The 140142-nt window shown below is 50.4% G+C and overlaps 5 protein-coding genes across 16 annotated transcripts in view; 4 read left to right on the top strand and 1 right to left on the bottom strand.

Annotated features, from left to right (window-relative positions):
* The window catches only part of GTSF1 (gametocyte specific factor 1), a 13177-nt gene extending 2233 nt beyond the window's left edge, over positions 1-10944 (top strand). The window contains exons 2-8 of the mRNA XM_022571976.2: positions 2768-2868; positions 4669-4795; positions 5237-5320; positions 5786-5849; positions 7445-7539; positions 8448-8481; positions 10509-10944. Of these exons, the coding sequence (XP_022427684.1) occupies positions 2768-2868; positions 4669-4795; positions 5237-5320; positions 5786-5849; positions 7445-7539; positions 8448-8464 (488 nt within the window). The 3' untranslated portion in view covers positions 8465-8481; positions 10509-10944. The remainder of the gene's footprint in view (positions 1-2767; positions 2869-4668; positions 4796-5236; positions 5321-5785; positions 5850-7444; positions 7540-8447; positions 8482-10508) is intronic.
* A 30434-nt stretch (positions 10945-41378) lies between these two features.
* ITGA5 (integrin subunit alpha 5) lies at positions 41379-62353 on the top strand. Its single transcript, XM_030763064.2, has 30 exons — positions 41379-41761; positions 48236-48366; positions 49707-49822; positions 49958-50078; positions 50286-50347; positions 50437-50482; positions 50748-50873; positions 51112-51156; positions 51299-51342; positions 53057-53113; positions 53302-53354; positions 53632-53840; positions 54122-54313; positions 54535-54580; positions 54752-54853; positions 55050-55105; positions 55241-55395; positions 55698-55835; positions 55967-56034; positions 56382-56532; positions 56615-56707; positions 56853-56932; positions 57071-57151; positions 57264-57369; positions 57903-58055; positions 58954-59040; positions 59151-59264; positions 59861-59962; positions 60516-60638; positions 61266-62353. Exons 1-30 carry the CDS (start codon positions 41394-41396, stop codon positions 61347-61349), a joined length of 3309 nt encoding a protein of 1102 aa, XP_030618924.2. The 5' UTR covers positions 41379-41393; the 3' UTR covers positions 61350-62353.
* A 3448-nt stretch (positions 62354-65801) lies between these two features.
* On the top strand, positions 65802-86301 carry ZNF385A (zinc finger protein 385A). 11 transcript variants are annotated; one of them, XM_089920826.1, is made up of 9 exons: positions 65802-66064; positions 71047-71177; positions 72475-72611; positions 79925-80035; positions 81680-81842; positions 83733-83981; positions 84345-84514; positions 84699-84818; positions 84963-86301. In XM_089920826.1, exons 3-9 carry the CDS (start codon positions 72525-72527, stop codon positions 85191-85193), a joined length of 1131 nt encoding a protein of 376 aa, XP_089776952.1. In that variant the 5' UTR covers positions 65802-66064; positions 71047-71177; positions 72475-72524; the 3' UTR covers positions 85194-86301. The 11 variants fall into 11 exon arrangements, with proteins under 11 accessions (XP_089776952.1, XP_089776945.1, XP_089776954.1 ...); XM_089920827.1 differs by lacking the exon at positions 65802-66064 and adding an exon at positions 67639-67831; XM_089920819.1 differs by lacking the exon at positions 71047-71177 and having other exon boundaries at positions 65971-66064.
* A 3328-nt stretch (positions 86302-89629) lies between these two features.
* On the top strand, positions 89630-92209 carry GPR84 (G protein-coupled receptor 84). 2 transcript variants are annotated; one of them, XM_022571983.3, is made up of 2 exons: positions 89630-89883; positions 90798-92209. In XM_022571983.3, exon 2 carries the CDS (start codon positions 90806-90808, stop codon positions 91994-91996), a length of 1191 nt encoding a protein of 396 aa, XP_022427691.1. In that variant the 5' UTR covers positions 89630-89883; positions 90798-90805; the 3' UTR covers positions 91997-92209. The 2 variants fall into 2 exon arrangements, with proteins under 2 accessions (XP_022427691.1, XP_022427692.2); XM_022571984.3 differs by lacking the exon at positions 89630-89883 and adding an exon at positions 89901-90142.
* Positions 92210-102596: 10387 nt separating this feature from the next.
* On the bottom strand, positions 102597-122678 carry COPZ1 (coat protein complex I subunit zeta 1). Its single transcript, XM_022571985.2, has 9 exons — positions 122598-122678; positions 111485-111553; positions 110114-110195; positions 109395-109486; positions 108137-108192; positions 106531-106608; positions 106323-106374; positions 104825-104863; positions 102597-104010 (listed from the first exon to the last, which is right to left on the bottom strand). The coding sequence occupies exons 1-9, from the start codon at positions 122613-122615 to the stop codon at positions 103963-103965; spliced, it is 534 nt and encodes a 177-aa protein (XP_022427693.1). The 5' UTR covers positions 122616-122678; the 3' UTR covers positions 102597-103962.
* Between the last annotated feature and the right edge of the window lie 17464 nt (positions 122679-140142).

Below are 140142 nucleotides of genomic sequence, written 5' to 3'. Positions count from 1 at the left end.
TATGCAGCAGTGAAACATTTCTTAACATACTGACATAGAAGGAGTTCAAAGGTATGTTAAAAGAAAGCAAATAGCAAAGTAGGTACAGGAAATCTTGTCACAGGCTATACTCTGGATGAACTTTGAGGACATTGTGGGAAGTGAAACAGATCAGTCACAAAAAGACAAATGCCATATGATTTCACATATATGAAGTATCTAGAATAGTGAAACTCATAGAAACAAAGAGTAGAATAATGGTTGCCAGGGTGGAAATGGGAGTTATTTAATGGGTATAGAGTTTCAGTTTCGCAAGATGAAAATTTCTGGAGGTTGGTTGCACAACAATGTGAATATACTTAACACCACTGAACTGTACACTTTAAAATGGTTAAGGTGATAAATTTTATGTTATGTGTATCTTATTACCATTAAAAATTTTTAATTAAAAATAAAATTTTAATCTAAAAAACCAGTTTAGGGCTTCCCTGGTGGCGCAGTGGTTGAGAGTCCGCCTGCCGATGCAGGGGACACGGGTTCGTGCCCCGGTCCGGGAAGATCCCACATGCCGCGGAGCGGCTGGGCCCGTGAGCCATGGCCGCTGAGCCTGCGCGTCCGGAGCCTGTGCTCTGCAACGGGAGAGGCCACAACAGTGAGAGGCCCGCGTACCGCAAAAAAAAACCAAAAAAAACCCACAAAACAGTTTAGAGCTGACCTAAGTTATCAGAAACCAAAAAGTAAAGCATTTTGGTAGGAAGCTATCATTATCAACTCTGATGAATACCACTGTATGGGCAGTAAAATGTATATGAATCATAAAGTATGTCCAGTCTCTGTTAGCTGCTGACATGGTGTATCATTTGCTAGTGATGGAATGGATTAAATGAAGGAAAACTAACAAGAATTTCATCTGTACACTCTTCCCGGGTGTCCTGAAGCTTCAGAAATATGAAAAGATTGCTGGTCAGGATGAGCCTGGCTGGTATAATAAGCCTGCTTGTCCTTTAAGACTTTTCGTTCCTATTCATTCTGTCCTTCAAGTCACCTTTCTGGCTCATTTGCATCACGATCATGGTTAGCAATTTATCCCATGTTTACCACTCTTCCAGTGAAGCTGTCTGTTTCAATTCCCCACTAGCTTCTGGTTTTCATAGCAGTCTCCTGGTTTATAAGCTTCTTATCAAATGTGAATTGTTTATCTTATTTCACTTTTATTATTGCCTTCAGTGGTGGCAACAGCATTTTATTAGGTTGCCTCTTGTCCTCATAATATATTCAGAATGTGCTTAACCTTTTAATTTCCCTTCTTTAACCAGGCTTCTTAAAATTTGGGGCTCAGCCTGGACATTTTGCAGAACATAAGGATAGTTGTACACGTTCAGAGAAACTTCTCTAGTTTCTATTCAAACTATTGAAATGGTCCCTAAAAGTATAGTCTTCTAAGGGTACTTTTAAATAGGATGATATAGGTTAGGGGCTTTCTTTCACACAGCAGCCCCGTTAAGGTATCCGCAGTTGTCTTAATAACTGCAGGTTCTCTTTTTGCAGATTATTCTACTTCTTTATCTGGCCAGTTTGATAATCACTAGGTTAAAGAATTCTCTGTCTTTCATTATGTTCCAAAATATGAAAAGTAAAACCACCGATCTGGTAAAGGTATTGGTTTTATTTGAGAGGTAACTAGATTAACCAAGATCAGGAACTACTTATAGAAGTACATTAAAGCAGACAGACGAAAAAGAAATCTATCAATGAATATTTCTCAAGCTTCCATAGAACGTATAACTGATATAGAGCAATGCTTACCAACTTTTTTCATGTCATAGCATACTAGTAAATAGGGATGCTAGTGTAGGGGATTAACTACCCTCAACTTACCCTAGGACTGGTTGGGGAATAGGAGACACGCATGCAATGGACCCCCACGGCAGTGTATCAGTACACTGTCCATTCCAACCTTCAACATACTGGCTGGGAAGCTCTGGTTGAACTAGCTAGAGATAAGAGTGACCCTGAATTAGCACTTTTTTTTCTTTTTGGCTGCGTTGGGTCTTCGTTGCTGCGCATGGGCTTTCTCTAGTTGTGGCAAGTGGGGGCTGCTCTTTGTTGTGGTGCGCGGGCTTCTCATTGCGGTGGCTTCTCGTTGCGGAGCACAGGCTCTAGGCACACGGGCTTCAGTAATTGCAGCACACGGGCTCAGTAGTTGCGGCACACAGGCCCTAGAGCACGTGGGCTTCAGTAGTTTTGGCATGCAGGCTCAGTAGTTGTGGCTCACGGGCTCTAGAGCGCAGGTTAGGTAGTTGTGGTGCACAGGCTTAGTTGCTCTGCAGCACATGGGATCTTCCCGGACCAGGGCTCGAACCCGTGTCCTCTGCACCAGCAGACAGACTCTTAACCACTGCGCCACCACACAAGTCCTATGATACTGAATTAGCACTTTTAGAAAAGGAAAAGATGTTTCATTTAATTTTTTTGTTTACAATAAGGGTAACCAACAATGAAAACAGCAATATTCATGTACAACCAAATCTGAACCAAGACCCCACCCCATGACTGCTGGTTTTGCTGGACTTAATGAAGATTCGATGATAACGCAGTTTTATCTTCTCAAGTTACATTTTTATTTTCAGATGTTTAGTCACCCTTTTAAAAAAAAATTCCAAGCCGTCGTTAGGCTGTCTTGTTGAACTCTTACAGATTCTGTTGAAAAAATCCAGTGTGCCGGGGATGCTGAAGTTTTACAAGGGCCTGTTAAGCTTTATACTTACCCTATTTTTCTCTCTTTCAGTCGATACCCTGGACCCTGAAAAGCTGTTACAATGCCCCTATGATAAAAACCACCAGATCAGGGCCTGCAGGTTTCCTTATCATCTTATCAAGTGCAGAAAGGTAGGGTATTATTTTCTTAATTTGCCCTGTGATGCCCTCCTGAGTTCTTTTTAAAAGCCAAATTTTATAAATATCAAATAATTTTAGCATAAATATTTTAACTGAATGCCAGAATTGCTTTGGGTTAAATACCAATATTTATAGAAAAGAATTTGTTTATTTCTTGGATATGTAAGTTTTTTCTTGTTTTGGTTTTCCCCCCACTAGTGACAGAGCACCCTTCATAAACAGCTTCTCTAGAATCTTTGCAGCCTTTGTAAAACAGAGGAAACACTAATTTTTGCTAGCAGTGAGAAATCCCTCTTGCCTTGTGAATTTGATGTGTTCATTGTCCTGATAAGGATTGAGTATTGTAATACACTTCTTTCTGATTTTTTTGTTTGTTTGTTTAGAAATTTTAGAGAAGTTGAACAGCTAGAGGTTAACCCAAGAAAAGATCATTCCTAAAAATAACTTTCTCCAAGTTTCAACAGTAAGCATCTTTGGGGGAAAAAAAACCAGCTCAAAGATTTTTTTTTCCTCTGGTCACCCTTTTGTAGACTTAGCTGATGTAAGCTAGTTTAATGCTGATATATTAATTGAGGCAGTTTGAAAGGATCGTTAGAATATAGATGTCAGATACAGAGGCCAAAGTTCTGCCAGGATTTATGCTTGGAAAACAATTTTAGTATTTAATCTAAACCTGCATACAATTCAAGTATGCATTAACATTCTTCAAAGGATGTTTCTCTTGCAGTCCTGGAGACATGATTATAATGCCATTGTTGATTATTTCTCAGCTCCTTTTAATCTCTAGAGCAAGAATTCCTTAAGGTTGAACCTGGGCAATATGGACTAGCAAATACTACCACAACTTCCTCCCCTAGGCTCTCAAAAATGTTCCAAGGGTAAAGGTTGGGAAAGGGGTCCAAGTGGTAAGAAGACATTGTCATAACTCCCCTATTCTAATGCTCTTAATCTTCAGCTACAAAACCTTTGCATTTGAATGCCTGATATCCCTTACAAAAATCATGGAGATACCTGCCCTCACAATTTTCTCCATCCCCTATATTTTTCCACGCTTCTCCCCACTTTAGATTATTTTTACTTTTTTGAGTATCATTTATGATATATCTTTTGCTTCTCCTAATAAATTTCTTAATTGCTGGTAAACTTACCATAGGATTTGGGTGATATTAAACATTTTGTTTTCTTGTTTTGTATTAAAATAAAGAACTTGGTCAGCAGAGTTCTCTATCATTTGGACTTTTCCTTAGTGAAATAGCTGAAATAAAGGTCAAATTGTTCAGAGCCTCATTTCAGGCATCATTACTTTAAATAAGCATTCCTGTGTTAATCTGAAAAATCATTGGGTTTGCCTCTTCTGCAGCTCCCTTCCAACAGCTGTTTTCCTGCACTATTGTACTGCAGTAACAGGGGCACTACTGCAATGCAGACTAAGTGTGTTTTAGTGTTGCTGTTCGTCCTGAATATCAGCTTTCAAAGATGTCCAGAGAGCTCTACCATTACAGGCTGTGCCACCTGAATCTTGTGACCCTGAGAAGTAAACGGGGTGAAGATATGTTTCAAATACCCCATCCTAAATTCACTGCTTCCTTCCATACAAGCCACTTTAACCCCAATATCTGTGTTGTCAGTCTTTATAATCATAACAAAGAGGCTTAGCTTTTGATGATTCTGAGGTAATGTCTCTATGGTCCATATGAGTGATAAGTAATTCCCTCTTAATGTTCTACTATGAGTTTACCTACCAAGTTAAGCCACAAGTTTATTGACGGACCCCTTTAATTTTTTTCACAGAATCATCCTGACATCGCAAACAAACTGGCTACTTGTCCCTTCAATGCTCGCCATCAGGTTCCTCGGGCTGAAATCAGTCATCATATCTCAAGCTGTGATGACAAAAGCTGTATTGAGCAGGATGTAGGTAAGACTGACTAGCTAAATGTTTCAGTGTTGGAGGTTAGCCCCTTCAAATTTATATGATGCTACGTTATCACCTTGATTTTGGCTTTCATCATTTCAGAAGAACAATGGTTTTCTGCCTTTGAGATTTTTATTTTAGCAGCAAAAGGTTGTCAGGTTGTGTTTGTCAGACTGCTTTCTCTTCTGAACAACCTGATTTCATTTTGCTAATAATTCATCTAAAAATGAAAATTCTTTTATTACCATAAATATGGCAAACATCTTTGTTTCTGCTTCTCTTTCTTGTCTTCTCTTGGCAAGGGGATAAGACCTCTCTGTTTAGCTTTCATCCCATCCATTTTTCAGAAACAAAGACCCTGCAACCTTTTAAGCCACTAACCCCTTTAAACATAATAACTTGGCAGTGTTCCCTTGTTAAGTCAGAATCTCTATTGTCTTGCAGTCAGCCAAACCAGGAACCTTGGACAAGAGGCTCTGGCTGAGAGCACATGGCAGTGCCCTCCTTGCGATGAAGACTGGGATAAAGGTGAAATGCTTCTACATCTTTTTCTTCACAATGTCAAAATCTCAAGTCATTTGCTTTAGACAGAAGGAGGATTTTCCTTTTTTATGAACATACCATGTTGTTCAGAATGACTTGTTATTTTTATTGGGCCCCAATACAAGCACATATTTCTCTCTGTGCAGACACGTGGAACAGCCTATCCCTCTTGATTGGAAAAAGCACTTCTTTACATCTGTTTTTCTCCATAAATTGTGTTGTACCATCTGTGTTTTGTTGCTACTAGGCACATTTATTATTATTTATGTCACTTGTGTTTATATCCTTCAATTAAATTCTTGCTACTCTGTCACTTAGGCCGAGTACTTGATCAGTTATTACTTGCTTCTGTAAACTTACGTTTATTATTTCTCATCTTACAAATTCAACTAGCATGAATTGGTGTTTTACCTAGTAGTACCACAAACTATGTTTTGCTTCCTTTGGCAGATTTGTGGGAACAGACCAGCACCCCATTTGTCTGGGGCGAAGCCAACTACTGTGGCAACAACAGGTAAATGAAAGGGTCTCATTCCCACCTCTTCCTCCCAGAATCACAGTGCTCTGTTACCAATAGAAGCCACCAAAGCATGTATTGACCTCTTTCCTTGATGATGTTACTTGGTGGTAGTTTAGTCTAGATATAGTTTTGGTGGGGTTTTTCCCTTATTTATTCCTTGATTCATAAAAAGGTCACATGCTTTGTGTTAATTACCACGGGAACACAAAAATACTAGCTTATAGTCTAGTAAGGGAGACAGTGGCGCCAGCCATTCTTATGTCTTAGTTGGAGATTTTGCTAAGTTCACATTATTTTAATGCTTTGAAAAAATTCTCTAGCTATACCACATGTATCATTTTTACTCTGGGTAACTAGTGTCTAAGGAAAAAGTAATCTTAAAAGTTCTATTTTTTTTAATAAATTTATTTTATTTATTTATTATTTTGGCTGCGTTGGGTCTTCGTTGCTGTGTGCAGGCTTTCTCTAGTTGCAGCGAGCGGGGGCTACTCTTCATTGTGGTGCACGGGCTTCTCATTGCAATGGCTTCTCTTGTTGCAGAGCACAGGCTCTAGGCGCACAGGCTTCAGTAGTTGTGGCTTGCAGGCTTCAGTAGTTGTGGCACACAGGCTCAGTAGTTGTGGCTGTGGGCTCTAGAGCTCAGGCTCAGTAGCTGTGGCGCACGGGCTTAGTTGCTCCGCGGCATGGGGGATCTTCCTGGACCAGGGCTAGAACCTGTGTCCCCTGCATTGGCAGGTGGATTTTTAACCACTGCGCCACCAGGGAAGCCCAGAAGTTCTTGACTTGAGATTGGGCAATCCATAATACCAAATGGGTAGGAAAGAAAATGCATCTCTTCTTCCCACTGATTTTGTATCTAATTTAAACCTCTTAAGATTTTTCATTACTATTTGATCTTCAAACCTTAAAAGATTCCCTGGCAGTCCAGTGGTTAGGACTCCGTGCTTTCACTGACGAGGGCACAGGTTCAATCCCTGGTTGGGGAACTAAGATCCCATAAGCTGCACAGCGTGGCAAAAAAAGATCATGTTTCAAACCCAAATGAGAATATTTCTGGATTAGAAAATGAAGGAATTAGATGCTAGACTTCATTTTTTTCCTCAAATAGAGCACTTATCAATTTTTATTTTTTAGCTCCTGAAGTCAGTTAGTTATAATAAATGTATCTTAGTCTGTGTATGCACTGAGATAGAAAAACTTAAAGATGAATTCCATTGGTACAATTTTAATTTTATCTCAGTTCTGTGAGATTTGTTGCCTTTAGTTTGGTTGTCTTGGCATTTTATTTTATCTCTTTTATCTGTTGAGTTCATGAGCCTGTCATACAACTGAACAGTAGATGGCATTGCTGTTTATCTCAATTTCTGGAAAATGAAAATGGTTAGACTCATCTTAATGCCTGTACAGAAGAGTGAGCTTTCCAGAGAAGCTGGTAATCATTCTCATTGTGAGAATGTTTTGATGGAAATGTGTTTACATTTCAGAATGTAGGTTGTTGTTTTCCCCCAAATTACAAAAAACGCATTTGATTGTCTTGTGTGTGCCTGCCTGAAGAATACATATAGTCAAATTCATCTTTCTTTTTGCAGCCCCGCAAGCAACATAGTTATGGAACATAAGAGTAACCTGGCTTCAGGCATGCGTGTTCCCAAGTCTCTGCCATATGTTCTGCCATGGAAAAACAGTAAGTGAAATAGAGGCAAAGTGCTTTTGTGCTAAATACAGTTGGTCTTGATTATTCAAGGACATGTTCAGTCTGAACACCTAGTACCCACATGACCCTGAGAGTGAGTGCCTCCTTAAATTTTGCACCCCAAGCACCTTACTCACTTCCCCCTACTGCTGGTTAGTAGCAGGAAAGGACAAGATCACAGAAGCATAAAGAATATTTTCAAGATGGGGTGATCACTGACATCGAATACCATGGGTAAATTTGGGGACCAGTAAAAAGACTATTGATTTTGACTAGGAGGAAATCATCCCTGATTTTCAAGGCATAATATTGATAGGGAATTGGGATTAGAAATTGGATTGCAGGGGCCTAAAAGGTAATGGGTAGAGACAAAATGAAAGTAATAAGTCATAAGAACCACCATAAGAATGGTATTCAGATGTCTTTCCTAGGCTTCAGAGACCATGCTGAGTAAACAGGTATGAAATTCATGTCATACCACCCTAGTAAAGAAATTCCCACATATGGTACACCCAAGATGCTGTCATTTTTATTTGATACAAACTTTCTTTTCCTAATGTTGCCCCCAAATTCAGATTCTCTTGATTTCAGTTTTTGCTACTGTTTGAGCTAATTTTTAGATGGCTAGAGGATCCCCTTTAAAACATTTCCCTTTGGATACTTGCATTTCTCCAAAAATGAGATCACCAAATCATATGCCATAAGGCTTGATAGGTAGAGGACTATTTCCTTTTTCCATGCTCTTGAGTGGAATCCAATTGCTAATTTTAAATTCTTCTCCTTTTATATTATAATTCCATATACCCCAGGAATAAGTCATTTGTGTTTAGTAAGAATAGGGGATGGAGTGATTTTCAATTGACATGGCGTATTTATTTTGAAATATTTCTACTCCATAGATGGAAATGCACAGTAACTGAGTATCTATCTCAAGTAAGTATTCCAGTTTTATTTCACTATTTTTTTTTCCAGATGGTAGCAAGATTTAACTGGACATAAAGCAATTTGGGTCCAATTTTCTTTCAGATTATGGTACCAAATTAAAGCTTTGTATGTGCCTGTGTTTTTAAGTATATAGCCTCTGTTATGGCTTTACACGCTAATGAATAGGCATTTACTAGTTAAATTAGAATTCTGTTACATGCCAAGTTGCTTTCCCTAATGTTAGTGCGCACTGCCTCTTTCCTTTTTCTTTTTTTTTTTATCAAAGTTGCATTCTAGATCTATCGTGCCTTTTTAATGGACTGAGATTAATCAAGCAACTGTGCTTCACTGCTCTGCAGTTCTTCCCCTGTGCAGTACAGTTTCATACTCATCAAAAGATTCATACTCTTTTGAATGAGAACTTTAAAGTTTTGGGTCTCTAAGAGTCTCTCACTGTTGATCTTATCTGAATATTTGATTTAGCAGAACCTCACAAAATCTATATAAAGAGTCCAAAATCTTTTAGTTTTCACAGATGAAGCCTTTTTTTGAGGTCACCCTATGTACCCATCTCAGAGCCAGGTTTGATGCTTCAAATGCTGTCTTGGCTGAGGCTGCTCAGCCGCCCTGCTCCTGGCAGAAGGAATATTGCTGGGCTGGGAATGGGTTGGTACCCACTGTCTTGCAGATAGTAGGCCTTCAGTGAATATTTATTGAATGAATGAGTAATTGGCCTGCTGCCTTCTAGTCCATTTACTTTCTCTGGACAGTGAAGTAGATGGATCTTCTGCAAGTTAGGGTTCATTTTAGTACCAAAACTGATGTTTCTTCTGGTAAGAAGCAGAAAAGAGATTCTAAAAGCAAACACCCCTTAGCTGTGAACAGTAATATTTGTCAGTTGCTTGTAGGTACTGGCCATTTTTCTTGGTAGGTTCTGACATCAAATTATTGAATATATCTGGAAGCCAGAAAGTTGGGTTTGATCCCAGAAGGGAGAGACACAACTGCACTGGGGTGTGTCAAGAAAGCATACACAGACATGGGTAAATGGTGAACTTTGAACCCTTCTCTGACACACTGCATGAGATGCTTGGTGTTCATGGAGTGTGGATAGTTACCTAGTAAAAATGGCTACTCTACGGTGAAAGCCTAGGAGAAACTTCTCTCCATCACTTAAGACTAAACATTTTTCTGATTTGGAACTTAACTCTTTGCTAATAAACTCCTTACACACTGATAATTTCTTTTTCTATGTAACCTGTGAGGAATAAGGAAAAAAAAATAGGTAAGAATCCTTTAACAACAACAAAAAAGGAATCCTTTAACAGCCAAAGACCTTCTTATCCCCTTAATAAAAATAAAGCATCATTTTTTGAATACCTGTTGTTGCAGAACTCTCTTCTTTGGATAGATACACGCACAAAAAAAATGTAAGACATGACTTATTCCCTTAAGAAACTTAAGAGTGGGTGGAGAATTTTTTTTAATGCACATGCCTGAAAAGGGTTTGTTCACCTTGCACTTAAATGCTTTATCCCATTTGTGTTTTTATCAACAACTCCAATTTTTACTAGGTAAGTGTCTCAAAAGCAGGTGATACCATGTTAATTTTTGTTCCCCTGATGTACATTGTAACAGCTCAAAAATATTATTGAATTAATGAGTAGATGGGTATATGAGAAGAGAAAAAGATCAATATAAGTTAATTGGAATTAATCCAGAATTGTCTGCAGAAGTCAATTGCCTGGATGGTCAATTCTGATTTTCTCCTCACCCGTGAAAACTGTTGACACAACAAGTGTGCGTTGATCTCTGTATAGAGTGTTTTTAATTCAATTAACAAGTTTCTGTGTGCTTAGTGATACTAAAGAGCTAAGGGTCAGAAAGTACTTGGTGTTCTGCCGTTAGCAACAACAGACTCTTCCAGCAGACCAGGAGACTAATTGGGCTGTAGTTGTGTGGCCCATTGTCAGATGTAGTTGATGCTTTTGTCATTGATAGGAACTAAGAACTCTTTTTTTCTCATTTCCTTGCAGATGCCAGACCCTAGAAGACTCTTTGCTTCTTCCTGCTACAGTGGGTTCTTCATTCTTTTCTCCTAATCTAATTATAGAAAGATAAATTGTTTGTGACTTTCAAACTGACAAGTACCTTTCTTTTCCTCCCCCCTTTGAGTCCTTACTCATTTGATGCAAGAAAGAACCCTCATGCTCAGAAGAACTGTTTCAAATAAACCATCATTGTAAATAGCTTGATAGTTTGGTTAAGTACCTGCAGCCCCAAGATCAGAACTCATATCTCATTCTACATTAATGAAACAAAATCATTTAAAGTTATCTTAAAGGATCCAGCTAAAGGAGGCAAGAAACTTGGGTTGGAAAAAGTAACTGTGTATATATTTGTGTTCTCTGACACACATGAACCAAATTCCTTGTAACATTTATAGGAATGGACCTTTTCTGATTAGTGCGTTTGTTTATTGAGTCTTTGATGTTGATAGCATTTATATATGGAAATATACCGTATTCTTGTTTAGAATCTTTAGGACATCTTGTTCCCTGAATATTTGTAACCTAGGGTAGGTTTCTTTTATTTCTTTTCTCTTTCCCACATTCCAGCTAGAAATTGTACTAGCTGTCAAACCAGGTGTGGATTGCGTAGGAGTGAAGATTGGAATGGAGAGGAGGAACCAATGTACGTGTGGAGAAGAGATAGGCTTTTCACCTGTGTGTGAAATTTGATTAAGCTTCAAAGCTGAAATGTGTGAAGGCCCTGCTGACTACCCTGGGATGTGTGTATAATAAGTTAGATTTCTGAACTCAAGGCTCTGGCTATCCTAGCATCTTGTTGACCCTCACAAGGAGACTTCATAACCTCCCAGACCAGGTTTTTGTTTGGTCAGGTTTGGTGTGGTTTGGTTTTAAAGCCATTTGGCATGGGAAGGGATTTGGGATCTGGTATAGATAGGGAGTCAGATGAAGCATACTGACCAATAATTCCAAAACTGATCTGTTGAGCATTGTTTGTAGGGGGAGTGGGCTCCTGTGGAATGCCTCTTCCACAAGTTTCACACAAAACAGGATTCTCTCTTTAATGAAGCAGAGCTATCTGTTTATTTAGTTCCAATCTCTAAAAACAGATTCAAGATAAGCCCTAGTACAATAGTATTTCTTCTTCTAGCTGTATGAATAAGTGAATAAGTAGACCATTTCTTCTGGAGTGGGTGGTATAATGTATTGAGGAGGGGAAAAAAACACCCATTATTCTCCTAATTCTGGTTACTTACGTTTGAGTATCAGCAACTCACATTTAACTTTATTTAAAAATAGTTTTAACTAGAAAATACAAAACCCTTTTGATTTCGTTTGGGTAATGACAACCCAAACTGTGTACACTACACTTGTAACCCAGAGCTCCTTCCTAGTTTAGGAAAAAGGGGTATGAGTCATATTGCAAAGAATTAGCTACTTGAGTACAACTCAACAAAGGAATTAAATAGAAAATAGTTACTTTGTGTTTTTTAAATATCTAAAGGGGCAAGAAAGGCTAGCATGTCATTCATGAAAAACCTTATGTTATTTTGGGAGGACACCTCTTTGCTCACCACTACGAAAACTTAACCACAACACATCTGACCTTTGCGAGTGTAACACTCGCTATGGGAGAATGCCTGCCTATGTTAATTTTGTTAGCTCACAAAATAGATAACCCAGTTGTTCTTTAGTAAACCAATGATTAAAGCAGCCAATTTGTCTTGTCCAGGAGCTTTCAGAGAGTGCTTCGGATTTTTATTGGGCCTAGGATTCACTAGACTGGATTTAGTTTGCTGAAGATTTTTGGACATTCCTAAAAACTAGAACAAAGAAGTGACTGTTTAACTCTTGTCAGAAGTTGGGAGTTGGGAGAAGAAGCTTACTTATTTTTGAGACCTTCTTCAGAGGCTACCTTCCCTTTGGAATGTGAACAGTGGAAGGTAAACACTTGAATATTGTACCTTAATTTCAGTTAAGGTCAAGTGTTATGGTTAAAGGTTAAATGCAGACATGTTTCAAAATTTTGAGCTTATCTTAGAGAGCCTTTGAATCCTGCATATTGATCTTATCCAGGGATTCCACACTCTACCCCAAGGAGAGGATTTGCTTTCTGGAAGATTACCTTTCTCTGTAGGTATTCTGGAAGTGCCACTGTGATTTGCAAATGTTCTTACCAGGAATAAACAAATGTAGGGAATAAATGATGCTTAGCTCTCCTGGTAGCTGTACCTGAGCTAAACAAGGAGAGTATTTGGATTCAGTTTCAAATAGTGCACTGCAGTACGCTTTCATTGTTGAGAGAGAACAGTAGCTGCTTGTGTTAGTCTCTTAATACCTATACTGACATTCTTAGAGTCCTTTAGTTGTACTTTTCACAATTCATATTAAGCTCCAAAGTAGACAGAAACCAAGGAGATGACATTATACTTCTTATTACCATTTTTAAAGAGGCAGGTTATAAAAAGGTGATTTGTATTATATATTCTTTTTTTTTTTTTTTTTTTTTTTTGCGGTACGCGGGCCTCTCACTGTTGTGGCTTCTCCCGTTGCGGAGCACAGGCTCCAGACGCGCAGGCTCATGGGCCTAGCCGCTCTGCAGCATGTGGGATCTTCCCGGACCAGGGCGCAAACCCGCGTTCCCTGCATTGGCAGGCGGACTCTCAACCACGGCGCCACCAGGGAAGCCCTGTATGCTATATTTTAATTGATTGAAGCAAGACTGGCCTTGGGAAGAAGATACCTCTAAGGAAATATCTGTTTTCTTGTGCCAATTCAATGGGTAGAATAAGGAAAACTACTGAAATTCCATGAAAAAATTACTGTAGTGAATGCTCATTCTTTTGACCACTGTTGTCCTTGTACTGTTAAGGTTCAGAACATACTCACATCCTACTTTACAGTCATGGCCTCTTCAAAGGCCACTGAAAACACATTAACCGGTTACCTCGTACCAACAGTCTCAACGGACTTTCTATTCCAGCCATACTGAAGTCTGATAAACGCAGACCTGTGTATGAGCAGGGCATTTATTTGCCCTTGACATAGCAATTCCACTGCCTGGTCCAACTCACTTAACTCTTATCAACTTGGTAACTGGTGTGACAAATATAAAATCTCAGGTTGTTTACAGATAGGGAGAACAGCATCCTAGGCCAGACAGGCACCCTAGAGGAAAGCCATATGGTCAGCAGATTTGCATTTGTGTTTATCGTATTTAAAGATGTTTTTTGTTTTTTGTTTTTGCGGTACGCCGGCCTCTCACTGTCGTGGCCTCTCCCGTTGGGGAGCACAGGCTCCGGACGCGCAGGCTCAGCGGCCGTGGCTCACGGGCCCAGCCACTCCGCGGCACGTGGGATCTTCCCGGACTGGGGCACGAACCCGCGTCCCCTGCATCGGCAGGTGGACTCTCAACCACTGCGCCACCAGGGAAGCCCTAAAGATGGTTTTTTATGAAACTAAAATAGTGTAAGCACCTTTGATGAAAGTTAAAAAGACAAAGTTAGTTGTTTTACTTTATACTACTTATATATACACATATATGTGGAAGAAATTAAATCCAGGTTGTATTAAAAGCTACTGCATATGAACCCAACCATGCCTCTTAATTTTTATTAAAATACTTGTCACTGAAATAAAGTATGCTTTCCCAGTTCATCTGTTTCAGTCCTATTTCCTCAGGCTTGAGTTTCAGGATTTCATTGGACAGTGTCAGGGGCTTAGATTATTTAGCTCCTTGTGTTGGTTTTCTCTAGAGTATAACTTTATAGCAGAGGTGCAAATTGAAAGTGATGGAAAGTCTTGATCTTGAAATTAGAAGTTCAGTCGAGGGGGCTTCCCTGGTGGCAGAGTGGTTAAGAATCCGCCTGCCAGTGCAGGGGACACAGGTTTGAGCCCTGGTCCAGGAAGATCCCACATGCCGCGGAGCAACTAAGCCTGTGTGCCACAACTACTGAGCCTGTGCTCTAGAGCCCGTGAGCCACAACCGCTGAGCCCGTGTGCCACAACTAATGAAGCCCACACACCTAGAGCCCGTGCTCCACAACAAGAGAAGCCACCACAATGAGAAGCCCATGCACCGCAACGAAGAGTAGCCCCTGCTCGCCGCAACTAGAGAAACCCCATGCACAGCAACAAAGACCCAACGCAGCCGAAGATAATAAATAAACAATTTTTTTAAAAAAAACTCACAGACTCTTGGGCTTCCCTGGTGGTGCAGTGGTTAAGAATATGCCTGCCAATGCAAGGAACATGGGTTCGATCCCTGGTCCGGGAAGATCCCACATGCTGTGGAGCAACTAAGCCCATGCGCCACAACTACTGAAGCCTGCACGCCTAGAGCCTGTGCTCCACAACAAGAGAACCACCGCAATGAGAAGCCCACACACCGCAGTGAAGAGTAGGCCCTGCTCACCACAACTAGAGAAAGCACGCATGCAGCAACAAAGACCCAACTCAGCCAAAAATAAATAAATTTATGAAAAAAAAAAAAACCCACAGACTCTTAAAAAAAAAGTTCCATTGAGATATCCTTTTGTTGAATTGGAGATTTCAACAGAAGAGCAAGTGTTTTAGCTTTATAAAACCCTTGAAAAATAAACATTAATATGGTTCTGCTAGGTATGTAGCTTTCCTATCCACCTATCATATCTCATATACTCTTAAAGCTAGAAGGGAGTTTAGAGAGCTGCTAATCCAAAGCTTCATCTTACCTATAAAGAAACAGGCCCTGTACAAATGTGGAACATAACGTATTTTTTTTAAGGAAAAAGAATGATAAATACAAAATTCAAGATAGTTATTTTCTCTAGAGGAGAAGCCAGGAGGATGGGATCAGGAAAAAACACAGTATATTAGTAGTATTCTGTTGAATAGGTTGGGTGGTGGGTTTCCCAGTGTTTTATCTTGTAACGCTTCATATGTGTGTATTAAATAGTATATCATTTTAAAACATCTAAGAATACTTGCTAAAATCATTGCAGAGTGCTTACTGTAAGCAAGCCACTGTTCTTAGCGTTTTACATATTTTAACCAAGGATGAGGGGAAAACAGGCCCTGAAAATTTTCTCTTTACCAAGGATACACAGCTTGTTAATAGTGACCATAACCTGCAACTTCTGATTCCTAAATTGCTGCTTTGGGCTTCTATAACCATTCTGCTTCTCTGAATGTTGATTCTGCACTCAACCTCTCATTCTCTCAGGCTGTGCGTTTCCTCCGCAACTCATTTCCATGTCTACCAGTTTGGATTCCATGGTCAGTCACTTCAGTGGCCTAAGTCAACACCCTGAGTTCCCTTGACCCTGTTGTTCTTCTACTGTCTCCGCTTCACCAATTCTCAAGTCAAGCGAAACCTGCCATCTCTTACTTTATTTCCTCTAGGTTATCAAGCGTAGTGACAGAAAAATCACATAAATATGCCAACTGACTCCACTGCAGATGTATGATTTCTTAAGTACCCATTCCTGTTTGGCTTTTTTCAGCTTTACCTGGTAACTATTGCATCCTTTTTATTCTTCTCCTCAACTTTATAGTCCCTACTTCCCACCCCTACTTTCAGCAGATGGCATTGCCTCTTACTCTCTAGAGAAAATACTGGTTATCAAACTTAACTTCCTCTTTTCCCATCTCTAGACTTGAATTCTTGTGACATCCATCTTTTCCTTTACGTCAGAGGTATACTTCTTCTCCAAGGCTAACTTCATCCCTGTACTATATCCCAGCTATTGATGCATAACAAATTTCCCCAAAGCACAGTGGATTAAAACAAAACTAGGGCTTCCCTGGTGGCGCAGTGGTTGAGAGTCCGCCTGCCGATGCAGGGGACGCGGGTTCGTGCCCTGGTCTGGGAAGATCCCACATGCTGCGGAGCAGCTGGGCCCGTGAGCCATGGACGCTGAGCCTGTGCGTCCGGAGCCTGTGCTCCACAACGCAACGGGAGAGGCCACAGCAGTGGGAGGCCCGCGTACCGCAAAAACAAACAAACAAACAAACAAACAAAAACTAAATGTTGTTACCCTCCCAGTTTCTGTGGGTGAGGAATTCAGGCGTGGCTTAGCTGGGTAATCCTGGCTTGGGATCTTTCATGTAGTTGCAGTCAAGATGTCAGTCAGGGCCACAGTTTTCTGAAGACTTGACAGGCTGGAGGGTTTGTTTCTAAGGTGGCTCCCTCACATATTTGGCAAGTCAGTGTTGGTTGTTGGCAGAAGGCCTCAGTTCCTCACCATGTGGGACTCTGCACAGCCTGTTTGAGTGCCCTCACAACATGTCAGATGCCTTCCCCCCAGAGTGAGTAAGTTTAGAGCAAGGAGGAAGCTGTGAATTCTTTGTGACCTAACAACTTTAGAAGTCACACTCCATCATTTCCATAACATGCTTTTGGTTACACTTGGTGAGCCCTTTTCATTGTAGGAGGAGAAGTTAAAGGAGCATGAATACCAGGAGGCAAGAATCATTGAGCCATCCTGGAGGCTGGCTCTCAGACACTTTTTCTGTCTTCCAATATCTTCCGTAAGTTATTCCCTCTTTTCTCTTTACCTTAATTCTGTTTCTTTTTCTTTATATGTTATATTTTTCAGTAATAAATAGGTTGTCTTCTTTAATCTTTAACTCTTTAAACTACAATAATGCTAATGTTACATTTCATTCTTTTAAAAAAAAACACATACGGGCTTCCCTGGTGGCACAGTGGTTGAGAATCTGCCTGCTAATGCAGGGCACACGGGTTCGAGCCCTGGTCTGGGAAGATCCCACATGCCGCGGAGCAACTGGGCCCGTGAGCGACAACTACTGAGCCTGCACGTCAGGAGCTTGTGCTCCGCAACAAGAGAGGCCGCGACAGTGAGAGGCCCGCGCACCGCGATGAAGAGTGGCCCCCGCTCGCTGCAGCTAGAGAAAGCCCGCGCACAGAAACGAAGACCCAACACAGACAAAAAATAAATAAATTAATAAATTAAAAACAACAACAACACATACCCTCTCCCCCATATTAATCAGGGTTCGGTTGCAGAAAACACCTATTTGAGCTAGTCTAAGCAGGAAGGGACGTGTTACGGGGCATTAAATGGATCACAGAACTATTGGGAAGACTGAAGAAACAAACTCTAGACTGGACTTCCAGAAATAACACCCAGGAAGCTGCTGCTTCTACTACAGTAAGGAAGCTGCCACTGCAGCTGCCAGTTCAGGAAGCACACTACCTCTGCCACTGTCAGCATCCCCAAATGGATGCCCTGTACCCTCTCTTAATCGCTGCGGGCTTTAGAATCGTACAATGGTTCATCTGATTGGCAGAACCGAAATCACGGCTGAACCCTAGTTTACAAGGGATTATGGGAAATGTAGTCCAGCTTTCCAGAGCGGTACACCAGAAGAGTATCATGTTAAGCAAATCAATATATAGAAACCTCCACACTCCCTCTCGAGCTATTGCTTGCTTGCTTCTTCCCTTCAGTGCCTGATTTCTTGAAAGAATTGCCTATATATAGTTGGTCTGCAGTTCCCACTTATCCCTTAATCCATTGCAGTCTGCCCACTCTGTTCTGTCTCCACCCAACCTACTAATTTGCAGGACCAGTGGTCTATTTTAGTCCTACTCCCTTGGACATTCAAGAAGCAGCAGGTTGCTTCTTGTGTTGCTTGTGGTAAGAGCCATATCAATGTGATGCACAAAAGAATTACTTAAGGCCACTCTCCTGGAACAGGCCTTGGACTTGGAGGCACTTAAAGCCTTGAGCTTCAGCTGCTATCTAGACCTGCTCTCCCTCATACGTGACTAATCTAGGTTAATGATGTTTCTGTTCGCCTGGTCTTTTCAGAATCCCTCACATTCAATTAGTCACCAGATCCTGGAATTTCAATACCAATGATGACTTCTGAAGCCAACCAGTTCTTTGTATCTCCACTGCCACTGCCTTATTTCCAATCATCGTCCCTGCCTGGATTATTACAGTAACCTCCTAAGTAGTCTTTCAGCCACTAGGTTTTTCCCATTTCAGTTTATCCTCCACCTGCCTTCAAGATATTTAGTAATCGGTTTCCAGTTTACCTAATGATAATAGCAAAGGCTTTTTGAGCACTTGGTCTGTGCCAAGCACTGTACAAAGCACTTTATATGAACTGTCACATTTAATTCCCCATGAAGTAGATATTATTATGTCCCCACTTGGTAGATAAGGAAACTGAGGATCATAGAATATACAAGATTTGACCATTAGTTACTCCATGGAGGAACTGGAATTGGAGTCAGGTCTGCTACCCCGCAAAGGCAGTATTCTTACTCCCACCACATTTTACAGTTGCTCCAGCCTCACCTCTCCCGATCCTGTTCGTAGTCCAGCCATAGTGAACTCCCCATCCCTCTAACGCATTGTGCTCTTTAACGACAACACCTTGGTGCATCTTGTTTCCCTCGCGTTCCCAGTGATTCTCTGCTTAGCATATTCCACCTTCAAGTTCCAACTCAAGTGTTATCTATTTGGTTAACTCCAGGCTCTGTGGTCTAGGCTCCTGCTGTTCTCTGTTAGTACTCATTTTGAGTTGCGTTGTGATTAGCTTCTAAATGCCTGTATCCGCCAGTTTAGAATAGGAAACAGAAACCACTCTCAATATCTCCATATTTTAAGCAGAAAAGAAATTTAATACAGAGAATTACGAAGTGCTTACCAAATCCTTGGAATAGCTGGAGAAGCAGGCTGTAGCTGAGGCCTCCAGGAATGACTCGCAGAACACTGCCAAACTAACCCACCAACGGAGCTACAGCCTTGATGGCCACGGGGATACCGAGTGTGAGAACGTAGCACTCTAGTACAACCCAGGGATCAGGAAGCTGCTGACAAACAATCCCACGACATATATAGTGTCAGACTTCTTGCAGAGCTACTGACCAGTGTAAACATCCAAATGCGTAGTCAGCAGAGGGAGGAAAAAGGAAACTGCGTGATCAGAACCTGGAGCACTGAGGGTTTGTTCTAGGGTGGGTTGGGGTTTTTGAATGTTTGCTTTCAAAAAGTAAGATTGAGGTAAGACTTTTTTTTTTTTTAAGGAAATAGTTATTTTCAAAGTCCACAGGAAAAGATAACCATATGCCAACCTCCCCACTCCCCAAAAAAAGCCAAAAATTCTGTAGCTACAGTACTTGAGTACTAAGTGGGCAGGCAAAACCATTTGAGAAAAGTGGTTACGAAAGCAATTAAGAGAGGTAATGTTAAACTAGGAGTCGGTACAAACTTACCTTGAATCTAAGAGCAGCCCTGTGACCTTGGAAACATCATTTAAACTGTTTGTGCTTCATTCTTCTTTTCTCTGACCTTCAAGATTTAATCCAACCCCAAATTTTGGGTTTGTTAGTTATTCAACTGAAAAAAGCATTTTTAAAGTAAAGAGGAGGAAGGTTATGCAACCATCTCTAGGGCTCCCTGTACTTTTGATCATTCTGTAAAAGTTCCCTGTCAACCTTAAAACATTCTCTGAGGCCATCCAGATGAGGTGAGAGGAGCAGTGGGAAAGAAAGGAACCTAGAAAGTGGAGGGGATTTTGCCTTCACCATACTGAATCAAATACAGTCTTTTAAAACACACAGAGCAGCTTCGAAGTTCCCTAATTTCCCAATTTGGAGTTTTGGTTAACCTGTCCCCCGAGTTAAGGGGGAAAGAGATTCTTCAAAGATTCTAGGAGCTAGAAGGGCTCATCACAACCTCAGAAGCCAAGCTTGTTATAAAAAGTGCATTAAGAAGCATCCTCTAGGCTATGTTAGCTAGGCCAGAGATTAAATGGAGCTTTCCCCAGGTCCCTGCAGCCTCCTTTGGGCTATTTGAGGTGCTTGCTGTATTTTTTGGCCTAATTTTTTTTTTTTTTTCCTGCAAGACTTGTCCTTCATCTTCTTGCTTCTCTGATGTAAACGGCTTTTCAGAACACCATTCCCAGACAAACCTTCAAGTGTTAGCGGAGGGTCAGTTTGCCAATACTGTTTTTTGTTGTTGTTATTTCCTTCAAAATAGGAGACTGGTGCTGTCTTCAGAGAATGCTATGGCATGACAGGAGTTTTGTGCAGCCGTTCATTTCTCCCCTGCTAATATGCTTCCTTCGTTTGCTTCAAAGCTTGTTTACCAACTCTAGCTTGGTCCCTGGACTCTCCTCCCTTCACCCTGCCCCCTGCATTGTGCATTTCAAAAGGTAGAGAAAAATAACAGCCTCTTTTCAGCCGTCTCCAGTGAAGACAGCAGAATTACGAGGGCCAATATGTCAAATTGTACAGCCTTCACCAAACCTTTGCCCAGAGATATTTCAGGTTAGTAAAAGAAAAAGCCACTTCACATAGAGCACAAGGGCCTCTAACAGACAGGGAGGTTCCAGGGCTGCCTCTTCTCAGTGCACACACACACAAAAAAAGAGAGTTAAGAGTGTATAAGCAGGGTTTAGTTCTTAGCCACAGATGATACAAACCCCAATGATACATCTATTGCTACATGCAGCCAAATTAAATGGGATGTACACACGAAGATTTGCTATAGTTACAGCCCTACCCTCAAGCCGTTTATAGGCAAAGGCAGTGTTTCTCCAAGCATAATCCAAATATCACCTACGTCATAATTACTTGGGTGCTTAATTTAAAATGCAGATTCCTGGGCTTTCATCCAGATTTCCTGAATCAGAATATCTGGAAGCAGCACACAGGAATCTATTTTTCACAATACACCTCGTATAATTCTCAGGTACAGTAAAGTTTCTGAAACCACATATTACTTTGAATAAAGGCTTTTTAGGAATTTACAAGGAAGATAATTATACTATTTGAGTTTTAAGGCTCCAAGTCCTTAAAAAATCTGCACATCAATCACAAAGTAAAGAGTATAGCGTAGTAGCAATTAAGAACAGGAGTATAATAAAGCGCAGTACCCGAATCATAAGATCATTTAAAGGTATAAATGGGGGAAAATGCATTAAAGTTTTTAGGAGTGTTCACAGTAAGCCCTCAATACATTTTAGCCGTAATGAATAAACTGAGGGCACCTAATACACAAATGACGTGACGTACATGGAGCACAAGATTATCCCCATACGCGGTCTTAACGCCTCGATTTCTTCCTTCTAAAACAAAAATTTGAAAGCCATTAAAGGACATCCTCTCAGTCAAGGTCAGGCAACCAAAAAGTAAAGAAATGGCTGCTTTTTACTTAACCTGGGCAAATCACAATATCCCCTGGGAAAGGAGAGTAGATTTCTAGATCTGCTGTCATTTGCTTGCCTAGCCCTGTAACCGCCACAGATTGATGTTATTGTATGTCCTGATCAATCCTGAGGGTATTTATTGACATTGTCCCATTTCACCAATAAAAGATTCATTTGAGAGCTATCACTACTTATAAATGACCTTCACCTCTGAAGATACAGCCTGAGGACTCTAGGGGTTAGCTAGCCCATGGTTTCAACATGGACTGAATGACGCTAGTGGGTTCTAGTGGTGTTGTCTCTGCTAGGAGCATAGGAAGAGGAGGACAGCCAGTGAGTATAAAGAGAACAGTAGAGGATGCCCCCACTTTCTCCCATACCTGGGTCAGGCAGGGGATAGACAAATAAGGGCAATTCTTTACCTAGGATTTCCTTCTCCTGGCCTCTAAGGCTAACGAGTACCTAGTGATCTGTGCCCAAGCATAAGCCCACCTGCCTGCTGCTTTCTGTTTGTGGACATAGTTAACCTGTGTGAGGAGGGGCATAGATTTCAACCTCCCTACACCTCTGGCAGCTGAACAAGGAGACAGGGCTCTATATTCAGCCTCTGAGTTTTCGATAAAGGACAGCATATGGGGGAAGCTGTACCCAGGTCTCCCTTGAATCCAGTCTCCGAAAAAGGCAGTCTTCCGAGAGAAAACTGTAACTTCAACAGATTCCGAGAAGGAATAATTTAACCTTGGAATGAAGGTGGAGTAATTGTGAAGTTTTATTTAATTCTATGTCTGAAGAGTTGACACAGAGTTGTCGATCTTCTTGGTGTCCAGCAGGTGGAGATACAGTCTAAGGCTGCCCGGGACTGCAGTGGAAATTCCTGGGCAATAGGTACATTCCAGAGTCTTCTGAAGCCTGTGGCAGAGAGTAAGCAGGGTGCCTTTGCTGCTTACCAGTCCCCAGTCATCCTAACCTGCATATTTCTCTTCCTTCCCTTTCACAGAAACTTTAGCCTGAGACTATGACCTGTCAGCTTTTGGTTTCAGACTAGGAAGGGGTGATACAAAGAACTCTACGGTGGAGGAGAGATGGGAAGAGGGGGATCATAGAGACATTTGAAGAACTTTCCTGAAGTCCAGGATCTGTGCTGTTTAGCACAGATTCTGTGTTGGCAGCGAGGTGTCATTCCTGCCAATCTGGAAATGCCAGTATCTTTAAATCCATGGAGGGACCACCCCCCTAAAACTCAAATAAACAAATGGTGACACATAACAGATCTCAAAGTGACACAAACCAGGACCAGGAGACCAGGCAGGATTCAGCATAAGTATCTAACTAACCTTCTGGCATCTGTGGATGCCAGGCATCAGGTAAAGATATGGGTGGGCGCCCTCCCTGCCATTGGGCACTAGGCCGTGGCCACCAGTTGGGTACAATCAGCCTGCCAAGGTGAAGGGCATCCCAGGATGTTGTGCCCATCAGCTTCCCCTGCCACAGACTGAATGGAGCCCGAAACTTACGAGAGCCCTCCTCCATAGACTCAGTTCCTCCTTGAGAACAGCAGGAGAAAGGGAAGCAGGGAAGGGCGGTAATGCTCTACTTAACCTAAAGACAGTAGCAGAGGCTCTTCACTCCTCCACTGGAAAAGAAGAGTCTGGAAATGGACCTTTCTGAATAGGACCCAGAACTTGAAGTTACAAGTTAGTAGGATAAAACAATGTATGATGGAAGTAGAGTGAAGGCAGTGTGGCATCGTGGAAGGAGCTAATTTGGGATAAGGACACCTGGATTCTATCCCACGTTAGCTGCATGACCTTGGGCAAGTCATTTATTTTCTCTGGGCTTCAGTTTCCTTGTCTGTAAAATGAGGACATTGGGCTGCATGGTGTCTAGCATATCTTCCTTCTCCAACATGTGCTATTCAATTTTGAGAACTGATTGACTTTCCCTTGTTGAGGGTGACTAGTCTAGCACCACAGACCCCCACGTGACTAGGCATAAGCTATGTCTGAGCTAAGGGAAGCAAGTACTAGAGGAGTGGGGGAAGTGAAAGTTCTGGGTTCCCAAAGTGCCTCCAGACTCACTATCTCCATTCCCACACTACGCCACAGGGATTCCCCCCACCACAGAGACGTGAAGTTCAGAGGTCCAGACCTCCTAATCTTCTGTCTACTGAGAAGGCTGGAGGCTCTTGTTGTCAACCTTGTAACTAAGAGAATCTAAAACTCCTGTGTCAAAAAGAAAGTGATACTCACCTGGGTAACATCCGTTGAATTCCTATCTACTGAGTTTGGATCGATCGAATGCAGATCTGTCTCTGATCTCTGCTCCATTGCCCCCAGAGCTGCCCTTCCTCACTCAGGTCCCTTCCTGCCCATTCAGATTCACAGTGGGCTGAGTGCTGGTTCTGGCTGCCTGTGCAGGGTTCACCTGGTCCCTAGGATACGACCTGTGCCTGAATTTATCCTGTGAAGAGAGGTATCCCTTTGCTTCCCCTCCAAGCATTGTCTCACTTCTTTGCCCAGGTGAGTTTCCATAGGATATTGGAAACTCCTCATTTACCAAAGCTTCCCTATATACCCAGGCTTAAGAAAATATTCCACTTCAGAACTGAGAACAGGGAGTTTGGGGAGATTCAAAAATGACAAATAATCATACTCACCTGAGACCTGAGTTCTACTCCCTTGTCCTCCCCTCCACCCTGGGGAATCTTAAATAACACCCTCAGGGAGGAAAAAAATTGTTGGAATAGTCTGACAGATTAACATCATGTTGCATTGTGCTGAATTTCAAAGGGAAGTTAATTTCTCCACTCATACTCCACCATATATTTGAATATGCTATACTCTTCAAGGCGGGGAGGGGCAGGGAATCCCACTTTCAAGGAATTTATAGCCTATATTATTTACCTATTAACACATAACAAAATTACCCCCAAAATGTAGTGACTTAAAACAACAATAAACATTTACTCTAAAAAAAATTTTTTTTAATTTAAAATTTAAAACAAACATTTATTCTCTCACACAGTTTCTGTGGGTCAGGAACTCGGAATCCGCTTAGCTGGGTGGCTCTGGCTTGGTGTCTCTCATGAGGCTGCAGTCAACATGTCAACTGGGGCTGTAGTTATTTGAAAGCTGAACTGGGGTTGGCCACCACGTAATGCAAGATAACTCACGTGAGTGAACTTGACTTCTAGCAAGTGGGTGCTGGCTTTTGGTGGAAGGTCTCAATTCCTCTCCACAGGGGTCTCTCCATAGGCCTGCTTAAGTGCCCCCCCTGACATGGCAGCTGGCTTTCCTCAGGGCAAGTAATCCAAGAGAGAGACCAAGGTAGAGACTGCCGTGTCTTTTATGACAGCCTTGGGAGTTACACACGACACTACCGCAGCACTGTGCTGATCACACAGGCAAGCCATGACTCAGTGTAGGAAGGGAACACAGAAAGGGCATGAATACCAGGAGGTGAGGTTTGTTGGGCCATCTTGGAGTCTGGCTACCATATAAACCATCTGGGATCTCAATGTTATCATAAATAATACATTACACTAAACAAAAGGGGTAGAATATTTATAAACCTGCAAGAAATTTGAATATGCCATATAGGGCAAATTTCATAGTTTTTCACAAAATGCCATTAAGTAAACGACTTTAGCAGATTCTGTTTTCATTGAAACTTGCTTCAGTGTTACCTTTAAACTCCTTGAGAACATTCTTCAGAGTAGGCTAAGAGATTGCATGATTGCATTGCGATCTTAATCTTTATTCGAAGAATGTAAGCCATGCTGCTATAACCAAGAGATCGGCAAATAGAGGGGTTCAGATAGAGTAATAGTCCAGAGGTAGGTAGAGAGTCCTTGACTGGTGAAGAAAGCTTGCATTGCTGATCCAAGGTGGCTGCTTAGTTTGTCACCATGTCCCAACAAGCAGAAGGAAGAAAGAGGAAGTAAAAGATCATCAGCTTTCCTTTCTAAGAGCATGACTGAGAAGTGACACACGTTGCTTTACTCACATTCCATTGACCAGCACTTAGTTGTGTGTCCACCCCCTAACTGTTGGAGAGGCTGGGCAGAGTGCCCTAGCTGGCAGCCACACACCCTGCTAAACTCAGCGTGTGGGTGGCCAGGTGGAGGGGGTCATATTACTAAGAGGAAGAGGGGACTAGATCCTGGGCTACAGTGCTCCCTGCTACACCTACAAAATTTCGTTCTTTGGGGATAGGTCGGGTGACTGAGGTTAACAAGTAATTGGATCACATCTCCAGCTACATTTTTTTTAATATTAATTAACAATATTTTTAATATTAATTAATTTGGCTGCACCAGATCTTAGTTGTGGCACACGGGATCTTCGTTGCCATGTGCGGGATCTTCGTTTTGGCACGCGGGATCTTTAGTTGCGGCATGCGGGCTCTTGTTCCCTGACAAGGGATCAAACCCCGGGCCCCCTGCATTGGGAGCGGGAAGTCTTAGCCACTGGACCAGCAGGGAAGTCCCTCCAGATACATTTCAAGAATTGGATGTACATTAAAACACGATAGCAAGAAGTGCTATCTTGGGACTTCCCTGGTGGCACAGTGGTTAAGAATCTGCCTGCCAGTTCAGGGGACATGGGTTCCATCCCTGGTCAGGGAACTAAGATCCCACATGTCGTGGGGCAACTAAGCCCGTGTGCCACAACTACTGAGCCTGCGCTCTAGAGCCCGCGAGCCACAACTACTGAAGCCCGCACGCCTAGAGCCCGTGCTCCGCAACAAGAGAAGCCACCACAATGAGAAGCCTGCGCACCGCAACGAAGAGTAGCCCCCGCTCCCCGCAACTAGAGAAAGCCCGCGCGCAGCAACGAAGACCCAACGCAGCCAAAAATAAATTTATTAATAAAAAAAAAGAAGAAGTGCTATCTTGATGGAAGACTTTCTTGGTTTTTTGGTTTTTGTGTTTTTTTGGCCACACCACACAGCATGTGGGGTCTTAGTTCCCTGACCAAGGATGGAACCCACACCCACTGCAGTGGAAGCGCAGAGCCTTAACCAGGGAAGTCCCTAGAAGACTATCTTGTTAAAATAAATAAATAAAAACCTTAACTTATTTGTCATAGAGTTCAGAAATTAGTTTTATAATATCACTGTTATGGTTACCGTTACTTTTTAAAAAAAGACTCAGTTTATTCACGTAATGTTTACTGATCTAGGCAAAGTGTTAGGCAATGATAGGAAAACAGAAGTAAACAAGATCCTCACAGAATTGAGTCTAGTGGGGGACGCAATTAAACAATGAGATACAATACAGTGGGGAAAGGGCTATGACTAGTGAAATCTGGGGTACTGGGTAGGGGATTAACGAAGGCTTCTTGGGGGAAGTAATATCTGTGCTGAGAACTGACCTATAAAATACATTCCATTCTATTCAGAGAGCGCATCAGACTGAATAGTTTTCAGATTCCTCAGACAAACTGAATGAGGCTTTAATCTGTGCAGTCAAGCACTGTGGTAGGTAATTTTACATATAGTATATTAGTTTAATTCTCCCAATAAATCTATGAGGAAGTTGTTATCTCCATTTTACAGAGGAAGACGCTGAGACCCAGGAAAGTTAAGTAGCTTCCCAAGGTCACATATCTATTAAGTGAGGGAGGAAGCATTCAAACCCAGGTCTTCTTTCCAGTACAGTATACACCTTTCCTTTGCAAATTAAAAGTACTTCAATTAAAAGCAAACGTTAGCATTAAAAATTCTATGGAATATGCTTTCATAAAATATTTATAGTTGCTTCTATCGTATGTACATCCAAATGTATTCCATTTCTAAATTGCACAGCATTTTGTAAATACCCTGCATAATTAAGTGCTGGACTGTGTAGTCCAGACTATGAGTGCAGGAATTCAGAAGAGTGGGACATTACTGAGAATTATAATGAGCTGGAGAAACTTATGCAGGGCTTGGGTGGGCCTTGATGAATGATACAGAGTTCAGTGCATTCCAGACGTGGGAATCACAGGAGCAAAACTAAAGATAAACTGGGCACAATAGTGAGACAATATGGAAACACAGAGACTCAAGTGACTGGAATAGAGGTTGTATTGGAAAGAGGCTTTTTATGGTCCTCACGGGTGGGGGAAGAGTGAGGCCTCGATGTCAGTTTACCCTCATTTAAGTGGTCCTGGTAGCTGTGGCCCTAACCCCTCCCCTTTTCTAGGAAAAAATATATCCCAGCATTCCCAAGCTCTCCCCTGCTCCTCTATTATCATATTGTCACTTTGCGTATCAAGGAGTATAGTATAGGGCTTCCCTGGTGACGCAGTGGTTGAGAGTCCACCTGCCGATGCAGGGGAGGCGGGTTCGTGCCCCGGTCCGGGAGGATCCCACATGCCGCGGAGCGGCTGGGCCCGTGAGCCATGGCCGCTGAGCCTGCGCGTCCGGGACCTGTGCTCCGCAACGGGAGAGGCCACAACAGTGAGAGGCCCGCATACCGCAAAAAAAAAAAAAGATGTATAGTATATTATTTTCCTAATGCTGGTCTGGGGCCTGTACCAACTGACAGACACACAATCTTTGTTCCATTAAAGTTTCCAGACTAATGGGGCTACAAACAGACAATTCAGAGAAAAGAAGGGGGTAACCTTAGTCCAAAATAAGAGCATCATGATTCCCCTTAAATGTCAAAGTGCTTATAGCTACCCCACAGACGGGTCATGACAAATTTCTTTACATGGAAGAGAATACTAGGCATGGGATGGTTCCAGGCTGGATGGGGTTGCTTATGCCCCCAAATCCCTGCAATTAATCCAGAACGGTCACCTGGAAAGGGGCTGACAGAAGGGGTACCTTTCCTCCAAAGGAACCCTGCCTCTCCTCTCTCTCCCCCCCTCAAATGAGCATTGAGTAGGAAGCTGACCAAAGGAAGAGGTAGGAGGTGCTGTGAGGGTCAGACGAGACCCAGCAACCTGGACCCAAGCCAGCGGAAACCACCATTGTCTGAGTTGCTTTCTCAACTTCCTGCCCCCCTCCCAACGTGCATACTCCATCTCAGGCCTCCCGCTCCGTCACTGTGGTTCCCAGGTACCACAGACCAAGAGGACAACAGACCACCAAGGTTCTCCTAAAGTGAGAGGGGACATCATCCAGACCTGTCCCCAGTGGGGAGGGGCAAAAGACATGACATGGTGCAGGCCTTTGAGATCACGAGAGAAGTGACTGAAGTGAACAACTAAGGCTGTTTCCAGATCTTAAAGGAGATCCAGGATACTCTTATCTCTTTCAACCCCACTTGCAGCTCACAGGAAGATCTGGGGTTTTCTGGCAAAAGTGAGCAACAGCTGGATGGGGGAAGAGGTGGATGGGGTTGTGTCTACATAGGTATCTGTGCCTCTAGGCATGTCATAGTGGGTTTATCTGTGGGAGAGAATATGGCAGACTGGGTGTGGCAGTGGGTGTGTCCTGAATGGGATGAGGGTGACAACCCTCGCAGGCATTTCTCATCATTACTCAGTTAAGATCTCCAGCCTCCCTGTCCTACCAGCCCTGACCCTGAGCCCATTTCATGACCCTGATGAGACCAGATTCCCGGTCCCAGCTGATTCCCATTCCCAGCCACCGGCTTCTAGCTCCTTGGTCCCTCCCCCATCGCCACACTCACTCCTCTGGCAGGAGAGCTGGCTCTTGGCTGAGAACTGAGCTCAAAGCGGAAATGGGCAGTTTGGGAGGTGTGATTTGTGTCTCTGACTTCACCCCAGGCTGGAGCCCAAACACATGGACCCTCCCCTCGAGTACCCTTCTGGCAAATTTCCTCCTCCTCCTCCTAGAAATCTCAGGCTCTTCTAGCTGGCCAGAGGTCATGCGGGTGAACCACCCCGTGTCCACATGTCCACTACCATCCCCCTCTCTATCATCCCCCTTCTCTACCACCACTACCACTACCCCTCCACCTCCCACAGACTGGTAATGGAGGAATGCATTGACTTTACAGTCACCGTAGCAGGCGAGATTCCCCTATCAGCCCCAAACAATAGGGAAGTCCCTCTATATATCTAATTGCCTTCTCTCCTGCTGTTGGGCCCGTAGTTAGTGAAAACAAAGAGCAGCTAGCTCACTCAGAATTCTCCCTCTAGCTTCTCAAGCTCCTTTTGCAGATTTAAGGTAACCCCCAACCCTATGGGAGTGTTTCTATCGCTAAAGACTTCTAAGGCGCATTCTCCAAGATATCAGTGTCATTTTCCCCCTCCTACTCAGTGACATGTCATGTGGCCTTGGTGCGTATCTTCATCTCCCTATTTGTCAAGGGCTGGAAAGCACACCCCACCCTCCCTCCAGCTAAACCAATCTAGAAATCCAGAGCCAGCAAAGATCTTCCTGGGAAGTGAGAGTCCCCTAACTCCAGGGTCTCCCACCTTTACCAGTTAGAAAATCCTACTAGAAATCTAATTTCCCTTTTTCCGGCTTTTTCAGATCCCTCATCAACCAAATAGCCTTGGTAACTTTAGAGGGTTGTTAGGAAGATGAAATAGGGACATCGATTTGAAAGATATGAAATGCTGCCTCACAGGATTTTTTGGGGGGGTTAAATGAGGTAATACATGTAAAATGCTTGGATGTGTACCTGGTACTTGGTAACTATTAGCTAATTTTTCCCATAATACCTCAAAAATTGAGGAGGGACCTGAGAGTTTGCCCTTCCTAGACATCTAGAGCTCAGACTCTCATACAGCCTCCTCAGATGGGAAGCTCAGCTCTCTAGGTTTTAATTTCTGAAGGGACACAGTTGAGTGAATGAATGAGTCCATCCTCCATTCACTGTTCTGGGGTCTGGCCTTGCGTGGCCTGGCTTCCTTCCCATCACCCACTGCAGAGCCTTTCCCCCAGAGCCCTGAGCTCATCCTAGTTACCAAATGTTTGTTTAGTCGTAGCCCCACACAAGGACTCCAGCCTCCACGCTGGTTTTCCCCGCTGAGTTCCCATAGAGGAATCTGAATGTGTTGGGGATGGAACCTCAGGGATCATCTAGTTCAATTCCTTTGGCTTATGAAAGACAAAATGGAGAGCCAGAAAAGGGGAGAGTCTTGCTTAAACTGGTACTTCCAAGTCACATACCTGGATCCATCCCAGGGGGTTCCTGGCTGCTGTCAGGGCTAGAAGAATTCTCATCCCTTTCCTCCTTTCTCCCCCTCAGTGGGGAGAATAAATCACTATTTTTAACTGCCTAGAACAGAAGCAAAGGCTGGGGAAGGGCTCAAGGAAGTCCCTCCACACACTCCCTGTGGCTTCTCCTTCATTCTCTCAGCTCGGCCCTAACTCTCATTTCTCACCCCTTCTTGCATTCCCCCACTCCCCCATCTCCTCCCTGCTCCCCAGTCACAATTATTTAACTTCCGTGCTAACATGCATATCGTTTGCCTGTCACTTAACAATAGATTTTGGTTTTAGTTGTTGTTGCTGTTTTTTTAATGCATCAGTGGCTCTCTGGGGGTACATAATCTGAATCCATGCAAACACCCAAGGGGCCATAGTAGGGCCCATGTGACCGGCAGCTTCTGTGAAGCATCACCATCCCACAAGCCACTTGGGCATTCTTTATGCCTCCTCCAGTGAGTCTCAAGTATTCCATAGGCAAAGCGAGTGGGTTAGTTTCTCTTAAAGAGAAGCCTGATTGCTTGGGTTTGAATCCCAGCTCTTCCACTTACTCTGGGCAAGTTACTTAACCTCTCTGTTCCTCGGTGTCCTCATCTTACCACATAGGTCAATGGTACCTCCCTCATAGAGCACAGTGCCAATTAAATGAGTTAATACATGTAAAGCTCTTAGAATACATAGCATGTTATAATATCTATGATAATATTTATAATAGTATATATTATATAGTATGTATAATAATAGCTTATGCTATTATTATTATTGTAGGAAAGACAATAACTCCGGGAAGCTGTGCCCTCACCCCCGCCCCCATACATACCTGGGTCATACGGCCCAGTTCCCCTTTCTTCCCGGGATCCCGTTACCCTTCTCCAAACCTGCCCATCTGGCCCCTGTGCCGTCTTACCCTTACCCAGCCCCCTTCTCTCCCCTGGGGCCCAAACCGGGGTGTTGGGGAGGGAAGGAGGAAAGGAGGGAAGACGTGGCCATTTTAGGGCAGAGGAGCTGTTCGAGGGGAGAGGGAGTTAGGGGAGTGGACCCGGAGTTCGAGGCTCCTTATTGGGAAAGGCCCCTGTCTGATTCTGCGAGACAGAGGCCAGGCCTGGGCACTCAGCCAAGTGCAAAGAGCGGGCCCCAGGCCCTCATCCTGGCCCCGAAGGCAGCACCGGTGAAGGGACTAGATGCTCGGTTGCTTTGGGCCCTTCTCCGCAGTCACAGCACTGTCCCCTACGCCAACCCCACCCCTTCTGCCTAAACCTCCGTGTGTGTGTGTGTGTGTGTGTGTGTGTGTGTGTGTGTGTGTGAGTGTGTGTGTGTGTGTGTGAGTGTGTGTGTGTTGGAAGCAGGGGGCTCCTGCTTTGGCTCTCTCTGGGACACTGCCCACCAGACACAACCCCTGCTACTGCTACCTCCCCTCCACGTCCAACACCAGAGCTCCTCCTACAGGAATTCAGCCAGTTCTGGGGAGACGACTGCCGGTGGGGGGGGGCTCAAGGGTGAGTAACAGTTCCCGTGGGCATCGGGGCGCCCATGACTAATCAATGGGAGAGTGAGGGAAGAAACTTACATTCCTTGACTTGTAGGGCAGTGGATGGAGGTGGGAGGTGGGGCAGGGGCAGACTGAGGCAAGGACAGCCAAGTAGGGACGCAGAGATGGAAGCCAGGCTGGGGTGGGGGTGGGGTGTCTCTCCAGCCCTGATCTCTGCACACCCCAGGCTGAAGGAGAGGCAGGCCCCAGGTAACCAAACACCTGGGCCCCAGCTTTGCTCAGAGAGCTTCCCACTTGCTGGCCAGTGAGCCCCTCCCGAGATCGCTCAAGTCAGCTTACAGACCTTGAATGGGTTGAGGGAGGGACTCACTGCCATCTCATTTGCATTCCTCAGCCCCCATTCCCACTCATCTAGGGGTCCCCATGCCCAGAAATCCAGCTTGGAAAAGCTCTACGGTGCCAGGTCGAGGGCTGCGCTAAGGGCATAAGAGCGGAAATGAGCTGGGAGCCAAGGTGCCGTGGGGAGGAAGGAAGCCAGTCTGCCGCCACCGAGGAGTCAGGAAAGAGAGGGAACAAACAGCCAAAGGCTTCCTGCCCCCCCTCATCCCTGCCTCCCCCTCACACGCCCCACCAACCTCCTTCAGCCTATCCCAGCATCTTGGGGCTGGGGAGAGGGAGAAGAGGGGTGCAGAGACCCACACCGGACACCCAGTAATGCTTCCAGCTCCGTAGCCTTCACGGCAGGGTGCCAGGGGCTACTCTCACAGCAGCCCCTGCACCCGCTGCTGGGTGATCATCCGTCCCCCAGCCAGCTCGGAAACCCCTTGCCCCAGTTTCTTCCACTTGGGGACGAGAGTGACCCATTCCTCTCTCTGTTCCCTGGCTTACTTTCTCTAGCCTTCCCGTTGTCTGTGGTTGAAAGAGAAGGCCCTGGGTTAGGGAAGGGATGGGGTGACGGGGAGCGCAGGCAGCTGCCTCACCTCGCACTGCACTGGGAAGGGAGCAGGGTGGTCTCTCACACACACACACACACACACACGCGCGCACGCACACACACACGCACGCACGCACACACAGGTTTTCACCTCACATAAACATTCACATCACACACATCTTCCCAGTCCTGCCAGTGCAAATGGTCAACATTCACGTGTGGGATAAAAAAACCTGGGCCAACGTGGGCCCAAAATCTATCTTAGCCTTGGCGCTTCTCAAGGCCAGTTTCTCCTTCCTCCTCCCCCAGGGCTTTCCCCGCTGAGCACAGCAGAGGTGGGTTGGGGCCACCTGAGGGTGCCCCATCCCCAAGCCCGCTTGTGAGACTCGGTCAGCACTGTCTGGGTTTCTGGAACCCAGCCCCCTTCCCTGAGGTGATCACATGGAAAATGTCCAGCTGTGGTTGCTTGGGGAGATGAGCTCAGCCAGTCTGAGTGGGACTGGGGGCCTGGACTCAGCGTCAGACTTTCCACCTCAGACGTTTCCCCTTCCCCCACCCGCAAATACCACCCCAGGGGCTCTGGAGCAGGAAGGGGGCCAGAGGGACTTCTGATACACATTCTCAGCCCTGCACTGGTTTGGAGAAGGAGGGGGACCACTGAGTGCGGACTAGACCAGACCTGGATGCACCTCTGGTCTGTTTCATCCCTGCCCACCCACTTCAAAGACAGAAACCCAGAAAAGAGGGCCACGGGAGACTGCCCCGCAATGTGACGAGCGGGAAGGACGCTGACTTCAGAAATCTGTGCCCAAGAGATGAGGGTGGGGAGGGAAGAGAACCAGAGGAGGAAGAGTCAATTCAAGGACCCCCAAATGACAAAGGACATAGAAAGTCCTAAATGGGAAGGGGGTGGGGAGCAGACAGGTGGCCTGCGGGCTGTCTGACCATCGAAACTGCCGACAAGAGGCCAGAGGGGAGTGTTCCCCTTTTCTACCCATCTCCCACTCCCCATGGCTCCGCACCGGCCTCTCTCTCTCTGCCGGTCCTCTCCCTCCATTCCCCTCTCTCTTCTTTCCTTCTCCTTTCCTTTCGCCTTCCCTCCCTCCTACCATCTTTCGGAGGCCCTCCTTCCTACTTCCTCCACCACCTTCATTTCACTCCCCACTCATCACTCGTGGCTCACCCTCCTTGGTCACTCTGCCTTTTGTCTCTTTGGAAGCCTCTCTCTACCTCTTTGCTCTTATTTGTGTCTCCACCTCAGCCCAATTTCCCCTCTTCTTCTCCCTCTTTATGCCTCCCAGCATGGCCCCCTGAGCTTTGTACATAATTAGCACCCAAAGATGTATATTGAATTGGATCACTACACTTACTATGTGACTTGCACAGTTCTAGACACTTTATTTTCTTTTTTATAAATTTATTTATTTATTTTTGGCTGCGTCGGGTCTTTGTTGCTGCACGCAGGCTTTCTCTAGTTGCAGCGAGCGGGGGCTACTTTGTTGTGGTGCGCAGCCTTCTCATTGCAGTGGCTTTTCTTGTTGTGGAGCACGGGCTCTAGGCGTGCGGGCTCAGTAGTTGTGGCTCACAGGCTCAGTGGTTGTGGCCTGTGGGCTCTAGAGCACAGGCTCAGTAGTTGTGGCGCACGAGCTTAGTTGCTCCGCAGCATGTGCGGTCTTCGCGGACCAGGGCTCGAACCCGTGTTCCCTGCATTGGCAGGCAGATTCTCAACCACTGCGCCACCAGGGAAGTCCCAGTTCTAGACACTTTAGAGTAGACAGGTCTTTACTGATTAAAAAGTTGAAGCCAGGGAAGGTTTTGAGCTGACAAGGAACATCCTTAGAGCCTTGGTGAAGAAGATTAATTTGTCTGCCTGCAGTGAGTAGGGCAAGTTGCGGGGAGACGAGACCCTTTTTCATGTCCTTTCTCTCCCCCTCCAGCTGTTTCCCTCTGGCTCTTCCTCATCCTCACAGGCTTCCCCACCTGACCGCAGCTTCTCCCTCTCTCCCTTCCATGGATCTCCCTCTCCTTCCTTCAGTTTTCCTTCTCTGCACCCCCTTTCCACCCTCCCTTCTCTCAACCCCCCCCCTTTCCTAGAACATCTGTAAGCAATCGGCTTGTGGAGGGGGGGTAGGGTTGAGAGCTCTTCCCAGCCAGCTGTGGAGGGTGTGGCCTAAAGGAAGGGCTGATCTCCAGGAGGTGAAAACTTAGAGCTCCATCCCACCTTCCCCTCCCCCAGCCACTCAGCTCTCTACCCAAACCCCAAACTTTCCTTCTTCCCCTATCAATCTCTACCACACACCCCTCCTCTATCTTTGAGACCTGAAGGCCCTAGCCCTGCCCCTAACCCCACAATTCCGTCATCTGGAACGCTCTAGTCAAACCTAGATCAGAGAGGTGTCCCAGTGCCCAGCCTCTGAACTGCTGGACAGCTATTGAAAGGGATCTAAGCCAAAAGGTCAGGGAGCTCCTCTCCTTGGCTTCTCCCCTGGGGCTTTGAAGTCCAATCTAGGGTTGAGGCCAGAGGTGAGAAGAGATGGAGGCTGAAAGGGAATAGTCCATTCGACCTTTGCTGCAGGTAAGACAGGGAGCCCAATATATTTTTATACATCAGACTTGTAAATTGTATCCACCACTACCTTCTATTATATTAATATCTCAACTCAGTAAAGCCACAAGCTTGAAGTCCAGAGGTTGTTTAAAAATCTTTTAGGGCTTGGTTCCCCCTCCAGCTATAGCTATGGAAGAGAGGGCTGTGCAGAGGAGCTCTCCCTCTCACTGCGCTCCTGAATCTCAGCCCCAGAGACTTCTCATTTTACCCTTGGGGGTTGGCTGCTGGGAACACCTGGATCCTTTGCAGGGGTCACTGTATACCCCCATTTACCCACTAATTCATTACCCCAACATGTTATATCTCCCTGAAGGGAAGGGCAAGGGGAGGGACCTATTCTTAGCCCTGTACGTGATGCCTGGCTCATTACGAGGTGACGATGGACAGGAAGGAATTGGCAGCCAAGGAAGGAGTGTGTGTTTGTTTGGGGGTGGAGGGGTGAGAAGTGCCAGAAGTCCAGAGAGCTCATGGGAAGACTTATACCTTTTCATGAAAAGCAAGAAGGGGAACATGCTAGCCCCTATCCCCAACCTGATGCCAAAGCCAATTTATTGTGTGTTTAAGGACAAATAGCATACCTATGCTGTACACACACACGCGTGCACGCATGTGTGCACACGCACATCCTGATTCCAAACTGATCAGATATGCTGTCTTTATTTTTATTTTTTATTTTTTTTGACTGCACCACATGGCCTGTGGGATCTTAGCTCCCCAACCCGGGCCCTCAGCAGTGAAAGCGAGGAGTCCTAACCACTGGACCACCAGGGAATTCCCACTGTCCTCTTTATAGAGCCAGAAAAAGCTGAAGCTAGTGAAATAGTATGTCTGTGTTTTGGGTGCAATCTCTGGCCCTCTTGCCCTTCTCCCGGCCCCTTCCAATGCCCTAACTTTCTGTCTGGCATTGGTAATCTTTTCCCAAGAGCAGGCTAGAAATGGCAAGCGTCGTGGGGGTGGGAGGGAACGCCTGGCTCATCCTCAGCTCCTCACAGCCCCAGCTGGGTGTGCACTGGGAATCCTGGTGCTTCAGGTCCCTCCCTGATGGGCTCCAGATGTGCTTACATCTGGGAAGGCCATCCCAGGAAACGACGCTCCCGCCCACAGCTCCCACCCCGGATGGATCTCTCCTTCAGCTTCCAGGCCCTTGAGCCCAGAAGCTTCAGGCACTCCTTTCTTCTCTAGAGGTAGGTACAAGGCAACAAAGGAGAGAAAAAGGATGGAAAGCAATGGGGGTGGGGTGGGTGAGCAAATAAAATGAGGTCAATGCTTAGGACACCCCAGAGAATCTTATTTCCCTTTTAACTTCCTATGTGAAGTTGTTACATTTTCCTGCAGAATTCTGTTGCCTCAAAAAAATGCCAAAAAGTAGAATAGGAAAACTGAAGAGGGTTTGGAAAAGAAGACACTAGCTTGGATGGTGGAAATTCCTTCCCATTAATCTGATTGCTCTGGACCCCTGGGCCTTGTATTTTTTTACCCCAGTGTTCCCTTAGCCCTGCCCCTCTCCCACCAGTGCCCTTCCCCTAATCCCTGTCCCTCTGCCCCTCCCAAACCTAGTCCAGCCTGGAAAAAGTCCCAGTTTCATCCCTACAGAGATACCTGAGCACAGTCTCAAGCCTTAGGTTCAGGGCCCTAGAACAAGAGAACAAAAGCATCTCATCTCCCAGGACTGGTCTTGTCCCCATGATGTCTAGCAAACATCCTTCATCCACCCCTCCTGTGCTGTGAGCAAAGTGGGGGTAGAAAGGGGAGGGGAGTCTGCGTTTATTTTAGGTCAGGACATGGGGGAGGGGTTTTTCCCCCTGTCAGACAGGGAGTGGGGATGGTGGTGGGTGAGTCACAGATGATGGAGCCATCAGTTCCCCTAAGCAGAGACCTGAGTCAGGGTGGCGAAAGAGCTTTAGGGTTCATACGGCCCACTCCTGTACTTTCCGATTTCTCTCTCTTGGACACACATACATTTCAATGCTCCAACTTTAGCAGGCTCCAGACCCAGACTCCTGGGATAACCAGGATCCTACTCTACTTCCAGAATCCTCCCCCCCCAACCCTTGCAGCTCCATAATCTGTATACCTATCCCTCCGTCCTTCCCTCTGGGAGACCAAACTCCCACTCATCACCCCACCACAGGGCAGGAGGAGGGGGTCCCAGGAGCCGCAAACCAATAAGCTCCTCTGATCCCTTTGTCCAGCGAAGTCTTCCCACTCTTTTTTGCATCATACCACATTGAGAACATTAGATTTGAACCATCCCCAGAGGTAGTGAGAGAAGTCGCTATGGCCAGAAGCCACTAGCCTGGGGTCTCTGGTGCTCCCAGGTCTTACCAGGCTGCGAGGGTTGAGGGGATTGATACCTGCCTCAGCACACCCACAGCCCATCTGTGTGCGTGAACACACACCAGTTGGGAAGTGTTATTTCAGGAAGACCTCACCCAGCCTATGCCACCCCACCAGGCTTCTTACAGGCCCCACAAGGCTCAAGTCTATTCCCCGAAATCAGGATATCCAGCCTCAGGGCTCTCAGAGTTTCCAGGCATTTGAGAATCTGGAAGAAGCAACCCCAGAGAAATCACACACACACACACACACACACACACACACACACACACACTTCCATCCTGTTTCCGAGGATTAATGAATTGTGCACCCAATCTTCCCCACCCCCACCCTAGGAACAATGGTCCTATGTTAAATATCTCTGCTCCAGAATCTTTCCCCTGTAGAAACCCAGCCCAGTTTAGAGGACTAAACCAACAGTGCAGTGGGAAAAGCAAGGACTTTGGGATCAGTTGGGATGAAATTTGGATTCTACCTCTGCCCCTTTCTTTCTGCTGATCCTGTCTTAGTCACTTCACTCTCTGGGCCTCAGTTTCCTGACAGTAAAATGAGAATCATAATACCTGCAGTGCTGGAGATATTCGGAAGATGAAGTGGGATAAAGGCAGGTTAATGGTCAAGCCCAAGGCCAGGCATATAGCATGTGCTAAATAAACTATTATTAATATTCCTCACCCCTCTCCCATGCCACTGACACTCAGCGTGGCTCCTGGCTTTAAAACTTGCACCTCTACCCTGAACTCCTCTGCGGAAATTCAGTCTCCTAGTTCCAAGCTCCAGCCTTCAGGGCAGGCAGGCTGGTGACAGCAGGAGTCTGGTGAGTGTCCTGCCCTTGCCCTTCACCCCTTCTGCCCCTCTGTCAAGCAGACCGTGATTAATAATAATCAGTCATCACAGCAAATAATTCTTACTGAGCAATGAAGGGACAGAGGGTAGCAGAGAGGTCAGAGCCGAGAGAGAAAACAGAGACACTTGGAGACACACAGACTGGCCAGAGACAAGCTGAGAGATACACTGAGAGAAAGCTGACAGGAGACAGAGCATTTAGTGGGCAGTGGGCTGAGAGGAGAGGGTATTGGGTTTAGAGTCAAAACACTTAGGTTCCAGACTCACCACTAGCTAGCAGCCATGTGACCTTGGACAAGTCAATTCACTTCTCTACACCCATTTCCTCTTCTGAAGGAGAGGGTTGGGCTGATGATCCCTAGGAACCCCCTCCTGGCTGACCTTTCTAGGCCAGCTTCCAGACCTGGAGGGCTGCCTGAAGCAGCTCCAACTGGGAGGGAACCCCAAGTGCAGGCCTGACCCGGAGCAGAGGAAGGGAGGGCCAGGCAGAGGCAGGCATGGTGAGATGGAAGGCAGGAGGTGTTGGGGCCACTGGGAGAGGACTTATAAGGGCAGAGAGAGCCAAGAGAGGAGGGATATTGGGGAGAGTAGAAAAGCCAGCCAGAGAATGACTAAGGGGCTCCCGGTGTAAACAGGAGCAGGGAATGGACAGGGAGGGGGCCTGTTTGACTTGGCCAAGCAGGGGGGTGGAGTGGGGAGGAGAACTGGGGCAGGACGCTATGTCCCTTGTCCCTCACCAAGGCTCCTGGGAGGAGCTGAATCACACACCTCCCTCCCTGTATCCCTCCCCACCCCCACCCCAAGCTCCCAAATCCTGGGAAAATCTAAAGAGCTTGTGCCTGAGCTGAAACAGGAGAGATTTGGGTTCACACACACATGCTCTGCTGGGTTATACAGCAGTCAGCCCTCAACTTCTTTCCTCCCAGAGAGGGTCTCAGCCCTTGGCTTGAGTAGTTTTCACCTAGAGGTTACCTTCACGGCAGTGCTGTGCTTAAGATCCTGACCCAGAGATTCTTTGGGTTCCTCGCCTAAGAGGGGGTCAGGACCTGCAGATGTGAGAGTGGGATGGGAGCCAGCATCACTCCACGGTCTGACCAGCTGCCTTCTCCCTTGGGCTGCAGCTGGCTCTGGAGAGGGGCTTTTAAAAAAACAGCTGGGTGATTTGGGACAGGAAGTAGAGTAGTAGAATGAGGAGGAGACTCGTGGCGAAGGAAAAAGCATTGATTCTGAGTCCCCCAAGCCAGAGTGGGGCAGGGGACTGGAGAAGAGAAGGGGCAGGGTTCTGATTCGGGGGATTATTATTCTGGAAGAGGAGGAGTCCTGGAGGAAAAAGACAGGAGGAGGGCTGGAAAGGAGAGGTTAGGAGAGAATCTAGGCCCCTTGGTCCCCCTCCCCCAGACTAAGATAAAGACTAGAATCCTGAAAGGTGATCTCATCACAGAGAGCCAGGGCTGGGGGAAGGGATGGGCAGGGGGTCACTGCCTTCTCCTGCTACAGTCCCTTCCTCTACATCCACAGGGCATCTTGGGAGAATGGGGTCCTGGGTTCCAGCTCCCAGAGCCTAAAGACAACAGAAGCTAAAGGTTGGGCCCCTTTGCAAGACACCACCGCCCCCCCCCCATCCTACAATTCTCCAGGTCTGTAGGAATCAGGCCAGTTTGATCAAGAAGACACTGAAGGGCCAAAGCAACCCTTTCCCCCTCCCACTACCAGGCTCTTGGTCAACTGCCAGGTTCTAGGAAGGGACTCAGCAGAGGTTTCCATATCCTACAACCAAGAAAGGGGGAGGCCTGGACCGGAATCCTCCTGGTGAAGTAACCCCAAATTTCTGGACTCCTGGGTTTTCAATTCTAGCAACTTGGGGGGGGGGGAGGGGGCAGGGAGCGGAGAGCCGGTGTAGGTCCTCCATCGGATCGGCCTGACTGGGAGCACCCTGTACCTCAACTCCTGAGTCCCAAATCCAGCTGGCTGGAACCCAGGCACCCCATGGCCCCGGAAGGCAAAGGGGGAATCCCAGTTGGCCAGATGCCAGAGGTGTCTCCTCTGCATTTAGACCCCAAAGCCTCCTCCCTGAATTGGTGAGGGAGACCCCACACACATATTCAGACTCCCTCCGCCCTCCGGAGGTGATTCCTTTCCTCATTAGGAAATTCTCCGCTCCCTTTTTCCGACTCCTTTTCCGAGCGTTTACGTTGTACATCTGGAAAGGAGGCGGGAGGAAGTAGGGGGAAGCAGTGAGAAGGAGGGGGAAGAGCCCAAAGCAGCCCAGTCTGACCCAGTCCAGACAACCGGCCTCCAGCTGGGGCTGGGGCGAGGGAAGTGGAGAGGTGCGTCCCCCCCCACGCCCCTTCGGGGTGGGGGGCGCGGGCTCAGCGTTCCAGGGACCCAGGAATGCCCCCCCGCCCGCCCCCCCGGCAGGCGGGGGGAGGGCTCAGCCGGGAGTTTGGCAAACTCCTCCCCGCGTTGAGTCATTCGCCTCTGGGAGGTTTAGGAAGCGGCTCCGGGTCGGTGGCCCCAGGACAGGGAAGAGCGGGTGCTATGGGGAGCCGGACGCCAGGGTCCCCTCTCCTCGCCGTGCAGCTGCGCTGGGGCCCCCGGCGCCGATCCCGGCTGCTGCCGCTGCTGCTGCTGCTGCTGCTGCCGCCGCCGCCCAGGGTCGGGGGCTTCAACTTAGACGCGGAGGCCCCAGCAGTGCTCTCTGGGCCCCCGGGCTCCTTCTTCGGCTTCTCGGTGGAGTTTTACCGGCCGGGGACAGACGGGTGAGTTGAGGAGGGTTGGCGGCGGGCTGGCGGGGTCGGGGGTGCGCGCCTGGAGACAGGGGGCGCGGCTGGAGTCTGGAGGGGACCAAGGCTTGAGTTTGGGAGGCGGAGTTTGGAAGGACTAGGGTTGGAGTTGGGGGCCCTCGCCGGAGTTGGGGGCCCGCGCTGGAGTAGGGAGGGGACAGTGGCCGGCGTGGAGGGTGGCCAGGAGTTTGAGAGCGATCAGCAGGGAGACGTGTGGGGTGGGGAGAGGACACGAAGCTGCAAGCTGGAGGAGTCTGGGCCGGGGTCTTGGGGCCAAGAGAGAGGAGGGCGCGGGAATGGAGAGCAGAGGGTCTCTGGCTGAGATCCGAGAGCTGCCGGGACCGGAGGCGGATGGGGACGGAGAGGGGGCGCGGAGGCCAGGGTGGGCATTTTGGAGCACTGGGGAACCCCGGGACCCCTGAGGGCCATTGTGCGGAGAGAGAACGGGTCGAAGCAGAATGAGCTGTGTGTAGTAAGAAGGGAGTCGGAGGCTGAAGGGGTCCGGAGGTTAAATGGGGGCCAGCCTTACCCTCCCCTCCCCCCTCAACTCAGACTGGGAAAGACTCGGGAGGGGGACGGCGGCTCCCTCCCCTTTCTCCTCGGTCTCCTACTCCGCCCGCCACCCCCAATCTCTGTTCAGAAGAGGGGATCCGGGAAGTTGGGGAGAGTCCCGGGACCCTGGTCCTGGGGGGCGCCGGGGTTGGGGGCTGGCTCAGCCAAGGGCGGGGGCTCGGATGTGTCGGTAGGGGTGTGTGTGCGCCCGTGAAGGGGGGTGGGCGGTTTCCCTCTTCTTCTAGCTCTTGGGAGGAAGAGAAAAACTGATTTCCTGTAGCTTGTCGGCTGGAGCTGAGCTGAGACCGGGACTTCTGGGGTTGGGGTCGGAAGCTGGGGAGACGCGGGCTTGCAGGGCCCAAGAGCGTCAGAACACAGGATCTCAGAGACCGGGGAAGTCTCAAAGGAGGATCCCCATTCCCAGCTCAGCAGGATGACAAGCAGAGCGGACCCTGTGTGCCAGGAAAATGGGGAGCCCACGGGCTTGGGGAAACGAGCTAGGCAACATTAGAACAAGGGTGTTTGTTTAAATGTGGGGGGGGGGGAGTAAGAGGGGAAGGAAGCTGCTCCTGGGGTGGGACGGGGACTCCCAGGTGCCAGATGCCTGATCCTCCACGATGTCTGGAATAATCCTCTTTCTGCATCTCTGGGCTCTGAGATTGCCACTGCTCCCCACCATCGCCACCAGCACAACAACCCCTGGTATCCAGCTTTGATAGGACCTCTGTCAGAGGTGAGCTGTTCCTACACATGATACAGTTAACTGAGCTCTACTCATTTCCTTAAATTTTTGGAGAAAAGGGGTTAATCTAGGTAATTCACTTGGGGTATGGGGCATATTTCTCCTTTGTCTGGAGGATGGTTAGGCCCCAGCTGTTGGTTCTGGGCTATTCAAGGTCCCCACCCAGCCCCCACCCCACCCCCCTGGCCTCCTGCCCAAACCCCATTGCATCACCCTGGCCTGGAGCTTCTGCCAGGCCCGGCCTCCCCCAGGCCCCTTGCAACTCCTTACCACAAACCTAACCGGGTAGAGAAGGGGGAGGGAGGGAGGGGAAGGGATCCTCCCCCACAATAGGGTATCCAGTTATCTGTATCTTAACCTTCCTCTTATCCCACCCCCACTCCCACCTAACAAGAGTGTCATCTCCCTTTTAAAACACTCCTCTGAAACATCTGGACTTTCACACACTCCCACTTGGTTCCCTAGGTGTCTGTCTGGCCCCTGGCCTGATCCTAAAGTCCCAAAAGCCCTTTTCTAAAGCAGGACCCAGCAGTCTCTTCCCCTCCCCCTCCCCTCTGCTCATCTCTTCTCCCAAGAGAACCCAGGTGTCCAGCTTGTGCACCTCCCCCTCTCATTTTCTCTCTACAAAGCACTCTTAGAATAGGACTCGGAACATTCCACCTCCCCAGTGACCTCCCTCCCCACCACATCTGGGACTTCAACCCCTCCTACCTGCGGGGGACAAATGTAGCCCCTCACCTGGGGCCTTTTCTGGAGAGGGAGGGCCTCAGTGTTCTTGGCCCCCTTTATCACCTCTCACTGTGGAAACTGAAACAGCATCAGAGGGCAGGGTAAGCACTAGAGAGGTTACACAGTAGGAAAGGGGCAGGCTTTAAGTCAGGCCAAGCTGGGTGTGCATCCAGGCCTCACCACTTACTTGTTCTTTGTGTGACCTGGGCTGAGTTACTTAAGACTTAAATACTGGAGCCTGGTCTTCTCATGAAAATTAGACACCTCACTTATGAGGCTGTTCTGAGGACTAAACGAGACAATATATATAAAAAGCACCTGGTCCACGGAGGGTGATCAGTACGTGGAGGTATGACTTTTATGAGGTAGCTATTTTCTGTTTCTGGTTCTCTCTTCCCTGGACATCACCTAGTTCTTTGTCTAAGATTTTCACTATTTCTTACTCACTTTTAATATTTGCTTATGGCAGTGATAGTAATAATAGTGCCTCACATTCCTTAGCACTTTCGTATCAATTTTTCTGTTGGATCATTATAAAAATCCTTGCCTTAGACAGACGAAGCATTACTGCTCCCATTTTATGCGTGTATATGAACTGAAGCTTCAGGAATCATAGAAGTTTAGAACTAGAAGTTTGTTTAGGGACCATTCAAGGGCAACCCATCATTTTATGGGTAGAGAATTCAAGTCTTGGAGAGGGGAAGTGACTTGACTCAAGACATGCGCTTGAAAGCTGCACCAGCCTTACTTAGCCCAGGTCCTTCCCCATGTGGAGCTGCCACAAGTGGAGGCAACTCTTCCTTCCCAGCCAGCCAGGCATTTCCCTCGAGACTACACTGGGGCACCCAGAACCAGGTGTCTCCTCTGGCCTGGCCAGGGCTGCCGTAGGACCTGCAGGAGCTGGGTCCGGTCCACTTGCTACTCTCCACCCCCGACCTTGTCAGGCCAATAGAGTCAAACAGTAACCATGTATTGAACAGGAACTTGGTTAATCAGAAGCCTGGCTGGGGAGATAGTGGCGAGGAGAGGAGGGAACAAATTGGCAACGGGGTAGACCAGAACAGCGGCCTAGGTATCAGGATTCCTGGCTTCTGTTCTTAGGTTGAGAAGGATTCTGAGTGACCCCAGGACATGTGACTTAATTTCTCTGGGACTTAGTTTCCCCATCTGTACAATGAGGACATGGGACTAGGTCAGCAGTATTTTTTGTTACAGTTTTTTATTTTCTTCCTTCCCTTCTTCCTTTCCTTCTTCCTTCCTTCCTTCCTTCCTTCCTTCCTTCCTTCCTTCCTTCCTTCCTTCCTTTCTTTCTTTCAATTCAAATGATATCTTATCAGGGCATTCTATATAAAACAGAGCACCGGGCTTCCCTGGTGGCACAGTGGTTGAGAGTCTGCCTGCCGATGCAGGGGACACGGGTTCGTGCCCCGGTCGGGGAAGATCCCACATGCCGCGGAGCGGCTGTGCCCGTGAGCCATGGCCGCTGAGCCTGCGCATCCGGAGCCTGTGCTCCGCAACGGGAGAGGCCACAACAGTGAGAGGCCCGCGTACAGCAAAAAAGAAAAAAAAAAAAAACAGAGAAAAGAGGTTGCTCTGAAAGAAGATGGAGAGGAGTGTCAGGACCAAACTGGCCTCCGCTCACTCCATGTGGCAGCCCTGAGGCGTCTACAAGAAAGTCTTCAAACCATGGTGCTGAGGCAGCCTGTGTCTCCAAGAAGCAGCTCTAGAACATCAGAGTTCCGAGGCTTCAAAATAAATTACGGCAATTTATTTCTTCCCTTGGTCTCTATATTTTGGAAGAGTTTATCTGCCAAGCTGCATTTAGGAAGGAATAATTCATTCCTTTTTCCTGTTTTTTTTTTATCCACCAAAAATTAGAACAAGAAGACGTCTATAGCTGCCAATCAGAGCTTCTGACCAATATGAGATAACTAGGTTCCCCACAGGAGTTGATATAATTCCGGCCCAAAGCAAATACACTTGAGGTTTTAATTAGCCTGGGCTTCCTTATCAGGTAAATGCATGATTTCCGTTAGGCTCTCTGAAATATTGAAAAGAGCCCAAGGACCCTCCATTGTTACCTTCTTGGACCCCTAGTAGGACCCAACTGCTGCAGGATTTAGGAGGCAGGAACCAGGAGTGGGAGAATAAGGATAAGGTATGTGACGTGCCACCCCTGACACTGGGCGCCTCTCTTGGCACACAGGGGAGGGCACTAGTTACTGGACTGACTTGGAGGAGCTGGGAAAGAAGGGCCACTGCATCCTCAGCTATAAGCCATGGGCGGCATGGGGCAAGTCTGGGTCGGGATCTGTGTCCCTTGCCTGTACCCCAGATCTCCTGAACCTTCACGCAGCCATGGCATATGCCCCTGGCCCACAAGTCTGTGGGCTTTCTAAGCCTTGTAAGGCCTCTCTCTCACCTGCCCGCGCTGCCAAACTCCAAGCTTCTTCCTCAGGCCATCCCAGGAGCACCCAGGCTCAGCTCCCCTCCACGGAGTGGTGGGAAAATTGGGGGTGGGAGCAGGGTCCCTTGGCCAAGCCCCTACGCTCTCCTGGAAGAGTATGGGAGCTCTGGAAGACTTTGATATAACCTGTTCAACCTCTTCACCCAGAGGAAGAGGGAGAGGGTATTCCCAAGTCCATACTGAGCTAGTGCCTGACCCAGAACCCCTGCACCACTGCTGTTTTCTGCAGCTGCCTCTGCTACAGAGGCTTGCACCCCTCTCTCCTCCCCCAGCCCTGGGGCAATGCAATCTCTCCCCACCACCAACCTCACCTACTAGGCCTGGCAGCCAACCAGGTCACTGTGCCTCGGAGTAGCCAGCTCCCACCCCCCTACTGAATGTACTGCCTGAGTGAGAGGGGTGGGGCCCAGCAGGCGGGCGGGTGGGAGACAAACGGCGAAGTGAGAGGTTGGAAACAGACAGGAAGCCGCAGGCAGTAAACATTTCCTGTCCCCAGGGTAACCGAGGCTGGCACCCCACCCCCCACCACTCCAGGAACTCTCACTCCAGGCCTCCCCTCCTATCCCTCTGGACCCTTTCTTCTCCCATCCTCACCCTCTGGCCCTGCTAGACCACCCTCACTCTGCTTCAGCCCCTTGGAGATGCTCTCTCTGGTGTTCCCATTCCTATACCTCTTGGACCCCCCCACCCCACCCCTCCCCTACTCGATGTATCTCTTGTCTCCCATCCCATCACACACACACCCGCTTTTGTGACCTCTACTGTAATCCCCAACTTGGGGACTCCTGGTAAGAAAGGCTAATGAAGGGATCCAAATATCGGGAAAAGGGTGGGTGTTGGGAGTGCTGAAAGCTGAAAGGGGCCAGAAACCAACAGAGATGGAGAAGCCCAAGATCTGAGATGAGACGGGGGGGGGTCCCTAAAACCAAAACCAAGAGAGCAAGCAGTCCTAGGGGCAGAGGGACAGATGGAGAAGCAGTGCCAGAGTCAGTTATGGGAGGAGAGCAGAGGCCAAGGCTGGCGGCTGGCAGGGACACTGGTTCAGTTGCCCTGGCTGCCAGATGCATCCTCATGGGAGACTCTGGAGGAGAAAGCCCAGAAGGCTGACGACTGCACAGAGGTCTTGGAGGCCATGGACCCAGGAATGACAGAGGCAGAGCCAGAGGCAGCAAAATTATCCAGGACCTTAGCTGTCACCACCCCATTACATAGGACCCCCAGCAAAGGCAACCTTCTCCTCGTCGTCTCAGGGGGAATGAGGCACTGTGTCCAAAACTAAGACCCCAGTAGACCACCCGGATCTGAATTCAGACTCTGAGCAATGGTGTATGGGAAAGGGGTTCAGAGGCTGAGACAGAGACCCAGCCAGGATGGGGAGGTCCCACCAGAGCCCAGGGTGAGGGCAGGTCCACGCCCAGGCCCAGGGGAACAATCTGCCTTCACCATTCTCCAGTTCCTCTCTCCACTTCTACTGCCTGGTTTCCAAGATTCACATTTTCCTCCGATGTGCCCCAGGGCTGGGCAGCTGGACGCCTGGGTTTTGCCCAGAGAAGGGCTTTGGCTTGGGAGGAGAGGGTATAGGCTAGGTAAGAGGACCCTGGGGTTCTAGGGGCTGCACCTCCAGTCTTGGCAGGTCCATAGAGGAGATAGAGAAGCTCTGGCCCTGGCCTCTTGCCAGAACTGACTCTGGTTCCTCCTTCTAATGACAGGGGAAGGTAGGAGGGGAGAGAGTGGGGGGAGGCGGGAGACGCTGTGTTAGTGACAGCGGCACATGGGGACCGCCTGACTCCGGCCTGGGCCTCTGGTATCTGTGGTATCTTCTGAGATATAAATACAACCCGGGGGGGCATCTTGCCACGCCCACCCAGACCCTGGCCCAGAGGCCTGGGTCCTTCCTGCCTGGGGAGACTGGAGAAGAGCTAGGAGCCCCCCTGAGCTGCCTCCCCTTTCCCCTCCGCAGGGTCAGCGTGCTGGTGGGAGCGCCCAAGGCTAACACCAGCCAGCCGGGAGTGCTGCAGGGCGGTGCCGTCTACCTCTGCCCCTGGGGCACCAGCCCAGCACAGTGCACCCCCATTGAATTTGACAGCAAAGGTAACCCCCTTCGTAGGTCGGGGAGGTTCAGGGAGGGACTAAGGGGTGGGGCTGAGGCTAGGGGGCGGGGTCTGGAGCGAGGGGCGGAGCCTGACCAGTTCCAGCGCCACGTGCTCCGAGGCTCTGGGGCTCCAGCTCCGTGCAGCGGTGCAGCGGCTCCCCGTGGCACTCACACCACGTTCCCAATCCAGCCCAGCCCAAGGAGGGCGGGCATGATTCAGAAACATGTGGCTCTCATTTTCCTTGAATCACCCACAACTCAGGGAGGCCAGGGCAGTAACACAGACAAAGACAGGGAGAGTCACAGAGCCTATTCGATTCATTTAACTAAGCACTGACTAAGTGATAATGCGTGCCAGGTTCTGTGCTGGTACTGCAGGGGATTGAAACATGATTAAGGCCCCGCCCTCAAGGAGCTTAAGGTCCGGAGTAGATGCAGAGAGGGATGGAAGGAGACAGGCTGAGAAAGAATAATAACAGCAGCTAACGCTTCAAGAGCGCTTGCTATATACTGGGCGCTGTTGTAAGCACTTTACATATATTAACGCACTTAATCCTTTCAACGGTGGCGCGAGGTCTTATTATCCCCTTTTTATAGGCGAGGAAACGGGTTAAGTAACTTGACTAAGGTCACACGGCTAGTAGAAGGTGGAGCGAGGACAGGAGCTTGAGCAGTGTGGCTCCAGAGATAAACTGGGGTGAGGGGACAAAAGAGGAGAGCATCAAAAGATGGAGACAGTGGGGGAGGGGTGGTGTAAGAGCACAAAACCGACCGATTTCTTTTTAAAACCTGGAAGACAGATGAGAAGCGGAGGAATAAAAAAGGCTGCCCCATAGAGGCAGAGAGGGTTCGGAAGGAGAGAGACAGCCAGACAGACAGATGCACGCACGCACACACGCAGACACAAGGGGCAGAGATTCAGTGACGTGAGAAAGGTCAAGGACATAGAACACGTGCTGCTAGAGACATAGGCCCAGGTACAGACAGAGAAGTGCAGCCAGAGGGTAGCCCTCTCAGGAACTAGCCGTTCTTCCCCACCTCACCACAAGCATCCTTGTCCCAGCTGGGTGAGGAGGCAGGCAGACCAGGGGAATGAATGCACCTCTAGAAACCCCAGGTTCTGTGTGTGTGCATGTGCACATGGGCTTGTGTGCACGCGTGCAGGGGAAGCTGAGTCAGGCTACAACAGGCAGACTGTAAGGACCTTCCCCATTCCCCCTCGCATGAGTCATGGGCTCAGGGCTTGCAAGTGCTTGGGTGCCCCCAGGCTGAGGGCACGGGCTGCTCTAGGGCTCAGCTGCCCACAGCTGGCATGACTCCCCTTTCTCACTCCCCCAAGGCTCTCGGATCCTGGAGTCCTCGCCGCCGTCTAGCCTTGAGGGAGAGGAGCCTGTGGAGTACAAATCCCTGCAGTGGTTCGGAGCGACGGTGCGAGCCCATGGCTCCTCCATCTTGGTGAGGGCCAGCAGGCTGAGTGGCGTGGTGGGCAGGAGGGGCAATGGTTGCGGTTAGCGGAGCACAGTGGGGGAGGCGGGGAAGAGAGGTCCTGTTGGACTAAACCTGGACCCCCCTCCTCCTGGGCCCTCCCAGGCCTGTGCTCCCCTCTACAGCTGGCGCACTGAGAAGGAGCCGCTGAGCGATCCCGTGGGCACCTGCTACCTCTCCACAGACAACTTCACCCGGATTCTGGAGTATGCGCCGTGCCGCTCAGGTAGGGCAAGAGGGGGCACGAGCCCTGAGTCTGCCTTCTCTGTGAATCCCCACGGTCCCCCACCCCCCATCAGCCTTGATGCTCACTGTCTGGTCCAGAGAGGTCCTTTCTCTGGCCCCCTCTCCCCTCTCCTTCCCCAAGCTTCCTGCTCTTTCCTGCCTGACCCATCTGTGTGGAGCTCCTTCCCACCACCTTCTCCCCTTGCAGATTTCAGCCGGGCAGCAGGGCAGGGTTACTGCCAAGGGGGCTTCAGTGCCGAGTTCACCAAGGTGAGGAGGGATTTGGGAGGAGAGTGGCTGTGGGTGCTGGATGCAGGGGAATCAGGACCAGATGTGGACTCACCTCCTTCTCCCCACAGACTGGGCGTGTGGTCCTGGGCGGACCAGGGAGCTATTTCTGGCAAGGTAAGCCCTTCCTCCTCTATCCCTGCGTCTGTCTCCTGCACCTGGCCTCTTATCCCTCTCCCAGCCCGAGATCACCATCCTTCCCTCCTCTGCCCCCGTCCCAATTCTCCTCTCCCTTTCCTGAGACTTACACATCCTCTCCCACCACCCTCCACAAGCTTCCCCTCCTTGAACCAGACTTCTGAAATCCTACCCAGTCAGCCCCCAGTAACCCCATCCCTGCCACCTCCTCCTCCAGCCATCCCCTCCTTATCCCCTTCCCCAGGCCAGATCCTGTCCGCCACCCAGGAGCAGATTGCAGAATCCTATTACCCCGGGTACCTGATCAACCCAGTTCGGGGGCAGCTGCAGACTCGCCAGGCCAGTTCCATTTACGATGACAGCTACCTGGGTGAGGGAGCAAACGGGGTGGGAGCTGCAGGGGGAGCACCTCAGGGGCCCCTGTCCTCGCTCAGCCCCCCCCACCCCGCCTCCCTTCTCCCACCCAGGCATCCCCAGCTTCCTGCCCTATGTGTCATGTGGAGGCTGACTACGAAGGCCCAGTAGGGGTGGGGAAGGGATTGAGGATGGGCCAGGACAGAGGGGTCCCCAAAGCAGGAATCCTGATATCCGCCCACCCTGTCTCCTAGGATACTCTGTGGCTGTAGGTGAATTCAGTGGTGATGACACAGAAGGTGAGTGTGTCCCCAGGCTGGGGCCAAGGGAGGGGGCAGATGGAGACCCAGCACCCGGAGCCACAGGGACTGAGACACTTACCATTTTTGTCTGACTCCCCTTTCCCTGCCCTTAGCCTACAACTTTCTCTTCCCTCTACAGACTTCATTGCTGGCGTGCCCAAAGGGAACCTCACCTATGGTTACGTAAGGCCCAGCCTGACTCTCCCTCCCTCCTCTGCTCTCCCGTCCCCTGGCTAATCACAAAGAACCATGCATGGCAGTTTGGGAGGGTGAAAAAAGTGGATCAGAACACGGGCTCTTGGGTCAGACCAGTGTTTGAGTTCTGGTGCTCACTCTGGATGAATCAATCTGTGATTTATTCCTACCCCACTTCACTCCATAAAAACCCTGAGTCTGCTTAACCTCTCTGAGCCTCATTCTTCTCTTTATAATGGTATAATAATAGTTCTGACCTCACAAGGCTCTTGTAAGGATGAAGTAAGATAATGCACGTGAAAGTACTTAGCGAACTGTGAGGCAGTGTACAACTGTAGCTGTTATTATTAGACCATGGCGAGTGCTTTAAAAAGGATATAGATAAGAACGCTATAGGAGTCCATTCAATTACCAACATTTATTAGGGCAAGGCAAGAGATAAGAAGATGAATAAGACATCATACCCCATCTTGTAAGGCGCTTCTAATCAAGTACGTAAGATAAGACACACAAGTGATTGTAATCGAAGGTGCAGCTCCTATTCACGAGCCCCTCAGTGCGTCAGGCACTGTCCACTCATGATTTCTATTCTTCGCAACAAGCTTATCAGGGGAGATATTACCATTCACATTTTACACATGAGAAAGCTGAGGCTCAAAGAGACCAAGTAAGTTGTTTAAGATCACCCAGTTAGTAAGTGGCTGGATAGAGATTTAAAACCAGACCTGTCTTATTCCAAAGTCAGCATTCTTTCTGCACTAGGATAAATTTCAGAAAAGTGGTCAAGATGATATAGCAGTTTAGAGGGAAGAATAACCTCTTTTCTAGGGCAGGGATGGATCAGAAAATGTCCTATGAAAGATCAGTGGAGATGAGGAAAGAGAGCATCCTGGGCGGGAGCATGAGAAAAGGCAGGGAAGGAAAGGAAAAAAATTCAGGCCAGTTCAGCATGGGCTGATTGGGCATGAGGAGACTAAAGATGGGCAAAAACAGATAGGTTGGGGCCAGATTCTCCAGGGCGTCAGAGGACCTACCAAGAAGCTGAGACTGGGCCATGGCTTCAGGGAACCACCACGGATTTCCAAGCCAGCCGTATCCCTCCTAGACCGGCTCCCGCTGCCATGGAGGAAGGGTGCTGAGGGGAAGGGAGAGCCCGAGGCAGGGGGAGGCCAGGGGGCTCTCCAGCAGTCCTGGGGGAGGGCTCACACCAGAGGAACAGCTGCAAGACTGGGGAAGAGAACAGGGAGTCGAGAGCCTCAGGGGACCGGAAGGGCCCATCACTAAGGGGGCACGTTGGGGGAGCCATGAGTGTTTGTGACTCGGGAGGGCTGGTGGATGTCCTTCAGCTAATAAGTATTGAGTGTCAGCTGCTCACCAAGCACTACTTTAGGCTCTGGGGAGAAAGCAAAACACAAAACAAGGCTCCTGCCCTCACTTATCTGACGCTCTAGTAGGTAGAGAGGCACAACAGACAGATAAGTACGAAATCTGTCAGTAGTAGTTGGTAAGTGACATGGAGGAACATAATGAAGTCTCCTGGGATGGAGCTACCCAATATAGAGATGGGAATGTGAGGCAAAGCAAAGGAGGGAACTAGGAGACAAGTGGTCTATGTCTCCAAGGAATGCCTGCCCCTGGGTATCCTGTACCCATGGGATGGTCTGGGAGTCTGGGACCAATGGGTATATCTCCTTGTCCCCAGGTCACCATCCTTAATGGCTCAGACATCCGGTCCCTCTACAACTTCTCAGGGGAACAGGTGAGGACACCTTCCCCCGCCCCCACACACACACAACCCAGCTTGGCCCTCTGCCAACCAAGCCCCCGCCCTGAGCCCATAAGCTCAGCCCAGCTTCTCAGGCTCCCCGGAGTCCCTGATTTCCCCTCATAGCCCTTGTTGATTGACCCCCTAGTTCTGACCCACTGCTGCCCTTCTGTCCCTCCCAGATGGCCTCCTACTTTGGCTATGCAGTGGCTGCCACAGACATCAATGGGGACGGGTGAGTAGTGGGAAAGGGGCACAGCACAGGACGAGGAGTAGGGATGGGACAGAAAAATGCAAGGAGAGTTTTTCTCTGCATTCTCCTCCTCCTGCCTGCATTCCCTAGGCTCAGGGGCAAAGAGAGAGCTGAGAACCAAACACCAGAAGACCTCAGGTCTCTCACTTGGGTGGGAAGGAGCCCGGATCCAAGATGCCTGGGATTTCCTGGCTCTGGGACTGAGGAGGGGACATGGCAAGGCAGGGTCTCAGGATGACTGGGTTTCCCGTACCCTCAGGCTGGACGACTTGCTGGTAGGGGCACCCCTGCTCATGGAGCGGACAGCCGACGGGCGGCCGCAGGAGGTGGGCAGGGTCTACATCTACCTGCAGCGGCCGGCCGGCATGGAGCCCGTGCCCACCCTTACCCTCACTGGCCATGATGAGTTTGGTCGATTCGGCAGTTCCCTGACCCCCCTGGGGGACCTGGACCAGGATGGCTACAATGGTAAGCACCGTGGGCTCAAGTTGCTGAGGAGGGGTGGGGGCCTGAGTCAGAAGGGATTTGGAGAGAGATGGCTGTCAGATAAGATACCCAAGACCCCCAGTGGCTCCTCCAGGAGGTGTGTAGATTTTAATCCCAATGTCTGGATCTTGGGGCTTGAAGAGGTTAGAATACTGGGAATGACAGATGGGGAAAATAGGATCCCGGGTCCTGGGGTCTGGTGGTAGAGATTTGAACTCCTGGATTCCTGGCCTGCTGACTGCTGTGTGTTGTGTGTCTTGCAGATGTAGCCGTTGGGGCTGCCTTTGGCGGGGAGAACCAGCAGGGAGTGGTGTTTGTATTCCCTGGGGGCCCAGGGGGCCTGGCCTCTAAGCCTTCCCAGGTCCTGCAGCCCCTGTGGGCAGCTGGCCACACGCCGGACTTCTTTGGCTCTGCCCTTCGAGGAGGCCGAGATCTGGATGGCAACGGATACCCTGGTGAGTTGTGCCAGCGGCCCCTTTCACCTGAGAATTCCCTGGTCTCAGAACCCTGGCCCCTCTAATGCACTTTCCTAAGCTCCTGGGTGCAGTTCTAGGATGATGCCACCAGATGGCGGTGTCCCCTCACTTCGGCCTCCTTGAACAGTGCAACTGGAAGGGGTTGGGAAGGATTCTGATTTGGGGCTTGCTGTAAGGGGTAGTTTCTTGACTTCTTGCAGATCTGATTGTGGGGTCCTTTGGTGTAGACAAGGCTGTGGTGTACAGGTATGAACTTGGGCAGGGGGCAGCCTGGGAGACGTGGGAACTGGGGGATTTCTCAACAGGGCCGAGTTTGGGGAAGTGTACAAACTGGGATCCTGGGGCTTGGGCATCAGCTTCCCGTGCCCAGGTTCCTGAGGAGTCTTAGTCCTTTGACCCCACACCCACTCTTGGCAGGGGTCGCCCCATCGTGTCTGCCAGTGCCTCCCTCACCATCTTTCCCGCCATGTTCAACCCAGAGGAGCATAGCTGCAGCTTGGGGGGGAACCCTGCGGCTTGGTGAGTGGGGTGCCCAGGAGACTGCGGGGATGGAGTCTGGGGGTGCTTCATCTGTGCCTGGAAGTGGGGAGGGAGACCAGGTATTTGAAAGTGGACAAATGGGACTGTCCCAGTCTGGGTCTGTCTGGGAGGCAGGTAGGGAATAGGATGCCTGTTCCCCTGGGATACACCAGCTTTCCCTCTGGTCTTCCTCCAGCGTCAATCTCAGCTTCTGCCTCAATGCTTCTGGAAAACACGTTCCTGACTCCATCGGTGAGGGAGAGACTGCCTGACCCTTTCAGGCACTGGGATGGGGATGGAGGGGCTGGGGACTCGGGGACCTCTTATCTCTCTGGATAGATTAGAAGGGAGGGGCAGGTGCTCATTAACATATGGGCCCGGCTGCAGGCTTCACGGTGGAGCTCCAGTTGGACTGGCAGAAGCAGAAGGGTGGAACGCGGCGGGCACTGTTCCTGGCCTCCCGACAGGCCTCCCTGACTCAGACCCTGCTCATCCAGAACGGGGCTCGGGAGGATTGCAGAGAGATGAAGATCTACCTCAGGGTATGGGCCCGAGGGCAGGGTAGGGACTGGCCTGGGAAGAGTGGCCCCGTAGAACTGGGTGCCCCTCATGAAGGGAAAGAGACAGGGAGATTCCAGTGAAGGGCCTGGGACTTTGGGAGGCTGGGGAAGGGGGCCCTTCTGTTGGAGGAGCTGAGAACCAGGCTGCCTCTGAAGCAATGAGCATGGTCAAGTTTGGACACCTGAATTCTTGAGGGTCCTGAGTGGACAGAGGGAGATGTGAGAGGATGAGGACCAAGTCCCCTGTGTCCCCTGAATCTGTGAACCCTCTCCCCCGGCCCCAGAACGAGTCAGAGTTTCGAGACAAACTCTCCCCAATTCACATCGCCCTCAACTTCTCCCTGGACCCCCAAGCCCCTGTGGACAGCCACGGCCTTCGGCCAGTCCTACACTACCAGAGCAAGAGCCGCATAGAGGACAAGGTGAGGGCAGGGTGGGGAGACGGGCCGGGAGGAGAGGGGCCTGGGCCGCTAGGGGTGGGGCCCTGGAGGGGGGAGCCGACAGCTTAGGAGGGGGTCGCAACTCCCCCTCTCAAGGCTGCCCTGCTCCCCAGGCTCAGATCTTGCTGGACTGTGGAGAAGACAATATCTGTGTGCCAGACCTACAGCTGGAAGTGTTTGGGTAAGTGAAGGCTGACGTCAAGCTGGGGGGTTCCAGATGCCAAGGTCTCCTAGCAGAACACATGGAGCTTGGAAGCACCTGGCATGTGAAAAAGTAGAATAGGAACGTATTAGCTGGCTGTGTGACCCTGGGAAATTATGCAACTTCCTCATCTGTATAGTGAGAATAAGACCATCTATTTCTCTGGCTTTGGGGAAGGATTAAACGAAATAATCTACATAAAGCATCTAGCCTAGTGCCTGCCATAGAGTTGGAACTCAGTAAACGGTGTCTATTATTGTTATGGCCCATTGTCTTGGTTTGCGGATTAATTCCCCAGTGTCCCTGACCCTGTGTGTCCCCTCCAGGGAGCAGAACCACGTGTACCTGGGCGACAAGAACTCTCTGAACCTCACTTTCCATGCCCAGAATGTGGGTGAGGGCGGCGCCTACGAGGCAGAGCTTCGCGTCACGGCCCCTCCGGAGGCTGAGTACTCAGGACTCGTCAGACACCCAGGGGTGAGAGGGGACTCTTAGGCAGGGCTTGGGAGATCCTGCCACAGGGACACCAGAGCCTTACCTGCACCCACCCCACCTCCAGAATTTCTCCAGCCTGAGCTGTGACTACTTTGCTGTGAACCAGAGCCGCCTGCTGGTGTGTGACCTGGGCAACCCCATGAAGGCGGGAGCCAGTGTAAGTCTGGGACAGGAGAGAGGACCCAAGGGAAAGTGACCGGCTCATCCTGAGCAGAGCTGTGGGATAGGGAAGGAGGGCTGCAATTGGGATTTGGCAGACGCCCAATCTAACAGCCCCCTTGTCCTCCCTCCCTGTCCTCCAGCTCTGGGGTGGCCTTCGGTTCACAGTCCCGCACCTCAGGGACACGAAGAAAACCATCCAGTTTGACTTCCAGATCCTCAGGTAGGGAGTGGGTGGGGCCAGGCTGAGGCTGAGTTGGGGGCGGGGCCGAGGAGGGTGGTGCAGGGGCGGAGTCTGGTGCAGGTGAAATTCTTCCTGGCTGGGCTCCAGCACCACCTGAGTCTCTCCTCCATCCCACAGCAAGAATCTCAACAATTCTCAAAGCGAAGTGGTTTCCTTCCAGCTCTCTGTGGAAGCTCAGGCCCAGGTCTCCCTTAACGGGTCAGTTCCCCGGGCAAAATGGGGCTCTCTGGGAGGCAAGATGGACTTCTAGGAAAGGATGCATATGGGATGGGGTACCTTCCACTGTCCTCTAAACCACCCTCCTCTTTAGTGTCTCCAAGCCCGAGGCAGTGCTATTCCCAGTGACCGACTGGCATCCCCGAGACCAGCCGCAGGAGGAGGGGGACGTGGGCCCTGCTGTCCACCATGTGTATGAGGTGAGGAGGGACAGAGGCAGGGAGGCCCTGGTCCCCAGGTGGGCTACTGGGAGTGGAGGGCCGGACTAGAATGAATGACAGGGAAGGAGGAGCTGTATGAGTGACAGATGGTTGGGACCAGCCTGAGGGATTGAGAGCAAGAGAGGGGGAGTGGGGAGTGAGAGGTAAAGTCCTGGGCAGGATCAGTGTGAGAGACTGGCCAGCTGAGCAACTTAGAAGGGAAGGATGGGGACTTACCTGGTGGTCCAGTGATTAGGACTCCGCACTTCCACTGCAGGGGGCACGGGTTCAATCCCTAGTTGGGGAGCTAAGTTCCTGCAAAAAAAGAAAAAAAAAAAGTGGGGGGGGGAGGATGGAGCCACCTCCTCCAGGAGGGTTGGCTGGAGAGGATTTCGCCTCTGCCCGTTGATTTCCTCCCTCGCTCCTGAGATGGGAGACTCGCAGCAGGCATGAGCGGGCCACCAGGACCTGGGTTTCAACAGGGCAGAATCACTCCCTCCCTTCCCATGATCACTGTGCCCTCCTCTCCTCAGCTCATCAACCTGGGCCCCAGCTCCATTAGCCGGGGCGTGCTGGAGCTCAGCTGTCCCCAGGCTCTGGAAGGTCAGCAGCTCCTCTACGTGACCAGGGTCACAGGACTCAGCAACTGCACCACCAGTCACCCCCCCAACCCACAGGGCCTAGAGGTGAGGGGCCTGGGGACTGGCCTGGGGGTGAGGGGACCAAGCCGAGGGTGGTTGGGGAAGGTCGCCGGGAAACTAGAAGAGCCAAGTGGGGTGTGCCTGGAGCTAGGACTTAGGCCACTGGAAGGGGGTCCGAAGGCCCACAGACACCTTGAGACCCTGGGAGAGGAAAAGACTGTTTTATGCACTGCCCTTCTGTCTTTCTGCCTGAAGTATCCTTCCCTGACGTCTTGCCCTGGCGTACTCCTAGGGCCCAGCTCGGCACCACCACCTCCGGAAAGCCTTCCTCAGAGCCGCTCGCCTGGGCCCCAGTGCCTGTTTTAAAGCTCGTTTACACATAAACAACAATGCACTGAGCCATGTTACAGGCTCAGGAGAGATCGCACCAAACAAAACTCACAAGGCCCCCACTCTCATGGAGTTTATGTTTTAGTGGAGGGTAAGAGACAATAAAAATTAAAAAGAGAGAGAGAGAGAGAAACAGGTGTTGAGAGTGCAGTGCTAAAACGCTGGGGCGGGGCGGGGCCCGGCTGGGAGCCTGTTTGGGTCATCAGGGAAAACCTCTTGAGGAGAGAACAGGTGAATTGAGGCATGAAAGGCAAGGGTGAACCTGTGTGTGAAGACTCGAGAAAGCATTCCAAGCAGAGGGGACAGCCAGGGCAAAGGCCCCAAGGCAGGCACGGGGCCCTAATTATCTATTGACATCTCCTCCTTGTAAACTCCAAGGATCAAGTCTCACCCGTTTCGGTATTTCAGTGCTGAGGTCGGTGCCTTGCCACAGGAGGTGGTCAGTTGTATGGGTGGAAGACCAGGTCGAAGCTGCTCTGGACCCCAGAGGCAGGCTGACTTAGAGGCTGTAATGAGGTGAGAGAGGCAGCTAATGGTCCCTTTCCTCTTCCAGTTGGATCCCGAGGGTTCCCAGCACCACCGGCTGCAAAGACGGGATGCTCCAGGCCGGAGCCCTGCCTCCTCAGGGCCTCAGATCCTGGTAAGTCCTCCTGGGAATGAGGTCTGGGTCGAAGTGTTGAGTATCTGTTTGCATCCTCAGAGCCACCAGCAGGGCGGAACGCCGCATTCAAGCCTCCGCTTTCTTCCCAGAAATGCCCGGAGGCCGAGTGTTTCAGGCTGCGCTGCGAGCTGGGGCCACTGCACCGGCAAGAGAGCCGAAGTCTGCTACTGCATTTCCGCGTCTGGGCCAAGACCTTCCTCCAGGTGAGGGAGCCTCACCTCAGTCCTGATCCCCGACCTTCTGGCCTGCCTGGACTGACGCTCCTTTCCCCACTGCCCTAGCCACCCGCTTTGGTGACTGGGACCCAGGCAGCCGCGCTCCCCTCCCTCACCCTTGTTTGGACAGGGCTGTGTGTCCTTGGCGCCACCTAGTGGCCACATTGGGACCGACAGCTCCCCTTTCCTGGCCCATTCGGAGGAGGGAGGGCGGGAGGGAGACCAGTGGCAGAGAATGATAGAAAACAGAGATGGAAGACATATCCATCACAGAGAGGCAAGCAGATGTAGGAACAGTAGACAGCAGTCATTTATTGAGTGCATCCTATAGGCCAGGCATCATCCTGGGTGCTTCACCCGTATTCATGATTCCAAAACAATACTTTTTCTATTGAACATGCTGTCATCTAATTGTAACTCTTCAGTTACACATTTATTATCTCATATAAGGAACACAGAGAGAGATTCAGAAGAGAATGAGTCCAAAATAGGGAAAGATCATAACCAGAGCCAGACCATGGGGAGCCCAGTGACCTCCTAGATACCATAAGAGGCCACCCTGAACACCTTTCCACCACCCACAGTGGGAACACCAGCCATTTAGTCTGCAGTGTGAAGCTGTGTATGAAGCCCTGAAGATGCCCTACCGAATCCTGCCTCGGCAGCTTCCCCGAAAGGAACTGCAGGTGAGTCCCGGGCCAGAGGTCTGGGCCAAGGAAGATAGAGTGCTGGGCCTGGCGCTAGCACTGGGATGCGACGGGGGCTGGCCTGATTATGGTGACAAATATTGATTGAGCATCTACTGTGTGCCAGGCACTGTGCTAGGTCCTGGGAATACAGTGATAAGCAAGATGGACAGGGCAGTGAGAAGACAGTGTGACAAGCGCCAGCATGTTTATGGGAACACATCATAGGGACACTTGAACACAGGCTTGCAGAGTCGGGAAAGGCTTCCTGGAAGAAGTGATGTTTAAGCAAAACCTGAAGGATAAATAGGATCTACCAGGCTAACCAGTCAGGAAAGGAATATTCTCTGGGGAGAGGGAACTAGCAGGTGTGAAAGCCCAAAAGTCAGAGACAATAATGCACATTTTAGGAATTTGAATTTTGAAGATCAGAATTCTGTTAGCCCAAGACGGAAGGGGAAAGGTGGGTCTAGGTCCAGTGGCAAGTGGGAGCCAAGCGTAGGGTGGGAAGAACTAACGGCTTTTCAGTGACCTCTCCTGACCTGCTCCCCAGGTGGCCACAGCCGTGCAGTGGATCAAGGCAGAAGGCAGCCACAGCGTCCCGCTGTGGATCATTATCCTAGCCGTCCTCATTGGCCTCCTGCTCCTAGGTCTGCTCATCTATATCCTCTACAAGGTCAGCCACATCCTACCTGACCTGGCCTCTCTCTCACCAGGTTCTGCCCTACAGTCCCAAACATCTGCCTCCAGACCAGTTCTCCAGCCACATGTCCCCACCTCTCCCTGGCCACGGGCATCCCATCTGGACACTGCCTATAGGATCCTTTCCTTCATTCTACAGCCCCTAGCTTAGAAAAAGTTCTCTTGACTCAAGCTGATAAGTTTATTTATACTTTCAAAATCAGTGTTACTCACAAGTGGCCAGTGTGTGGCATTTGTGCTGTCACTTCCTCCAGAAACCCATGGCAGCCATCACTAATTGTTCATACCCTAGAAGTAGCCTCAGAATCCTTCTCAAGAGGCAGCCACTACTAGGCAATGAGACTTAGAACTTGACTTCAAACCTATGTGCCATCTCTGGCTGAACTGGGGGCATTTTTATGGCACCAAAGCACCCCCAACCTTAGCCCTCTTAACCCACTGGACCTCTTGGAGAGGTGGTCTTAACAGCCTGAATTTGGGCCACTTTTGCAAGATGGGGAGATTGGAAGCACTAGAGTCATCTTCCTCCCGCCTTGGGATAAGATCTGCGGAGAAATGGGAACCAGAGTAACTCAACTCTCCCTCCTTTTCCCCTCATTAGCTCGGATTCTTCAAACGCTCCCTCCCATACGGCACCGCCATGGAAAAAGCTCAGCTCAAGCCTCCAGCCACCTCTGATGCCTGACTTCTCCCGATCCCAGACTCCCAATCCTGAAGGTCCAGTCCCCCCACCCTCAGTCTACTGACAGGGAGGGGGCTGGGTGCTTCCTGAAGGTGCTGAGGGCCAGGGAGAAGCTCCTCTCCCCAGCCCAGAGACATACTTGAAGGGCCAGAGCCGGGAGGTGCGGAGCTGGGGATCCCCTCCCCCCATGCACTGTGAAGGACCCTCGTTTACACATGCCCTCCTCATGGATGGGGGAACTCAGATCCAGGGACAGAGGCCCCAGCCTCCCTGCAGCCTTTGCATTTTGGAGAGTTTCCTGAAAACAACTTGGAACCAGAACTGGGGGATCCAATCCCAGTTCTCCGGCTCAGACGTGCCACCAGGACTTCCTGTCCAGCTCCAGCCTGCAAAGATCTGTCCTCAGCCCTGCCAGAAGCCCCCAGCTAAGAACCTGGAACCTGGGGAGCGAGACATGGCAGCTCTGGACAGCCCCCACCCCGGTGGGCCAACAAGGAACAATAACCGTGGATGGTGCCCCAGGCCCCGCTCAGGACAGATCCCACACCAGGATCCACGCTGGCCCAGAACCAGCTGCAAGGGGAATCAGAACTCTAACAGGGCCAGATCGAACCTGGGGCCTGGGGTTGATCTGGGACCCAGACTCAGACATTGGTGACCTAACTAGGCAGATCCAGGACTACATTTGAGCCCGCTCCAGACCTGGGCCTGGAGGCCCAATCCACCTCTGACTCAGGAGAAGTCAGGAATTGCCCAGGACCCTGAAGGGGCCACGATGGCAACAGATCTGGAACCTTAATACTGGCCGGACACAGGCCCTACTAGTCCCCTGGAGAAAGGGGGAGCCCGCTGCCCCCGGCCTGCAGGATCTGGGTTCTGCCCGCCAGCTGCACTGACGCTGCCCCTCCTCTCCCTGCCCAACCCTCCCTTCACCTTGGCTCCGGACACCCGGGACTTATTTAAACTCTGTTGCAAGTGCAATAAACCCGGCCCGGTGCCCCCACTGACCAGAGCTGGAATCTGTCCTATCCCCACTCTTTCCAGAACTTTCCTGGAACCAGACCACTTGGTGGGTAGGAAATGTTTGTGTTTCTTGCAGCTTCTTTCCACTGGGAGCCAAGAGTATGACCCCCAGCAACTGTGGAACTAGTTTGGGGGTTCCCTTTTCTTAAGTGAAAGAGATGATGGAAGGGGTGAAAGAAAGGCTTGACTCTTCTGCTCATCACCCAGCCCCGCCAGATCTGGCCCCCACACCTCCAGGAGAGAAGGGAGCGGAATCCCTTCTCTTTGGGTTTGAGGGTTAGGGAAGAATACAAAGGGGGAGGTCCAAGTTGAAGGTGGGGGAACATGGTCCAGAGACTCACCTGGGCTTTCCTAAATCAGAATAATGAAATGGGTTGCGAGAAAAGGCCGCAGAACTAAATCAGAAGAAAGCCAGTTGGGTTTTTGTTTTGTTTTCATTGCCCATTGTATTCTGGTGCATAGAGGGAGTGTTAAATAGTTTACATACAGTATCTCATTTAATTTGATAGAAATTAAATGTGTGAAGTAGGTACAATTAACTCCATTTACACAAGGGGAAATTGAGGTCCCGAGAAGTTATGTAACTTGCCCAAGGTCACAGACTCAAATTCAGCCTTGCCTGACTGTGAAAGCCCTCATGCTTAACCAACATGGCCTTGAGGTCCTTGAAGAGAAACCAGAGTGAGGGAACCCCTCAGGATCCTCTGTCTCCTCTAGGACTGTCCTAATATCCAGGAAGAGGACAGAGAGGGGTGCTGAAATGCTAGCGGGATATTTAGAGGCAAAGATGTTCATGTCCTGCTAAACCAGAGTTCAGCCACCAGAGGGCAGCATAGCCACAAATTCATGGGAATTTGGAGAGGGGAGGAAATGAGGTCCTCCTCACCTTTCTTCCCCCATCAGCAGGGCTATTCTTATTAACTTAGGCTCCTGCCTATCAGTACCCACGTGCTCTCAAAAATATCTCTCCTAGGAGGCCAAGCCCGCTCCACACTCCAATCTGTGACTTCTTGATAATTCTGTAACTTGGGAGCTTCTTCCCAGAACCCATAAATGAAGAGGGACTGACAGGCAGGGTGAGACCTGACGAGGCAAAGAGACACGCAGTATTTCCAAGGGTGACAGCTGTGGCATAACAAAGCACTGGGAATTCTCCAGGAAGGAAATCCCATACTCGCCCTCTCGGGGGATGGGTGGGAATGGCATCAGCCGAACTCCAGGGGCCAAATCTGAGATTTCTTATACGATTATGAGGAGGAAATGAGGAGGGGAAGTGGGCTGTGAGTACTGGGCTAGTATCATGGGTGTGTCTGTATAGTGCCTGTACCTCTGAGTCTCAGAGAGTGACAAGGTCTCTCCCGAGGATGCACAAAACAAGATGAGAATTCCTTGGGCTCAGCAATGCTGCAGATGTAACCCAGCACCAGCCTCTCTGTCCCTGAACTGTAATTCTCAGGCTCTGGTCTGTTTCCCCTTCCCAATCTCCCAGCCCCTCCAGAGCCTGTCTGCCTCCCATCTTGAGACTTGAGTGATGCAAAGGGGCAAGAGGGGAAGGGGAAGTCCTGAGTCCTAGCCTCGTCTGTGTCAGTGGAGATGGAAAGGAGGCCCTGGGAAGGGAACAGAGCAGCTGGGGGCACAGAAGGGGGAGGGGGCTCAGGAGAGGCAGCTGGCAGGCGGGAAGCTGATCTGGGGGTCTCAAGTTTCTTGACATCAATTAGAGCAGCCGGCCTGGGCTCATTAGTAGCCCAGGGTGCAGGGCTCATCAATAATGAATTCATCCCACACATTGTCCCCCTCCAGCTGCCTGCAAGGTCACCCCGCCCTCCAGCCAGCTGCCTCCCCTTGGTGAGCTAAGGAACCCCTCTTCTAAGACCTCCCTAACTCAGGGTCCCTGGGGGTAGAGTGGGAGGATGGACGAGGATGAGGGCAAAGGGGTCTCTATCACTGATCAGCCACGCCTGATGCTGACTCTGGTTTGTTCTCTGAGTCCACCCAGGAGAAAGAATGGGAAGAGGCAAGGGGGGGGTAGATAACAAGGTCTGGGAGAAGCAGGCTTTGTGATACTAGGCTCGAACAGCATGGTGGTAGGTCGGTTCTGGAGCAAGAGGACCTCCTCTGATGGGCTCGGAGACCCTACCTTCTCCCCCCAAGGCCAGATTTGGGCAGCAAGGCCAGAGTCCCCTGAGATCTCTGGGTCTCTGGATCAGAACAATGCCAAGGCATTAGCACCCCCAGAATTCACTTGCCCTTGAGCTGGAGCATCTTGGCAGGTGCAGACACAGATCTTTTTTTCAAACCAGATCAGTGGAGTGAGGACAAGAGACTGCTGAGGCCCAGAAACAGGAACTTGAACTTCCTGTACCTTAATTAGCCGTATGGTCCTAAATTCCCTGCAGAACCCAGGAATGCCAGTCTTCAGTCCCCTTGCTCTTTCCTAGACTGTTCCAAGACTCCAGTCCCCCTGCCCTTCTACCGACCCCTTCCTCCCTGCCCCCACTGTCCCTAAATCCCAAGTGTTCTAGTCCCTACTCACACCTCCTTTCCCTCTGGCTGGGGTTGGCCTGAAGCTGGCTGCCTGGCATTCTGGGAAATCCTCCTGCTGCCCTCCCTCTTGGGGCAGGTACAGACAGGTCCAGGCTGCAGCAGCTGCATCTTCCCCAGGCACCTCGTAGACTCCCAGACTCCAGCCTCATGCTGCGGTCCCAGTTGCTTGCCTTGGAATACATCCTGTTGGTCCTTAGAATACATCCGGTGTCCTGTACTCCGCCTCTCCCCTGACGTTCTCCCCGGCCCATACATTCTGTCCTATCCTCCATCCTCCCCTCCACCTCATCAAAGACCCCCTACCAGGCCTCTTCAGTCCAAGTTCACCTTAAAGGGGAATGCCCTGGATAGATGCTCCCATCCCCACCAATCCAGGTCATCTCTACAAGACTGAGCCTCAGTTCTTGATCTTCTGTCATCTCTGGTTGCCCTAATGATCTCAGTTGCAAGCTTCTATTTCCACCTCTTTGGGTCCACTGATTGCAATCCCTTCCCTCAGACCTTCCCTAAGGACCTAGGCATTCGGACCCCAGCCAGAGATCAACCCGGGGTCCATCTTCAACCCCACGTTTCACCTCTGAGACCCAGCCCCCAGGCATCCTGCTCCAGAGCCAGGGAAACAAACTAGTACCTAAACGTTCTCTGCCCCACCCTCTGCTCCTGCCCAGCCCATCACTCTGGAGAGGACTCAGGTGTCCCATCCAGCCAGGCCCCATCCCTCGCCAGAGTACTTAGGCATTCCCCACCCCATATCAGCCTGTGACCAGACTTCCCGCCCTCAGACTCAGCCCTTCCAGGGATCCCAGGCATCTTAGTTTCCAGCTTCCTGTATCAACACACACCGTCCTCTAGGTGTCTTGTTCCCCCAGCCCTGGCTGCAGTGACACCGTAAATCCAGAAGACCCAGGGCAGCAAGTAGAAGAGAAAGCGGGAGGAAACAAGGAGCCGCCAGGACGCCCTCTCCTGGAGCCCTGGGTGCCCGGGTCCCCCCTCCTCCCGTCTTCACCTGCTGCGGGCTCCGCCCCCGCTCCGCCTCGGCCGGCCTCTGCTCCTCCCCCGACTCCACCCCCGTACCCCCAGCCCGGCCAGAACGGCCCCCGGGACAGAGCGACGCGGAACCGCGGACGCCTGGGTCCCCAGCATGATCCTCGGTGAGTGGGCTCTGCGGCTCCGCGGCTCCAGGCTCCTGGGTCCCTCTCAGTAGGTCACCCCCCAACCCCCCGCACCGCGGTGACTGCGGCCGCCCGTCAGCCACCGGTTCCCCCTCCCCCTTCATCTGGCTCCACATCTGGGGCCCCCTCTTTCCCTCTTCCCCAAACTGCCGCTTCTTCTCCCGGTGATCCAGGGAGTGGTAAAGGGGGAGACAGAGCCGAGTGAGACCCCCGCCCCGTAATGAGAACATTGCGTATTCATGAGGCTCATGAATATTATATGACAGTCTACGAGAGGCTGGGGGAGGGGCTGGTCCTGGCCTGGCGGAGTTGAGCGAAAGGTTCTGACCCGTCCCCCCCTCCCCCCCCCGCCCCGCCCCGGGGCCTTCCCCCACCCTTAGCTCCAACACTCCGACATCCTTCTGGGCCCAGGATAAGAGGGAAAGGAGGAAGTGGGGGGCGGGCGGGGGGAGAAGATGGTGGGTGTAGCTTCGAGGTGTGTGGTGGGAGGTGGGAACCTGAGGGCTGAAGATAAGGGGTCTGGGGAGAAAAAGGGGTGGGAAACTGTCCATCCCAGGGCCCCTGCGGCTCGGATCCTGTCTCCGCAGCCATCCTGCCCCAACACGCCGGGACCTGCCCCTCTGTCTCCCTGCTCTGGCTGCCTGGGCCCTTCCTTCCCGGCTGCCTTCTTCTTCCTTCCTCCCCCACCCCACCCCCACCCCTGCCTTGGGCCGGGGGCACCAGCAGAGGAAGGGGCCCCGGGGAGTACAAGGATGGCAGAGGGAGACTCCCGCGGGGCTCTGACATCCCTTCAGCCACAGCCACCCCAGCCTCATGACCTACATGGGAAGGGAGCCCCGGGAGGGGGAGGAAAGGACTGCTCATCCGTCGGGCTCCAGGCCCCTGCCTCCACGATAGTCCACAGGCCTGCTCTGTCCTCTGACCTCTGACCTCTGCCCTCTGTCCTGGCTAGGCCGGTTCCTGGGCCCTGTTTGTGGTGGGAGACCCCCCCACCAGGCCCAGACACCTGTGGTCTCCCTGCCCCCCACCGGGGACACCTGGCTGCATGCTGGCACCCCAGGGCTCGCCTGGCTCCCACCTCAGCCCTCTGCTGGGGCCCCCTTGACTCTTGCTTTTCTTCTTTCCTTTGACCCCTATTGACTCCCACTAGGTGGCTCTCTCCCCTTCTGCCCTCCTTCCTCCACCTCTTTCTCGCCCCCCCACTCCTGTAGCTCCTTGCTCCCACCACTCTACATCTGCCCCTCTCCACCTGGCACCCCATCAAATCCATTAAATGAATGAGCCAACAGAGGCACGAATGACTGGTTGCCTGCCTTCTTCCCAAGGGTGTCTCTAGCTGGAAAGAGACTCCAGGCCCATCTATGAAGACTGTCCCGACCCTGGCGTGACCCCCACCAGCACACTTGGACTCAGGTTCCCAGAGCACAGGCTCCACATTCCTCCAACCTGTGCAATCCCTGCACCCTGGCCCCAGCCTGGGCACGGGCCCCAGAGGCAACATCATGCTTGTCCAGGACAGGCCAGTTTGAGCCGTGCTTCTCCTGGTCAGTAGGCCTTGGAGAGGACCTCGGGAACCTGCTCGAACCAGCCCAAGATCCCACCACAGGAGGAATGCCAGGGGCCACCAACTGGATGCCCACCACACCTCCCTGAGGACACTGCGATTAACTCCCTCCTTGTGCCCAGCCCACAGAGGGGTGGGAAGCCTGGCGGGCCACATACTTTAACCCTCTTTGACGAAGGAAGGTGAGAGGGAGGCAGCTGCCGGCCAGGCCTGAGGCCCATTCTAAGGTTTTCAGGTTCTGAACGCTGAGGTCCACTGAATCTGTGTGCAGGTGCTCTGCCCGGCAGGCGAGGCCCAGCCTGCCTGCTCAAGAGCTAGACTGTGGGCCCAGGTTTAAGGTGGTGGCTCTGGGCTCAGGTTCACCATTCTGAACTTTGCTTACCCTCCTCTCCAACTGGGCCCTTGGTGTGGTATGTGGGGCGGGGGCATTGAGGGAGGCTTTTCCCATCAGGCCGAGGAAAATTACCCAGGGGTCTTCCTTCTGCCTTTCCTGGCCACCTCCCCCCTTTAGGCCCTGCCCCCGCCCACATCTCCCCCGGGGTTATTAGGGATGATGTTTTGAGTAGTTGTTCATAATCATCCCCTTGTTGCTTTCATCTTTGACTTCAAAGCCTTTCCAGCACTCAGCCGGCCTCCTGCCAAGAAGGGGGAAATTGCAGCAGAAGGGGACAAATACCTCAAATACCTGAGACTTGGTCAAGAAGGCAAGATCTAGGGGTTCCAGGCTCTCCCCTTAATCCCCAAGTTTTAGGCATTTCTGGGGTTAGAAGAGGCCAAAAGGCCTAAAGTGAAAAGGGGATGGATTAGAGATGAGATTCCAGTCGAGACGCAAATCTCATTTCTCCTTTGGCCCCAGAGCGTAATTCCCGTTTTAACCCAGTGCTGACCCCATGTTTTTCACCACCTTGGGCCCTAACGCTACGTGCAACCTTATCCCCAATACCTCTCTGAGATCTGAATCTCATTGCGGCCCAATCTCCAGACAAACGCTAACCTGCAGCCTTACCCTCACATCCTTCCTGGCTCCTGTTCCTACCCGCACGCTGCTGCTCCCAGAGCCAGCTCACTGGCAGACACTCCCATTCTTTGCCACAGGGGCTTCAGGCCCTAGGCCCGACCAGAGACAGCCAAGGGACTGGGACTCCCACCTGGCCAGAATTTCTGGGGAAGAGAGGAAGGAAAAGACCAGCTCTGAGTGGGATGGAAGGAGTAAGGAGTCAGACCTGGCTTGGTTGTGGCCTGGTGCTGGGGGGATACTGGAGCAGGATCAAAGTGCCTAGGTCCAGGTGGGGTGCAGAAATGGACAGATGGCCATCCATCCAAGGGACTGAGACTTCACCCCCCCCCAAAGTGGTTGGGAACTGTCTTTAATAAAGCATTTGGCAGCTCCCCACGGAGCTGGGTGGGGCTCTATCTGCTGGAGCTAATGAGCTTCCCTCTGGAGCGGCCTGTCCCAGCCAGGCCTCAGCTCCTCCCTGCCATGCCTGACATGGTGTGCAGACCCACACACGTGTGTGCGTGCACGCGCGCGCGCGCGCGCGCGCGCACACACACACACACACACACACACACTCCAGTTTGCTCTCCACCTCCTCCTCCAAACCCACCTGAAGCCCTCACCTAACCAGCCATATGAAGCCCTGGATTTCCTCCTTCACAGCACTTATTATATTCCTGCCTTTTTCCCCCTCCATCCCTAGGAAAGTGTGGTGCCTGAAAGCCCTGTCTGGAGCCAGCCAGACAGGTTCAAATCCCTCACTAGCTGTGTGACTTTGCTCAATTAACTCCCCCTCTCTGAGCTGACAGTCATCTATAAGATGAGGATTCGTTCATTTAGCAAACATTTATTGAGCTTTCTTTGTGGCAGGCCAGCACTTTACATGGATTTGTTCAATCCTTTCAACAACTCCACAACGCAGGTACCATTGCTCTCATTTGACAAAGGAGAAATGAGACAGAGAGGCTTCGGAAACGAGCTAGTCACCCAGCTAGTGAGCAGTAGAGCTGTCCGCAGGGGGGCATATATGTAAAGCGCCTGGCATACATATTATTCTCAGGATGGCCGAGAGGGGACTGAGGCGTGGGCTACCTGACACCAAGGGCCCAGTTTCTCCCCACGTGGTCCGTAAGTTGCCATCTGCCCCCTCCCACCTCTGATCTCAGTGGAGTGGACCCAGGAATCTGGGAAAGAGACACATGAATCTCCAGTTGCCCACTTTGCTTCCCTGCCTCACTGCATCCTTCCTTCCTTCCTCCCAGTTCCCCTTCCCTCCCCCGACCCCAGGGCTCCTGTCAGTGGAAAAGATGAGTTGCTGGCTAGAGGGAACTGACTGGCTGCTACCTGTTTTCCTCCAACCCCAGGAAGTACATGGAACTTGTTCTCCCCTTCCTCTCCTTGGACAAGATGGAAGCCTTTCTCAGATCTCTGCTGAATTCAGGGTTAAATGGGAGCCCTTTGGGGTTGCGTAGCAGAGAAAGGGGGTGGCAGATCTCGATGGAAATCCCGGCTCTGATACTTACAGGCTGTGTAACGTCAGCCGAGTCTTTATCAGTTCTCTGAACCTCAGTTTCTTCAAGTGTCAGATGGTTAAAAACTAGTATCAGCTATGCCATAGAACAGTCACCTCAGAGATTAAATGTGCTACTACTCAGAGTGCTTTACCTGAAAACATTCTTTTCTTCTGTTGCCTTTTGTGGAACTCACCTCTCTCCTCTGAGGTGGTTGTTTGAGGGGTGGGGGACTGGAGAGTTCAGAGCCAGGAAAGGGTCAAGGAGCTGAGCTGCCTCCCTCTCTGGGGCCGGAGCAAGTACCAGCCCCGGACCAGCTGCCTGGGGTGGGTGCTGGGTGCCTGGGACTCTGGGAGTGCTCAGGTTTCTCTCACCATTCCTGATGCCGCCTGGGGCTCGTTAAGGCTGCCCTGGCCTTGTGTGCCAGACAGGAGGAGGCGGGCACAGAGGGGAGAAGCCATGGGCGGACAGAGGGGAAGGGGAGATGGTCGCCCTGCCCCGTCAGTCTGTCGGTCCCTCTGTCTCCTCTCTCCCTCTCTCGTTCTCTCTGTTCTCTGTCCTCTGGTCTTTCTGCCCTCGTCTCTAGCTCTGTGCCCAGCTTCTCAGCGGTGTCTCTGTTTCTCTCTCATTTCACTCTCTTCATCTCTCCACTGTCCCCCTGTCCCCTTCTCTCTCAGTGTCTATGTCCCTTTTCTCAGTCGCCTATTCCTGCTTCTGTCAGTCTTTCCCATTCTATCTCACTCACTTTTGTCTGACTGTCTCTCTCTCTCCTCTCCCCCTACCCCATCTCAACCCCGAGGTGGCAGAGGAGGGAACGGACATGACATACAGACCCCCAGCTGTCCAAGGGCCAAAGCCAAGCATCCTGCCCTTCTCCTTCAACCCTTAGATGTCTGCAGCCCAAGCTCCCAGCAGCCTTGACCCCTCTCTGCCTCAGGCACCCTAGCTGCCCAGTCGGAGCAGTGGGTGGAAAAGACAGACCCCTCCAGACCTTCCTGGACCAGCTCCCTGCCCCCAGCTGTGCCTGAGCCCTCCCCACCCCCACCCTCTCGCATCCGATTCCCCTAATCCCTGCTCCCCCGCCCTCCCCTCTGCCCCACTTTTCCAGGACTCTGATTGGCTGATTCTACTGACTGGACTGGGGGGGAGGCTGGCAAGGGAGGGGGCAGGGGGCAGAACCAAGGGAAGGGGACGCTGTCAGGCCCAGGCCCCTGGGGGGCCAGGGCCAGGCCACTGCCTGGGGGCAGCAGGCACCAGACACTGAAGGTATGAAAAGGGGCCGTCCCTGGAGGGAGTAGGAAAGGATCCCAGGGGGACCCTCTGCCCCAGTAAGGTCATGGGAGGACGGGGCTAAGCTTGCAGCCTCCTGGGTTTGCCTTTGTTCCTGGGGACCCCTGTTGCTGGCAGGGGGTTGCCAGAGCCATGAAGGGCAGCCAGAGTTCCCTGACTGGTTGACAGAGAAGTCGCAGAAGGGAGCTGGGCCAGCAGAAGCCCAGAGGGGCCAGCCGTGTGGAGCCTGGCAGGGCTCCTCCCATGGCTCTGGGGCAGGAGGAGAAGCTTTCAGGGACGGTAGTGGAGTTTCAGTTCCCCTTGGGGTCAGACCCAGGCATTCCCCTCCCAGGGACTGGTCGCAGTTCCTCCCGCAGAGCCTGAGCTGAACATTCCCGCGGCTGACAGAGGAACCTGGGGAGGACAGGAAGGTGGGGAGAAGGGGCTCTGAGAATGACCACAGGCAGTCCACCTCCCAGATCGAATGCCACTTTCCTACCCCGAGACATCGACAGTTAATTAAGAATTACGACTGGGACAAAATCATAACTTTGGGGAGCCTGAAAGATCCAGCAGCCCTCCTCCAAATACAGGCCTCAATATTCCTCTCTAAGCAGTGGGATGAATCACTCACCTGACAGTTCTCCCTGGGTCAAGACTTAGCCTTTGGGATTCCCTGGGGGAAAGCAAAACCAGAAGAAGGGAGTAGCCAGGGGCATGGGACACCTTGTGGTCCAGCAGGCGGCCTGCAGAGAAGGCCTGTGATTTTCCTGGGTCTGTAAAATGCCTAAAGGTCTTGGGGGAGGGAGGCTGGAGAAGGGGGAAGTGAAAATCACCCAGAAGGGAAGAACAACAGGTCTGCGCCCTCCCCCAGGCCCACAGGGCACCGTGCTCCATTGCTCCGGAGCCAACCAGCAGGGGAAGTGTGTGTGATGGGGGTCACACTTCTGAGTGTGGGCCCCCAGCTGGGAAGTGGGACTGCCAGGCTTGGGTTGGGCTCCCGAGCTTCAGCCTTCCTGCCCCACATAATGTTTTCTCTGGTCTTTAGGCAGCTTGAGCCGGGCAGGGCCCCTCCCTCTGCTACGGCAGCCCCCCATCATGCAGCCCCCACTGGACCTCAAGCAGATCCTGCCCTTCCCACTGGAGCCGGCACCCACCCTGGGCCTCTTTAGCAACTACAGCACTGTGAGTAGCAGCCTGCCTGCCTTCCCCACCCTTCTGCCACCCCAGCTGCTTCCCTCCCTGCCCTCTTCTCCTCTTGTATCTAATTCCTTATGTCTTCTTAGGGCCCCATCTCCTTTACTTCTAGTCAGTTACAAGTGTCGTTGGCTCTCTGGTATACTAGTGACAACAATAACAACTAATATTCGCTGAAATCCGGCTATGGGCCAGACACTGTGCTAGTGTCAGGACGCCATCGAGAGAAGGACGCCATCGAGAGAAGTCACAAGACCTAGACTGGGGGTAGTGAGTACAAGGAGGTGGAAAGAGGGACTCTTCAAGGGCACAAGCAGCCTGTTTGTAAGCTCCAGCTCTCTGGAGCCCACCGTTGGGTGGGTAGGGTAGGGTCAGTGGGGTAGGGCTTGGAGGGCTGGCAAAGTCGTCTCGATTTAATCACTATGAAATAGGGAGGCATTATCCATCCTTGAGCAGGAGAGTGAGTGGGAAGGGGCAGTGTTTGAGGCAGGTGAGTGGGGCAGCTGGATGGAAGGGAGCAGAGACTGGAGGATGGTGGCCAGTTAGGAGGCTGTCCCAGCAATAAGGGCCTGCAGGGGAACCTGGAGAGCCAGACCGGGCCCGTGGCATCGGCAGAGTGCGTGAAGGAAGGGGGGTGGGTGAGGTTTTTCCAAGGAAATCTTGACAGGCCACGGTGACCAACCAGGGTTTGGGGGTGGGGGAGAGAAGGTGAGTCAAGGATGACTCCAGGGTTCAGGCCTCTGTGACCGGGAGAAAGAAATCACCTTGCCAGGGGCAGGGAGTTAGAGGAGGAGGCTGGCCTGGGGTGAGGCTGCTGAACGCCCTTTAGGACATGGCGAGTTGGTGGACCAGTGGGACGTTGAGCCAAAAATGTCCAGCAGACAGTTGGACTCTGGGTCCTGGAGAGTGGGCTGGAGCTAAAGGTTTGGGGGAAGTCAGCTTTATTCAATTCAAGTAACCCACCATCAAACCATATTCAGTTACAAACACGTACTGAGCATCAACTATGCACCAGGCACTGCAGTAGATGTGTTTTTGTGTGTGCGTGTGGTTTTTGTTTGTTTGCCTACACTGTGTGACTTGTGGGATCTTAGTTCCCCAACCAGGAAATTGAACCTAGGCCCTCAGCAGTGAAAATGTGGAGTCCTAATCACTGGACTGCCAGGGAATTCCCTGCAGTAGATGTTTCTATACTTGATCTCATTTAATCCTCACCACAACCCAACAAAGTAGACATTATTATTCCAGTTTGACATACTGGAAGACAGAAACTAAAGCCCAGAAGGGTTTAGGAATTTATCTAAGTTGACGCAGTATGTGCCTAAGGTATGATTTGAACCCAGAGCATCTGACTCCAAATACAGTTCTCTTTATACCTGCTGCTTCCTCCAAACTCCTCCCAGAGAATCCAAACCAACATTTGCAATGCGCTTTGAGGTTTACAAAGCATTTTTCATATGTCAGTTTTTATAGCAACTCTATGGGGTAGCTGTCGTTTTATCCTCATTTTACAGATGAGAAAATTGAGTAATGACGATCAGGAAGGCGCTGTCCTAGATAAAATGGAGACATGAGGGTAAATATGACATGCTCCCATGCTGAAGGCGCTATATTCAGGAAAGAAGTACAGATGTGTATGCAGTGATCTACAATGCAAAACAGAGGAAGGGTTATAAATATTGTGACAGAGACACTAACAAAAATTCAACTGAACAAAAAAAATTTTGAGCACCTACTATGTGCAAGGCACTGGTATCAGGGACACAGGACTCAGTCTGTGCTTGGAGAGCTCATGGTGTAGTAGGAAAGACAGCAAGTTAGCATTTACCCTATAGTGTGAGAAGAGCTGTGCTGGAGGCAGGTAGCTTGTAGGGGAGCCCAAGGGGGTGTCAGGAAAGACTTGTTGGATGTGGTGAGGGACCAACCAGAGCTGAGCAGGAAAAAAAAAAGAAACAGCAGAGGAAAAAGGGATTGAAGCTGGAGCAGATGACGTTGTGATTTGGGCTTTGAAGAACTATTAGTAGGATTTTAAAAGGGATTTCAGAGAACACTCCAGACTGAAACAAGGGCTAAAAAAGAGCACTTGAGAAACTGCAGTTGACTGGGTGTGACTGGAGCAGAAGGTGCTGGGAATAGTTTCCCCCCTGTCTACATACCTGATTTACACTTAACCTTGGGTATCCTATCTTTGTCCCCATTTTATAGATGAGGAAACACTGACCCAGAGAGGTTAAGTGACTTTCCCAAGATCACAAAGCTACTTAGTTGATTCACGTGGATAATCCCAAGTTTCTGACTCCCCAGGTTCATGGCTCCACGGCCTCTAGTGGGGAGGAGCTATTTAAAGCCATGGGAGTGGATAAGCTTGGAGAGAGTGTGGCCAGGTGTTGAGTGATACCAGCTTTGGCATCAGACTGGCAGGATTTGAATTGATTTTCCAAAAGTACTGGCTGTGTGACTTTAGGCAAATTACTTAACCACTCTGAACCTCAATTTTATCAGCTGTAAAAGAAGACAGTAATAGTACCAACTCGCAAGGTTGTTGTGAGAATCGTATCACATAATCATAATGCCTAGCACCTAGCACAAAGTAAGTTTTCAATCAGTGTAAGCTGCTATGATTATTACGTTATTTCATTGTTTTTATTTACTAGAGGATCAGAGAGAGAAAGGTAGTTTCCAAGGCCCAAGCCTTGGGGAATAAGCAGAATTAGGCAGTAGGAACAGGAGGAGGCAGGCCCCTGCAAAGGAAATGAAGGAGCCACAGAAGGGGGTGGGGACAGAACCAGGTTCCTATAGAGTTGGAGAAGCCAAGGGAGAGAGTGTGGCAGGCTGCATCAATAGTGCCAAATTCTGCGGGGGAAGGAGGACTGCAGAAAAGCTGCAGACATGCCTTGGCAGTGCTGTGCAGCAGTTAAGTACAGGGCTTTGGAGTCAGAACGCCCGGGTTTAAATTCAAATCCCAGCTCAGCCACTTACTAGCTTATGACCTTGGACAAATTATTTAGCCTCTCTCAACCTCAGTTCCCTCATCTATAAAATGAAGATAATAATAGTATTTACTATTATAATAGTGGTTGTAAAGATTAAATTAGATAATCCACGCAAAGAGCTCAGTCCAGACGCTGGCACATCCCAAGGGCTCAGTCAACATTAGGTGGTGAGGATGGTATTATTATTCACGGAAGAGTCTCTCCTTCCCTGCACTAATACTTCCAGATGTCTCCTACTCGGGTAATTCCTACCCCTTAGACCCCTCCCTGAACTATGCGTCCCTCTGCCCTTGGACATCCCTCACTGTCTCCCAAAGACAGCCTCTCTCTACATCCAGGCCCCTGCTTCGCTCATCTCTCGGCCCTAGGTGGAACGGAGGGGATGAGATCCGGAGATGAGAGAGCCGGAATCCCAGGACCTATCCAGAGAGGATAAGGAAGTGTCTGGGGCAGTGGGCTGTTCTGCCCTCCTGTCCCTCGTCCCCCAGTGCTGCCCCCACTCTACCGCCAGAGGGCAGCAAGTGCACGAAGCATAAGCCCTTCGGGAACCTGGTTCTCCAGCAGGTGGCGGGCGATAGGAGGAGGTGGGAAGAGGTTAGGGATGATGTCCCCAGTTTGAGGTCGCTTCTGCCCTGGGCGACCCCAGCTCCACCGTTCAGAGGAGTCACTAAGAGAGCAGTGCCTGACACCTGGGTACCTGGGCTCGGTCTTGCATTCCTAGTAGGGGAAGTGACATGTATAAGGGGCACAGGGGTCGTGTGCAGAGGGAGCAGGGAAAGGGTCGTCTGCGGACTCGAATGAGAAGCTGTCAGCAGAAGAGCGAGGGTGGAAGGGGTGAAAGAAAGGAGAAAGGTCCAAGCTAGAGAAACAGGGTCGGCCATTGGTAGGGATACTGGACCCAGCAAGGGTCCCCATTGGAGGAAGCCCAGTGGAGCATCTGGTCAATGCCCCGTCGCCAGGCCGAGGGGCCCTTCGCCAGGACCAGGTCTTTCTGGAACGAGTGTCTGGACATGGACACCCCGTCCTCTCTTCTTTTCGCCCTAGCGCCCCTTCAAGCCTCCCGAGCTCCCTATCCCCGCCCCCGTCCTCGGCCCCGCCTCTGGGGCGGGCTCCGGGCCGGGCCGGCGCCGCCTCCCCTTCTCCGGGCCGGCCCGGCCGCACAGCCCCAAGCCACCCGGGCAACGAGCGCCGCGTCCCCGGCCTGCCCGGCCCGGCCAGGCTCGGCCTCCCCTCCCGGGTCCGCCACCCCGGGCCATGGAGCCGCGTCCCCCGGGGTCCCGCAGGGTAAGCCACCCGGCCCCTCCTCTCTCCCTGGCTCCCGCCGCTGCCGCAGCGCCCCCCCACCCCATCCCCGCCCGCCCCTGCCCGGCTCCCTACCTCTCCCTTCGCCTGGTCCTCGGGTTATCCGGCCCATCCCCCACGACCGGCGCGGCCCCAACCAATCTCCGGATCCCATCTGGCGCCCCCCAGACTGCTGCCACCATACTGGATACCCCGGCCTCTGTTTCTCAGATCCTTGAAGTCCCCCAAATTTTCAGACTTCCCATCAGGTCCTACACCTACCCTCAAATTGCCACGCCGACGGTCCGATCCCTTATGCAGCCCTGACCCCATCTCAGCCTTAGTCCCCTTCCTAGCATCCCTCCCCCACCAGCTTCCACCTGCTCTTTAGACACCCTCTAGCTCCCTCTCTTTCCTGTTTCAATCCTTCCTGTCCCTCAGGTCTTCCCATCCCTGAGATTCCATCCCCCTTCCCTTTTTGCCTTTATTTGGGGCGGGGAGGTGGTGTGGTGGTCAGACAGGGGCAGCGGTGCCATCAGATAAAGGGCAATGGAAGGAAATATAATCATAGCCCCTCCTGGTGTTCCTGATCTGGTTTCCCCCTTCCCTCCCCCTTGCCCTTCCTGATTCATTTTGCCCCAGCTTAGGAGAGCGATTCCCTTTCATGTCTGCTATTGGAGGGCAGGTGGGAGGAGACTGTTTTGTGGACCTTTCCAGACAGTGTCTAGGCCAAAATCCTAGGGAAGGGGCTCTGGAGTGAGAGGGCTCTGGGAGATGCTGGCCTTCACCCCTCCCCAGAGAGCCCTCATCTAGGTCACCAGGGCCTCTTGACCTTGGCCTGGAGCAGCACTTCAGTGGCTCATATTCCACCTGCGCAGGGATTGGGCCCAGGAACCCTCACCTTCAGCCTGGTGTCTCCTCAGTTCCCGGAGGAGAGGGTGGGAAGGACCTACCTGACTGGGTTGCTGCCCTCCTCTCTGTCCACCTCCCACCCCTAGTTGGTGTTTATGGACTTAAGCCTGAGGAGAGGGCTGTGCAAAGGAAAAGGCTCTCACCTGGAGGAAGGACCCAAGCGGGACAGGGACCAATTTGCAGGGGATGGATGTTGGGACAGTCAGCTCACAGGTCATCCTCAGGGCACTGGGTCCTCAGCCACTCTGAGGAGCAGGCTGGGGTCCTGGGGTGGGGCACAGACAGAGCCAGGGACCTCTGCTTTCCCCTCTCCATCCCACTCCTCTCTCCCTACCATTTTCATCGACTTAGGTTTCCTGGCCCAGATTGGGTTTCTGTTTGGGCTGAATTCCATTCCCCACCCAGCATGTGAGGACATCCAGGGGCTATGGAGAACCCTGGGGCAGAGTTGGGGGGGGTCCCTGGTTAGGGAGGACTGTCGCCCGGAGGCTGGGAGCTGAGTGCAACATCTGTCTCCCCTTTCTGATTAAAGCCTGTCTCCAACTCGGTCTGTCTTCCTGCCAGACACATCATACATTCACACCGATAAACACACAGCTGAAGATTGCACAACCTGACCATTCATGGCTTCGGCAGAGCCCCTGACACAGAACTGTTGATACAGAAATGATGTACACACAGCACGTGACACGCCTTCGCACTCCACCCCTGCACAGATTGATCATAGACTGCCTAGACACACACAGACACACCCAGTCTTCCCCTGTTTGGCTTTTCCCTGAAAAGGACCTGGGCTTCCAGGAGGTGAAGAGTAAGCCACTGAGAGGGGCTGCTTCCAGCCAACGGCAGGCCAGGAAATTGACACTGGTCTGTCAGACCGGTTATCTGAACCTGGCTCCTGCCTCTGCCACTGCCAAATGGGATGGCGCATTTCACAGGGATGCTAAAGCCCCTTTCCAGACCACCTTCTTCCCCCTGCTCCGTGTTCCTGTCTCTCACCAGTGTCTCATGGGGAATCATGAAGACCTGGGCGCAGGGAGGGCCTCAGCTGAGGAGCTGGGTACCCCCAGCAACTTTTTTTTCACTTGATCCTTCCACCTAGAAGATAAGGTTTCAGCTCTAATCTGGTTCCATGCTTATGAGAGATCCCAGCCCCCACCCAGTTCTACTCAGCTTCAGCTGCATTCCAGGCTTGCCTCTCCCTGTCCGCCTGGGGGCCAGAAGGGAGGAGGACAGGGCAGGGAGGCAGTTTTCATGCCTCTAGGCCCCTGGCTTTATCCTCATAGCAGAAAGCCTCAGACAGAAACTCCCATCCTCTTCCCGCCTCATGTGAACTCTTGGCAGGAGACTGCAAAGACATCTGCTGACCCAGGGTGGGGGCAGAGGCCGTCCCTGACCCCTCCCAACCCCATAGCCCAGCCCCATAGCCCTGTGACCAAGGGGAGGGAGTTCAGAAGATCCCCAGGCTGCCTCAGGCCAGCCCAGCTTCTTACGTTCTCCGACTTATTCCCGCTGGAGCCACCTACTCTCTCCTGAGTTCTTTTGCTCCCTCTAGAAGCTACTGCTTTAAGAGGTCCAGGGAATGAGTGTGTTAGGGCAACCTGGGGCGCAGAGATGGGAAGCTAGGAACATCTGTCTCCTGGGACCAGAAGCTTGGCTTGGTTGATGGTCTTGCCCCAGAGAGGAGGCCGAAAAAGGCTTCAGCTGAGAGCCCTAGGGTCTGGGATGCTTTGAGACTTCCTGAGTGGGCCTCTGGTGGATCAGCCCAGGAGGAAGGTCAAGGTGACAGAGCTTGATCTTCATGGTATAACGGATGGAGACGAGTCCAGGTTCAAGTCCCAGCTCTGCTATTAAGTCATGCTCTGACCTTGGGCAAACCACTTCTACTTTCTGTCAGATGGGAGCACTGGGCCAGGGGATCTCTCAGGTCCCTTCCAGTGCTATGAAGATTGGGCTGGGAGGGAATCAGGGAGCTGAGGCCCAGAGCCCTCTGGCATGCTGGGGGATTGGGAGGAGGCTCTGGGGGCTTTGGTTCAACCCAGCTGCTGCCAGTGGGGTTGTGATGGACATGAGCTTGTGCTGGGGTTCCTGGCTCACCCCAGCCTGCCTCCACAGATGGACCCTGTGCAGAAGGCTGTACTGTCCCACACTTTTGGGGGACACTTACTCAAGACCAAGCGGCCCATCATTTCCTGTAATGTCTGTCAGATCCGCTTCAATTCTCAGGTAAGAAACCCAGCTGCTCACCCATCCACTGGCTGGGGCAGGGATGACCAGGGGATCTTAGGGGAGGGCAGGGTCTGGGAGCTCTGGGTGAGGGGCAGGGATTAAGGGGATATGAGGGGATACTGCAGGAGAGGCAGGGCTGATGGAAAGCACTCGGGAGGGACAAGAGATGGCTGTATATTTTGACATGAAGTATATAGCCCAGTCCTCTAAGGCTGACCCCTCCCTCCCTTGGGGACTGAGGCATCCCTGGCTCAGAACTTCTTGGAACACAGGTGGCCATCTGTGTCTGGGTGGGAGTGTGGCCTCTGGCCCTCTGGTCTTGGGTACAGGGCTGAGTTACGTCATTGGCTCCCTGCAGAGCCTGTGCCCTCCTTGGCCTCTGCTAAACTCCTCCCCGGCTCACCCATTTCCCTCTAACCTCCTGGCTTCCTCCTCTCTCCACCATCCTCCCTCCAAATTACACACAAGGCCTGGCCCCCACTGCTCTCCCAAGGGAAAGCCTCTCCCATGGGAGAAGCCACCCCAAACTCAGAACCTTGGTGTCTGGCCTCCCAGATTTTCTCCCTCGGAGGCTCCCTTGGGACTTTTGTGTGGGTCTAGAGGGGGCTTTGTGGCGTGCAGGTTCTGAGAAGTTTTGGAGAAAAACAGCAGAGCCTCATTCTGCTGAGTAGGAAAAAGAAAGCATGTTCTGTTTCTCTACCCAGTACACACACACACACACACACACACACACACACACACACACACACACGTGCCACACCATGCCTCCAGGCTCTGCACACCCCTGGCCCACCCCTGGGCTGTCAGTCTTTTCCTGCCTATCCACACCTTTTATTTCTACTTTACGCCTGTCTGGGTGACCTTGTGGTTCCAGGATTGTGTGTTCTTAGCAGGGGGTGCACACAGTGTGGGGTGGCTCCAGGACCAACCCAGATTTAGACCTCCCCTTGACCTCGACCCCAACCCTGGCTCTGCTCACTGCTGGAGGGTGGGAGACTGGAGGGGCCAGGGGCCAATAGTAAACAGCCCTCTCCTCTTTTTGCCCTCCTCTCCCCTCCTCCACCAAGCGCCTCTGTTTTGACAGCTGTCTCTGCTGCTCTCTCTGTCTCCAGAGCTGGGCTTGGGGCCAGGGTCCTCCAGGGTGTCCGCAGAGGCTTCAGGGAAAATGAGACCCAGAGGGGAGTAGTCAGGGTACAGCCCAGGCTGCAGAGCTCCTGGGACTCCCATCGTGAGGGTGGGAGTCCCAGGAGCAGCAAAGGCTGGATCCTGGGGCCAGGGGACACAGGCATAGAAGGCCGGGGGTCGAAGAGGATGCGGACTGGCTAGATTGCTCGGCCCCTCCCATTTAGGGTTTTCCTGTAGTTGTGGGGTCCCCTTCCCTCACCCCTGGACAAGGTGGGAAGCCTGAGTCAGCAGGCAGGCCCTGGGTGTGGTGGTGGGGTAGAGCCTGGGCTAGGTGGGTACCCAGGTTCCCAGCGACTGAGTAACCAGGGTCCTCGACATGGGGCTTTGCCTCTCCCTGCTGTAGGGGAGGTTAAGTGCAGCCTGCTGAGGCCACCCCAGCACCTGAAGGAGCTCCATGGGGAGAATGTTCAGATGAAAGACGATCTCAGATTCCCTTTTCTTCCTCCATCCCTATAGAGCCAGGCTGAGGCACACTACAAGGGTAATCGCCATGCCCGAAGAGTCAAAGGCATCGAGGCTGCCAAGACTCGAGGCAGGGAGCCCAGCGTCCGGGAAACAGGAGATCCAGCTCCCCCAGGCGGCACGCCCCCAAATGGAGAGGGTGTAGCCCCCCGTCCAGGTATGTCTGACTCCCCCCCCCAGCATCCTTCAACTGAACTTGTCTCCTCCATTCTGTCCCCAGTTCCCAGAACTCCCCTCTGCTTTCATCTCTCTCTTCCTCAGCTCCCACCCCAGCCCCACCCAAGGTGAGTCCCAGCCAAACCCAGTGACGCGAAATTTCCATCCTGTCACCCCCACTGCTGCCCCAGCTCCTCTCAGCAGAGTCCCCGCTGTCTGTCCTCCCCACCTCCCAGTGACTCAGACAGGGGCTAGGGTGAGGCTACCTGGCAAACTTCCTCAAGAAAAAGGGAACCACCAAATCCAGGGAGAGACCATTTCATCTTGGGGAGAGGGGCAGGGGAGAGAATCAGGATATCTGAGGGTCTGCCCATGGGGGCTCCCCCCAGGGAGGACTGAGCCCAGGAAACCCAGGCAACTCCCTGGGTGATCTTGGGTAGATCTTTCGACCTCTCTGGGCCAGAGTTTTTTGTCCCTCGGAAATGAGGGAGTGAGACTTGAAGATCTGTGAGGTCTTTTCCGGGTTTACAAAAAGCAACTCTGAGATTCTTTCTCCCTCGTGGCTGGTGGCCATCCTCAACCTTAACTCCCAGCCAAGAAACCCAGCCAAACAACCTTAACTCCCACCCCCATCCTGGGATTACATCAGATGTCAGTCATGGCAACTCCAGAGAGACCTGACGTCCCCATGTCCTCCTTGTCCTTGCCTGTCCTTCCTCCCCTACCCTAAGGAGAATGAAAACCAAGGAGCTGCACCACCAGCTTGGGAAGCAGGCCCCACTCTCACCACACATACACACACAAACACACACCGTCCCTCAGGGATGCACAGATAGGGTGAGTGGGTGAGCTGAGTTCTAACGGTGTTCTGGCTGCTTCTTAGCCTGAACATCTCAGGTTAACTTGGTAATGTCTCTGTCAAAGGGGGATGATGATGGTGGCGGTGTAGCTAGCGTTTTCTGTCTAGCCCTGTTCTAGGTGCTCGATACATATTACCTCACTTAGTTCCTAGGGTATCTCCCTAAGGAGGTAAGGAGACCTGCCCTGCTTTTGAAAGCCAGGAGCTTCTGTCCAGATAGAGATGTGAGTGTGCTGTCTGGATTGGGATGGAGATAAATGATGTCAGGAATGAGGAAGAGAAAAGAAAAGGAAAGATCACAGGATGGACCAGCAAAATGGACACTGGCAGGGCTCAGGAGGTCCCCTCCCACCAGCTCCCCAGCCCCACCCCCGGCCTCCCCCTGACCCGGAAACTGGATCAGCTGCTGGAGCAAGAATGGGAGCGCTAGAGTTTCCCCTGTGCAGAGGCCAGAACCCAGCGCTGAGGCCTGGGGCCTGTGCATCTTTAATCAAGCCATGAATTATAGAGCAGCCCACATCCCTGTTTCTTCCCTCTCTGGTTCTGTTGTTTCTGTTTCCCTTTTGCCATGTCTGTGCCTGTCTCTCCCAACCTCTCCTCACCTCGCTTCTGCCCCTTCCTAGAGTTCTGTGGCATGCCTCCCTGGGGACAGGGCAGGCCTCTTGAGAAGGGGCTGGCCGGGCGGGAAGCCCAGGCTGGCTGGCAGGCCTCGGAGGGGAGGTTCCTTGTTCCATGCCCCTCTCCCCCTCACCAGGCTGGCTGCCAGCTTCACCCTGGCTGAAGGGGAGGCTGGTGGGGCTGGACCCCTCAGCCATTCCCAGCTTATGGAGAATGAGCCAGGCACTGGAGTCTCACACCCAGCCTGCGGCAGCTGGACCACATCTGGCTCTGGTCCAGGGCATGAGAGCACGCATGTTGTCACAGGGTGGGGACTCCTGGGCCCTTGCCCTCCGGGAAACGGGGCTAGGTCTCCTCCACATAAAGAATCTTCTCCGAAAGCCATCTGGGACGATCCCTATGTTTCTCCCCCAGTGACAGTTTCCATGGAAAATGGACTGGGTCCAGCCCCAGGATCCCCAGAGAAACAGCCTGGCTCCCCATCCCCTCCCAGTGTTCCGGAGACTGGTCAGGGTGTGACCAAGGGTGAAGCGGGGACTCCAGCCCCAGCCTCCCTGCCTGGGGGAAGCAAGGAAGAGGAGGAGAAGGCCAAGCGGCTACTCTACTGTGCTCTGTGCAAGGTGGCAGTGAACTCCCTGTCCCAGCTGGAGGCACATAACAAAGGTATGGGCTCCCTCCCCCGCGCCCGCTCCCCTGTCCCCACCCCTCCTGCTCGCTGTGTCCTAACCCTCCTGGCTTCCAGCATCCCTGGACCCTCGAGGACTCACCAGCCTATCCCCCTCCCTAATCATCTCCCTCATTCCTTAGCCCCTGACCGGCTCAGTTCCCTCCCCGCCCCCGCCCCATTTCTGGTAACTGTGACTCTCCCCTGACCCACCTTGTGTCTGGAAGGGTCCCAAGGGCCTTGGAAAGCCCCCACGCTTGATGCCCCCCCCAATATAGTAATTGGAAATGTGGGTATTTGAGGCGTAGTAAGCCTGGAGAATTTTTTTCCACCTCTTACCTCCCGCCCTCTGGGGGCTCCAGGTACTAAGCACAAGACGATTCTGGAGGCCCGAAGTGGACTGGGCCCCATCAAAGCTTACCCTCGGCTGGGGCCTCCCACTCCCGGGGAACCAGAGGCCCCTGCCCAGGACCGAACCTTCCACTGTGAGATCTGCAATGTCAAGGTCAACTCGGAGGTCCAACTGAAACAGGTGGGTCCAAGGCCCTTTCCGAGGACTCTGGAGAGCGCACCTGCTGAGGGAGGAGGGGGGACAGGGAGCTTGGGTGAGACTCTTCTTCAGGCCCGTCCTTTGGTGCCACAGAAGGGGCGGGGCCGGGTGCTGAGGTGCGATCACTCCGCTCCCTGGCGGTTGCTCCTTTCCCCGTGGTTCACAGCCCCCCACCCACTGGTCCCTGCAGCACATTTCCAGCCGGCGGCACCGAGATGGCGTGGCCGGGAAGCCCAACCCCCTACTGAGCCGTCACAAGAAGCCCAGGGGCGCCGGGGAGCTGGCGGTGAGGCCTGGGCGATGGAGAATTCGTCCTAGGGGCGGGGACCGGAGCGGGGAGGAGAGGGGATGCCGGCCGGCCCTGGGAGAGGTGGAGTTTGCGGGGCCACAGAATGACTTTTCCCTCTCCCCGCCCCTCTCCCCCCTGCAGGGCACTCTGACTTTCTCCAAGGAGCTGCCCAAGTCCTTGGCCGGAGGCCTGCTCCCCAGCCCCCTCGCGGTGGCTGCGGTGATGGCAGCGGCAGCAGGCTCCCCGCTGTCTCTGCGCCCGGCTCCCGCCGCACCTCTTCTCCAGGGACCGCCGATCACCCACCCCCTGCTCCACCCGGCCCCCGGGCCCATCCGAACTGCGCACGGACCCATCCTCTTCTCCCCCTACTGACCTGAACCCTGAACCCCCTCCCATTCAAACCCCCCACCTCCAGCCGGGACCCAGGCCTCCGGGCTCCCAGTCCGTCCCTCCTCCCGGCACTCCCTGAATGATCTCTCTCCTTCCCCCCCACCCCGAGGTACGGGGTTCCAGGAAAGGGGAGGGGTAGCGGGGGAGGGGGGCTTCAGAAGGGGGGGAACACCCCAGATCTCAGGGAACCCCGCCCCCTGCCCTTCCCTCTCCCCTAGAAAAGGGGGGGCTGTCTCACCCCCGGGCCCCCTTGGAGACACCCCCTCCCAAAAGCCATGTGCATCCAGCCCTTCCCCCCCAAACCTAGCACAAAACGGGGTTCACAAGCCATGATCGGGGTCCAGGGGGCAGAAATGGATTTTCTTGGCAATAAGCGGACTCTGGGACTCCGGCCCCCTACCCCCAAACTGAAGCGCTTCCGTGAACACCCCCGTCCTCCGCAGGGGGAGGGGAGCAGGCGGGATCCTGGGTCCCTCATAAGCACTTTGGTTTTACCGCCTGCAACCTCACTGTGCCCGCCCCGCATCACGCCCCAGCCCAGGTCTAGCCGGGCCCATGGGCAGCACTTGGTGGCATCTCTGGCACTTGGGTGGGACCAAGTAGATGCCCCTATAGACCCTTCCCTCACCTTCTTCCTTCCCAGTCCGGATTCCATTCTTTTCACCAGCACCCATCGCCCAAGGGGTACCAAGGGGGGCAAGGGGTGTCCAGTCCAAGCCCGCCCCCGCCTCGCCTTCCGCAAAACTGTGAGCAAAAAGCAATAGAAGCCTCGCCCCCGCCCCGCCCCTTTCCGCAGGATTTGCAGAGTCTGTAGCCTACCCCATCCCAGCTCCTAGACCTCATGGCTGTCCCCTCCCACCAGACACCTCCACTGCACAACTCGGGCGGGGTCGTGACCTCCCCACCCCACCTTGTGGTTTCCGTATCGTCAGTCCTTCCAGCACAGACCCGGGAGGGGGACAGGCCCCCACTGGCCTTCCCCTCCCCATCAACTCTTTCTGCTTGACGATGTAGCAACCCCGGCCCCCAGCCCACGTCTTTCCCTTTTCCCCCTCCCTGACAATAAAATCTGGATTCGTTGCCCTCCGTCCCCCAGACTCAGACTCTCTATCTTTGCCCGCTGACTTGGGAGCAATTCCATCAGGAAGTGTATGTGTATGGTGACGGGGCGGGGGGGGGGGGCGGCACAGAAGAAAGAGGGCCAGAAGAAGGAGGGGGACGGGAAAACGGGGCTGGGAGGAGGCAAGATCCGAGGCTTGCGCAAAGTGAGCAGAGCTCCCCATCCCACTCACGCCTACTCCGGCCCAGCTCAAGTGTCAACCTGGCCCTGGGGAATCATTTCGAGTCCAGGTCTCGGATTGCAGCCACGGCTGTTGAGAATTCGCCGCAACTCCACCAGGCGGCGCCAACGACATGGAAAAGGAGACCGCTAGGCTCCAGTGCGTGTCTCTAGATTCTAGGCAGACAGGTCTAGACCCGGTCTCAGACAAAGGAAGAATCCAGGTTTTTGTACCTCTGGTGGGAAACGCACGCCAGCAACACTCAAGGCATGGGAATAAGTAGGGGCAGGGACTTGGGAATCTGAGCTGTAGGCTCTACTCGGCCCCAATGTAAACAGTGACCTTAGGGTTAGTCCTTACCCTCTCGAGACCTCAACTTCCCCATCTGCAAAATAAGCAGGTTTGGGTCTCTTAAAAGTTCATTGAGACTTCATGGATCCATGACTAAAGTGTTGGGACCGTGCCATTTACAGATAAGCTAGAGTGCCTTCTCAACTGGTTCCCTAAATGGTCTATGGGACAAGAGAGCACAACATCGCTCACTGCCTCCCACATGATGCTGGGGGAAGGGGTCTCTTCTCTGTCTTCAGAATTCGACTCGACCACACACTCACAAGAGCAGCCAGTGATTCTGTGACCCCCCCCTTGCTCTAGTCCAGCTGGGCAGCAGAAGGTCAACAAGAAAGGCCAGACCAGAACCCAGTCTCTACATGGGCCCATCCTGAGTTGCATTCTCTTTGCTCACTTCCACCTCTCTACCCACTTCTCAGTCTTGCTGAAGAAAGGGGGAGGGAAGATGGGATGACATGACGCTGTCAAAGAGGAAGGAGAGGGGGAAGAGGGGCCTCCTGAGCTAGTCAGTTATGAAGTTGTTGGGGGGAGTTTGCTGTAGGCTCAGAAATGGAACCCAACAAGGAGTTTGGGGGGTTTTTGTGTGTGTGTGTTTTGTTTTGTTTTGTTTCAGGTCGATCTAGCTCAAAAAAAGAGACTGGAGATCTAGAAGTCTGAGGGGCAGGAGTGGCTGAAAAGGAGAGTGGAATGAGAAAAGCCGGGGCTCGATCACATGTGGGGAGAGGGGGGCCTGGAAGAAATCGGGGTTAGAGGGGCTGAGATATTAGCATGTCCCACAGGTACTTCAAATCTGGTATAAAACTGAGTTCATTATTTACCTCCTTCCCTAAGCCTGCTATGCTTCCCACATTCCCTATCTCATTGATTAAGAGAACCACCATCCACCTGGAAAACTGGGAGTCTTCCTAGCCTTCCCTCTTCCTAATCCTTTATCTAATGAGTCATTAAATAAATCCTATTTGGGCTTCCCTGGTGGCGCAGTGGTTGAGAGTCCGCCTGCCGATGCAGGGGACAGGGGATCGTACCCCGGTCTGGGAAGATCCCACATGCTGCGGAGCGGCTGGGCCCGTGAGCCATGGCCGCTGAGCCTGCGCGTCTGGAGCCTGTGCTCCGCAACGGGAGAGGCCACGACAGTGAGAGGCCCGCGTACCGCAAAAAAAAATAATAATAATAATAAATCCTATTTGAACTCTTAAAGACCTACGGATCCCGATCATTGTTCTCTATTCCCACAACCGCCGCTCTAACCAGGACCGGCTACATCATTTGTGGGGCCCAGTGCAAAATGAAAAAGCAAAATGTTCAAAAAGGATCTCAAGGCTGACTGCAGAGCATTAACTCAAGCACTGGCCCCTTCTCAGCACAAGGCCCTGTGCGATTACACACGCAGGTAGCATGCCCACCAAACCAGCCCTGGCCCTAACTCAGGCCCTGCCCACCCCTTGTCTGAACCGGTGCCTCTTTACTGGCCTCTCTCCCTTTGGCCTGCAGACTTTCACTCCTTATTCACAACTCTCCAAGTGTAAATCTCCTCCAGGACACAACCCCAGCTCCTCAGCATGGCGCACAAGGCCTTCCTTGATTCTGACCCCACTCACCTCTCCAGGATCTTCCCTCTTGGCCCCTCCTTCACATCCTTTGTTCGCCTCTACCGAAACCTCCGTGACTCTGTGCATCCTGTTCCCTTTATCTAGAACGTCCTTCTGCTTATCCACCCAAAAAACTCCTGTTCATCACTCACAATCCAGTTCAGGTGTCTCTCTGTGAGCCCTTTCCTGATCCCCTCCTTGGCAGTTCACTCCTTTCCTCCAAGTCTCTGATGTACTTCACGGAGCGTCGGCAAACTTTTTCTTAAAGGGCCACATAGCAAATATTTCAGGTTGTATTGGCCAAGAGGTAAAATTGAGGGTATTATGTAGGTACCTACATAGGTAACCTTTTTTTTCTTTTTTTTTTTTTTTTTTTTGCAGTACGCAGGCCTCTCACTGTTGTGGCCTCTCCTGTTGCGGAACACAGGCTCCGGACGCGCAGGCTCAGCGGCCACGGCCCACGGGCCCAGCCGCTCCGCGGCATGTGGGATCTTCCCGGTCCAGGGCACGAACCCTTGTCCCCTGCATCGGCAGGCGGACTCTCAACCACTGCGCCACCAGGGAAGCCCCGGGTAACCATTTTAAAATGAAAGAAAACATTCTTGGCCCATGGCCCATATGAAAATAGATAGTGGGCCAGATTTAGCCCAAAGGCCAAACTTTGCTGACAGCTGCTTCAGAGGACCAATTAGGCCTTTATATATTTACATATCTGTCTCCTCCCCTAGACTACTCACAAGGCCATGCACCATCCCCAGGGTCTAGCTCAGAGTCCAATGCATAGTAGACACTCAATACGTTTTTGGTGAGTGAATGGATGAACGAACCAATGATTGGGAGCCTGAGGCCCTGTGGGGCGGGAAGCCAGAATCCTAGATGCTTCATTTCCCACCTTTCTTCGTCTGAATCCTTTTTCAGATGTGAACCATCTCCAAGTTCTGGAGAGAAGGAAGGCAGTGTTCTCCCAAAACAAACTCAAGGCTTCTGGGGTGCCTAGAGTTGCTCCTAGAACTTGGTCTTGTCCTTTGGCCCCTTGAGAAGTGGCCCAGATACTCTGATGCTCTGTCTCCCTGTCCCAGCAATTCTCAGCAATGATCTTATAGGTGTCCTGCCGTGCAAAGAGAGGAAGGAAACAGAGCTTGGGTTTCAGGAAGGAGAACTGAAGGAGTGATAAGGCTTTGGGGTGAGTAACAGGGAAATTTCAACAGAGAAGCCCAGATTTCACTAGCTAAGGCAAAGTGAGTAGGACCAGAGAGGCAAGGAAGGAAGCAAGGGAGGAAGTGGCTGAGGTTGTGTAACTGGGGAGTTACTTGTTCTTTCCGTCTAGTATAATAGGAGACAGGAGAGCAGAGCATCTCCTGGCTGAAGCCTGACTGCCCACCAGAAAGGACTGCTCTTTGAATGAGTTGGACATCTTCCACCGGAGAGAGATTTGAAGGCTGGGAGACTCAGGTGAGTACTTTGGTGGTGGGTGTACTTTTTACGTTCTCTGTCTCCTCATCTCCCAGGTGGTAAAAACAGAAAAAAACTGAGGCCTGGGGGCTTCCCCGGTGGCGCAGTGGTTGGGAGTCCGCCTGCTGATGCGGGGGACGCAGGTTCGTGCCCCAGTCCGGAGGGATCCCGCATGCCGCGGAGCGGCTAGGCCCGTGAGCCATGGCCGCTGGGCCTGCGTGTCCGGATCCTGTGCTCCGCGGCGGGAGAGGCCGCAACGGTGAGAGGCCCGCGTACCGCAAAAAAAAAAAAAACAAAAGAAAACCTGAGGCCTGGGACTACAGACAGAGGGCACTATTCTCCTGAATACAGAGGAGAGGGGACTCCTGGGTGGTCTTAAGGGACAGGGAAAGAGTTAGAAAGGTCGGAGGGTGCTGGGGTTACTGAGAGTATCTGGATGGATATTGAAAAGGCTGGGAGTTCGGAGTGGACAGAAATTAAAGTTAGATAAAACTTTGGGAAAATCTTTGAAAATGGGAAAGGAAGGGGTTGGGGATCTTGGGATGAAGAGGCCTGTGAATGGCTCAGGAGGCTGGTGAGATCCTGGAGTGGTTCAGATGTTCAGGAGCCCAGAGTTATTCAAGAGATCTAGGGACTTCCCTGGTGGTCCAGTGGCTAAGACTCCACGCTCCCAATGCAGCGGGCCCGGGTTCGATCCCTGGTCAGGGAACTAGATCCCACATGCTGAGACTAAGATTTCGCATGCCCAACTAAAGATCCCACATGCCACAACAAGGTTTCCTGCGTGCTGCAACTAAGACCCAGAGCAGCCAAATAAATAAATAAATAAAATTTCTTTCAAAAAAGAGAAAGATCTAAGTTCAAGGTCAGGTTCTGACTCCCTCGTCCTCTTCCCCCCACCCCACCCCTTTCAGCCTCCATCATGTGGAACACCTCTGATGCCAACTTCTCCTGCTACCATGAGTCGGTGCTGGGCTATCGTTATGTGGCGGTTAGCTGGGGCGTGGTGGTGGCCGTGACAGGCACCGTGGGCAACGTGCTCACCCTGCTGGCCTTGGCCATCCAGCCCAGTCTCCGTACCCGCTTCAACCTGCTCATCGCCAACCTCACAGTGGCCGATCTGCTCTACTGCACCCTTCTCCAGCCCTTCTCTGTGGACACCTACCTCCACCTGCACTGGCGCACTGGTACCACCTTCTGCAGGGTCTTTGGGCTCCTCCTTTTTGCGTCCAACTCTGTCTCCATCCTCACCCTCTGCCTCATCGCCCTGGGACGCTACCTCCTCATCGCCCACCCGAAGCTCTTTCCCCATATTTTCAGTGCCAAGGGCATCGTGCTAGCCCTGGTGAGCACCTGGGTGGTGGGTGTGGCCAGCTTTGCTCCCCTCTGGCCAATCTATGTCTTGGTGCCCGTAGTCTGCACCTGCAGCTTTGATCGCATTCGAGGCCGGCCCTATACCACCATCCTCATGGGCATCTACTTTGTGGTTGGGCTCAGCAGTGTCGGCGTCTTCTATTGCCTCATCCACCGCCAGGTGAAGCGAGCAGCACAGGCGCTGGATCAGTACAAGCTGCGCCAGGCGAGCATCCACTCCAACAACGTGGCTGGGACAGATGAGGCCACGCCTGGTCGTTTCCAGGAGCTAGACAGTGGGCTGGCATCAGGAGGGCACAGCGAGGGGATTTCATCTGAGCCAGTCAGTGCTGCCACCACCCAGACCCTGGAAGGGGACTCATCAACAGTGGGGGACAAGAGCAACAGCAAGGCAGCTAAGCAAAGGGCAGAGAAAAGTCCTCCAGGAGAGCCTGCCAAGGCCAGGACAACTAAAAGAGCCCAGAGAGCTCAGGACTCTCCATCAGAGTTTGGGAAGGTGACTCGGATGTGTTTTGCCGTGTTCCTCTGCTTCTCCCTGAGCTACATCCCTTTCCTGCTGCTCAACATCCTGGATGCCAAGGTCCGGGCTCCCCGGGTTGTCCACATGCTTGCTGCCAACCTCACCTGGCTCAATGGTTGTATCAACCCTGTGCTCTATGCAGCCATGAACCGCCAATTCCGCCAAGCCTATGGCTCCCTCCTAAAACGAGGGCCCCAGAATTTTCGTAGGTTCCATTAGAACTACGTCTCCAGTCACCAGAATCTGGAGATGTCTCCTCCAGAACTAAGGTGGTCAGCTGGTATGAGAGGAGATGAAAGACCTTTGGGAATTTCCACAGACAACCTCTCCCCAAGCCCCAAACCAGGCCTCTCCATCCCTCGCTCAACATTTCAGCCCTAGGCTGCTCAAGGTGCATTATTAATTATTAATAAACAAAATCTGTCCTTTTCACATTCAGGTGTGATCTTTGGGGAAGAAGGAAATAGGCCAGGGTTGGTTTGCAGCTGGAACTTAATAGTTAAGGGTTTGGGGGGACCTAGGTCAGAGCAGGGAGGGGCAGGAAGCAGAAGACCTGGGACACAGCCTTCAGCTGAGGGGTTTTCAGGTATAAAACATGTGAGTTGGTTTAAGAGGATTAGCCTGCCTTTTGCTTAACTTCCCAGAAATGGCCCCCGCCTCTAACTGCTGCTGCCAGGATCCCCCATCACTGCAAACAGGTTTTTTCAGCTCAAAAATGTTTTGAAATCCAGCTTTGATAGCCCCTCCAGTGAGTCCAGCCTCCTGGCCCTTGCCCTATCCAAAGAGAATGGTCACGGGGAAGAACTCCTCGCTCTGTGGAAATGGAGCTGAGCTTAGCTGAGGCAATGGCAGAAGGGTGTTCTAGCTGCCCTAGCAAGGTCACGCTTGTTGGAGCCAATTCACCTGGGTCCTGGCCCCTCCCTTCCCCCAGACTTGCTCTTGTCATCCTGGATTACGAAAGCCGAACAGAGACTCTAGTTAAGAGGGCTCAGGGGGCTTCCCTGGTGGTGCAGTGGTTAAGAATCCACCTTCCAGTGCAGGGGACATGGGTTCGAGCCCTGGTCCGGGAAGATCCCACATGCCGCGGAGCAACTAAGCCCATGCGCCACAACTACTGAGCCTGCGCTCTAGAGCCCGCGAGCCACAACTACTGAGCCCGTGTGCCACAACTACTGAAGCTCGTACGTCTAGAGCTCATGCTCTACAGCAAGAGAAGCCACCTCAATAAGAAGCCCGTTCACCACAACAAAGAATAGCCCCCGCTCACTGCAACAAGAGAAAGCTGCGTGCAGCAACGAAGACCCAATGCAGCCAAAAATAAATAATAAATAATTTTTTTAAAAAAAAAAGAAGGCTCAGGAGCCAAGCTGAGGGGAGAGCCTATCATTCCCTTCCTCCAGTGTAACTGACATCCTGTCACCCATGTGCTTGCGAATGCACATGCACGAATTTAAAGCACCTGTGGCCACCAGGTGACGCTGGTTCTCTGTGTTTCCTTTCTGCCTTCCCTGTTGAGGACAGAAGGTGTCAGCAAGACTGGGAGTCCAGAGATATCACCACCCTCATGGCCAGCAGGGGTGGAGAGCCAGGAATCCGCACCCCTCCCTTTTCCCCAAAGCTTAGGAAGAAAAGTGAAGAATTAGACACTTATTTTTCATGAGATATTTATTGTCTACCTGGTTGGGCTGGGGGGAGCAGGGTGGGCACTGGGGATAGAATGTGAGTCATGTTGCTGGTTGACACTGCTGCGTGCCGTCCCTTCCCTGCCCCCAAGTCCATGGTTTGAGCGAACAAAGTCCAGAGAGATTAAGACAAGGGCAGAAAGAACCATAGTCAGGATGGACAGATTGATACCCTCACATTCAACACACTTCCAGGGCCCAGGAATCCTGCCTCCTAATGAGGAATGTGTGCTTCGGAGTGTCCTCCTCCCGCAAAAATCACAGTAGCCTATACTGAGTCAAATTCAGGTGACTAAGGCAGGGGTCCAGACAGGCGGGGTGAACAGCAGAACCGATAAAGAACATCAGCCTGGGAGTGTAGGGACCAGGGCTCCAAACAAGGCTCTCTGATAATTAGTTCTGTGAACCTGAGCAGGACCCTGGATCATTCTGGACCTCAGGTTTTATAATCTGTACAAAGATGGGGGTGGGGTGCATCCTTATCATGTGCCTTGTGCTGTCCTAAATCCTATAAATATATTATTCTGTGTAATCCTTACAAAATTTACCAAAAAGTATCTATTATAATCTCTTGCTTACTAATGAAAAAAATGAAGCACAAATAGGGTAAGCAATTTGTCTGAAGTCCAAGAGCTAGTAAGTGATATGATCATGATTTGAGGGCCGAAAGTCTGACTTTAGTACCAGCCCACATGTCTAACCACTATAGGACAGCAGCGTTTTTTTGTTTTTTGTTTTTTTGCGGTACGCGGGCCTCTCACTGCTGTGGCCTCTCCCGTTGCGGAGCACAGGCTCCGTATGCGCAGGCTCAGCGGCCATGGCTCACGGGCCCAGCCGCTCCGCGGCATGCGGGATCTTCACGGACCGGGGCACGAACCCGTGTCCCCTACATCGGCAGGCGGACTCTCAACCACCGCGCCACCAGGGAAGCCCACAGCAGCCTTTTTATAACTAGAATCAAGTGACCAGATGATCCCTAAAAATCCTTCCTGCTCAGGCCTAAGATTCTGAAAGTTGAGAGTTCTCTGAAGGGTTGTAAAAGGCTTCACTTTTCATATTCCTTGAAGGCAATTCAAAAGCTTTGGCAAGTAGGAAGGAGCAGCAATAGGGATTGAGGTTAGACCTCAGGAGGGACTTCCCGATCATCAGTCGCTGGGAAAAAATGACTCAGGGAACACGGAAGGAAACCCTGGAGTCTGAGACCAGAGAGGACAGGTCATAGCGAGAAAGATGCGCCCTCCTCTCACCCTCCACAGCCCACACACCCATACCCCACCCCTAATCTCGATAGGCGCTGAGTGAGGTTAAAGAAGAGGAAGATGATCTCTCAGGCTTTTTCTCTCTTGCGGGTGTGCACTGCGCGCGTGTCCCTCGTGGTGCGGAGCTCACGCGTGTCTCGGGGAAGTGTATGCATTTGTCTTGGGGAAGTGGGTCACGGGGGCCCTCCTGAGGGTGTCAGTGTCTGTCTCTCTTTTCTCTTTATCTCTGTCAGTCTCGGGCTCTATCGCGGACTTTCTGACGCTATCTCTCGAGGCTTCTCTTTGTCTCTCTCCATCTGTCCGTCTCTCCTGTAGGTTGTCTTCATCGTTTGTACCTCCGTTATCGCCTTTTTTCTCCCGAGCTTGTTCTCTCCCGCCTGCCCCCCGCCCGCTCTCCCCGCGCCCCCTCCCCGGTCCCTCACCCCGCTGTCGCTCGTCCGCACACTCTCTCTCTTTCGCTGTCTCTTACAGGCAGATTTATGGTCAGCCCAGGGCCTTTCATTGGCCAAGCGCTGACAGGACTTGATTTAACGCTGCCTCTCATTGGCTGAGCTTGACAGGCCGATTTACGAGTCACTCTGTCATTGGCCAAAACGCCTTGGCCCTGATTTATGGCTCGGTGGCGGAGGAGAGGGGGGGCGCCGCTGGGGAATGAGGTTGCCCCTCCCCTCTGCACCGCTTCCGTCTTCCTATCCCCTGCTTTTTCTCCCCTTGCTCTCCCTCCCTTCAAGGAACCGCACTCACTCTACCTGTTCCTCAAGACCTCTCCTCCTCTTTCATCCGTTGGGAGGGGAAAATGGGGCGTGGTGGTGGTAGGAACTGAAGCAGACGAGGAGGTCTGAAGGGGTAAACAGGAGCTGAGGAATCTGAGGGGTAGGATGGGGTAGAGTAGGGAGAGAAGAGGAGATTGGAGAGGGAGAGAGAATCCTGAGCTGAAGAGCGAAGGGGAAACTGAGGGGGCGAAGGGGGTGACCGAGGAATAGGAAGGCTGAGGAGAAAAGGAAGACTGAGGGAGAGAAAGGGTGGGGGGCTCTGAGGAGAAGACGGGAGAGACTGAAAAGAAAGGGCGTGTATGAGGGGGGCAAATGGGCAGAAGCGGGGAGCTCCGGGCACGGAGAGAGACTTTTCTTTTCAAACCTCACTATCCAGACCGAACGAGATGGAAATTTCCTCTTCAGACAACGGTTCTGAAAAGGGGGAGACTTGGAGGAGCAAACACGTAGAGAAAAGCGCAGCAGAGAGGGGAGAGGGGCGCAGGAAAGAACTAGAAGGTAATAGCAAGAAAAGAGAGAGGGAGAAGGATGGAAACTAATGGAGAAGACAGAACTAAGTTTGGTTTTTTATTTGGGGGCGTGAGAAAAGGCTAATCCCTAGAGGAACGATTGAGAGCCACAACTCCTCCTCTCAGTGAGGACCCATAGGCGTCTGCCCGGGGACAAGTCAGACACCACCCCCAGGAGATGTTCTACTTCCTCAAGGCTGCAGTAGGCTCCCCTTCCTACACCTCACTCCTCCCGCTTAAATTTATGAGTTCAGGGCTGGCCTTCAGGAATTAGGAATATTTATGCTTCTTTGAGAGTGAGGTTTGGAAGGTGATATAAATAAGGGGCCATGGAGGGGCTGCAGCGCTGGGCTCCTATTTTTAGCACGGACGCTTTCCCAAGGCCCCCACCCACCAGTTCCCTCTCATTCTGAGCCAGAGAAAGGAGCACTGAGTGAGGTGGCGAATGGCTTTCAGATATCAGAAAGGGCCTTTGACTATCCTGGAGAGCCCCTCAGAGGACTGCAGAGCTTTGCAGCAGAAAGGATTGAAGGCAGATGGGGGAGGAGCTTTCCAATCATCCTGGCATTCTTATCACCCCTCCTTGAGTGCAGTTACAGCATTTCTGCAGAAGACGGAGAGAAATGGGGAGAAGCCAGTTTCCCCTCTGCCCCCCTAAACTCAGTTGCTGAGGAATAAGGGAGAGGAGCCAGGAAATTCAGAGGCAGGTTTCTCTGGCTTGTCACCTTGCTCACGGGGAGAGGAAGATTTGAAATCCTCCACCACCCCACAGACCACAGCCTGGGTCCCTGGGAAAGGAGGCTGGGAGTGCAGGGCTCAGGGCATCTCCTAGGAGTCTAAGCCCCCAACCTGTCCACCCCCACTGCTGGCTGGGAATTAAAAACAGCCAGTAGTTCACGATACCCCTGGGCCTCCAGGAAATGAGGGAGGGAGAGAGGATCTGTCCTGTGAGTCCACATGACTTCTCCAGCCCTCAGCTCCAGGAGCCGTGTCTGTGACTCCCAGCCCAACCAGAGGGCTTGCTCTGGCTTGGGGAGGTAGTGAACAAAGAGGGGGTCCATGATATAGGGGGACCTAAAGAGAACAGAGGGAGGTGGGGAAGAGCTGCCCCCTCCGTCCACACGCACACTGTGCCTCCCATCCACTGTGGCCTCAGCAACGATGGCCACAGCACACACGCCACAGCACACACGCCGGACTGTGCTTCCTGGAGTGGGAGAAGGGAGGGAGAGAAAGGTCTAGACTGGCGCTTTAAGAGCCACTTAGGGTCAGAGAGCCTGGGCTACAGAGAGGGGAAGGAGCTGATGTCAGAAGACGGATGGGCAGCAAGATGGGGATTGATGCTAATGGGGGAGTTAAAGCTAAGTACCCAGACACGCAGAGGGCAGAACTGCAGATCTGTCTTCCTCATGCTCACCCCCTCCCCAAACCAGTGCTGTAAATCTGCCTTCTCAATTGGGGGAAGAGGGAGCGAGGAAAAACGAGATGCTCACTTCTCCCTTTTCCTGTTTTTTTCCTTACCCTGTGCAAATCCCCACCCCACCCCCAGTTCTTTTGTCCTCTCCCAGTCTCTCCTCCCAACCCGTGAATGCTTCCCACTGAAATTTCCAATTTTTGGCTTTCCATCAAGAATTGAGGGAATGGTTTCAGCTTGCAGAAGAGCCTAAAAAGAAACCATGAGAAGGTCTCCCTCATCAGCCCCTGGGTGGGAATGGGTTGGTGGGATTGTGGTGAGAGGCTGATAGACAGGAAGCTCCCACTTGCCTCGGTTTCTCCTCCCTCCATCCTCTTTTCACTTGGAGATAACTTGAGCAGCCTTCTCCTGGGACAGTAGGGGGAAGGCGGCAAGCAGGATGTTGGGTGCCAGGAGCTGGAAGGGGTGCAGCTTCAGAGTTGGGTTTGCAGAGGCCCCTGACACACTGAGATTCTGGAGGGGCTAGTGGGCCTCCGGGGTGGCTCGGGAAGCTGCAGGAGCTGTCCACTGAAATATATATGGTCTGGTTTCTCGGAAACTCCTGGATCATACCATTCCCTCTCCTTGAGCACACACCCTGCCTGCTGAGTAGAGACAATTTCGGGCCAATAATCTATTTACTGTAAAGGCAGGGTCCAGCTGCTCCTCATCTTCTCAGGAGGCAGTTGGAGGTCTCAGGGAGGAAGACCTACTTTTTTTTTAAAAATCCAATCTGAAGGTTTTTTTGTTTTGTTTTTTGCGGTACGCGGGCCTCTCACTGTTGTGGCCTCTCCCGTTGCGGAGCACAGGCTCCGGACACGCATGCTCAGCGGCCATGGCTCACGGGCCCAGCCACTCTGCGGCGTGTGGGATCTTCCCGGACCAGGGCACGAACCCGCGTCCCCTGCATCGGCAGGCGGACTCCCAACCACTGCGCCACCGCCCTTTTTAAAAAAAAATAATAATAATAAATGTATTTATTTATTTATGGCTCTGTTAGGTCTTCGTTGCTGTGCGCAGGCTTTCTCTAGTTGTGATGAGCGGGGGCTACTTTTCGTCGCTGTGCGCAGGCTTCTCATTGTCGTGGCTTCTCTTGTTGCAGAGCACGGGCTATAGGCACGCAGGCTTCAGTATTTGTGGCACTTGGGCTCCGTAGTTGTGGCTTGTGGGCTCTAGAGCGCAGGCTCACTAGTTGTGGCGCACGGGCTTAGTTGCTTCGCGGCATGTGGGATCTTCCTGGACCAGGGCTCGAACCCGGGTCTCCCGCGTTGGCAGGCGGATTCTTAACCACTTCGCCACCAGGGAAGCCCGAGGGAGGGCTTCTTACGGGGCCTGGAGCTAGTAACCCTTGGGGAATTCCATTTCTTTCTCCGCTTCCAGGTGAGACGGTATCTTCCATCTTTCAGGACCCATAATCACCTTTATCTCCCTCTTTATTGGCAATCAGGGCCTGTTCTGGAGAAGTCCTTCTAGATTAGGGGAAGTTCATCTCGTTTCTCCTGTTGCAGGGCTAAACCTGAACTCCTTTCTAGTCCTGGAAATAACTGGCACCTGATCCTACCTGGTTTCCGAATCCTCCCCAGTATCCATAAGAGAACGACCCTAAAACACTAATCTCATCTCTTCCCTCCGCCCAGGTTTTCCTTCAGAGGCCTAAAGCCACGTCGAGGCCATCGACTCTGTTTCCTCAGTCTTCAGGGACAAAGGAGAGAGCAAGGGTATAGTGGGAAGGGGCGGGGGGTGAGGTTTGTGAGCAGGAGCCATTGGAACCCAGGCTTCCTGCCTCCCAGCATCTGGCCAAGCACTCCCTCCCAACCAGGGAGGTCAGCCATTGCCCTCAAGCCCTAGTCTCGGGGATGCTTCTCAATCCTGGTGATAAATCCTGTCTTTGTCTTCCCTCCAACCCAGGCCCCAGGCGGCTGGGGGTCAGAGGCTGGGGGAGGGGTCAGTGTGGAGGAGGGAGAGATACAAGGAGAGTGGGAGGAGAAGACGGACAAGAGCAGCTGGTGAGCAGGCATGGGGGTGGGCAGTGAGGGGATGGGGCCTCTTGATGCTGCAGATCCTGACTGCACATTCCAGCAGGCCTGCATTCCAAGTGAAAAAGCCAGGATTCCTTGGAATCCTGGAAATACCTTGGGGATGGCCCCTGGAGCATCAGGAATACTGGGGTGGGGGGGTTGGTATGGGGTGCCTCAAGGAAGGAGGCTGCTGAAAGAAATGGGAGAATGAGAATATTGTGGGGATCATCTCTATCCCCACCAGACACCCCTCCACGCCTGTGCCCTGCATGCACGTGTATAGACGGACAGACTGACACACACACGCGCATACACGCAAGATTTCTGGCCCAGCAGCATGAGGGGGCCCAGGAGGGCCAGCCTGCCCCTTGCCCGGCCCCTCTCCAACTGCCTTCTCTTGCTTTGACTTTCCTGTCTCCACCTCCATTCTTTCTCTCTGCTCCCAGCCTTGCTCTCTTTGTGTGGGTTTCGCTCACTCTTCCAGTTTGCTATGCTGGCTTTCTGCTAACCCTCAGCCCCTGCCCTCCTTGTCTCTCAGTCACTTTTTCTCTTTCCATCTTCCTGTCCCACTCCTCCCACCTCTCCTACTTCCCTGGACTCTCCATCGGCCTGTCCAGCCTCTGCTGCTCTTCAGCCCAGCCATCCTCTAGCCCACTGCCACCCCAGAGCCCTCTGTCTGGCCCGGGGGGACAGTCAGATTGCAAAGAGGGATGGCAAGGAGAAATGAGTGACTCTGAATCAGAGTCTCTGCTTTGATGGGAGGTCTGGGATCATACTGTGTTATGACATGGGATGGATGGAGGTGGGGGAGGCCAGGTGACTGCGAGACAAGTTCGACAAATTGAGGAGGGTGAAATGGGAGGGAAGAGAGATTGATAGAGAGAAGACACAGAAGGGCAAACACTAAAGAGAGATAGGTAAGGACTAAGGGTTCCCTTTAAGTGTGTGTTTTGGGTCAGTCTGAAGGGTAGGAGCTGAGGGGCATCTACTGAGTCATACTGAGACACAGATCCAGAGACAAGATCTGGAGGCCCAGCCAGAGGAACACAGATGCGATGTCCACCAGGCAGCCAAACAATTCGAGCTCTCTCACCTACCTGGGAAGGTCTCACAGACCTTTCTCCTCTGCAGATAGCCCTGGAGAGCCAGTTCCCTCTCCACTCACCTCCTCCTCGCCTACCCGCTCCCTGCCCCACCAGTGGGAATGACATGAACTCTGGCTGCCACTGTCCTCAGCCCTGCTGACGTACTCTCCCATGGGCGAAACAGAGGCCAATCACCTCTGCCCCACCCATTCATTCTCCAGTCCAGGAGCTGGGGCTTACACAAGCCAGCACCCCGGGGTGGGAGGAGGCTGTACCGGGAAAAAAGGGGGGGCATGGGCACCAGGGGGAGGGAGAGGAACTGGAGAGGGGTGCTGAGGAAGAGGGGCTGCAGCACTAAATCACTCTGTTGAGGGGGCTCCCTCTGCTCAGTGGGGTGGGGAGAGGATAGACGTTTGGGGAGGAGGGAGAGAAGAATGGGAAATCGCCACATCTGGCAGGCAGGTGTCTGGCACTATTCAGGCTGTAGTCACTTTCCCAGCCAAAGGGGAGGGAGGGGGATGGGGGAGGAGGGGGTTCCCAGGATCCCCTGGGGAAGAGGGAAAGGCTCACAAACAGAGACAGAGGCCCAGAATCAGACAGAAAGAGACCAAAGGAGGGAGACAGTCCGACCCTACTCCCCAGTCTCTGCTTCAGTCAGGGCTGGGAATGGCTTTGCTCACAGTCCTGAAAGGAAATTGTTGGCCAGAGGACTGGGTAGGCCGGGGAACTAGAGTTCCATTCCTAGTGGGAAACGGAGAAGGCAGGAAAAGTTCAAACCAGGCCAGGCTGGGGAAACAAGCTCAGAGAATTCCGAGTGTGAGAACTGGATAGAACACCATTCTCCACACCCGTCACTGAGCAGCAGCCCTCACCTCTCAAACTGACACGGCCCACCCCCCAGCAGGGCCAATGCTGGGGGATGAGTAGGAAGGTTAGGACAGTGATCTTAATTACTGAATACTGCTTTTCCCCCACCTCAGGGGGGCAAAGACAAAAATCCCTAGCCCTCATCCAGCCCCCTGTACCCTAACTCTCAATGCAGCACTGCAGGGTGCTATACCCAAGCATTTTTCTTCTTCTACCTGCTGAGGGTGACCCTGGGCCCAGTTGCCCCACAGTTGCTGAACTGAATTGCTAGGTTCTCAAAGGGAAGGCAAGACTGGACAACTGTAGGTTTCATGCCTTGATGCTGCAGAGGCCTCCCCCTCTGGTTGCCTTTCTTCCCTCATCCTTTCCTATCTAAGGTCCTAATGCAGTCCCTCTTGCCTAACCCCAGAATTAACAGGCCTACCTCACGAGCAGTAGAGGTGACAGAGACCCTTCAGATTGCAGTGCAGAGAAGGGCTCCCCACGCTCCCCCTCTGCTTCAAATCCTGCAGGGAAAGGGGTAAAGAAAACCAAAGCATTCTCCTGTCGCCGCGGCAACCATAAAACCCCCAGCTAAATCCATCTTGTGAGCTCACCGCCCCATTAAGATGCAGGGCCAGGCTCCGCGCCAGCCCAGCCACATTCATTTGTGCGAAGAAAGGTGGAGGAGGGGGAGGGGAGCCGGCTCTGGAAGGACGGGGAAATGGCGAGGAGAGGTTATTTACACCACTGTCCTGACCTTCTGGAGCACCACTGGCTCCGATAAATAACCCGCTCAGCGCCATTTCGGAGCGGGAGAGGGAGGTGCAGGGAGGGCGCCGGGGCTGCAGGCGGCCCCCACGCAGGTGCGCGTCTCCAGGTTACTAATGGCTGAGGCCTGCGCAGGCAGCTGGCTTCGGGGGTGGTGGGGTAGCACTCAGTTCCCTGGGACTCCCACTGAGAAAATACCATCCCTACCCCACCCCTGGCGCCGATTTCCAGGCGAGTGGCCGGGGAGATGCCAAGGAGGCAAAGAGCCCCGTAAATTAGGGATGGGGGGCGGGGGGCAGAATGCTGGGGATTCTCTGAGGTGGGAGGGAAGGAATATTACAAGAGGGGGAGCGGGCTGTTTAGAGGAATAGGAGCAGCTGCCAAGAAGAGAGGAAGAGGAATGGAAACATCACACAAAGGCAGTTTGGAAAAAGAAATGTTTTATTCCTCTCTGCACAGAGCGGTATATGAAGGTGGCTATCATGCTGACTCCGCACATCTCTTACACAAAAATGCCCCCTCCAGGTCCAGGATGCCCAGTTACCCGCCCACTTGGAGAACGGGCACTTAGTGGGTGCGGGCAGGACGCTAAGTCTCAGGAAGGTTTCTTGAGACATTTTTGTGGTAAGTTTTGGGTCAAGGGGAGAGATGACCCAACAGTGGGTGTCCCATCCTCCGTCTTTCTGGGGAAATCCAAATCCCAAAGGTCTTCTGAAGAAAGGCACCTCTCTCAGCGACCTAGGGAAGGGAGGCGCCCAGACCTACTGCCCGGATGTAAGGCTGAGGCAGAGGGAGGACAGGGTTAAGCAGCAGAGATCGCAGACCCAAGGCAGAGGAGTGAGGTGCGTGTGGGAGAGAGAAGGGGACTGAGAGAGCCCAGAGGCCCAAGTCATAAATTCTACCCTGTCCCCAGTTCTGAGCAGAAACTCTTCTTCCCAAGACTGGAATGGAGTTTTAGATCACGGACTGGCTTTGCTCCAGAGCACAGACAGGGCAAGCCAGGCAGAGCTCGCACGGGTAGTGAAGGTGGAAAGTTAAGGTATCAAACTGAGAGACAGACACTCCCACACCGAACACTCACAGACCACAGCAGTTTTGAAGCTATAAGCCAGGATCAGGGTAAAAAAATGCAGCTGTGTCTGAAATACAGAATTTTATAAGCCCTGTCCAATAAAATTTAATCACTGCTCCTTCCACTCTGTCCCCTGACTATGAGCTGTTCCCAATCTTTTTTCCAAGGCTGGGGGCCTGGGCAGTAAGAAGGAATGGGAGAAAATACCGAGTCCAGCAAGCGGGGCTGTGGCTGAGACTTCATCTGCCTCTCCCCACCCGCACTCCTTCTATAGAAAAGAATTCTCTCTCTCTCCCCTTGCTGGACATATGGACTGTTGGGATGAAGGCCGGGTAAAGGCAAAGGGAGGAAAACACTCAGCACATTCTTTCTCCTGCTTTGATCTGAAGTGTAGCTGCAGCAAAGGGCACAGAAGCGGAGGAGAAAATATGGGGGATAGGAGAGCATGGGAGCATAATCCAGTCGAGCAAGGAAGAGGGTGCTCCCCCTGCCCTGTGTCCAAATCTGCTGAGCGCTTTACTCCCAGGACTGCAAAAAGGAGAAGGAACAGGAAGCGTATACGGGTTTGCGAGGGGGCAACCACAGACAGGATGGAGATTTAAGGATCCCTGTTATCCCCGAGATGACCCTGAGAGTATCAGTTGGGGGGCTGGATGAGAAGTCACAGCAGACATGTGGATTTTTTGAGGGGGTGAGGAGCCAGGAACAGTGGGGTCTTCACCGAAGGAGTGACCACTTGATCTGTTCTTTGGCTGACTGCAGCACCTGCAGGGACAAGGGTGGCATTGAGGGGCTTGCTGGGGGGTGGGGGTGGGGGGACGGGGCTCTTCTTCCCCTCACTTGCCTTCCCTGTCCTTAGAAGACTGGCAAATAGAAAATCCCCAAGGGTAGAGGGATGGGAAGAAGCTCTCTAAGGCCCTAGAGGACTATCAGTTTGGGAAATTCCAAAAAAATTCAAGTCCACTGGGGGGATGAAGAGAGAAGAGGTATACCTGGGAGGAAAGAAAAAAAACTGGGGGTTACCGGACATATGCTGAAGCGGGGTGGTAGGGGGAGAGTTTTACCACATCCAGATGGACCTCTTGGTAAGAATTCCAAGTGGGTAGAAAACAGAATCCCTCCCTGGCCCCCCTCCGCATCAGGTAGACAATCTCTCTGCAAAGTAGCAAGATCGATCTGCAAAACCTGCATGTTCTAGAATGTGCACTTCCAGCTTAGCCCTCATTTGAATAATAAGAGAAAGACAGAGAGTGTGTGTGTGCACGCACACAGATCGTCTGCTTAAGGCAAGCCTCTGCTGGGGAATAAATCACTGAATGAGGCATCAGGCAGGGAGGGTTTGAAGGGTACAGAGCAAGGCTGACAGCCTACTGCTCACAGGAAACGGATAGGAGTTGGAGTGGGGTAGGGAGCGGCGGGCTATATGAGCCCCAGTTTTCTGGACTAGGAGGGAGCCCAAGAAGATATGTCTTCAGTCTCCAGTCTCCTGAATTCAGGCTTGGTGGGTTGGGGTGGAATACTACGCTAGCCTCTTTAGTGACCCAGTCCATCTGGAGAGGACAAAGGAAGAAAGTCATACCTGAGACACGGTCTGCTCCGTAAGGGGGACATCTTCTCCCTACGGCACAGAGAGACAAGCATTCAGCGTGGAAGAAAGCTGGAGTAAGACCTGACTGAGGTGGGACAATGGAGAAGGAAGAGGTGGTCCTTTAATGTCATTTTATTTATTTATGTATTTTTTGCGGTACGCAGGCCTCTCACTGTTGTGGCCTCTCCCGTTGCAGAGCACAGGCTCCGGACGCGCAGGCTCAGCGGCCATGGCTCACGGGCCCAGCCGCTCCGCGGCATGTGGGATCTTCCCGGACCAGGGCACAAACACGTGTCCCCTGCATCGGCAGGCGGACTCTCAACCACTGCGCCACCAGGGAAGCCCAGAGGTGGTCCTTTCAACGGAAGCAAAGGGCACATGCCCTAACCTTCTCAGTCCCTCCTAGGGACTAGTTAGTACAGCCACAGTTTTACTTGGCCAGAGGGACTGTTGAGCAAAAAAGGGTCATTTCATCCATCTTCTGTTTTAAGGCAGGAGGACTTCTTAAAAGATTTCTTCCATTCCAGGTAATCAGCAGGTTGTCTGATCCTCAACTTGGGGATGGGAGACCAGATTCCCTAGTCAGAGAAGACCTTCCCCGAATATCAATATCGCTAGGGAGAGGATAAGGGGGAGCCCAGGGTAGTTTAATGGATCCCGCAAGGCCTGATGGGTAACGACAGCATGTTAATTTGAAGAAATAAACTGCTGCAACAGCAGCCTGAGAAGCGGAAGGAGGGAGTTGGTGAAGGCGGGGTGGGGGTGGGGGGGACCTTCTCTCTTGCCACATAGAGACGTATGTTAGAGGAGAAGATTAAACTATGCAAATGGAGCCCACGGCAGTTAAGGGAGAAGATTTCCCATTACCCGGCACTGTCAGCCTTCACTCTGTGGAGGTCAGAGCCGAGACGTTCTGTGAATGGAGAGACTGGCTTTGCTCAGGCATCTCTGCACCCCTACAATTTGCTGGCAGGCTCTCTCTGCACCCAGCTGACTTGGAGCTTTCTCTGGTTAACTCAGAGGCCTCTTTCTGCTATCACTAGCACCAAAGAGGACAGAGGTTCTGGCAAATAAGTACTTCCTGATGGAGAGGTACTGTTCTCAGTCCTAAAAGACTTTAAAAGACAAGGAAGACATTCCTCTGCCTCAGATAATTGGGGTTCATCCCCACAGGAAGAAGAAGCCAACCTCAAATTCCTTTATCATTTCAGAAGCATCAATATTAAAGTTCCCTTTATTTCATCTTTGATTTAATAAGTATGTATTAAATGTCCACTCTGTGCAGACTGTATGAGATGCTAGGTACCAGGTGAGGGGCAGAAATATATTCCTCCTGCTTCCCTTCTTTGAGACAATGAGAATTTGAAAGGGAAGGAGACAGTATTCCACAAGTATGTATTCTACAAGCCCCAACCCTTAGATCATTTAGCAGGTCTGGCCCTGGAGGGTGAGTAGATGGGGGATGTAGGGGGGAGACAGTCCTGCTTACCCTTAACGCCACCCGGTGTACCACTTGCTGGGGATCGCTCTCCAGGATCACCCTGAAAAGACAAAGAAGAGACCATTGTTCACTCTGTCCTGAAGAACCAACTTAGTGTGGGGAAACTGGTCACTCGGCCCACTTGCCTTCGGACAGGGGCAGTGGCCCCACCCCTCATCCCAGATCCAGGGAGGTCCAGGGAGGTCAGAGCACTCACCCTCCGTCTACGATTTCATCCACAGCCAAGAAGAGCCCCTCCATGTTCTCCAGCAGAGCTCGCTTTTCTACATTTTTCCTGAGTCCCCGAGAGAAAAGAAAACCCAGCCTGAGTGTGAAAGGGATCCTAGGACATTGTCTGAGCTGGGGAGCCTAAACTAGACCAATATGTGTCTCCACGAACCACACAAAGAAGTAAATAAGCACTTCTGACTAACCCATTCTAACTCCCTTTCTACTCTTTTTTTGTTTGTTTTTTTTTTTGCGGTACGCGGGCCTCTCACTGTTGTGGCCTCTCCCGTTGCGGAGCACAGGCTCCGGACACGCAGGCTCAGCGGCCACGGCTCACGGGCCCAGCCGCTCCGCGGCATGTGGGATCTTCCCGGACCGGGGCACGAACCCGTGTCCCCTGCATCGGCAGGCGGACTCTCAACCACTGCGCCACCAGGGAAGACCCCCCCTTCCTACTCTTATTTGCTGAGTAACGATCAGGGATGCCAGGAAAGAGATTCAAAATATACATACAGTCAACTTCTGACTATTCAAGGGCTGATTTCCAGAGCTATTGTTTCTTTCCTACCTGCCAGGATGCTGCTCACAACATTGCTCATGAACACTGACATCAGTGGGTGGAAAAGAGGGAACACACAGAGCTAAAACTCAATCTGGAGGTGGCGGGAGGTGAGGAGGGGCTGAGTGCAAACTCTGTTTGCACTCAAGCTCTGATAAGCCTTCCAAGCTTCTCTCTGCTCCTACCACCAGCTCCCCCAGCTCTGCTCAGGCCTTGAAAAGAAGCCCAGCTAGGGGGCTGGGAACTGCCAGGGCCCGGCATCCACCAGCCTCAGATCTGGTGGTTGGTGCATATGGCCAGTCACATCCGTCATTTTGACTCTTTCACTAGATCACCGAAATGAAGTCTATTCCATCACCTGGCTAAGAAATAAATCATCCCCTTCCTGAGGAAATCTGAGCCATTCACCCTGCTGATTCTGTGGGGCTGGGAGTGCCTGCTGTTCTGCTCTGTCCGGATGGCTGTCCGTACTGGGTTCACTTGGGAGCCCTGGATGTTTTCAGGAAAAGTATCTCGTCTCTCTTCTATTGCCCACCTGCATGGGGAACAGAGGGCTGGAGGGGAGGTGGACAGGAAGGAGACGGTAAAAGGCACATTCTTCCTGCTCTCTAGAAGGAAAAACTAAGGGCCGGACGTGAAAAACTGTGAGTGCTGCCTCCGTTCCCAGGGTGCTGGTGTTGCATCTGGGACATTTCCCAATGCTTGCCCTTTCTCTACCTCGAACGTAAAGAATGAAGCCCGGGAAGGCACCTTGAGCGTGCTTGGAACTCTGACAGAGCCACTGGGGGATGCGAGAGTAGACACAGAGGCAAAGATTCTGCTCCCTCCCAGTCCCTTTTCTCAGGAGAACTATTCCACAGGAGTAACACACTCACCCATCCAGTCCTCCCCATCAGTGCAAATTACTCTGAAATAATAAGCCCGACTTCTCAAGGTAAATCAACTCCCCAGAGCCTCTGCTCATCCCCCACAAATCCCTGGACCTGAAGAACAGTGACTGTCTCTCGCAAACAGATGTCAAGAATGGCCTGCTCACCTCAGCATCTGGCTCAGTGAGTCGAAGAGGCAATTCAGAACAGCCATGAGCATCAGCTGTTTGGAGACAGAAGAAGCAGGAGGATAAGGTTTAAGGCCCTGAAAGCTGCTACCTGAAAACAAAGCCCTCTAACTCATTAAGCATCAAAAGACACAGGCCTTCACAAAGGACCAACAGCATAAGGTGGAAGTGACAGTAAAACAGGAAGACGACCCGTGGCTTCCCACAGAAATAAATTCTGCTTCATGACCCCATAATTTTAGGTCTCTCTTTGACCAGACTGTTCAAACAGAACTTTCCTGTCGCAGTCTTCTTCATGTCTTTACCAACTGTATATGTGTTACCCTATGTCTTTGGTAGAAAAATCATTAACCAAGCAATAGCTGAGGTCAGACTGCTGTCAAAAGAGAATGGACTTTGGAGTCAGGCAGATCTCGGCTTAAATCCCAGCCGAGCCATTTCTAGATGTGTGACCCTGGGAAAGTTGTCAGTTTGAACCACATGAAACTGCCACTTTTGTAGTCCAACAGTGGTCAGATGTAAGTAATTTCATATGGTTCCTCAAGGTTTAGTTTCCTCACCTATAAAACAAGGGCACTAATGCCCCAAACTCACAGAAGTGCTGTAATGTATTCTACGAAGCACTGACAGCAATAAGAACTCAGAAGAAGTTGGTTCTCGCCAACTTTGACTTTTGCCTCCAATTATGCAGGGGCTTATTTTTACCTATCTACTCTCCTAGAAGTTGTGACCTGAGGTAAATAGCTTTTCCTGAGTTTAGGAAGCAGGTTAGGACTACACCCACAGTCTTCAGAGAGCCACTCAGAACGTATGGCTTTGACGTGACCCACAATGTTGCCTAACTGACCCAAACTCAGTCAGGTGTGGACCCTTCACAGCAGGAGCAAGCATCCCCTGAACCCTGACCACACCTCAGAAATCCATCTCAAAAACACTATCCGGGGAAGGCCATTGACATTATACGTTAGTATGGATCAAAACATAGATAGTATGGATCAAAACACAGACGGTGTGTCCTACATGGACACAGGAATCTGGGAAAGCTTCCACTCTAGGTTGATTCAGGTGCTCAGCCGTGTCTGTGAGGCTGACAGGGATCTCCGACAACTGCGTTAGCCAGTCGACGCCAGAGGGACACAGGGACGCGGCAGTCCTAGGGCCCAGAACCAGTCAGGAGGTCCTGCCGGAGGTTCAGAAAGGGAGAGCAGAGACAGCAAAGAGGGGTGGGGATTCTCACCTCATTTTCATAGGAGCTGCCGATCACATAGAAATAGAGATCAATGCTGCTTTTGTATACCACTGTCAGGCCTTCCAAGAGGGCAATCTCACCTGTGGGGGGGACAAAGGTGGAAACGGTGGGTGGCCTGAGACAAAGAAGTAGGAAAGAGGGAGTTACCATGAACTCCTGGTACCCAGCTGTGTGGGGCTGAGGTGAGGCAGGTCTTAATGACCGCCAAAGACTGAAGCGGACCTGCTTTTTCTTTTTGGGTGGTAGCAGAGGGCGGCAAGTGTACACTTGGGGGAGTCTAAGTATCTTCTCCTCTAACTGCTCCTGCCCCCCAGCCACCAGTAGCCTTATTTCCCTCCTCGTGTACGAGACAGGATACTAGTCAATCCTTCGGAGGTGGAAATGCAGAGCGGTCACCTTTACAGACTTCCATTTCCCTGCCCTAATGGACGCGGTACAACAAGCAGAGCTGCAGTTAAATTTGTCAAGTGAGGCTCATAAATCCGGGGACTAGACAGGTAGCTAACAGCCAACCTTCTAGCACGGTATTCCCGCGTGGGGTACGCTCACCTCCCCATTACATTTCTGAAGAGTTTATTACATGAGGGGAGGAGGAAGAAAGAGAAGGAAGAGGCAGAGTCATTTCGCCCTTTCTCCGCCGCCCGCCGCCGCCCCCTTCCCGCTGTGGCTCTCCCACTGCAGGGAGTAGTGAAAGGAAGACGACCTACTGTCAGTCCGGTGGGTCTTGTTGAAAATGTTCTTCTCAAAGGCCTTTTGCTCCTTGACACTGGGGTAGGTGTCGTCATAGTACTGGTCAGAGGGAAAGGAGATGGGTTGGGTCATTAGAGCTGGGAGCCCAGAATGACTAGCGACTGTTTTGCCCTGGATCTTGGATTTCTCTCCTGCAAGGCGTGGGGTGAGGGAGAAATACTGACACGAAGAAGGGAGAGCTACAGAGGCAGGGAATGGGCCGTGAGTAATCGGATACAAAACAAGGTTTTTAAGGACCCTGCTACAAGCCACCCCGCCTCACGGTTCTCAGACTGTAAGGGCAAGAGGCCTAGAAGCCCTGTGATGAGGCTCTGCCCCATCTACATTCTAGGGCAGCAACCCTGAGGCCATTCCCAGGCGCCACCCCAGGTCAGGGAACACTGCTAGAGAACACAAAAGGCACCAGGCCCTCACTGTGCAGAGCTGAGGAATGGGGAAGGCCTGCAAAAGCCTCCTCTAAAGAAGGGCAAGCCCTGCCTGTGCTCTCTGATCTCCTGTATCTTAGCTTCCTTTCCAGTAAACTGAAAGAAGTGGGAGGCAAGCTAACACACTGTGGAGCCCACTCACAAGCTCTCCCTGGCAAGGGGGTGGAGATGCAGGCTGCTAAATTGCTCTGCTCTTTAGGGGCTAATCCGCTGCAGTCAGCTGAAGACCTATAACAGGCCTGGCATTTAGTAACTGGATAACTGTTTCAAAAGGTGTCCTGCATAGTTACATCCAATTACAGGGAGGAACAGCTGGTGAATTCTGAACTAATCTCTACCTGCTGATTGATTTATGCTATGCTCGCCCGGAGTTAATCCACCAGGGACAGAAAAAATTTCTCCAGGAGGGGGAGAATATGGAGGGAGAGGAGACGGGTGTCCTTTCTCCTCTCTTTCAATAGATCCAAAGTAGGAACATCCCACTGGGGAACTCAGCAGGTAACAAGCTTGGTGGTGACTGGAGACCTAGGACTGGAACCCTGGAGCTGCAAGAGAATTCCCTGGAAAAACCCAGGCAGGATGATGAGGTAGAAGAGAAAGGGACAGGAGTGATGGGCATGGGCAGGCTGCTTCTCACATCTAGACACTGCTTTGTTCAGAAACCAAGGTTCCAAAGTTTTTTCCTGTTCTGATGTTGATGACAAAGTCTAAGGATGGCAAGTAGGGAAGCAGGGCAACTAAGAGACAGGAGCAGTTTAGGTTTTATCTGGAGTAGTCAGAGGTAGATGGAAGAATTCTCAAAATTATGTGTGGGTGAATATGAGTTAATTGGGCCAGTCCCAAGATCCAAAGCTCAGAAAAAGTCTGTCTTTGCTCTTAAACTAATCTGAAAGGGAATCTCACCTTGGCAAAAAGTCGATCTCCGTCATTGTCCAGAATCAGGATGGCTTTGACAGTATACAGGGAGGGTTCCTGAAGAGATATGAACATACCTTCAGTCCTGAAGGCTCTTGCCACCATTAGCAAACCAGATACCTTCCCCTGGCCCCACTGGGGCTGCAAGGGGATACAGAGGTGCCTCTGTAGGTCCCCTATCCCAACCTGGTTAGAGTTAGACATTTCCCACTGAGAATGACCAAGTGGTAAATGAACTGAATTGAGGGAGGGGACATTTCAACAAAGGACCCAAAGTAGCACCAGAGAAACAATTTCTATGAGCCAGACTCACAGAGGGCTTAATATTTGTTATTTCCAAATATTATGCTACAGTTATTTTCCAAATTACTCTCCCTCCCTGGTCTCCCAGGCACAGGTGGGTTTGAAATGTGGAATGTAACCAGATTAATTAATAGGCACTGCACGAGACTTTTTGAAAATAGCGTTGACTGCCCTAGTGTACTTGGAAGTTCCTGCAGTCCCGATGCAGTAGCAATGCAGAGGTATAAAGAAAGCCTTCCCTAAACCACCCACACACGGAGCAGATGGAAACAAGCACGCGTGCACACACACACTCACACACAGACACACCAGTTCTGAATGCAGCCCAGCGAGACATCCATCTTCCAAGACTTCCCCTAGGAGCTCAACTCCTCTACTATACCCTGACGACCACCACGTAACTTGCCAAGACAAAAAGCAATCTGAATTTGTGGTAGTTAAGAAGCAGTAAGAAGAGGCTCCGTCTAAGAAACACTCTGGAGCCTGGAGATAAGGAGCAGGGGTGGAGTGTTCTTTCACAACCAAAAAGCAACCTTTGAGGAAACTGGCTCCATAAAGAAATCAGGGGCTTCCCTGGCGGTCCAGTGGTTAAGACTCCGTGCCTCCACTGCAGGGGGCACGGGTTTGATCCTTGGTCGGGGAAATAAGACTCTGCATGTTGTGTGGCATAGCCACAAAAAAAAAGAAAAAGAAAAGAAAAAGAAATCAGAGTCTCAGCCTTAACAGTTACACTAAAACTCAAAGCATATCACTTTGCAAAAGCTCCTTCACTCCGGCAACTTCCAGGGAACCAGCTAACAGGAAAGGAAGAAGAGGGAGGGAAGGGAGCCCGTGGGATGTGTACGGAAGGTGTCTGCAGGCTCACATCCCTTGACTTTCTCATCAGCGTTACTTACCGTGGATATCCTTCTCCCGTGCTTTGAGACAAGAGTGTTGTTTTGCTACCTCCGTTTCCTGGCCCTACTTAGGAAACCCACAGCCTTCACAGGGCCAAACATATTCTCTGAGCGTATGTTTAACGAAGACCCAAAGGTGATCAGGAAAGATTCACTGCCAAGGATCTGCAGCCTCTACAAAGGTAAACTATCCCATAAGGCTCCAGGAGGTTTATGGTTCCATGCAAAGAACCAACCTTAGCTCAAGGAGTTAAGAATGAGAGTAAAGGGAACCCAGTCTTTTGAGAACAGGTGATAAAGCAGGTAAGCTTTCCCCACTTGGATTCTTGAGGACAGAAATTTTTGTTTCTTTCACTGATTTATTACAAGCGTCCAGAACAATGCCTGACATATACTAAACTCTCAATATTTATTGAATGATTATGAGAATAAATGAAGTTTGAGAGTAAAGTAGAAATTTATTGATGCAGTAAGCATGTAGGGGATTCTCTTATAATTAGACATCCACGTACAGGCAGGTTTTTTGGTGTGGCCATTTTGGGTGATATTACTACCAAGTCGTCATCCTCTGACAGGCATTCCTTAAAGATGCCCATGCTACACGCATTCCTCTATGGAACACTCTCTCAAACTAAGGGACTCTGTCTAGCAGAAGGACGTCCTCTAGAGTCTCATCTGAAAAGTCACAAATAAAGCAGCTTTCCTAACTCCTAATTCCCCACAGAAAGATCTTCCCATAAAGCAGGCTCAGTTCTATAGCAACTTGGATCCTCGATTCACCAACAGGGAGACAGTCATGGGAATGAATTTTCTTAATAGAGGAAAAGCAGTCCATAAGGAAGGAAATTTAGAAGAAATCATTTTCCCCACAACATTTTCCCTGGAAATCTTTGGCTCTGTTTCGCTATCCGCATTCACAGCAACCTTAGAGAGCTTCCCAATGGTTGAAGCCGGGCATTGATCTGGCGCAGGTAACTCGTGCCTGCAGCCACAAAGTCTGGCATCTCTAGAAAGGATGGGATCCCAAAGCAAAGAAAAACCCTTATTGCAGGACTTCCCTGGTGGTGCAGTGGTTAAGAATCCACCTGCCAATGCAGGGGACATGGGTTTGAGCCCTGGTCCAGGAAGATCCCACATGCCACGGAGCAACTAAGCCTGTGCGCCACAACTACTGAGCCTGTGCTCCAGAGCCCGCGAGCCACAACTACTGAGCCCGTGTGCCACAACTGCTGAAGCCCGTGCGCCCAGAGCCCATGCTCTGCAACAAGAGAAGCCACCGCAATGAGAAGCACACGTACTGCAACGAAGAGTAGCCCCTGCTCACTGCAACTAGAGAAAGCCCGCGCGCAGCAATGAAGACCCAACACAGCCAAAAAATTAAAAAAAAAAAACCTCATGGCCACCAGCCAACTAGGACAGTCAGACAGTCCTCTGTGGCCAACAGGGTGAGAGAGTGCCTAAAACAGCCAGCAAAGAGAGAGACAGATTCCTAGGTCCTGCTCCTGGCTCTTTTCACTGGCTTCCTAGAAGACGCAATCAAGGAAACCCCCAAAATAGAAACCTGGATCTTCCTGGGAAGGACAAAATACAGGCAAAGGCAGGCAAGGAGAAGACCAGAAGGGACCGTAAGTATGAAAAGGGTAAGATGGCACTAGAGAAAAGGCTGGTCATTTCAAACTTCCAAAGAAATGACCACACTAAATAAAGCTGAGAACTTAGGCAAGAGCTTAAATGCTGCTTTAATTCTCCACTCTGCTACAGCCAGAACTGGCAGCTTCTCCTTTACTTCTCCTGCCACCTCCTGACTGCAGCTGGTTCCACTTCAGCCTGGGGCCTTTACCTCTCAGGAGTGGGGAGGACCTGGAGTTCCTCTCATATCATAACCAGCCAGTTTAAAGGGCCCAGAAGCCATTACTGATAATGTAATTTCATTTTAAGTTTTTCACAAAGGGCAAGTTTATAAATAACTCCCAGCTCTTGAGAAATGGGCTTCCTGGACAATGGACTAGGCTTAACCTTGTAACACATTAAACGCTGATTATTGAGAAAGACACTACAAGCTCAGGACCATGTTCAAAGGATTTAAAAGGTCTATTCTTCCCTCCCATTCCCAAATGGGTAGCTGCTAGAAAGCTTTCGAGACAAAGTTCTGTGATGCACTGACTTTCAGAGAGCCACAGCCTGAGTGTATAACAGAACTTCACCTCAAATGCTAATGGTGCCTGGAAATGATGTGCAGGCAGACTGGTGTTTGGGACGGTGGGTGGCTCGGATAGATTTTCATGTCCATTTTTATTATCAAGAAAACTAGACTGGACTCCTCAGGAGAGCTGAAACAACACCGAATGAGCAACGAGCCTGCTGCAAACAAGTCTTTTATCTCAATCACGGGCTTCTGAAGCCTGGTGAAAAACATCAACATCTCCCAGCATCCCCTACCCCAGCACACAGAGGACTAGAAGGGAAGAGTCATTCCTCGTGCTGCCCCCTGTGGGCCTTCGGATGACCTGCAGCTTCCTCAGGATTATAGTCATTAGCAAAAACATTAAAAAGGCAGCTCTGGAGAAAAGCTCTCTATTTGTGTGTCTTGTAAGTCAATCTAGGAGAGATGGGCCCTGAAGAAGCACTGAATTAAGTCTATCCACAATGTATATAGTAAGAGGACACTCTGGGGTAAGATCATGATACGCCACCAGAAGAGGACTAGGGTAGTGTTTGGAGCAGGTAGACAGGATATTTGAGGCCTATGATTAATTATTTTATTTGATCCTTTGTGGGGGATGGAGGAGGAGGAGGGAGGGAGCCAAGAAGTCTTTGTGGAGTTAGAGGATGCTATCCACAAAGCTGAAAGGACACAAGTAAGAATCTGGTTGAGATTCCTAGAAAGTTCATTCCCCACTTGTAAAGAAATCTTTATGGCCATGCCAAAAAGTAGTACCCTGGCTTGGCAATGGGTCTCCATCAACTAGAAACAAGATGCTCTTCCCTCAACCCGATTTATAAAGTAAAACCAAGACAAAACCAAAACCAAGAGAAATTTCTAGATACCACTCCCAGCCCCACATGGCTAAGCAGGTATTTTGCTCCCTGATTCTGTGCCAATTTCTTTAAAATGAAAAGCTCCTCTGCGATTGAGGGCTCCAATTTGCCAGCCACAAGCCTGGGGACTTCAGATGAAAAGAAAAGAAGAATTAGGCAAAGGTTTTGCCAGAGAAGGACAGTTTTCACATACTACCCAGGGGTTTGCTTAGATTCAGGCAGCACAGCTCAGGAAAGAACAGGAGCCACAGGTACCACAGAACATTACCAATCTGACCTGAGACCAAATATTGGTTAAGAGGAAACTGAACACAAGTCTTAGGAAGGAAGAACTGTTGGCAGGAAGAGCCACCTAGAAAGAATCTTCCTATCTGACACAGATACAAACCATGAAAGCACGGTCACCAGAAGTCTGCCACTACAGGAAAAAATGTCTCTAAATTCCTAAAATCCTTTATTATAGTCTGCATCAGCCATTAACTCAAGTTCCACCTTTCTCTGGGACTCAGCTTTCTCATCAGTGAAATGAGAGGCCTGAGCTAGATAAGTTAAGTTAATAACTTTTCTGAGTTACAGCAGACCCCCTTTGATAAGCTGACGAAATCTATGGACCTTGTTACCAGAAAAAATACACATTCACAAATTTTTATGATTTCAAGGAGTTCATAGACCTAGGTTTAGAATTAAATGAGATTCTCTCTGAAGACAAAAACACAGTGCAGGGAGGGGAGGAAAAAAGGGGGAAATGAGTGATACTTTTGTAAATCACCCCCTCTCCTCTGCCAGGCACCAAATAATGACTTCAAGAAGTATGTGTGTGGCCTTCATAAATTAATAAATGATTGAGAAAACTAACACAGCCAGCAGGGGGAGCTAAGGTCAGCACCACACCCCTCCAGCTTTCACTATTAAATTTCGCGGCCGTGGGACAGGCAGGACAAAGATAACCAGGCCCCAAGCTCTTCAGGAATGCAAAGTCTCAGGTCCTTTCTTAAAATTCCAAAAGCTTGTCTGCTAGAGAATTTTTTGCCCAGGGGGTCTCACAGTCCCTAATTCTTCAACTATTCTGGAAATGAGAGAATTACAGAAATGAGGGGACAAAGCGAGGAGCACTGCTGGGAAGAGATGAACTGAACAAGCAGAAATCACAGTACTCCACACCTGAGGCCTGAGAGCAACATTAGAACTTCCTGCCTGCCCAGTTCGATAATCCAAGAGCTCTCATTTAAATATCATGCAGCAAAGGGAAAAATCAAATGGGGCTAGATCTATTTCTGATGAGTCCTTGCTCGTGATCTGTATCATAATTTACTCCCCACCCCACCCTCCATCTGCTTCTGAAAACAAAAAGGTAGCCTCTGAAAGACTGAATTGACAGCCTCTGTGTTCATCTTTCAGTCTACTTGCTCCCCCAAATCAACCCCCGAGACAGAACTGCTCTCCTCTCCCCTAGTTTCAGCCTCCCTCTAAAAACTACACAAATAGTAGAAAAGGAGTTGGAGAAAATTGGTAGACAGAGCTGTCCAGGCCAACTGGCTGTGGATGGGGATATCTGCCTTAATAGTGGGAATACTAAAAAGCCAAAACAGGAGATGCAGGCTTCATCTGCAGCATGTAAGACTTAGGTTACACAACAGGAAAGACTTCCTGAAGAGGTGAGGGTAGTCAAACACCGGAAGAGGTGACACAGGCCAGGGAATCTAAGGACAGGAGAACTCCTCTAATAATCTGATTTGAGGAAAAGCCTATTCTGTGCAGAATCAGCTGAGGCAGAATGTGAGAGGGCCCTTGCCAGTACGGATCTCTCATAATGTGCATGGACCCAACCTCCTCATCCAGCTTCATCAGATGCCCATGGGCACTCTGCCTTCCATCTTCCTAATTACTCTAGCAGAAGTGGGTAGGTAGGTACTAATTCTTTACCCATTCCATCCTTTATTTGCTTCTCTAGCTCCCCTTTCCATAACCAGTTTTCTTGTCAGTATCCTGACTCTAACCAAGTCACAGTGATGGACTAAAGTAAAAAACAGTAGGGCTTCCCTGGTGGCGCAGTGGTTGAGAGTCCGCCTGCCGATGCAGGGGACACGGGTTCGTGCCCCGCTCCGGGAGGATCCCACATGCTGCGGAGCGGCTGGGCCCGTGAGCCATGGCCGCTGAGCCTGCGCGTCCAGAGCCTGTGCTCCGCAACGGGAGAGGCCACAGCAGTGAGAGGCCCGCGTAACGCAAAAAAAAACAGTAGCAAGTATCTAGCTGAAAAAGACCCTAAATCTGCCACTAGGCTCCCTCAAATATCTGGATAATTGCATTCATCCTCTGCCTCCCAGGGGAGACCTGGCTTCTCAAGGGTCTGGCTTTCTTCACATGGAAGCCCCCTCCTCCTCTTTTGACTGTGTGACAGCTCCCCCAGACCTCTGATATAATTTATACCTTGCCGGGGACCAACTCTTTCCCACCACTGTGAAGGAGAGGGAAAAAAAATATATAAATACGTCGGAAATCTATAACGAGGTCTTCTTGGAGGGCAGGACATGGGGAGAGTTAGAAGCAGCGTCAATTGCTCTTTAGGGGTTTTAGTTCAAGCCGAGGTCTGCTTCCAGCAATCAACCATTAAAACAAGCCGGCCAGAGTAACAGCACAGTTTATTCTGATCATTTAATTTGAAGTGTCAATAAATTAAACTTCAATCAATTAAACTAGGTGTGCAATAACCCAGATGGACACCCCGACACCAACATAATCACAATAAAAATTTTTATGGTTGCCAGGGACCTCACCGGGGGCAGTGCTGGCACTGCTCGCGCCCTAGCTGAGAAATATATCTCCACAGTGCAGGAACGAGGAGATTGCTTCTCCTAACGAAATGGACGGGCCAGGCACCGGCAAGGACGCAGCTGGGAGAGGGGCACAGGGGACTGCCAGGAACTAGATGGGAGTGCTTTGGGGGCTTAATGTAATTGATACCTTTGCCCAGAGCAGGGGGAGGGGGCATTTAGGCCAAGTACCTCTACTGTTAGTGCCAAAAGAATTTAACAAAAGCCCCATTAAGATGATTCAGGAAGCAAAGGCCACAGAGCAATATGAACCTTTAAGAGTCATTGATGTATTCTGCAGTTTCTTCCTCCATACATACACATACTCTTGTGCACTCTGGATGCCCTGATTTTTGAATGAGGCTTAGAATTCAGGATCTGGTCATTGTTTTAGGATAGAAATTTATTAAGGGGAGAGTAAGAATAAAATTAAGAAGTCTAGTCCGAAAAGCACTGGAAAAGCACTCAGAAAGTGAATCCAGAGAGGATTAGGAAAAATGAAACCTATGAGGAAAGATGTAAGGATCTAGACTGCTAGAGTAATTCAGTTTTGAGGAAAAAAAGGGCAAAGAGGGGAAGGAGGAAGGGGATAAGTCATTATCTTTAAGATTCCATAGGTTATTAATGGAGAATGTGACCTGCAGGGATCCCTCTCTATTCACAACTAAGGGAGTACGAAGACAGCAGGAAAGCTGAGTCCAAAGATGTGGGCTGGGGGCATTATTATCAAGCACTGGGAATGGAAGGAGATGAAAAGAGACCTGAGAAAGATCAGACAAATCTGCTTGAAAGGTAGGGCTGGATTACCTAATTCAAGAAAGAAACGCCACCCACTGTAAAGTACCTAAATAAAGGGAACCTATTGGCATTTAGAAATTCCCATAATCAGATCAAATTTCAAATGATGGCTCTTCTTGCCCCCCTCTAGCTTACTCTTCCCTTCTTCTAAACATCCTGTGGCTATGTGTCTCGTAGAGGTGAGAAGACAAGAATATGCTTTGATCAGGTTTCCCCAGAGGGCCAGCCAAACCAGGAAACAGAAATGTGAGAGGAGGAAGCCTAAAGGAACTTTAGAAGGTATCTGCCCTCTCTAAGGAGTGTTTTGTTAAATACTATCCAGGCACAGTAAACTCTTTAGCTCAGCGGAGAGCTAAGGTAAAATCCAGGGAATTCGTTATACTTTTCATAACAAAGATGGTGACCTAAGAATTAGGGGATGCCGCTGAGCACACAGAGCGGATGGGATAAAAAGGAACAGTAAGGAAGGGTGATTGTGAACCAGATGGAGCTAAATTTCGTGGGCCAGTAGGTGAGGGTAGTGAGAAGAGAAATAAAAATTTAGGAAATACCACCTGATTCTCAACCACGGTTCCTCATCTGAACCACTGAATACTGAAAATTATTTAAATACTATTTTGTCACTTCTCCCAAGGATAGTACAAAACTAGTGTCACTGTGTAAACAGAGAAGCTGATCCATTACATACAATGATGCCTTAGGGCATTAGGGCTTAATTCTCCCCAGGAACTCCAGTTGAGAAGGGCTGGAATGGTGAGAAAGGTACATAAATTCTTAATTGGGGGCCCAAAATATATTGAAAATAGTAAACAGCACACACACACACACACACACACACACACACACACACACACACACACATGTTGGGAAGGGCTGACACAGAGGAAGGAAAATACTAATTTAATATCCTAAGAACTCTGGTGACCAGCACAAGAAATGATGCCTATTGGTACTTTGTCCCCAACAAAAGCTTTATATAACTGATAGCTGAAAGTACAATTTGGCATATTGAAGACGTGGAAAGCCCATGATGAGATAATACCAGAGAGACACTTGGTCTGGGAGGCTTAGGAGTCGAAAACTAATCCTAGTCTTGATTGTGCTTCCTTGAGGAAGCCCTTTGCCCTAAACCTTCGTTTCCCCTTACCCCATCGAACAGGTTCCTCATGACAAAGAATCAGTAAGGTTTCTAGAGCAAACTTCAGAGGTACCTGACCAGGTCAGCAAGGATCTGTAAATGCAGCATCTTAGGTATAGATTAAAATGGATATAAGGAAGAAGCAGGTTGAAACAGACTTCGCTGAGGAAGCAGAGACAAGAATTGAGGTAAGAGAAAATGTGAGAGAGACTTTCACATGTAACTCCCTCAGTTCAGCACTACACACAAATCCCTTGTTAAAAGGGCTCCTCAAGTAATATCGCCCTCACTCCTTTACCTCTAGGCAGGCTCCCTTCTAAACAGATCTAGGGGGCAGTCTAAAAATTTCTTAAACTTCCAAAGAAATTAATTCCCTAGAATTTATCCCAGTCTGTTAACTGGTTAAGAATACTGGTTAATGGTGGGGGAGGGGGGTGTGGGGGGTGGTGGGATGAATTGGGAGACTGGGATTGACATATATACACTAATATGTATGAAATAGATAACTAGTAAGCACCTGCTGTATAAAAAAATAAATCAAATTCAAAAATTAAAAAAAGATATGATTCACATACCATTTACTCATTTAAAATGTACAATTCAACTGTATTTAGTATATTCATAAAGTTATGCAACTCTCACCATAATCTAAGTTTAGAACATTTTTATCACCCCAAGGAAACCCCATACCCACTAGCAATCACTCCCCATCACTCTTCTCCTCCCATTAGCACTAGGCAATTACTAATCTGATTTCTGTCTCTACACATTTGCCTATTCTAGACATTTGATATAAATGAAATCATATACTATGTGGTCTTTTGTAACTGGCTTCTTTCACTTAGCATATGTTTTCAAGGTTATCCATGTTGCAGCGTGTATCAGAGCTTTATTTCTTTTTATTGCCAAATTGTATTCCATTGTACGGATATGCCACATTTTGTTTATCCATTCAGAAGGAGATGGACATTTGAGTTGTTTCCACTGTTTAGCTATTGTGATAAAGCTGCTATAAATATTCATGTGCAAAAAAAAAAAAAAGAATACTGGTTAACCGCTTGGTACAGAAAATGTCTTTAATAAGATTTTAAAGCTTTCTACCTAGACTTAACCAACCCATATGATGGGAAGGAATTATCCCTATCTTTGCCATTTTGAAAGAGGGGAATTGAAACCTGTTATTCTCTTTTACCTGATGAGGATCTGGGTGTGTACATGTGAAGAGCTGAAGGAAAAAAAAAAAGGCCTAGAGTTCAACTCAATTAAGGAAGGAGCTGGGAGCAAAACTCCTACACCCACATATATATATGTTAAAATCCCCAAATTGAAAAAGCGGGGGGGGGGGGCGCAGTTTTGAGAGAAACGCTCTGGTTCAGTTCTAAAGAAAGGGTAATAGTATTTTATTTTTTTGAACAAGAGAAAAGGATCACATGGACAGGGGAGCGAAAAGGCGCCCTTTAGCCCCCAAAATTCTTATATAACCAGAGGAATAGTGGGCACCCCAGATCCTACAATAAGAATTCCCAAAGTTTAAATGAAGAGAGAAAGGAGAACAGAATAAGGAGTCGAGAATAAGGAAAAATATTCCACAATCCATGCTGACTCTATCAGGTATTCCAGAACTCTACATAGTAGGAAGCCGAAGAAGAAAATCGTGTTTTTTGAAGGAATATGACAGGGAATTATCAACGGAGAGTCACACTGTGACAACTGCCAGGAGGAGCCTGTGATGACAAACACCTGCACTCTACTCTGACAATTTGAGGCGAGTTTGGAGTTTGGGGGGAACTCAAATCAGGATATCATCCACAATGATCATAATCAGAGGGAATCTGAAGGACCCCAATCCAGTACGCTCATGATCCTATGTGTCCTAAGGACTCCATGTGCTCCCTTCAACTTTCCACTGACTCTGCCCTCTCCCCGGCAGAGCTTCCTACTCTAAACCGAGGCTTTAGCTCCTGTACTAGGCCACACGCTTATTCCAGGGACCGGCAGAACGTTCGGACCCCGAGGATTACCCGGAACTCCCCTTCTACCCCCTCCCACTCAGGCTCAACCCCGACTCCCGGCCCCTCTGGACAACGCAACATCTCGGCCACCCCTCCAGCTCCTACCAAAATCAGCGCCTCCATCTTGCCCCGCAGCTGGTGCCGACGTGGAGCCGCAGAGACAACGCCGCCGCTGATTGGCCCTAAATCCTCATTAGATCCCGCCCACAATGAGGGTTATTGGGCTCCCAGGTGTCAGCTATTACTGTATTAACCAATCAGTGTACTAGCTTACTTAGCGGAAGCAAAGTGTCCAGCCAGAAGGTGCAGATATTTGATTGTCAGTTTAAACACTCAATAAAACAACAAAACCTCACTAATAAATGGGGCGGGAGGGTCAGTGGGGCGGGGTTGTTTCCATGGGGAACAGAGGAAGCGATTATTAATTTTCAATTGGCCGGGCTGAGGGCACATGGTATCGTCGGCCGGATTTAGCAACTTTAATTCGCACTCCCTTTAGGGAGCGCTGTGTCTCTTTAGCCCTTGACACAGGCAGCTCTCGACGGAATCCTACCCTAATCCGCATTCCAGAGCCTCCATTAGGTCCCTGATGTCCACGGTTGCTTTGGGAAACACTGCTAGCTCGTCCTTCAGACTCGCTCAGGTCCCTTCAGCATACTCGCAGAAAGTCTGCACAGCCATAGAGTAAAGGCACAAGATGCCCAGCGTGTTATTTAGATAAACCAAGGCCTCTAGAGGTTGATTGCTAACAGTAACAATCTTCCTGAGGTGGAGTCCTAGACTTTGCTTGACCCAGGGAGTTTCTAAAAGCAGATTTTCTTTGGCCGGACGTGAAATGGGATGTTAGAGCTTTGGAGACTAGAGAGGGGAGAGCTGGAAGGACAAAGGGATAAAGAGTCCAGGATAAGGAAGGGTATAGGGAACAAGGCCTGCGGTTTTCCAGTAGGGACAAACCGTTGCAAAATGAGAAAAGAGAAGTTTACTGAATGCAGAGATTTCACAATAGGGAAGAATTTTGATGAAGCTTAGCTTTCCCCCACCCCTCAGTTCCTTGGCCCCTGACCCCCGCTTAGGTCAGCGACACCTTTTATTGCGTTATATTGTCCCCCAAAGGTTTTTGTGGGGTTTTTTTCTTCCATCTCTAAAAATTATGTCTTTAGGAACTCTCCAAGAAGAGCATCCAAACCCAGGAGTCTTTCTAATAATTTCAGAGCAGAGTCAGAGTGCCTAAGAGAAAAGTATAGAACAATACAAAACAAACTACAGAGCTAACATACGCTATGAAGGAAGATATATGATTTTCTGGTAAAGTTCCAGGTGACAAGCCCCAAATCTGGAACAAGCAAGGGTATATCCTTTATCTATTCCCATGAGGAGTCATTCAAACATTTAGCATTGTGCCTGGAATCACAAGATAGTCCTTGGCTTGGCAGTTTAATGATAATACTAACATTTATTGACCACTTACTATGTACCAGGCACATGCTAAATCTTTGAATACATTATTTAATATATTTTTTTAAAAACTTATGAAGTAGATGGTTATTACTCCCATTTTACAAATGAGAAAAGTGGAGCTCAGAGCAGTTAAATAATTTACTTAGGCCATACAACTATTAATTGACAGCTATACATTTGGGCATAGGAGGTCTGGTTCTAAAACCATGCTCTAACCCACAGTCTACTCCTCTGACCTGTAATACAGCCTCCCTGTATCCCAGTCCTACCTGAAGTACCCTATACCAGTGCCAGATGTTCTATAGGGACCACGAGGAGGAAAAATAAGTGATGTGGTTTGTTTGGGGGAGGGGGTTGGCTCCTCTTTCTTTGTGGAGTAACTGACAAATTTTAACAGTCAGACATTGTTCCAGAAGATGGCTGATTCTTAGCTCTCCAGCCTCTTGAGTAAATGTGCTGTGGAGGGAAGACAACTGGCTGGATAAGAGACATTAGTTCTTGTTGTGACTTTGCCTTAATAAAGTCCTTGTACCCTCTCTGGACTACAGCTGCCACTTTTGGAAAATGGGGAGGCTCAGACCAGAGTTGTTGTTTTTTTTTTTGTTTGTTTGTTTGTTTTTTTTTGTTATTTTTTTGCAGTACGCAGGCCTCTCACTGTTGTGGCCTCTCCCCTTGCGGAGCACAGGCTCTGGACGCGTGTGCTCAGCGGCCATGGCTCACGGGCCCAGCCACTCCGCGGCATGTGGGATCTTCCCAGTCTGGGGCACAAACCCGTGTCCCCTGCATCGGCAGGCGGACTCTCAACCACTGCACCACCAGGGAAACCCCAAACGACAGTTTTTTCGGGTCCTACCTAGCGTTAAAGCTCTACAGTCATTGCTGTTCCTGCTTCCCTCTCCCCTTCACCTGGAAAACCTTTAAGAACCAATCAAATGGAAAATGCATGTTGCCCTCCCCCTACTGTCTCTATATACCCACATAGGATAAAATCATGTATATATGGTTACAAGCAGTTTATTAAAAATATGTGGAGGAGAAGACTGGAAGTAAATACACCAAAATGTAACCAGTGGCTGTTTTGAAGTGCTAGGACTTTTTTCAATGTTTCCATATTTTCTTTTTTTTTAATTAATTAATTAATTAATTTCTTCATTGCCATGAGCGGCTTTCTCTAGTTGCGGCAAGCGGGGGCTACTCTTCGTTGCGGTGCGAGGGCTTCTCATTTTGGTGGCTTCTCTTGTTGCGGAGCACTGGGTCTAGGCTCACGGCCTTCAGTAGTTGTGGCATGTGGGCTCAGTAGTTGTGGCTCACAGGCTCTAGAGCGCAGCCTCAGTAGTTGTGGTGCACGGGCTTAGCTGCTCTGTGGCATGTGGGATCTTCCCGGACAAGGACTCGAACCCATGTCCCTTGCATTGGCAGGCAGTTTCTTAACCACTGTGCCACCACGAGAGCCTGTTTCCATGTTTTACAGGTGTCCTAAAATGTGTGGATGCGGGGGGATTCCCTGGAAGCCCTCGCACCACAATGAAGAGCAGCCCCCGCTCGACGCAACTAGAGAAAGCCTGCGCGCAGCAATGAAGATCCAATGCAGCAAAAAATAAATACATAAATAAATAAATTGTTTTAAATGTGTGGGTAGGGCTTCCCTGGTGGCGCAGCAATTGAGCGTCCGCCTGCCGATGTAGGGGACACGGGTTCGTGCCCCGGTCCGGGAAGATCACACATGCCGCGGAGTGGCTGGGCCCGTGAGCCATGGCTGCTGAGCCTGTGCGTCTGGAGCCTGTGCCCCGCAACGGGAGAGGCCACAACAGTGAGAGGCCCGCGTACCGCAAAAAAAAAATGTGTGGGTGCTGTTTCAAAAGGAGAAAAATAAGCTATTTTTTTAAAGGATAAAATCAATCAATATCCTCTCCCATGAAGCCTTCCATGATATCCCCAGGTGGAGTTGGACACTTCCTCCTTGCTGCCATCCATGGCTCTGGTCATAGTCATGTTGTAATACATCAATCTAAGTCATCAGACTTGCCATCTGGGGCAGTGCTTTGTCCCATTCATTTTATTTCCTTAGCACCTAGCCCTCAATTCATAAATACTCAGTGTTTACTGAATGGAATGAATATTTGTGAAAATGCAAAATATAAAGAAGAATGAGCAATATCAAAGGGGAGTTTAGGATTAAATGCCAGATAAGGGGCACAGATATTGAGAAGGAAGTGATCCCTGGGGATTTGGGGGTGGAGATGTCAAAGTTCAGGAGAAAAGGAGGTGTTGAGTTAGGACTTGATTCATTCATGCATTGATGGAATGATAGGTAGGGTTTGGTATGAACAAAGGGATAGAGGCTGGGATGTGTAAGAAATTTTTTTTCACTTTTTAAATTGTAAAATTAATTAAAATATTTTCATTTATTTTTTATTAATAACATAAAATTTGCCATTTTAACCATTTTTAAGTGTAAAGTTCAGTGGCATTAAGTATATTCATATTGTTACACAACCATCACCACTCTCCATCTCCAGAACTTTTTATTATCACAAACTGAAGCTCTGAACCCATAAGCAATGACTCTTCATTCTCCCTCCCCTTCCCCAGCCTTTGGTGACCACTATTCTACTTCTGTCTCTACGAATTTGACTATTCTAGTACCTTATGTAAGTGAAATCATATAATATTTGTCCTTGTGTGTCCGGCTTATTTCACTTAATATAATGTCTTCATGGTTGTGTAAATCTTTGAGGGATTGATTTCATGGGACAGAGGATTCAAATAAAGAAATGGGAAAGAAGCTGGAGAGGAAACTGGAAAGGTAGCCAGATTGTGAAACACCTTGAATGCAAACTTAGGTAGCTGCTGTAGTGGGACCAGATGATTGTGGGAGTTGAAACTGTTATGCTCTCTTGGGAAGTATTATGGCAATATCCTGTAAAATTAAACGTGGACACATCCTCTCCTAGAGAATTCAAAACACAGCCAGCACATAATGATACATACATAAGAACACATATTGCAACATTGTTGATAATGGTAAAAAAATAATTATTGTCTATCAATAGGGGAATAGCTGAATAAATTATTGTACACCCGGACTGTAGAATAATATGCAGTTTATAAAAAATGTATGTTAGAGCTGTTGCATTTACCTGGAGAAATGGCAATGGCATTTTAAATGACAAAAATAAGTTGCAGAGGGGAACTTCCCTGGTGGTCCAGTGGTTAAGACCCTGCCCTTCCACTACAGGGGGCACAGATTCAATCCCTGGTTGGGGGATCCCACATGCCTAGCAGTGAGTAAAAAAAAAAAAAGAAAAAGAAAAGTTGCAGAGGAATTTATGTGGTATGATTCCATTTTATTCATTAAAAAGTAAGACTCTAATCATGAGTAAATGTTTCTTTCTATTCATTCAACAAATATTTATTGAATGCCGTCAGTGGGCCAGCCTTTCATTCTGGGATACAAAACAAACAAGTATCGTGAAACTTGCATTCTAGTTGAGAAGCAGAAGCAGACAATAACCAAAGAAATAAGTAAACTCTATAGAAGTTTAGGTAGTGATAAGTGTCATGGAGAAAATGAAAACTGAAAAGGAGGCTGGGGGCAATTCCACTATGTTGCACAATTTGGAGTGCTACCACTCACATTGTGGAGAAGTGCCCTCACTTTTTTTTTTGGGGGGGGGTACGCAGGCCTCTCACTGTTGTGGCCTCTCCCCTTGCGGAGCACAGGCTCCGGACGCGCAGGCTCAGCGGCCATGGCTCACGGGCCCAGCCGCTCCGCGGCATGTAGGATCTTCCCGGACCGGGGCACGAACCCGTGTCCCCTGCATCGGCAGGCGGACTCTCAACCACTGCGCCACCAGGGAAGCCGGCCCTCACTTTTTTTTATGGCCATTTATTGGGGGGCGGGGGAAGCCAGCACCACGAGGCTTGAAGGATCTTAGTTCCCCCCACCAGGGATCTAACCCACGCTCCCTGAAATGGAAGCTGGAAATCTTAACCTCTGGACTGCCAGGGAAGTCCATGAAGTGGTGTTTCATTGTGGTTTTGATTTGCATTTTCCTAATGACTAATGATTTGAGCATATTTTCATGTGCTTGTTGGCCATTTGGATAACCTTTAGAGAAATATCTATTCAAGACATTTACCCATTTTTTAATTGGATTGTTTTTCTTTTTGTTGGTGAGCTCTAAGAGTTCTTTATATATTCTGGACACTAGACCCTTATCAGATATATGAGTTGCAAGTATTTTCTCCTATTTTGTAGGTTGTATGGAACAGATTTCAAGATGATTAATTTGACAACTACAGAGTTGCAGGAAAGATTGGAGGAGAAATGAAAGGCAGTAAGACCGACTAGGAAGTCATTGCACTTCTTCAGTTTGCAGTGAACGCAAAATAGTAACAGTAGGAAAATGCCCCCAAAAGATTGTGTACCACAAGTGAAATTAGGAAAAGTCAAAGTGCAATGGATGAGAGCCATATTTAGAAGGAGCAAATAACTTGGCGTAGTTTCAGGAAAGCATAATTCTTTTTTTTTTTTTTTTAATTTATTTTATTTATTTATTTTTGGCTGCTTTGGGTCTTCGTTCCTGCATCAGGCTTTCTCTAGCTGCAGCGAGCAGGGGCTACTCTTCGTTGTGGTGCGCAAGCTTCTCGCTGTGGTGGCTTCTCTTGTTGCGGAGCATGGGATCTAGGTGCCTGGGCCTCAGTAATTGGGGCACATGGGCCCAGCTGCTCGCGGCATGTGGGATCTTCCCGGACCAGGGCTCGAACCCGTGTTCCCTGCATTGGCAGGCGGATTCTTAACCACTGCACCACCACGGAAGCCCAGGAAAGCATAATTCTATCAACATATCTAAAGCTCTAGCAGCCTAATCACTTAAAGTAAAATGGCTGAAGCCCTAACACAATCAGACTCTAACCCAATCAATTATAATAAAATGGCTGAAGTGAACATAAACAGAATCAGTTATATTAACTTGGCTGGAGCTGAAACCCAATCAATTGAATTGTACCTTGTCTTCATAGAAGGGAGAGATAATCTGCATAGAATTCTCCCTCTCCAACCAAAAAAAAAAAATTTTTTTTTGTCACTATGTCTCCTGCGATGTTTAGGGAAGAGCATGCCGTTTGGCCAAGTGAATATCTTATATATTTACAAAGGTGAGGGATGCAGTTCTATTAGACATTAAAATTATCCAGCTAATTTGAATCACTTGTTCACTAAACAACCTTCTAATTATAATATTTGACTTCCAAAATTGCCAACTATTTCTATCAGTCAATAAAATTGCCTAGGCTACTGTAAGTTTTATGTCGAACTATGTAAATGAACTGTATGGCTTATATATCATGCTCTTTTAAGTTTAGTCATCATAAGTGGGCTCTCCCAAGATGAATTAATTGACCAAAATCAGCTTCTGGGAATTGACGCTGAGGTTCGGATTCACTTAAAGAAAAAAACAAAAACAAAAAACAACTATGTTTCTATCTCTTACCACTCTAACATAAACCTAAGTGTGGAAGGAACCATATTTCATGTCCTCAGAGAGATAGTGAGAGGAGTTTTTGTTGTTCTGTTTTTCCATTCTAGAATGGGACCAGAGACTCAGAAAAGTGACTCGAATTGCCTAGGGCCATACGCAGTTCACAAGATTGACTGAAGCTGAAACCTAATCATTTGAATTGTACTTTGTCTTCATAGAAGGAGATAGTCTGCATAGAATTCCCCTCCTCGGCTTTCTTGGTGGTGCAGTGGTTAAGAATCCGCCTGCCAGTGCAGGGGACACGGGTTCGATCCCTGGTCTGGGAAGATCCCACGTGCCGCGGAGCAACTAAGTCCGTGCGCCACAACTACTGAGCCTGCGTTCTAGAGCCCGCGAGCCACAACTACTGAGTCCGCGAGTCACAACTACTGAAGCCTGTGCGCCTAGAGCCTGTGCTCCACAACAAAAGAAGCCACCGCAGTGAGAAGCCCGCGCACCGCAACGAAGAGTAGCTCCCACTCGCTGCAACTAGAGAAAGCCCGCGCGCAGCAATGAAGACCCAATTCAGCCAAAAATAAATAAATTAAATAAATTAAAAAAAAAAAGAATTCCCCTCCTCAACAACAACAACAAAAAGTTGTCAATATTTCTCCAGTGATGTTTAGGAAAGAAGATTCTCTGTTTGGCACATGAAAAGATGTTCAACTAATAATAATCACTAATTATTAGAGAAATGCAAATCAAAACTATAATGAGGTATCACCTCACACCAGTCAGAGTGGCTATCATCAAAAAGTCTACAAATAATAAATGCTGGAGAGGGTGTGGAGAAAAGGGAACCCTCCTACACTGTTGGTGGGAATGTAAATTGGAACATCCACTATGGAGAACAGTATGGAGGTTCCTTAAAAAACTAAAAACTGAGTTACCATATAATCCTGCAATCCTATTCCTGGGCAAATATCCAAAGAAAACTATAATTCGAAAAGATAGGGGGGCTTCCCTGGTGGCGCAGTTGTTGACAGTCTGCCTGCCGATGCAGGGGACGCGGGTTCATGCCCCGGTCCAGGAAGATCCCACGTGCCGTGGAGTGGCTGGGCCCGTGAGCCATGGCCGCTGAGCATGGGCGTCCGGAGCCTGTGCTCCGCAACGGGAGAGGTCACAACAGTGAGAGGCCTGCATACCGCAAAAAGTAAATAAATAAATTAAAAAGATAGGGACTTCCCTGGTGGTCCAGTGGTTAAGAATCCGTCTTGCAATGCAGAGGACGCTGGTTCAATCCCTGGTCAAGGAACTAAGATCCCACATGCCACAGGGTAACTAAGCCCACGCACAGCAACTACAGAACCCCACGCTCTGGAGCCCACGCGCCACAACTAGAGAGGAGTCCACGCACCACAACGAAGAGCCCGAGTGCTGCAACTAAGACCCAACGCAGCCAAAAATTAATAAATATATAGTAATAATAAAAAAGATACATACACCCCAATGTTCATTGAAGCACTATTTGTAAAAGCCAAGATATGGAAGCAACCTAAATGTCCATCGACAGATAAATGGATAAAAACATGTGGTATAGGGCTTCCCTGGTGGCGCAGTGTATAAGACTACGCCTGCCAATGCAGGGGACACGGCTTTGTTCCCTGGTCCGGGAAGATCCCACGTGCCGCGGAGCAATTAAGCCCGTGCGCCACAACTACTGAAGCCCGCGTGCCTAGAGCCCGTGCTCCGCAACAAGAGAAGCCACTGCAATGAGAAGCCCACGCACCGCAACAGAGTAGCCCCTGCTCACTGCAACTAGAGAAAGCCCGCGTGCAGCAACAAAGAACCAACACAGCTAATAATAATAATAATAATAAAAGATGTGGTATATAAATACAATGCAATATTACTCAGCCATAAAAAAGGATGAAATAATGCCATTGCAGCGACATGGATGGACCTAGAGATTATCATACTAAGTGAAGTAAATCAGACCAAGAAAGACAAATATATGATATCACTTATATGTGGAATCTAAAAACAAAAATGATACAAATGAACTTATGTACAAAACAGAAATGGACCCAGAGACACAGAAAACAAACTTATGGTTACCAAAGCGGAAAGGAGTGGGGGAAGGGATAAATTAGGAGTTTGGGATTAGCATATACACACTACTCTATATAAAATAGATAACCAACAAGGACCTGCTGTATAGCACAGGGAACTGTACTCAATAAAAATAAATAAATTTAAAAAATTTTTAAATAAGCAAATTCCCTGGTGGTCCAGTGGTTAGGACTTGGCGCTTTCACTGCCATGGCCCGGGGTCAATCCCTGGTTGGGGAACTAAGATCTCCCAATCCTTCTACAGCCAAAAACAAAAAAACCCAAAAAGCCAAAGGAGATGAATGCATTTCTATTAGCTGAGCACTCTAACTCCTAGCCCAGGGCTTGCTCTGCCTCTTGCTAAAGCAATCATAGATTGCTTCTACTCCAGCCACTGCAGAATGGGAAACAGCACAAACAGCGGTAATCACAGACAGCAGTGTTGGCAGCTACAGCTTATGGCCTGGAGATGTGGGCACATGCCCTCTACAGGATGACTGGTGAGGACACCTCCCTCAAGTCTTGGGTGCTCAGTGGGGCACTCCCTGACAGTGAAGCAGGTCTTAAGGAAACAGAAGAAGGTAGCATCTTTCTGACCTAATAACAGTCTGGCTTTGTCTCAGAGGTGTAGGAAGTGTCTCCCCAACATACAGCTATGATGGAACTTAAGACGTAAAGAGGAAGCTTCCTGGGATTATATAGCTGCTGTTTTCATCCAAGGGAATGGGTGGGGAGTTCTACCTGGATGAACTCTTAAGACTGCCACCTTGTGATTCAGCCGTACCTCTGAATTATTTTATCATTCTTCCTCATGACCGAATCCATGCAGTCGGCATCATTTTGCTGTGGTGCAGAATTGAATGTTAGCTGTGCACTCAGAGGAATCTAATTTTCTCAGCTCTTCACAGAGCTGAGAGGGTATGGCTAGGAACAGGGATACTACTTTCATCTTAATAAGGTAGAAGGTCAAGCATGTAGATGCAAGTAAGCTGGTAGATTTGGTATTGGAAAGATAGGACAGTCTCATCTAATCGCATCTATTTTATCAATGAAATGTGGGCAAGGTCATCTGCTGAGAGGGAAGTGGAGGGGGTGTTGGAGATTTTAGAAGAGAGAAAGTGTGAAATAGTTATTGAGCAGAGTAGAAAAAAGAATTTACTAGGGAACTATAGAATTATTTGGCAATGTTGAGTTTGGGGGGCATAAATTTGAAGTATACTAGTCAGCAAGATTCTGAGATTTCCTCCATCAATATTTAGCTGCCCAGGTATAGATGTGGAGAAGCTGAATTGTTGGACTTAACCAGAAATGTTTTGTTTGGTTTTGTTTTGCTTTCCAGGAAAGTTCAGTGGAGACGGAGAGGGGCAAGGAAATTTACAGTGTCTACAAGTTTGTAGTTCTGGCTATGAAGGGGAGTGGATGGATTATTTTAAAAATAAAATTAAAAGTAGTACAAATGGTTTAGAGGTCCTTGAGGCAGGAAGGTATTAGGATGGAGGAGGGGTGTTAGGGTATGAGAAGGAAAGGCAGATGGTAAACAGAGAATGGGTTTTTTTAGCCATGCCTCACAGCTTGCAGGATCTTAGTTCAAACCCAGACCCTGGCAGTGAAAGTGCCGCGTCCTAAACACTGGACAACAAGGGAATACATACTTTCAGTTTCAGAGGATTTTATCTGGATTGAATTGCTCCAGCTCACTCTTCTTTTCCAACCCTTGGTTTTCCCTTCTTCCTTCTTTCCATCTCTCCTCCCACCAGAGAGAGAGAGGCAATGAAGTCTGCTTTTCATTTCCTGTCTGGACGACTGAGAGGCTGGCTCTCCACCAATCCTCAGATGGATCTCTCTTTTTCTCTCTCTCCATTCTGGAAAAGGGAAGCTGATATTTGGGGGATGATGTGGCCCAGGAGCCCTTGACCTTCCTCCCCGTGGGTATCTCATTCTCTGGCAAATGATCTCTTTGGGGAAAACAAGGCCAGAGATAGCAGCAACCAGGCTAGGAACGTGGTTTCAGCTGCAACCAGAAAGAGCACAGACAAGAACCAGGGAGAGTGGGAGGCCCTGGTGTGGAGACAGCCTTCAGGGGAAGAACTTTCAGCACCAGAGAATTTGAGCAGTGGCCCAGAGACACTGAGCAAATTAGACAACCCTCATCCTGGCTCTCCATCACCATACATGAGGCTTGGGGAATCAAAGGGACCCAGGCTCACACAGTGAAGACAATCCCAGGATGCTCCCTTCTTGTTGGTTTGGCCCAGATGGTCATTCCAAGAGACTGGAAGCACCTCAGGAAAGCCCTCTGAGTCTTCCCAGGGAGGGCCAGACCAACCTGCCCCAGGGTCCTTGGAAGGAAAGGACTATCTGAGAACTTTGATAGGCAACTAGACTCCTGGCAGGGAGTGGGCCCTGAGCCTGGTCACCATGACCTACCCTACTGTCCCAGGAAAGTGTGGGAAACTTCCCCTCCACCCAAACCTCCTTTTATACCCCTGGACTTCCAGACTCTGTAACTGATCAAACCTTTATAGACTTTCCCCTCACAGCTATGTATTTACACATATTGTTTCTTCTTCCCAGAATTCTGTCCCCCATTTTTCTCCCTAGAAAATTCAGATTCTTCTTTTTTCAAGACTAGTTGAAAGGTTACCTCCTCCCTGAGGCCTTCATTGAGAAAGTTAGTCGCTCCTTTTTCTCTGTTTCCCGGAATGTAATTTATTCATTCTCATATCACATCACATGTTTACACATGAGTCTGCCCAAAGGCAAGGCTCACTCTTTTTTTTAAATATTATTTATTTGAACCAATTTGGCACTTTATTCATTTTAGTTGGTGTGGCATTTATTTTACTTATTTATTTTCCCTATTATTATTACTATTATTTGGCTGCGTAGGGTCTTAGTTGCGGCATACGGGATCTTTGTTGAGGCATGCGGTGTCTTTTCCTTACAGCAAGTGGTCCACTCGGGTTTCTCCCTAGGTGTGGAGCGGGCTCCAGAGTGCACGGGCTCTGTATTTTGAACCGCGTGGGCCCTCTCGTTGAGGCGCGCAAGCTCTGTAGTTGTGGCACGCAGGCTTAGCTGCTCCCGCCCCGGCATGAGGGATCTTAGTTCCCCAACCAGGGATCGAACCCGTGTCCCTTGCATTGGAAGGCGGATTCTTAACCAGTGGACCAGCAGGGAGTCCCAAAGCTCACTCTTTTTTTTTTTTTTTTTTTTTTTGCGGTAGGCGGGCCTCTCACTGCTGTGGCCTCTTACCCTTGCGGAGCACAGGCTCCCGACGCGCAGGCTCAGCGGCCACGGCTCACTGGCCCAGCTGCTCCGCGGCATGTGGGATCTTCCCGGACCGGGTCACGAACCCGTGTCCCCTGCATCGGCAGGCGGACTCTCAACCACTGTGCCACCAGGGAAGCCCCCAAAGCTCACTCTTTAGTCATCTTGGTATCCTCCAAATTTAGCAATCTGTTAAATACTCTATAAATATTTGTTGAGTGAGTGACGTATATTGTACTCAGAACTAGACACCTTGAGGTATATATAAAAAAGACAAAACATAAAATGCAGCCCCTCACAAGAAATTTACCCATTAGTTAACAATAAGTTAATTTAATATATTTATTTGATAATAATAGATGTACCATATATGTGCCATTTAATAGTGCTTACTATATCCCAGACACTGAGTCACTAAATTATACATACATACCCAGTTGTTAACTTCTCACAATAACATGTAAGGTAAGTATTGTTACTATCCCTAAATTACAGATGGGTAAAATTAGGCTCAGAGAGATTAAAGAATTTGCTTGAGATCTCAAAGTGACTGTCAGAGCCAAGATTTGAATGCAGGCATTTCTGATTCTAAAACTCGTGCTCTTCACCATTAAACTACGATGCTCATGATAAGTTTTGTATAATACTGTTTATGTCATCACTATTACAAGATGATGTAACAAAACACAAAATCATATGGTTCAATTGGAAAAGAAACAAATTTTTTTATAAATTTATTTATATTTTTTATTTTATTTATTTGGCTGCATTGGGTCTTCATTGCTGCGTGCAGGTTTTCTCTAGTTGCGGCGAGTGGGGGCCACTCTTCGTTGTGGTGTGCAGGCTTCTCATTGAGGTGTCTTCTCTTGTTGTGGAGCATGGGCTCTAGGCACGCGGGCTTCAGTAGTCGTGGCACGTGGGCTCAGTAGTTGTGGCTCATGGGCTCTAGAGCACAGGCTCAGTAGTTGTGGTGCACGGGCTTAGTTGCTCTGGGGCATGTGGGATCTTCCCGGACCAGGGCTCAAACCCATGTCCCCTGCGTTGGCAGGCGGATTCTTAACCACTGTGCCACCAGGGACGTCCCAGAAAAGAAAATATTTAAATGAGGTTATTAATTCTCTGGTACATATAATAATTGCAGAAGGAGTTAGACAAGAGAAGTATGTGTAAGTGTTGAGGTAGCCAGAGAAAATGTTGTGGAGACAGAACTTGAACTGAGCTGGGTCTTGGAGAGTAGATCAGAGGAAGGGATCCAACATTAATGTCCTTTGTGTATAAGCACTATGTGTACATCGTCTCATCTGATCCCTAACAAGAAGCTCTGTTCTCCCCAGTTACCAAGGGGAAACCGAGGCTCAAGGAAGCTATATAATTTGCCCAAGTCCACACTGCTAAGTGTGAGCTGAGACTCAAACCCAGATCTCTTTTCCACTCTGTACTGCCCCTGGTTGGTAAAAAGGGCCAAGGAGAGCATTCTGGTGCAAGGGGGCAGGAAGAGCAAAGACAGGAGGCTGGAATGAGCAGGATGCCTGTTTAAAGGAGGAAGAGTCAGGCATCAAGCCTCCCATCCTCTAAGGAGGAGAGGGTGGGACTTCCTAGGCAGCTCCGCCCACTGCAGAGGATTGCAACAGGGTGGGGGTTTTGGGGTTCCTGGAAGGTGACTGAAGCCTGTAAGGCTGGCACCATGCCCATGGTGTGGCTACAACCGGCCCCGCCCAGTAGTGCTGGGGTGGGAGAGCCATGGTCCCAGAGCTAGTTCCTGGAAGTGTACCACCCCTCCCCCCTAAACACTGCTGCATCCTGGTCCTGGTTCTCTCCCAGAACCAGGCTGCCTACCGGCTTCAGTTCTGGCCCAGGTATCTCTCCGCCAGAGTCTGGCTTCCAGATAGACTGTTCTCAATTCCCAAGCCCCTGAGGCACTCTGGGCTCCAGGTTTCTAAGCTTCTATCTCCTAATAATAACAGACTCACTTTCTTATTGATCTCTTTTTAGCTTCCCCAAAACTCCCTTTATCTTCCCCAAAACTCCATTATCTCCATTTTCCCCGGTGAGGAAACAAGGCTCAGAAAGGTTGAGCTGCCCAAAGCCACGTAACCCGTGAATGCAGGGACTCAAGTCCAGGTTTTAAGGTTCAAGATCTGACCCTCCCTCATTCTCCTCTACACCATGCAACCTACTCCTCTCTCTAGATTTAGAATTAAGCTCCAGGGGTTATTTCTTCTGGACTATTCTGGACTCATTTATCAGCCTTCATCTGTTTCGGATTCAGTGTGGGGCTCTGCTAGCAGGGCATAACTCATAGTCGCCCAGGTCTGGGAACCTCAGTCCTACCCAACTCTCTGGACCCTTTTGGCCTGAGAGTGGGGCTCAATGTCCTCAACTCCTGAGTCAATCCTCTAAGAATTCTTATCTGTGGAAAGGAACCTCTTCAAAGACTTTTTTATTCTATCCTCACCCAAACCAGAACACAAGGAAAAACCAGTGGATGGCTTAGGAGATCTGTCTCCACCATCTGGGCCTCAGTTTTTATCTCCCTTTTCTTACTTTAGTAAGAGGGGCCTCACTATTCCCTGGTCCCAGACCCCCTCCAACACCTCCCCCAGCCATCCGGGGTAACCGCCGGGCTCTGCAGCCTAGGATAACGCCCAGCCCTCCCTTGCACCCTGTGGCTGCCTCCCTTTCCGTCTGTTGAGAGAGGAAGCCAGGGGGCAGCGGGTGCAACCCTGCAGGGCACTGATAAAAGGGCAGCCCTGCCCCCGCCCCCTGGGGCCACTGCGGTCAGCCCAGCAGGCAAGCAGGCTAGGCAGCCAGCTCCCTCCGGGACCTGTGGCCCTCCCCAGGTTCCACCTCTAGCCACCCCGCCCTACTCGGGAAGCTGGTTGCATAACCCAGCGGGGTGTTTGGCAACACTGCTTGTGGCTTGCCCTGATGGTGGTGGTGGTGGTGTGCACACGTGCTGGGGTGAGGGTGGGGTGGATTGACGGGGGGTGATGACAAGTCAGCCTTTTGGGGGTGCCTGAGCAGCATAGATGGAGAATGGTATAACAGTAAAGATATGTGGTCATGTTTTTCTCCATATTCTGTCTCCGCCACCTTTGCTGAAGGAGGAGAATCTTAGGTATCCCATCTTAGGGATAGGAAAATCTTAGGTATCCTGGCTTGCCCAGCCGCAGACACTATCCAACCCATTCAGGCTCCTAATCCCCTGCTCATCTTACGTCAAGCGAAAGAGATTTAAGATAGAAGGAGGTTGACTCTGGACCTCAGGGATCTGAGAGGAGGGAGCTAAAGGAATCATCCGCCCCCCCCCCCCCCCCGCCGAGGGCTATAAAGAGCGTTCTGGAGGCAGGACAGAGCCTGGGAACCGCAGTAACAGCCTCTTCCTATGGGAGGGGAGTGGAGTGAGGTGGGAGAGACACTCTGGCCCGTCGCCTAAATGAGGGCTGTCTGTTCACTTAGCTCAGCCTGCACGACCATGCCTGTCCCCGCAAACAAGAAAACTGCTTCAAACACATCTATGACCCGTGCACGGGATGAAATACAACCTCCCTAGTTTAACTTTCAGGACTTTACTATCTAGCCCCAGTCAAATTTCCCAGGCTTACCTTTTACTACTTGCTACCTCACACCCCATCCTAGGAAACCCAAAATACTCCTCTGTGTTTGATGTTTCTATGTCTTCACACCTTTGTTTGGAATACCCTTCTCCCCTTCTTTTCCTGGTGAACCCTGAGTCATTCTCCACAGCCCAACTCAATTGTCATCTTCTCTGTGAAGCTGGCTATGAATTTCACAAGCAGCAGTTCAGCTCCATAGCACTTTATATAGACCTTTATTACTGGAATTCCCTGCCTAGACTGTTAATGACACAGACTATGTCTTATTCATCTTTGTGTTCCTGGAGTAGGAAACATGGTAGATACACAATAAATATTTGTTGAATGAATGAATGAACGAGTAGACACTCAGTAAATATCCATTCATTCATTGAACAACTTGTGTTATCCATAGTTGTATCTGCAATGCCACAAATAACGTCCTGAACTGGTAGCTTTCATTCAGTAAATGTTTGTCGACTAGCTGTAACCCTATATCATTACTGAATCAGTCACAAGTGTGACTATCTCCACCCCTCATCCCCTCTGAGGGGCCCAAATAAGTATATAAATGAGAAAGCTATCTGAATGCTCATGTATGTGACCCAGATTCATATCCAGGTCATCAAGAGATTCTGAACCCACTTGTAACATGCAATGAAGCCAGGGGTCACCTCCTGCCCTACACAGATCATGCCTGTAGAATTATGATCTCCTGGGATGGGGATGGAATTCAAAACACTGAACCATGGGTTTGGCATGGGTGTTGATCAAACCCCCACACACAGGCTGCAAGGAGGCTGCAAAGAGGTGGGTATCACATTGCCTCTTGAGTTGCTTGGTTGGGTTATTGGGTTGTGGGGGTGGTCCTGAGAGAGAATCGGGGTGGCTGGCATAGTGGTGGAATGGTGGGGACACTTGGAAGACTCCCAGAAGCTATTCTTCACCAACAGGGACAGAATATTTTCATTATTTTAATAGTGAACGCAACCCTATAAGAGAATGCTGGCTGAATGCCAGCTCTGCCTTAGGGTGGCACCTGCCTGCCTCCCCAGTCTTTAACTGTTTCCAATTTAACTTGAACATCATAAGAAGAAAAAATAGAAAAAAAGTGTAAGCTGCAGCTATAAGGAGTGAAGCTAGACGTAGGAAGGACTCTCCTTAGAGCTGAAAACCACTAAAAGCTAGGAGGAAGCAAGGCTTTTCTCCTAGTCTCTGCAGAGAGATCTGTTTGGCCTGGGACTTGGGTTGTGAGTTTGAGGCAAATGGATGAATGAGTGACTTCTGGGGTGTACTTACTGGCCTGCCCCAGAGCTGCCGTGGGTGCTGGGGGATGGACCTGATATCCTACACACGTGTCCTGGTCTGTCCAGTGTATGTGGCTGCCATGTGGCTGGGGTGCCTTGCCTGGAAGAAAGGACAGAGGGCATCTAGGGTCCCCTTTAAGGGAGGTGAATAATGTCCCTGCCGGGAGCCTCCCCCACCCCCAACTCCCCTCACACACTGACAACAAACCTGTCCAAGAAAGAGGCCTTTGTCCTAGGACATCTGAGGCTGCAGGGGGAGGGGAGAAGGCTACAGGTGAAAGGACACATCAAAGCAGCCGGCCCCTCCTCCCCCCAAAAGCTCCCCTACCCCTTGCCCAGAGCCCAGGCTTTCCTGAAATTAAAGCAGTGCCCTGAATGCCCACCTGCCTAACAGCTGGGATGCTAGACATCTGGCCCTTTTCTTCAGCTGCCCTCCACCTTGCCAGGA

This window comes from Delphinapterus leucas, chromosome 11 (assembly GCF_059928025.1).
Source record: "Delphinapterus leucas isolate spDelLeu-1000000601 "Yukka" chromosome 11, BTC_Dleu_Yukka2, whole genome shotgun sequence".
NCBI classification, from domain to species: domain Eukaryota; kingdom Metazoa; phylum Chordata; class Mammalia; order Artiodactyla; family Monodontidae; genus Delphinapterus; species Delphinapterus leucas.
This window is presented reverse-complemented; position numbering and strand designations above follow the sequence as displayed.

Excerpts from the sequence above, each read along its gene's own strand:
- GPR84 (XM_022571984.3), top strand. The coding sequence starts at position 90,085 with ATGGCCGCTGGGCCTGCGTGTCCGGATCCTGTGCTCCGCGGCGGGAGA. Across the intron at positions 90,143-90,797 it reads CGGCGGGAGAGGCCGCAACG|CCTCCATCATGTGGAACACC; the intron begins GTGAGAGGCCCG and ends CACCCCTTTCAG.
- ITGA5 (XM_030763064.2), top strand. The coding sequence starts at position 41,394 with ATGCCCCCCCGCCCGCCCCCCCGGCAGGCGGGGGGAGGGCTCAGCCGG. Across the intron at positions 49,823-49,957 it reads CCCATGGCTCCTCCATCTTG|GCCTGTGCTCCCCTCTACAG; the intron begins GTGAGGGCCAGC and ends GGGCCCTCCCAG. Across the intron at positions 53,841-54,121 it reads GGACCAGGATGGCTACAATG|ATGTAGCCGTTGGGGCTGCC; the intron begins GTAAGCACCGTG and ends TGTGTCTTGCAG.
- COPZ1 (XM_022571985.2), bottom strand. Across the intron at positions 110,196-111,484 it reads GAGATCGACTTTTTGCCAAG|TACTATGACGACACCTACCC; the intron begins GTGAGATTCCCT and ends CCCTCTGACCAG. Across the intron at positions 108,193-109,394 it reads GCAGCTCCTATGAAAATGAG|CTGATGCTCATGGCTGTTCT; the intron begins GTGAGAATCCCC and ends GTCTCCAAACAG.
- ZNF385A (XM_089920819.1), top strand. Across the intron at positions 72,612-79,924 it reads TCTTTAGCAACTACAGCACT|ATGGACCCTGTGCAGAAGGC; the intron begins GTGAGTAGCAGC and ends CTGCCTCCACAG. Across the intron at positions 80,036-81,679 it reads AGATCCGCTTCAATTCTCAG|AGCCAGGCTGAGGCACACTA; the intron begins GTAAGAAACCCA and ends CCATCCCTATAG.